Source organism: Mauremys mutica, chromosome 3 (genome assembly GCF_020497125.1).
Source record: "Mauremys mutica isolate MM-2020 ecotype Southern chromosome 3, ASM2049712v1, whole genome shotgun sequence".
Lineage (NCBI taxonomy): Eukaryota > Metazoa > Chordata > Testudines > Geoemydidae > Mauremys > Mauremys mutica.
In genome coordinates this window covers 71,682,204-71,826,382 of record NC_059074.1, presented here as the reverse complement: position 1 = coordinate 71,826,382, position 144,179 = coordinate 71,682,204, and the positions used below count along the sequence as shown (strand labels likewise).

At 39.8% G+C, this 144,179-nt stretch overlaps 1 long non-coding RNA gene across 3 annotated transcripts; it reads right to left on the bottom strand.

Annotated features, from left to right (window-relative positions):
- Nucleotides 1-26,335: 26,335 nt before the first annotated feature.
- LOC123367220 lies at nucleotides 26,336-105,562 on the bottom strand. 3 transcript variants are annotated; one of them, XR_006578362.1, is made up of 5 exons: nucleotides 105,427-105,562; nucleotides 102,081-102,126; nucleotides 97,640-97,727; nucleotides 80,485-80,567; nucleotides 26,336-26,397 (listed from the first exon to the last, which is right to left on the bottom strand). It is a non-coding gene; the product is annotated as an uncharacterized LOC123367220 (long non-coding RNA). The 3 variants fall into 3 exon arrangements; XR_006578363.1 differs by lacking the exon at nucleotides 26,336-26,397 and adding an exon at nucleotides 47,858-48,696; XR_006578361.1 differs by lacking the exons at nucleotides 26,336-26,397; nucleotides 80,485-80,567 and adding an exon at nucleotides 90,950-91,193.
- Nucleotides 105,563-144,179: the final 38,617 nt, after the last annotated feature.

The window sequence follows — 144,179 nt, the reverse complement described above, 5'->3', positions numbered from 1 at the left end:
GAGACCCACAAAAAATGTTAATGAAAATTATTCAGCTTGGGTCCATTTTGGACCCAGTTGAAAATCTATGTAGCTTTTTAGTTTAATAGTTAATGATTTGCCAACTGTACTTGTTACTAGGGATTTATAGAATGAGTTTCAAACAGAAAAAGAATCATAGAATATGAAAATAGGGAAGACTTATTATGACACCTGCTGTAGTCCATTGCCAAAGAACTGATGTATGCCTTTGCCCCAAACAAAATTCAAAATAAATCAAACATAAGTCTTTTTTTGAAGTGCCAAAATGTCTAGTCTTAAAACAATAAAAAATACAGCTTATATTAGTTCTTCCCATTCTGGGCTGGGGATAAGCAGTAAAACTGAAATAATCCAAAAATTTCTAATCCTACTAGAACAAAAAGATTCATGCAGACCCTGATTCTGAGGGGTTTGATAGCAGTGGGAGTTGTTGCATCCTCACAGGACTGAATCCAAAGTTCCCCCCTTGATTCTAGAGCACAAATAATTGGGTTAGACACTTTAGGATGTGAACCCTTGTGAACCAAACCTTTTGAGGTTCATCCATCATGTTTTGTAGTACTAGTGTATCACAAACAGATTCTGGTCGTCAGCAGGTGGGATTGAACCTGGAATCTCAATGCATGAGCCTTTACTGCAGAGATCGGCAACATCCCTTGGCCCATGCAGTTTCTTGCAGCCCCCATTGGCCTGGAGTGGTGAACCGCGGCCAGTGGGAGACGTAGTCGGCTGAACCTGCAGACATGGCAGGTAAACAAACCGGTCCGGCCCGCCAGGGTGCTTACCCTGGCAGGCCACATGCCAAAGGTTGCCGATCCCTGCTCTATTGCATGAGCTAAAAGCCACATGGCTATTAGCTAAAGCTATAGAGCAGATTCATTAATCTCTCTCTCACACTCTCTCTGTGGTCTCAGTGCTACTAGATGGGACAGAACACCACAGGAGGTGTGTGGGTTACATACTTCCCCCAGCTGAGGAAGTGTATCCTGAGCTTCAGAGACTTCCCAGTTGAAATCCTGGATGAGCCCCCACTTATAACATACCCTGGTTGTTGGTGGATGGGATTGAACTTGGGACCTCTGGAGCTGAATGCATGAGCTAAAAGTCATATGGTGATCAGCTAAGGCTGCAGAGCAGACTCCTTAGTCTTTCTCTCTTTCTAAGTGGTCTTGGTGCCACTAGATGAGACAGAACACCACACCCAGGAGGTTGTGCTGGAAAGGTGTTGTTTACATAGTGCCAAATCCTGTCACACTTACATTGAGTGTCACTTTATTCACCAGAAATCCTACTGAAATAAGTGGGACTCTTTATTGAGAAAGCTATGGGTGGACGTAGGAAACAAAATCTGGACATAGGAAACAACAACCAGAAAGACTAACAGACGTTTTGTAGCATGAGCTTTCGTGGGTGAATACCCACTTCTTCGGATGCCTTCCGAAGAAGTGGGTATTCACCCACGAAAGCTCATGCTACAAAACGTCTGTTAGTCTATAAGGTGCCACAGGATTCTTTGCTGCTTCTACAGAACCAGACTAACATGGCTACCCCTCTGATACTTGACTTATTTTTTATTTCTGGCATCCGAAGAAGTGGGTATTCACCCACGAAAGCTCATGCTACAAAACGTCTGTTAGTCTATAAGGTGCCACAGGATTCTTTGCTGCTTCTACAGAACCAGACTAACACGGCTACCCCTCTGATACTTAACAACCAGAAAAGACATCTTGCAGTGGCCTACTACAATACTTAAGTATTACCTCTTTCTACACTGTTTCACATACCACTGCATATGCAGTGTTACTGTAGCTGTGTCGGTCCCAGGACATTAGAAAGATATTTGACTCCTTAATAACACTACATAGTGGAAATATAGTTGTATTTACCACTGGATCAGGCCCAGCATATATAATTATTTGTTGCCAGAAAAGCAGGCAAATCCTTATACATGTGAAGAAATATGAGTATGTCCCTTCTAACATTTCCTGGTTTATTTTTTATTTCTCTGTGGGGACACCTTTGAGCCACAGTGTTTTCAATCTACCAGATGAGTTTACTGCAGGTTCCAAGTAGGGCTGTTTTTATTGCTCTTCTGTCAATACAATAATGGAGAAATTAGAATTAAACTCATGTTTCAAAATTTTGATTGCTTCATATACCACTGTGTGTAATATTTGGGGACTTGGAAGATCAACTGGGGGTGTTCTCAGCTGATGTATTTGCTTGACAGATACAGGAAAGTGTTTCACATTTCTCAGCAGCAGAAAAAGTTACTGGCTCTAAGCTTTTTGCTAAATATTTATCTTGAACAGCAGACATGATATTTCCTAGGGATTGCTCTTTGGAGAATTTTTTATCTTACACTTCACATCAGAATTTCAAATTATATAAAATATGTGAAATAATTTTTGGCCTGGAAACTTTTTTATTGTTATTATTTTAGCACTCTTTGCTTGCTTAGTTCAGATTACAATTCCTTGACAACTGAACAAATAACTTCAAAACTGTATTGTACTGGTCAAATTAAAAGATAGTACATAAGCTGTTTTTGGGCCTGATCCTGCTTTCACTGGAGACACTGGCAAAATTCTAACGTGATTGTGTCCTACATCAGTTGGGCAACAAGAAAAAAAACAAACTTAAATGTGAACACTCTATTGATTCAGAACAAGAACTGTGTTCTTCCATACAGGATACACTGGGCCAAACTTCACCCTCATTTAAGAATATATGTTTCATTCAGAGGAATACTGAAAACAATGGGCTCTTGTGGAATGAGGACTTCGCTAAGCCAGCGTTTCTCAAACCTTAGCAACCCAAGGACCCCCATTTTTATTTAATTTTTTTCACGGACCCTCAAGTCCCCCGCTCAGCCCCTGCCCCACTCCACTCCTTCCCCCAAGGTCCCAACCCCACCCCACCTCTTCCCGACCCTCTCCGCCCTTGCACCTCCTCTGCCCCACCTCTTTCTTCCCCTTCCTCTGAGTGCGCCCCATCCCCGCTCCTCCTCCTCCTTCCCAGAGCCTCCTGCATGCTGCTGAACTGCTGTACCCCAGCATACAGGAGATGCTGGGAGGGAGAGGGAGGAATTGAGGGAGGGAGGAGGAGGAGTTAATCAGCAGGGTCCATGGACCCCCTAGAGTACCCTGGTGGACCCTCAGGGTCCGCAGACCCCAGTTTGAGAAATGCTGCTGTAAGTTATTAGTTTCCATTTTCCAAGGCTGACCCTCATTTTGCTATATTGTTATGTCATGTGTTTGCCACTTTAACCCCATATCTCTGTCATTGTAGTACGCATTACTCTGAGCATCTTCCCAGTTCTGGTAACCTTTTCTAATAATGTAGGAAGGAAGCAAAAAAATCTAGAGACAATGTGTATCTCCACAAAGATTTAACATGCAAAAAGAATAATTGTAGAAGATACAAAGCACAATATGGTAGGATAACTGTTGGAAGTGTTATTACTGCCTATGCCAAGCTCCCAAGTAGAGAAGTGTGATATTTTCTCAATTCCCTGTGGGTATCAGTGGAAATAGTGCCTTATGCTTGCCAAATGGCTTAATAAGATATCATATGTACTTCCAGGCAACTGCATAGGTAATGTGTTGCTAGAGTAGTATCATATTTGCAAAAAAAAAAAAATTGGAAATTAGAACCACTTTGGTTAGCTATTCTACCACTATTTATTGCTTGCTAAGGATCAACACTTTATTAAGAACTGAACAAGACAGGGTCCCTGCCCTGAAGAATGTAGAGTCTAAACAGATAGGCAACCAAAAATGTAGGAGGCCTCAGAGACCCAGAAGGGTGGCTCTGACTTAAAGCAGCTTTAATGATACATTTATTTCTTGATGTTGGATGAATGACTGTATTTTTTTTACTGATGGGTTTTAGCATTTGTGGGCATCAATAAAGAAGAATTCTGAGGAAGGATTTAAAAGAAGAATATTTTCAGTCATTCCACAGTTGTGATGTCAATCTCAGTGCCTTGAGATTAATTTATCACTTGGTAACCCTCTCAGAAAACAGTCTTGAAGTTGTGACAATACTAAGTAAAACCATGTCTGGCTATATAACATGCTATGGTAGCATAGAAGGATATTTCTATAGCTCTCTAAATAGAATTCAGGAGGGGAAAGTGCATATAAATAGATCAGTCTAATGGTGACAGGGACAGCTTTTCAAAACACATTTTAAATCAATGAAATATACATTTAGCTACTAGGAAAATACACACTTCTCATTCCTGAGGTAGACAGACAACTTGAAATCCTAACAAAGCAATAAAAGACTTAAGAAGAGTGATGGTAACATCCCTTAGGCCTCATCCCGCTCCCAGTTTAGTCAGTTGGACTTTTGCCAGTTGCTGCAATGGGAGAGGGTTCAAGCCTCATGCCTTCTCCTAAAATAATTTCTCATATACATCTTTAAATCTAAATACACCTAATACTATTACCTGTGTTTTGATTTTTTCTCGTTGTTAATTAAAATCCCCCAATTAACTTACTTCTTTGGATTCCATTTCATTGAAAAGAAAGCCTTCCACAGTCTCCAGACTGAGCATAGAAAGTGTCTAATTTCTTTAAGCAGGATGTAGCAGTTTAAAACAATTTACTGTAAAATGTATGGAAGTTGACAGGGCATATCATGTTTTTGGAAGAGGGGGAGTGCTATATGTTAAAAATGTAGACCTATTTAATGATGACTTTGGTAGATGTAATGAGTAGGGCAGTGTTTAGGGCAGTGTTTAGGGCAGTGTGAGCCGCGATCGGCCGGAACTGTGATCACGGCAGGTAAACAAACCGGCCCAGCCGCCAGGGGCTTTACCTACACAAGTGGCGGCCCCAATTTGAGAAACTCTGCTTTAGGGCATTCTATATTTCTTCCCTGGACTAGAAGAGGAAGATTTGGCATTATACATTTGATGTAAGTGGTGGCCTCTCTTATTACAAAACCAACAGAGTTTGAAAGAACCGTGCTGATCACTCTAGGTTCCGGAATTTCCCTTAAAGAAATTCCATGCAGTATTTTGGAGAATCATATGTTTATAGATATATTTTTCACATATCATCTGTTATGTTTTGCAGTGTCCTGGGGTATATATAGCCCATGCTGGCCTGGCAACTAAGAAGTTAATGAAGTGACTATCAGACAGCTCTGATTGGCAACTTCACCACAGCTGGTAGAATAAAAGAGCTGAGGAGCAGATAGGTGGGGTTACTGCCAGAGGACCAAACAGGCTAGAGAAGTGTCCTGCCAGTGAACTGGTGAGAAACCACAGAGAGACCAAACCAGGGTGACCAGACAGGGGGTGGGGAGTAATAGGAGCCTATATAAGAAAAAGACACAAAAATCGGGACTGTCCCTATAAAATTGGGACATCTGGTCACCCTAACCATACCCCAGAGAAGGGTGACTGGAACTACTGGATGAATAAAACCACAGAACCAAGAGAGGAACTCAGGGTACAGCAGGGAAATTGTTGAAGGTTGATTCTTCCTACCTGGTTGAAGAGCCTTGATCTGGAACCCAGTGGAGTGAGTGAGCCTGGGTTCCCCCACCAGGGACTTAAGAACCAAAAGAGGTTTCCAGCTAGACCCTGCAAAGTATGATGAGAAACCCCATGCACTCCAGAGGCATTGAAACTAACACCCTTTATAATCCAGACTAGGACTACCATACAGACTCAAGGAAGAAGGGTTGACTGACTGCCCCACTGGACTGAGTTGATTCTGTGCCACAGTATTTCTGACCAAAGGGAGGCAGAGATGCATTAGCACACAAGCACATAGGTCCAAGTAGAATTTTTATTAAAACACGCAAGATATTAACATTTTATAAGCACTACCGGGTTCTGAGAGACCCAAGCAGCCAATGTGTAAAAAACAAAACAAACAAACAAAAAAACACTAGTTATATATTTATTGGTGACTGCATAAGAGAGTACCGTACATATTTGTTCATAAACCAAATATTTTTGGTAAAAAAATGATGCAACAAAGAGAGGGGGTCGGCTTATAAATGGGTCAATATCAAAATTTGATTTTAAACTCTATGGAAGCATTTAACTGAATATCTAATACACTGTTTACCTAGATCGCCTGCAGGCATGGAGCTCCTCGGCTCCCTGTGGCCATGGTTCACTGTTCCCAGCCAATGGGAGCTGCGGGAAGTGGTGCGCCACTTCCCGCAGCTCTCATTGGCTGGGAATGGCAAACCGCGGACACTGGGAGCTGAGGGGCTCCCTGCCTGTGAACGCTCCAAGTAAACAAAACATCCGGGCCAGGAGCCAAAGTTTGCCAACCCCTGAAATATAAGGTCGGCTTATGAAAGGGTCATACAGCTTTTGTTATTTTTACCTAACCATCTTGGGGGGTCGGCTTATAAACGAACGGGCTAATGAATGAGTATATATGGTATATTTCTTTTAAAACTACTTTTCCCAAAACTCTAAATATATGTACAATTGCCTAAAGTATACAGTATACAAAGTCCCCAACCTAATATTACTTATTTACCCAACCAAATGAAGCCTCATTCCCAAAATATAAATTACTCAAGAAAATTGCAACTCCCTCACTTACCTCCTATCTCTCTAGGAAAGCCTGGAAAGTAAACAAATCTGCCTTCTCTGTGATGTTCTTTCCATGTGAAGCACTGCTTGATAAGTGGGCAGCCATATTCTGCACTAACTTAAGTTCCTGAATGATCTTCTGGTATACATAAAGGGTCTGATCAAAATCTCATTAAAGTCAATTACACTTGCACTAGAATATTAGACTTGTTTGTTTGGATTGTAGCCAAGTCACAGCAGATTGTGTTTGGCTTCTAGTTAACCAGTCTGGTACTGCAGAAGCTGGCTTGGTGGATCTAATTACTGGTTGGTGAATCTAATTATAGAACCACCACCAGTTTTGGAGGATTGCCCGCCCTGTTTCTTGCAGTATGCCCTGAATGTGGCATTCTCAATATGGTCCATCCCAGAGAACTGGTCACAGACTGATCTCAAGATGACAAATGCATGAATGAAAATCTTACACCTTACTTGCAAAGTCATCTAGTAAAAGGTGAACCCAGGACAAGTACGGTTGAATTTGGAAAAGGTACTGATAATTTGGGTTGGTTGTTATCCTTATTTTGGGGGATTTTTTTTTCTTTTGTGAACACCCCCACGTCTTGTACATTTTCATATCCAGAATGTTTCCCGGGAACTCATATACCCAAAAGGGAAATGGATCTTCTAATTCCCAAGCACTCTGCTGGAAATGTATCTGTAAGCCTCCCAGGAATAGCTTTAATAAACTTTGATCCTGAGTTCCCTGATGTGTTTTTGGATGCTGGAAATATATCCGTAAGCCTCCTACAAATAGCTTTAATAAACTGTGATCCTGAGTTCCCTGATGTGTGTTTTGATGCTGGCATTTCTTTCCTTTTGAGGCCACGAGGAGAAACCCTCCAAGACATGCCAGTCTATTCTTTAAGCCTAAACAGAAAAGAACATGTATCTACTAAAAAGCATCAGTTCTTTCCCTCATGTTTTCTGCAATCTGTTTTTGAGGATAAGAAATAATTTAGTGACATACAATTCCTTCTCAATTGACTGGTTTAAAGATGATGGCTATATCTGCAATGTAATCTAAGGCAAGTCAGGTGGGATACATTTTGCAGAGACCTAAAGGATTATTTCCTAGTTAGATAACACCCAGGGGAATGCATTTTAGCAAAGTTTTCCTCTGAAGTCACTGCAAAATTGATAAATTGTTCATGTCAGATTTACAATGCTGTTAATGTCAGATTTCTGAGTCTTTGATGCTGTGGAATTCTCTACTGCCTTTTCACTGTCTAAATTAATACTAGCCTAAATTCTTAAGTACAGAAATGTGAAATACATTGGCATATTAAAGAGTGACAGAGTATTTGTCTGTTTAAAGATTTATAAATAGATGACTATTTAAATTGCACAACCATATACTATAAGCATCAAAACAGTAACACACTGTGATAGAAAACCTCATGCAGTTCCTAATACAGTATATCTTTACACTTGAAAATATCCTCATTACCCATCCATCAACTCTAGTGAAGTTATGAAACTTCATTTCACCAGCGGCCTTGACATTACATTTCTCACTATTTGTTCTGCTTGTCAGCACTTTTTGTCATTAATAGACAGGCACTCAGGTCCAAAATCCTAATTTTTGTCTTAAAAGAGATATTTTTTTCACATTCAGTCATCTACTCAGATAGCCCATAATATGTTTGTGGGTATACAGCCAAATCAAGGTAATAGACTCTGTTGGGTCTGACTTGAAGAATGGCATTGGCGGTTGAGGCCATCGCTGTTTGATTTTAGTCTGTCAAAATCTGATTTTTACTGCCTCTGAAAAATTATTGGAACTTCTGTTTGGTTTACAGAACACTGCTGAAGAAGCAATGCCTATTAATGTGCTTTATGAATAAAAACCGATTACAGGGCTGTATTTATTGGAATTCAGGTGAAATAACAGCTTTTTTTTTTTAAACTGTGAACTTGGTCTAAAGCTGTCCAAGGGAGGCAGTCAGCATTCTGTGTTCAGCTGAACCATTACAGAACGGTGGTGTCTGCATAAAAAATATAGCCAGAAAAAATTGATTGTCTTCTTTTGCTAAGATAAATAAAAACCTGTGCAGCTTAGTGAAATAGAAACATTTCTGCATGTGTTTAGGTGTGACTGTCAGCTAAGTTATGCCTAAAGGTTAAAATCTACTGAGTGCATCATTTTTTTAAAATGTTACCTGAATAAATTACCTCAAATAGGTAGACTTTGAGAAAGAGACCAGAGGCAAAGAGGACACTCCATGCTCCCTGGGTTGGCACTCCAACTACTCCCCAAGCGTTCTGGAAAGAAGTATCCCCTGTGAAGACACAATGGGTGAAATCCTGGTCCCATTGTAAATGGCATAACTTCCAGGATTTCATCCAATGCCTTCAGTAGTTCCACTTGGGTGGTGCAGTTCATAGCATCTCCAAGGCAGACCTGTCTCTAATGGGGCCATTTGGCAAGATGGCAGAGATGAGCGGTTATGATATGTCACATTTACTTGGAAAAAGTACACAAATAGTTGCCACCTTCTTCTCCCTTGAGAGATGAGGAGATGAAAGGGTGCTGGGGAGGAGAGGGTAATATTCTAAAAGAAAACAAATTACAATGTGAGAATGAGAACCTTGAAAATGTGCAAAATGATGCCTGTCTGAATCAGCAGAGAGCCTGAAACAATGTCTCTAAGACAGATGTGGGCAAACTATGTCCTGCGGGCCAAATCCAGCCCACGGGACTGTCCTGCCCGGCCCCTGAGCTCCCAATGCGGGAGCCTAGTCCCCAGCCCCTCCACCCCTGCCCCGCAGCCAGGCCGCCGCACGGGCCGCGCTCTGGCCCGCCACTCTCTCTGGGCAGCATGGGGAGTGCAGGTGGCTCTAGCCGGGTGTCACGGCTGTGAGCTCCTGCTGCTTGTAAGGGGGCAGTTAGCAAGGGGGTTGGGTAAGGGAGCGGAGGTCCTGGGGGCAGTCAGGGAAGAGGGGGTGGTTGGATGGGGTGGAGGTTCTGTGGGGGCGGTCAGGGGATGGGAAACAGGGAGGGTTGGGAGTCGGAATCCCGGGTGGCCTGTCAGGGGGCAGGGATGTGGATATGGGTCGGGAGGGCAGTCAGGGGACAGGGAGCAGGGGGCGTTAGATAGGGGGTGGGATCCCAGCGGGGGAGTTAGGGGTGGGGGTCCCAGGAGGGAGTGGTCAGGGGACAAGGAGCAGAGGGCGGTTGGATAGGGGGTGGGAGTCCCGGGGGGCTGTCAGGGGGTGAGGGTGTGGATAGGGGTCGGGGCAGTCAGGAGACAGGGAGCAGGGGGTTTGGATAGGGGGCAGGGGGTCCCGGGAGGGGGCGGTCAGGGGACAAGGAGAAGTGGGGTTGGATGGATTGGAGATTCTGAAGGGGGGCAGTCAGGGGGCAGGAAGTGGGAGGGGACGGATAGGGGACGGGGGCCAGGATGTTTGGGGATGAACAGCCTTCCCTACCTGGCCCTCCATACAGTTGCACAACCCCAATGTGGCCCTCGGGCCAAAAAGTTTGCCCACCCCTGCTCTAAGAGGTGTGAACAGCAACAGCCATCTCTCTCAGGGCCCCATGGCCTCAATGATCCTTCAGCTGTGATATTTAGCTTTTTTACATTAGAATTCAACATTTTTGTGTCATAATTAATTATTTTGCTGTAGCCAGGCACCCAGAATTCTGTGTTTTTGTCTTTCTGCCATGCTGGGACTTGCTTCTGGCTGTCTCTTGCTCTTTCACCTCATTCTACTCCATGGAGAATTAAATGGATTGCAGTATATGCTCCCTTCACTGTTCTATAGAAGAAGGCAGGAGGGAAGTTAGAGAGCCTGGACTAGGATCTAATTTTGCAGCCAGAGATCAAGGGAGCAAGAACTGTGGGCTGGGTAGCTAGGCTGCCTGAAGAATAGAGCAACATTCTAAGGACATTTGAAGATGAACTGCTGCAGCTGAGTACCAGGTTTCCCCTTCTCTGGCTTGTATGGAATGGTGAAAAGAAATATCTGAATAAAGAACATAAGAACATAAGAATGGCCGTACTGGGTCAGACCAAAGGTCCATCCAGCCCAGTATCCTGTCTACTGACAGTGGCCAATGCCAGGTGCCCCAGAGGGAGCGAACCCAACAGGCAATGATCAAGTGATCTCTCTCCTGCCATCCATCTCCACCCTCTGACAAAAAGAGGCTAGGGACACCCTTTCTTACCCCTCCTGGCTAATAGCCATTAAGGGACTTAACCTCCATGAATTTATCCAGTTCTCTTTTAAACACAGTTAAAGTCCTAGCCTTCACAACCTCATCAGGCAAGGAGTTCCACAAGTTGACTGTGTGCTGTGTGAAGAACTTCCTTTTATTTGTTTTAAACCTGCTGCCCTTTAATTTTATTTGGTGGCCTCCAGTTCTTGTATTATGGGAACAAGTAAATAACTTTTCCTTATTTACTTTCTCTACATCATTCATGATTTTATAGACCTCTATCATATCCTCCCTTAGTCTCCTCTTTTCCAAGCTGAAAAGTCCTAGCCTCTTTAATCTCTCCTCATATGAGACCCGTTCCAAACCCCTAATCATTTTAGTTGCCCTTCTCTGAACCTTTTCTAATGCCAGTATATCTTTTTTAAGATGAGGAGACCATATCTGTATGCAGTATTCAAGATGTGGGCGCACCATGGATTTATATAAGGGCAATAAGATACTCTCCATCTTATTTTCTATCCCCATTTTAATGATTCCTAACATCCTGTTTGCTTTTTTGACTGCTGCTGCACAGTGTGTGGACGTCTTCAGAGAACTATGCACTATGGCTCCAAGATCTTTTTCCTGATTCGTTATAGCTAAATTAGCCCCCCATCATATTGTATGTATAGTTGGGGTTATTTCTTCCAATGTGCATTACTTTACATTTATCCACATTAAATTTCATTTGCCATTTTGTTGCCCAATCACTTAGTTTTGTGAGATCTTTTTGAAGTTCTTCACAGTCTGCTTTGGTCTTAACTATCTTGAGCAGTTTAGTATTAGCTGCAAACTTTGCCACCTCACTTTTTACCCCTTTCTCAAGATCATTTAAGAATAAGTTGAATAGGATTGGTACTAGGACAGACCCTTGGGGGACACCACTTGTTACCCCTCTCCATTCTGAAAATTTACCATTAATTCCTACCCTTTGTTCCCTATCTTTTAACCAGTTCTCAATCCATGAAAGGACCTTCTCTCTTATCCCATGACAACTTAATTTATGTAAGAGCCTTTGGTGAGGGACTTTGTCAAAGGCTTTCTGGAAATCTAAGTACACTATGTCCATTGGATCCCTCTTGTCCACCTGTTTGTTGACCCCTTCAAAGAACTCTAATAGATTAGTAAGACACGATTTCCCTTTAGAGAAACCATGTTGACTTTTGCCCAACAATTTATGTTCTTCTATGTATCTGACAATCTTACTACTGTTTCAACTAATTTGCCTGGTACTGACGTTAGACTTACCTGTGTGTAATTGCCGGGATCACCTCTAGAGCCCTTTTAAAATATTGGCGTTACATTAGCTATCTTCCAGTCATTGGGTACAAAAGCCGATTTAAAGGACATATTACAAACCATAGTTAATAGTTCTGCAACTTCACATTTGAGTTCTTTCAGAACTCTTGGGTGAATGCCATCTGGTCCCAGTGACATGTTACTGTTAAGTATATCAATTAATTCCAAAATCTCCTCTAGTCACACCTCAATCAGTGATAATTCCTCCGATTTGTCACCTGCAAAAGCTGGCTCAGGTTTGGGAATCTCCCTAACATCCTCAGCCATGAAGACTGAAGTGAAGAATCCCTTTAGTTTCTCCGTGATTACTTTATTGTCTTTAAGTGCTCCTTTTGTATCTCAATCGTCAAGGGACCCCACTGGTTGTTTAGCAGGCTTCCTGCTTCTGACAGGCTTCCTGTTAAAAAACATTTTGTTATTACCTTTTGAGTTTTTGGCTACCCTTTCTTCAAATTCCTCTTTGGCTTTTCTTATTACATTTTTACACTTAATTTGGCAGTGTTTATGCTCCTTTCTATTTACCTCAGTAGGATTTGACTTCCACTTTTTAAAAGATACCTTTTTATCTCTCACTGCTTCTTTTACATGCTTGTTAAGCCACGGTGGCTCTTTTTTAGTTCTTTTACTAAAAGTTTTTTAATTTGAGGTATACATTTAAGTTGGGCCTCTATTATAGTGTCTTTGAAAAGCATCCATGCAGCTTGCAGGGATTTCACTTTAGTCACTTTTAATTTCTGTTTAACTAACCCCTTCATTTTTGAATAGTTCCCCTTTCTGAAATTAAATGCCACAGTGTTGGGCTGTTGACGTGTTCTTCCCACTACAGGGATGTTAAATGTTATTATATTATGGTCACTATTTCCAAGTGGTCCTGTTACAGTTACTTCTTGGACCAGCTCCTGCGCTCCACTCAGGACTAAATCGAGAGTTGCCTCTCCCCTTGTGGGTTCCCGTACCAGCTGGTCCAAGAAGCAGTCATTTAAAGTATCAAGAAATTTTGTCTTTGCATTTCATCCTGAGGTGACATGTTCCCAGTCAATATGGGGATAATTGAAATCTCCCACTATTGTTGAGTTCTTAATTTTGATAGCCTCTCTAATTTCCCTTAGCATTTCATTGTCACTATCACTGTCCTCGTTAGGTGGTCGATAATAGATCCCTAATGTTATATTCCTATTAGAGCATGAAATTACTATCCATATGGAGATTCTATGTGGATTTACTTAAGATTTTTACTTCATTTGATTCTACATTTTCTTTCACATATATTGCCACTCCCTCCCCTCGCACCACATGACCTGTTCTGTCTTTCCGATATATTTTGTACCCCAGAATGATTGTGTCCCATTGATTGTCCTCAGTCCACCAGGTTTCTGTAATGCCTATTATATCAATATCCTCCTTTATCATGAGGCACTCTAGTTCACCCATCTTATTATTTAGACTTCTAGAATTTATATACAAGCACTTTAAAAAAAATTCACTGTTTATTTGTCTGCCCTTTTCTGATGTGTCCGATTCTTTTTTATGTGAATGTTTCTCCTCTGATCTGGCCCCTAGATTATCCTCTTCCATCCTCTCCTCCTGACTAAAACCTAGAGAATCTCTATCAATAGACTCTCCTCTAAGAGAAGTCTCTGTCCGATTCACGTGCTCCTCTGCAGCAGTCGGCCCACCCAGGCAACACTGTCATGTACAAAACCCATAGAAGTGCAAAAAATAAATAAAATTTAAAAAAAAAATCAGTTATCAAATCTATTGCTGAGACCCATCATTGATGAATTGTTTGTGAATGAGTATTTGGGAGGGATGGGAACAAAGATTATTTTATTGAGGTACAATAAAATAACATTGCTGAAGAATTTAGGAGGTTTTGCTGGTGAATATAGTAGTGTTTGCCACAGAATCAGGGGCGGCTGTAGGAATTTCGCCGCCCCAAGCACGGCGGCACACCACGGGGGGCACTCTGGTGGTCGCCGGTCCCGCGGTTCTGGTGCACCTCCCGCAGACGTGCCTGCGGCGGGTCCGCTGGTCCCGCGGCTCCAGTGGAGCATCCGCAGGCATGCCTGCGGGAGGTCCACCGGAGCCGCGGGACCAGCGGATCCTCCACAGGCACGCCTGCGGGAGGTCCACCAGAGCCGCCTGCTGCCCTCCCGGCGACAGGCAGAGTGCCCCACGTGGCATGCCGCCCCAAGCGCGCGCTTGGCGCGCTAGGGTCTGGAGCCGGCCCTGAACAGAATATGTTCTCATGCCACAGAGTACATGAGGCCCTTCTGTAGGGGCCCATTCCTATTGCAAGTGGTCAGACTTCCATGGGACTTTTGCCTCAGTTAAAATTTAAGGATTTCCTCATTAGTGAATTTAGTTCACCTACTGCTAAATGTAGAGATCTACTGAGACATTGGTAGAGAAATTGCAGTGAGATACAGGCTTCATCCTGAGGCACCAGGGAAATACCTTTTATAGAGTACTTACTGCATGTAAACAATATTTGGTTCTCAGTCTGAATATTACTAGCTTATAAGAACATAAGAACAGCCATACTGGGTCAGACCAAAGGTCCATCTAGCCCAGTATCCTTTCTTCCGACAGTGGCCAATGCCAGGTGCCCCAGATGGAATGAACAGAGAAACCATCCTCTACTACCTGCCCTGTGTAATTCTCTCCTTTATAGTATACAGACTGTGAGTTAGCTATTTTTCTAATATTTGAAATTCTAAGTAAGCCTCATATATTATTACCATATTGCCACTTTACAGGGATCAATCCTCTGAGGAAAATGATAGCTTTGTGTATGGTTGCAGCAAACACCTATTTACTGAGGCTCACACTCCTCTGAATTATTGCCCTTGGATATGTTTCCACTTTTACAATCTGTGAACTGGTTTTTTTGTATATGTGTATGTACAAGATGAAATTTGGCAGCTTTTTTTGGTGGCAGAGGGTTTGATTAAACATGAGTCAGTCATGCCTGAGAGATCCAACCACCAGTCCAGAACTGTGAGCTGCCACTGCTGGAGACATGCTGATCCCAGCCCCAAAGCATTATAGGGAAAGGCAGTCTGAATGAGTTTGGACATTGAAAGTTGCTTCAGACATATTCACTGCTTATTCATAATCTCTCTTGTTGAAACTTGGACACTGAAATACTATGAGGGGAAAGGAAAGTTAATTATACAATAAATATAGGTATCAATATTGAATTAGGTATTAAAAGTGTGTATCTTAATGGTGTCTTTAACAATTCAAGGAGTGCTATTGAAAGAAGAGAGTCTATCCCCCTTAACTATCACAATCTCTTCTTTGTCTACCTTTTTTTTTATTGACCTAATTTAAAATCTATTCTTAAAATAGTTTAAAATGTCTGTTGTATGTGTTGAAGATACTGCCAACAACAGCACTACCTTTTGTAATACCCATTGTGCATACGTTGAAGGAAGTAGCAGAATCAAAATTACCTTTCATATGAATGATTGTATTACTTACACCAGGGATGAATTTGGTCCTTATGGTCAGATCCTCATCTGGGAAAAATAAAACTAGATTGGCCCAGACTTGCTCCTATTGAAGTCAATGGGAATGCTGACATATCTTTTTAAAAATATGTATGTCATAGTGGCTACTTGTTTAACCCACTGGTGAATGTGTGTTAGAGATGCCTCTCTGTGATGATCCTCAGACGATATGAGTTGCTATAGTATATGCTTCCAGAAGTTTGGCTCTCTAGCTGAAAGTGTAGTGGATTGTTTATTTTAGCTACAGAAGTCCTTCATTCAATCCCTGGTGTGTCAGCCAAGATGGCAACCATGACACTTACACAGAAAGGTCTCATAAATTGCCATCTTCTTGTAGGTAACTAACTAATAACTGCACACTACAGTTCAGATCAGTGAATAAGTTATATATTCAGAAGTTGGAGATGAATGAGCAAGTCAGAATGTTCAAAGACCTTCTCCACAGTATCTGCCCTACGCTGCTATGCAGGAAGTCTGAGTTCAAGAGACACTTCACATTCCACAGGAACTAGAACTTTGGGATCCCACACTCAGATAACTGGAGATTATAATAATCACCTTCCAATAACTGGCTTGGCCTTGCCTGAGACAAGGGAAGATCTGCGGAAAACCATGTTTTGTAAAGGGCATTGACAACCTGGGATGAAAAGTTTGTATATAAGTGCAAGATCTTTTTTAGAAACATAGTACTAATGTGATTGCCTCCTCAATGCTCACAAAGCAATGGAAATTGTGATAGCAGCTGCATGCTTGGGAAAGGAATGAAAGGAAAGGAGGAGTGATTCAGGTATTAAGTTTAGCATAGAGAAGTAACATAGGATCAAAACGAAGAGTTGGTTGACAGCTCACACTCAGGTGGCTAAGACAGGCCTGCTCAACAAATATTTTACATGCCATTGAGAACAGTCAGACTTAATGCTATATAATTTTGCCATAATTAATGATCTATTCCTCAAGGCGCTGAGCATCTTAGCAGTGTTACTATCTAAACAAAAATAAGAGAAAACCAAGATAAAACATTTGTGAAGTTTAACTGAACCCTTTCTGGGGAGTTGATTAAAATTCCCATGATCAGAACACAGCCTGCTCTTCATGAGTTCTTATTGAAAGTTTCCCGGTCATTGGGCTATATAAGAAATTTCCTTTTTACTTTATGAAGGAAGGTCTCGGGGGCTAGGAACCAAAGCAGAATACCCAATTTCTTCAGAACCTCGCTGTGGGCCTGATCCAAACCCACTGATGCCTCAAATTTTCAGAAGAAAATGGAGCGCTTGTTCTGATTAGTGTACATTAATTAAAACTCAGTTAAAATGAAATTCCTGTTGTTACATATTATATCCATGTTAATATCAAATGACCTTCATCAAGGAGTTCAGCAAACCTGCATTGTTGCTATGGAAAAATAATGTGTCATAATTTATTTTAAAGTGTTGCTATGTTATCATCTTCTCAGCCTTATTTTGTGCTGAACTGGTTACACCGATAGCACCCAAGAGTTCGGAAGTAATCTCAAAAACCTTGAACTGCAACAGAGTAAACAATTTGGCTGCTCCATCAGCATTTATTAATCACACCAATTACTGCTAGGCCAAATGCCACAACTACTGTGTGCCATGCTTACACCACAGAAATGCAGAATTGATTTGAATAACCCTTCAAAAGAATGAGGAGCTCTTCTGAAAGGCACTTGTGCCTTGAGGCACCTGGATGCAAGTAGAAAATGGTTTTTAAAATAGACCAAATATTCTTATACTATAGCAGCATCAGATAACTAAAATTAGATTTCAGACATTTGCAAATTCTGAATGCATTTGTCCTCACTGGTTGTTTAATTGGAAAGGTGAAGATGAAGAAAAAAAACAGAGCCAGCAGCACAGTCTGTATGTAATAATTACACAGTGGCATTTAAAATTATGACCGTGCACCCTTGAGCAAAATGAAAAGAAGGTAGTGTAGAAAGGGCTTTAAAAGAGGGATTTCATATGTATCCAATGTATAATAATCTCATACAATTTCTCTTTGCCAACCCAATTTATGTGAAGGAATCATTTGAAATCAATGAACCATTTCCATTTTTTATCTAGTTAAAATTTTAGATGATCAACCATGAAAATGTGATGGGCTTTAATGTTGTTATTAGTCCGAGACCTTCTCACACCTCCTTTAGCCTAAGTTCAAGGGGCAATTTTGCACAGTGTCTTCATGAAATGTTTCTTCTCATAAGACTAGACTTTAATTTCTCCAGGCTCTTGTCAGCATGAAACAGGATTTCCTCAAGTGCGAGCACCAGAAAAGATGTGGGCTCCTACACCTCAGCACATTCAGTGCTTAATTCTGATTTAGGAGACATTTTATCCTCAACAGATTAAAGAATAGGTAAAAGAAATTGAAACTGTTGACTGAGGACATCGGGGCTTTTGATCTGTCGGGGGAAGACCCTCTAACAAGAAGACTAAATATATATTGTGGCAAAGTACCTTCCTCTCCTCAGCAGGCTCAGTCCTTTTTAGCCTTGGAGACACAGGCTTGGGCAAGGCAAATCCTTAATGATAGCACAGGGTCCGGCTATTCCTTTCCCCAGTCCGTCCCTTGTGCTTGTTTTCCTTCCTTCCTGGGAGGGTTCAGTGTCTTGCTGCATCCAGCCTACTGGCAGCTTCCCTGCTTCTCTCACTCTCTCTCATCCCCCCCCCCCTTCCATGCAGGGGAGGGTTTAAAAAGATCACAAGCAGTTGGAGCCAGCTGAACCTAATTAGTTCCCTAGTAACCCCTGTTCCAGCTGTACCTTATTTCTCCATGGTTCTCTCTCCTCAGTGAATTGGGAGAGGCCTTTTAATCCCCTGGGACTAATTATACACACACACACACACACCCGTCGCCCTTTGTAGCTATTTGTCCTGGGTTTAACACAATATTTATTAATACGTATATATTTCTACTCACGAATCTTCTACTAAACATAATTTTCAAATATGTTGACCCTTTCATCTAGGCATCCCAAAGCACAAACAGTCATTATTTTGGCCCTGATTCAGGAAAATAATTAAGTATGTGGTTTACTTTAAGCACATGCTAGTAAACCAGCCCTCCTGACCTTCCTTCCTTTTGATCCAACCCTATTTAGCAAAGCACGTAAGCATAAAATTAAAATAATGCATATCTTTAAGCTCCATTGACTTCAGTCGGACTTAAGCATGTGCTTAGATGCTTTACTGACTAGGGATGCATTTAAGTGTGTGCTTAAAGTTAATCATATGCCTAAGTGCTCTGCTGAATAAGGGCCTTAAAACCGTATCCTCCCGATGGGCCAGATTCAGATACCCTAACTCACACGGAATATTACCTTCCCACAGAAACATCCCATTGAAGTCAATGGGGGAGGCGATATGTGTGAGCAAGTGGTCACAAACAGAAATGTTGCACTAACTAGTTGTATTGAGGTTAGTGAATATTATTGCTACATACATAAGAAAAATCCAGGTTCATGATTGGTGAAAAATCATATGTTGAGTCAGTAAGTTGCTAGGCACCATAGACCACATAGTCAGAGACAGTTCCAAAGAGCTTACAGTGTAAATGGACAAAACAAATGGAGCGGGACGAGGGAAACAAAGACTGGAAATGAATCATGAAACATCACAAAGCTGGTGGCAGAACCGTGAGAAGAATAGAGGTCTTTTGACTCCTAACCTAAGGTCGCAGCCACTACACTATGCTACCTTATTAAACATTAGAAATATATATAAAGGAAAACAAAATGATCAGTTACCATGGTTAACACAAGCACACAGCATTTCATATCATTTTTCCTACTACATGAAACATAGTAATCAACAACGCATCCGACGAAGTGGGTATTCTCCCACGAAAGCTCATGCTCCAATACGTCTGTTAGTCTATAAGGTGCCACAGGACTCCTTGCTGCTTAATCAACAATAATTTGTAATAAGTTATAATGTGGTAATAAAATATATCCATCATATACTGAAAATGCAAATGCAATATCTTTTTAATAGCTGTAATATGTGAAAATGTAGATTAGCAAGAAATATTTGTTGCAAAATTCTAATACATTTATCGATATTATCAGAAATAAGATATTGATGAAACAGAGGCGGAAACATAAGAGAAAAAAAAAGATTACCCCACTCAGTATTTTCAATTAAAAACATGATCTCTCAAAAGATAAAAATACTTTGAAGTTCCATCATTAATTCCAATTTTGAAGGAGAGGGAATAAAGTTTAAGGGTAACCACTGTAGTCACATATATATAAATTCTGAGGAGTAAAATCCTGGCCCTGTAGAAGATAATAGGAGTTTTGACAGTGACTTTAACAGGACCAGGATTTCTTCCTTTGTGTCACATCTTTCTCATAGTTCATATCCAGTTATTCCAGTTCTCTCTCTGTAAATATCTCATTTTGTGCATCTCTGTCAGTGAAGCGATCTCTTCTGGTCTCCCCATAAATGGTGTTTTTCTCTTTCTTATGTTGAATGTCTAGTGTTGGTTGAAAGGTGCTGACAACTCGTTACCATCTGAACTCTAATCAAACATATTTGTTAATAGGTAACAATTTCTTCATGCAGAATTCCCCCATTTGTTGTACCACGACATTCTTATATTTCTGCACTGAATAGCTTAACTAAGTTTGAAGTCAATACTGCTGATTTACCTTTGGAATCTGATCAACAGAACTCTCTTATAACAAATTTTGGAGAAGCTTTTCTAAGAGATTCTCACTTTTCTAATATTGACTAATTCATTTAATTACAAGAGATAATTGGGTTATAATTGCATTATCAGGTATTTAATTGTTATTTTGCTTATACAGTAGTTGCCTGAATAATTAAAACAGCTTCCTAATTAAAATTTATGCAGGCAAGTAATAAACATGAAGTATGGGTGTTAATTATTCAGCTTGCTAGTATAACTCTTGTAATAATGGAGTATTTGAAAATGGAAATACAATCTGTTCACAACCTGTGTGATAATACATCAATTGGCACTGCTTAATAAGGACTTCTGAAACTCCACAGTCCCACCACAACCCAAAGTGCAGAAATTATTCCGAGGATGTGTAATGACAGATTATTTGAAATTATCGGTTCAGTCTAGTATTGAACTAATAATAACCATAGTTTCTATCATTAATTCATACTTTACATACTCTCAGAAGACAATTTCACAACTACCTATGTATTATTTTAATAATAATTATGTTGTAATGTGGTTGTATGTAATAAAATGAGTGGCAAATATTTAAGACTGAACTTTTGACTTCACTATGCAGATTGCAGGAGTGCTTATGAGGATGTGTTAAATAATTATTGTAAATGTACAGCTTCCATGCTGTTTGCTCAGCTTTTATGGGTAAACGTGTAAAAAAAAAATAATGAATGAATCCACTACATAAAATTTCCCACTTGCTGGCAAGCTGGCCATTATTGTCTCATGATTTCTTATCTTTTATTTAGGGCTTGCGTGCATTCACAGCGCTGCAGCTTCATGACTGTAGGGCTTAGTGAAGACGCTACCTATTCTGACAGGACAGTGTCTCCCTTTGGCATAGGTACTCCACCTCCCTGAGAGGTGGTAGCTATGTCGATGGGAGAAGCCCCCAACAAAGCACTGTCTACACAAGGAGTTAGGTTACCAGGGGGGGTGCAGGGATAGTTCAGTGGTTTGAGCATTGGCCTCCTAAGCCCAGCATTGTGAGTTCAATCCTTGAGGGGGCCACTTAAAAAGCTAGGGTAAAAATCTGGGGATTGGTCCTGCTTTGAGCAGGGGATTAGACTAGATGACCTCCTGAGGTCCCTTCCAACCCTGGTAGTCTAGAGTGACTGACTGTGTTGCTTGGGGTGTGGAAAACCCATATTTGTACCAACATAAGTTTCTAGTGTAGACCAGGCCTTAGATTATAAATTATTTGATGCAAGGGCCACGTTATGTGTTTGTACAGCACCTCACACAGATTAGAGAGGCTACAAAAACAGAAAACACAAATAATAATGGGAGAGTTCCACTATCTGCATAATGACCAGGAACAAGTCACCTCAGGAAGGGATGAAGAGAGAAACATTTCTAGATACTATTAATGACTGCTTCTTGGAGCAGCTAGTCCTGGAGCACACAAGAGGAGAGGCAATTCTTGATTTAGTCCTAAGTGGCACACAGGACCTTGTCCAAGGAGTGAATATTGGTGAAATGCTTGGTAACAGTTATCACAATGTAATTAAATTTAACATCCTTGTTGGGGGGTGGGGGGGGAATATCATAGAAACCTACCATAATAGCATTTAACTTCAAAAGGGGGAACTACACAAAAAATGAGGAGACTAGTTAAGCAGAAATTTAAAGGAACAGTCAAAAGAGTGACATGCCTGCAAGCTGCATGGAAACTTTTAAAAAACACCATAACAGAGGCTCAAATTAAATAGTAAGAGATCCAAAAAAACACAACCATGGCTAAACAGACTAAAAGAGGGAGTTAGAGACAAAAATATTTAAATATTGGAAGTCAAATAGAAAAGGGCGTAAACTCTGGCAAGTCAAGTATAATTAGGTAGGCCAAAAAATGTTTTGAACAGCAACTAGCAAAAGGCACACACAAAAATTATTAGATTTTTAAGTATATCAGAAGCAGGAAGCCTGCCAAACAATCAGTGGGGCCACTGGATCATCAGAATGCTAAAGAAGCACTCAAGGAAGATAAAGACATTCAGAAGAAACCAAATGAATTCTTTGCATTGGTCTTACTTGCAGAGGATGTGTGGGAGATTCCCACACTTAAGCCTTTCTATTTCTGTGACAAATCTGAGGAACTGGCCCACATTGAGGTGTCAGTAGAGATTTTGGAACAAACTGATAAATTAAACAGTAATAAGTTACCAGGATCAGTTGGTACTCACTCAAGAGTTCTGAAGGAACTCAAATAGGAAATTGTAGAACTACTTACTGTGATATGTATGACTGGCAGATAGCTAATACTATGCTGATTTTATTTTAATGCATCCATTGGTGATCCTGGATATTACAGGTCAGTAAGCCTAAATTCCATACCAAAATGGTTGAAAATATAGTATAGAACAGAATTATCAGACACATAGATGAACACAATATGTTGGGAAGAGTCAACATGGCTTTTGTAAAGGGAAATAATGCCTCACCAATCTATTAGAATTCTTTGAGGTTTTTGGCAAACATGTGGACAAGGATAATCCAGTGGATATAGTTTTCTTGGAGTTTCAGAAAACCTTTGACAAGGTCCCTCACCAAAGACTCTTAATCAAAGTAAGGCGCTATGGGATAACAGGGAAGGTCTTCTCATGGATCAGTAACTGGTTAAAAGATAGGACACAAAGGGCAGGAATAAACTATCAATTTTCACAGTAGAGAGACCTATGTAGTGGAGTCCCTCAAGGATCTGTACTGGGGACTAGTGCTGTTCAACATATTCATAAATAATCTGGTAAAAGGGGAAAAGAGTGAATTGGCAAAGTTTTCAGATGATACAAAATCACTCAAGATAGTTAAGTACAAAGCTGACTGTGAAGAGTTACAAAGGGGTCTCACAAAACTGGGTGACTGGACAGCTAAATGGCAGATGAAATTCAATGTTGATAAATGCAAGTAATGCACAGTGGAAAACATAATCCAAACTATCCATACAAAATGATTGGGTCTAAATTAGCAGTTACCACTCAAAAAGAAATCTTAAAGTCATTGTGGATAGTTCTCTGAAAACAACTACTAAATGTACACTGGTAGTCAAAAAATCTAACAAAATGCTAGGAACCATTAGGAAAGGGATAGATAATAAGACAGCAAATATCATAACGTCACTATAAATCCATGATATGCCCACACCTTGAATACTGCATGTAGTTCTGGTAACCCAATCTTAAAGAATATATATTAGAATTAGAAATGTTACAGAGAAGAACAAGGAAAAATATTAGGGGTATAGAACAGCTTCAATTTGAGGAGAGATTAAAAAGAATGAGACTGGTCATCTTAGAAAAGAGATGACTGAGGAGAGGATGGTGTGGAGAACATGAATAGGAAAGTGTTATTTACTCCTTCAGATAACACAAGAACCAGCGGTCACCTGAAGAAATTAATAGGCAACAGGATTAAGATACCCCATGCTCTGGGTGTCCTTAAATTTCTGACTGCTAGAAGCTGGGATTGGATAACAAGGCATGGAAAACTCAAAAAATTGCCCTCTTTTGTTCACCCCTCTGAAGCATCTGGTATTGGCCGCTGTTGGATGACAGGATACTGGGCTGATGGACCATTGGTCTAATCCAGTATGGACATTCTTGTTCTGGACTGACCCCTGTCAACCCCTACTGGACAAACTCTCCCATGTTGACAGCAAGCCGTTGATAGCTACTTTTTGAATATGATCTTTCAACCAGTTGTGCACTCCACTTTATAGTAATTTAATCTAGATCACGTTTCCCTACTTTGCTTAGGAAAATGTCACGAGGAACCATATCTAAAGCCTTATTCAAATCAAGGTATCTCATATTTACTGCTTCCTCCCACCATCCACTAGGATTGTAGGCCAATAGCTTTCTCTCTTTTCAGTCAGCTTTCATCCTATCTTGTCACATCTGCCTCTCCAATATATCCAGTATCTCCAAAATCCTCCCTCCATCTCCATAACCATTACTAAAAGTCTGGTCCATGTTCTCATTATCTCCTGCATTCACTAGTGCATCCTCCTCTACTTTGTCCTCCCCACCTCCAAACTCTCCAACCCATAAAACACATGGTAAGCTAAAATCATCTTCCTTTCATGCCGCTCTGATCATATCACTTTTCCTGCTTGAATACTTCCACTGATTTCCTGCCTATTTTTCCCGTGAATTCATGGCCTTCATCTTCAAGTTGACATTCTGCACCATTCTACATACCCCATTTTGTGGACCGCTCCATCCTCACCTTTACTCTGTGCTCTGTGGCTTCTCTTCTGTTTTACTGAATCCTTTGGGCTACATTTTCCTCTAAGTTTCACTGGTGTAACGATAAAGCGCCTAGTACACTTGGAATTTTATAAGACTTTGGTACAGCTTTCCCTTCAGATGTCAGTGAGGGTTTTTATAAACTAAAATAATTTATGAAAAATGCCAGGATCCTTACCAGTATGCGAGAGATTAATTTTACTTCTTGATCTAGTATACATCCCAGTGTTTTAGCTCTTATGTCCTTAATACAGCTTTCCCTTTAGCCACAATTAAAACCTCACCAGTACAAATTACTTTATATACATGCCTATTGCTGCTGTCAGCCTCGCATCACTGGGTGCTTATGGCTCCAGTTGAAATATTTCCCTTGAAGTTCAGACAAAACTTCTCCTCCGGGGGAGGAGGAGGGGTCAATAGCACTTTCCTTTCCCCCAATTCCAATGAGAAATTTTAACTGAAAATACAAAGGGCTTATAACTGACAGGAAGCAGATTGGGGAAATTCAGAAATGGAAAATATAAAACTGTTCTTTGCAGCAATGGAATTGGGATTTTCAACATATGTACAGTAAAGAGGCAACTTATCTTTATTGGCTACTGGATCATTAACAGTAAACAAGGTTCTGCTATACAATAACCAATAACTTTAGTTAGTACTGATTTACTCAATATTCAGGACACAATGCATGTGTACCATAAGTTGATTTACAATTATTTTGTTTAGGTACCATTAAATAATGGAATTACCGCTCTTTGAAATTTACACACAGATCTCATGTAACATTAACTATAATAGCTGATCTCTCCAAGTCAGGATTGAGACACATTGTCAGCTGATGTGGGGAAGTTTACAAGAGTGATACTTATTACTGAAAATCTTAACAAATGCAGGGTCTGATCTTGCAGTCTGTGCTTATGAGAGTAGTTTAATTCTTACAGGTTTAAAAAGTCTATTCCCATAAGCAAGCATTTCAGGATCAGGCCCATAGACTTACATTCCTCAGCCCAGGTAGAGTAGGACCAGATTTTTAAAGGCAGATAAGTGCTTATTCAAGTTTTCAAAGGTGCTTATGGCAGTTAGGCACCTAGGCACTTTTGAAAATCCAACTAGATACCTCTCTGCATCTTTAGGTACCTAAATACCTTTAAAAATCTGGCCCTTAGTCTCCCTGTGACTCAGGTTCCAATCTGTAAAATGGAGTGTACAATAAATCCCTACATCACCGTGTGAGGATAAAGTAAAGATTTTGAGGAGCTCATAAACCATGGTGAAGGGAACAATAGAAGAAGCTTAGATACACAGAAAGAAGTATCTGTACACTTCTGTACAGGTTGTGAGAGTCAATCACCCTGTTTTATAAGAACACTTCATGAAATTATATTCCTCTTCCACTATTAATAGCAGTTATATGATTGAGTCTGAATACAGATAGCTACACAGCTGTTCTGAGATTAGGTGAGTAAGGAGATGATAGTTTACATAAATTACAGGGGTTATTCTTTCCTTATATTGCAAGGATCAGTGCATTCTTGGGAAATTCTCATTACTTGACTTTTGCACTTTCACTGCAGATATGGCATTGACACTGATATATAGGGACTTTGGCTGGAGCTTATCTCCTTTAATATGATCACTCTGATACCTTCTATTTCATTTTGACAGCTATTATGCAGTACAAGGCTAGTGAACCTGATCTTCATTATTCCTTCTCACTCATCTTTTTGTGTCCTCCTCTTTAGACTCCAGGGGCTTGATTATCCCATTCATTTCAAGGCGCTGCATACAGAAAAAGAGCGTGTTACATCACATGGAAAGCACAGTAATGTAAAACACCTCAAATATGCAAAACTGTGTTCAAAGCAAATATGGAGACATGCATTCCCCAGGTGTTTCTGGGCTGCACAAGGCTGGTAAACTAATAGAAAGGTAGGTGCAGTCATGCAAAATGGAGGTGTGGTGAGGAAGAGGAGGTCATGCTCCTGATTTAAAATAAAACATTGCATAAGAAGAGTACTTTGAAAACCTACTGCTAACTCATGTTAAGTATGTTGCTAATAGCATGCACCTTTGAATATGAGCATTGCCAAAAAATATTGCTTTTATTTAGATCCTTGAATGGCAGGTGGGATGGAAATATAAAGCATTATAGTGAGTAACAGGGTCCAATACTAAAAACTCTCAATGCCAGTGAGTTCATTGGGATTTCTGCATACAGGGGGCTTGCAGAATGGGATGTGCCTCATTATATAAAGATACATTTCATCTTTGAGACATAAACATCTAGTCTAGTAGTCAGGAGCTATTTAGTAATCACATTTAATGATTAATGTACTTTGAGAATAAATAAGGAAGCAAGAACAGGTTTTCAATGAACTGCATAACTAAATGGTCCTAATTATTGTTCCCCTCCCAGCTTCTCTCAAAATGTCCCTTTTAATAAGGCTAATTATACAGAAGACTGTACTAAAATCAAATGATGTTCAAAAATCAATCTTACAAAGGTATGGCATTTGGTGTGTTAGACATGAGTCACATGATGACTAATAATTTTGAAATACATGAAGGGAAATAAGCATATCTTAGACAGACATCTGAAAAGTTCCAGTCAGCATTAATATACTGTATGTGAAACATCAGTCATACTGAATGCTAAATTAAAATGCATACTCCACAATATAAGATTAAAAATAAGGAAAGCTCAGGATTAAACAAAGACTGTGAATGGCTTGCCAACTACAGAACCAGTTTCTCCTCCCTTGGTTTTCACACCTCAACTGCTAGAACAGGGCCTCATCCTCCCTGACTGAACTAACCTCGTTATCTCTAGCTTGCTTCTTGCTTCCATATATATACCTGCCCCTGGAAATTTCCACTACTTGCATCCGACAAAGTGGGTATTCACCCACGAAAGCTCATGCTGCAAAACGTCTGTTAGTCTATAAGATGCCACAGGATTCTTTGCTGCTTTTAAAGAATTAGCTTTAGGCTTCTTTTCTCTTAGCACTGAATAAGAACATTGCATTCACTTTCTTAAGCCATCTCAATGCAATATACACCTATTGTGCAGACATCTTATGATCCTTAGGAGGTAATGGCTTGTGGTCCTACAAAGACACCAACATGTAATCCTCCCCTTTAAATATAGTCAAATAAGACTCGAAAAGCATGAGGCATGAGTAATATATGAGTCAGTTATAGGAGTGAGAATAAACATTCTAGGCAATCAATCATCATGGTTCAAGGAACAGCCTGAATGCTAGATGGAGTCAGGAAGGAATCCCCCTTCTTATATCATAGTATTTAACAACTTGGTGCATCAGTGGAGGCCGGTTGGAGTTACATTTTCCTCTAAGGAATAGAGGTTTGGCTGTTTGTCAAACACTAGGTGGGCAATTGATCTGTTCCATTATGATAAATGCTAATATGCACCTGTGGGGAAATCTTGATCCTACTGAGGTCAGTTGAAGTTTGGCCATTGATTTCAGTGGGGCCAGTATATGATTCCCAGAATGTATTTATCTGAAGAATCATCAGGTTTACTGAGTACCATGGTAAGGGAGCAGAAAAGAATGGGAATATTTGTAATTTGTACTGAACTAGCCATCTGAGTATGGACATCATCAGATTTTCATAGTACAGAAGCCTGTGCGTCCTTTTCTAATGAATAAAATACCTTATTTGCAATATTCTCATAATCCAACATAATACAAGTTTTTAATTTGCAATGACAAGTAAATGACAAGAATGTCAAAACATTCATTCATACATTTTTAAACGGTAATTAAGGATGACTTTATTCTAACTCTAGGAGAAAGTACACACACAAAAAATTAAAGCTGAGATACTCCATATATTAAAGGTGATTGCATTTTGCTGGGTGTGTGTTTGTGTGTGAGAGAGAGAATATGTTCTCTAGTAATGGTGTTTACTGTCTGAATATGTGTGAGCTTATTTTAATGGATCTAACTTAATTTTATATATTCAGGACACAATTTCTACAAAATAATGAAAAGTTATGAAAATGTCTATTAGATAAAAGGTCACTTCTATAAAATGCTATTTGATTGTACAGGGAATGTATTTTTCCTTCATAATTGATATAATAATTGTGACTTGTTTCTGCAAAATATTTCTACTTTCTTATAGCAGTGCTAAATTTACAGTTCCTTTTTACTATTAATCCAGTAAGGTATTATTATTGTTTAAGTTCAGCTTCTACCAAAATGACTGTCTGAAATCATTACAATAGTTAAATTAACTGGCACAATCCTGAGAGAAGAAAAAAAATCAAATTGCTAATTTTAGTAGGTCTTATTATGAATTCACAAGCTTTCCAGAGCATTTTAAAGTATTTCCAATTTGCAGGTTCATTGATGATATATTACTTTATTAATTGTATTTCATATTTTATTTTATTTTATTTTATTTTATTTTGCCAAAGTCTCTCTTGTGAATAGTACTGAGGAAGAAAAGTGATATATCTTGATTACTGGAATTTGAGAAGATTATCACTATTCAGAAAAGATAAAATCAATAATTTTGTAATCAGCTTACATTTGCAATGGCAGTCTGTATATGTTTTCAAGTGCTGAGAAGCAGAGCATCAAGCTAAGAGAACAACTACTCTAATAGTAAGAGTGTATTTTTTGGACATGTTATACCTCTGTGAAATATCTAAACTGCTAATATAGTACAGCTTCCCCTTCATATTACAAAAATACTGAGACCCAAATGTTCAGTGTATGCAGGATCAGGCCCTATAAGAACTGACAAGAAGTGCTTAAGCCTCACCTTTTGGAAAGGAGCATCATGTGATGCATTTCTGTCATGGAATCAAAGGATAGTGTTTAAAAAAAATCTGAATCCTATGAAGAAAACATATATAATGTTTTTCTCAATGCCTCTGATGCCACAGTTATACTGAGGTAGTAAAAGCAAGCATACTTACTGTAGGATATTAAGACCAACATTTTTTAAAGTGGCCATGACCTTTCTTGAGGCAAGTAGGAGGGTACTCTAAACTAGAGGCGGCTTTTGAAAATGTGGGCCTAAATGTATGAGAAAGCATGTTTTCCCACATAAGTGACATTACCAAGGGATTACTTGGTACTACCATAATAGAGATGAGTAGCTATATCTGCAGGAACAGTATCAACATTGTAGTGGTATGAAAGGGAAAGGGAAGACAGGGAAGGGAACTTAATCTGGATGGGTAAGGGAGAGTGGGGGAGGCAGATCCAGAGAAACGTGCACACCATGGAGGGAGGAAAGAGTGGATAGTGAAACGCTACACTCTGAAAGCAAAGGTGATTTAATATCTGATCCAAGGCCTACTGAAGTCAGTGGGAGTCTTTCCTAAGACCTGAGGGATAAGGTGAGTAGAAGAGTGAGAAATAAGCTTAAAAGATATTGCTAAAAGATCCCTCTCATTAAGAACAAGCTTGAACCTAAGATAATTTCTATTTCATTTTTTTCAGGACATAAATAACCATACCACTTCATATTTTATAGAAATGCTTCTTTCTCTCTCTCTCTTTCTCTTTCTCTCATTCTGCGTAGTTTGTTTTCCACATCAGAACATTTTAATTTCATGAAACTCTAATATATATATATATATATTAGTTCTATGCTATATTTAAAACTTTGGAACCTTCTAAAGTCCTCCTCCCTTTTGAAGAAATACTGTAAATATCCCTGACAACTGTAATAACTGGACATTGTTAGAGCAATACTAACAGAGAGGGTTAACAGCTTGTGCTTGTACAAAATACTTGAAGTCAGTCAGAAAGCCATTATTATGACCTTGTGCTGACCACATTCTATGAAGTGTTACATGATCAGGGACAGGGAAGTTGCTTAATGGAAGTTATATAGTAGCTAGATGTATCCTTGTCACACTTCATCTAAACTGATACATTGCAATGGTCCACACTGCTCAGACCTGGCAATTACTGTCCAATTCCAATCTATTTTACACTGCCACTATAATGAAAAATAATTAGGAGCCTGAAAATGAGTTTTCACATGAAATGGTTTCAGTGCTTGGACACAATCGCCTTTGGCAGATGGCTTTGGGTTTTCTTTAATATAATAAAGACAGTTAATCATCTCTAAAGAGTGCACTGAATGAATAAACTTTTAACACTACTTTCTCCATTGAAATTCACATTGTGATTAAATGTTTAATGCTCAGGAGTTCATGGCTTTGTTTTGTTTTGTTTTGTTTTTTATGGTTAACTGTTCTGAAATAGAGGACACCCATGAAATCTCTGTACTCTGTAATATATACTGGTGAAGAACAAAAATTAATTCAGAAGTCAATTATCTGACATCAGTGTTGAGAAACTCATATAAAATCTGAACTAAATAATAATAATAATACTAAACATTTGCTCTCCTAAATATAGTAAAGGCAACAAATGTTCAGGACTTTAGAATGCCTTCATGAAGTCTGTCTAGGAAATTATGGGTCAATTAAATCTTATGAAATAATATAAGGGTTTTAACAACAAGTTAATGCTGTTGGTAAATGAAACTTTCAGTGATAAGCTGGGACTACTGAAGATAACCTGTACAATAGACATCAATATGTCTGGTTAAATAATGGTAATAGATTAAAGAGTTATATAGATAGATAATGAGTTTCAAATCATGAGATAGATAGACAGATAGATAGATCTGTGTATAGCTACTTATCTCTGTTATGCTCCCTTGGTAATGTCACTTATGTGGAAAAACATAGATATAGATATAGATAATGAGTTTCAAATTATGGTGTGTGTGTTAAACAATGTCACTAAATCATTGATTTATAGAAGACAAATATGAGCAAAACTTATAATGAAAAACTAGATACTAGTTTGACTGTAGTTTATTCTTTCCAGTACAGTACTGAATAGCAGTAGAAGAATAAAAAATAAATATATTGGATAACACTATTTGTATACTGACACAAACACGTGTGTGAATATAATATAATATAATATAATATAATATAATATAATATAATATAATCATTTCAGAGTAGGTCTATAATTTGTGAATATAGTCATTATTATTTTTTATAAAACATTATTTATTGTTTTTATTATTTAGGAAAGTATTCAACCAGTTGTTGTAATCAGAATTTCTGTGTGTGTGTGTGTGTGTGTGTACAGAGAGCTAATTTAATACTGAAAATGAACAAAAAACAAATATATATTTTAGATATAAATATTTGATATATTTTAGAGTGGAAAGTATTTGGAAAGGAGATATTTCTTTCAAACCGGATAATAAATTAACGTGTACACTAAATTACATCTTACAGAATCATAGAATCATCAATCATATGTGCTTTAGTGGTGGTGGTGGTGGTGTATTTTTTCTTCAGAAAGCACTTTTTTTAGCAACATTTGGCTAAACACTTTTCTCTTAAAATCCCTTTTCAGCTGCTTTGCCTGTATTTGTTGAGATCTTCTGCTGTCCTCAATAATTATGCTAGTAGCATTGCTCTAAGAAACAATGTTTCAATGTTGGGGTTGTCTCATTTCAACTGCTTTTTACCTAACTCCATTTAATAGTTGGCATGACACACTTACTCTAAACTGAGCCTGCAAACAAAATAATTAACTCCATCCCCTCTTGATATTAATGCTTAAAAACAAACACCTCCCCCGTTTTTTACATAAAGGAATATTGAAGGAATATTAGTATAACTTGCTGTCCCCTATATCTTGACTTGCTATTACTGATTGGAGAGCTGCCATGTATAGCACCAAAGTTATGATTGAAGTTCTGTCTTTTCAGCCTTGAAAATCTTTTAGTGTATTTAAAACTCATGTAAAATATCTATTCAATTTAGCTTTTCAAAGATTTATTGATTGTGCCTTCATGTTCTTTGATCTACTTTTATGGCAAAGAACTTTGAAATGCTTTCACTAGAAAACTTTATTTAAAATACATTAATATAACATGCTACTATATGGATAGCAATGCATTTACCTACCAAAAACCATCACACTCTGGCATTTCAGGTTATTCAACAATACTATTCTTGACAAATGTGGTGAATCTGTTGTAACTCCATTGACATCAGTGGAGATACTGTGAATTTACTGGTGTGAATGAGAGGAAAAATTGTCTCATTTCCATTTGGTACAGAAACTATGGTAGGAAAAGGTGATTAAAGCCTCCTTCATGCTTCTTGGATTTTTGAGCCAAATGGAGCCCAGTTTGGCCCTGGATTAATCTAGAGCAGTCTCAGGGCCCAATTTAGAACAATACTCAGCAAGAATGGCTTCTCAAGAGGGCCATTCCACAGCCAAGAATATCCAGAGCATTGTGGTACTCCACCCTGTAGTATGGGATGAAAAGGTGAGAGCTTTATTCTATTTGAACTCTCTTGAGCTAGGTGTATTCCTCTGGGGCCTTTATCCAGACAATCAGGCTCATTAGCACTGCTGGTGTGGCTCAAAGATGACATAATGGACATGTGAGTTGGTCCCTAAAAAAGTTTTTTTTATTTATTTACCCAAATGAATGAGGAATCATCTCCCTGTAATAGTAGAAATGGAAAATGCAAGACTGAGACAAGTGACCCATGACTGTGCAACCCACTCCTAGCACACATTAGAATGACCAAAAGTCTCTCTGGCTTCAGAACAAAATGCAGAACACATTGATTTGACTTACATTTCTTCAAATAAAAAATCTCTCTGTGCAGAGGGAATGAAATCACTTAAATATATATAAGTTAGTTTTTTAAAAAGTATGAAGTGCTTGGATATCCTGGTAATGAGCATGGCATAAGGACAAAGATTCATATCGCTTCATTTCCAGCCTTTTTCTCTAACCTCAAGAATACATTGTCTCTTCTTTAACCTGAACCAGTGCACCTAAGTGTTCCAATGGCTGAGCCTTTTGTTTTGTTTCCCATTATTTCTGGCTTTTTACTATGTGTAAACTGTTCCCATGTTCACGTGCAAAATAGATGGTGAAAAAAGGCACTGGGAGACACTTCCTCTTCCTGAGAGGCAAAGAATATACCCTTCTCATGTGAAGAGAGAACTAGGAAGTTCACCAACTAGTAGGCCAAAAGATACATCACATCCTTTAGGGGATGGAGAAGGAGTTTGTCATTTGGGAGGCATGTTCAGGATCCCAGCTGGCTAATACACAAGCTTCAGGCACTAGCAGCATTAACCGGGTATACTTCACTGTACTTCTTCTTAGAGGAAGCATAACTAATACACAGCAGTGTGTTGTGTTATCCTGCCCTCAGATATCCTGCCATGCAAATGTGAGATAGCTCTTAAGCCAGACAGATGGCTGGAACCACTCCATTCCCACCTTGAGTGGATTTCTTAGATTAAGTCAAGATTTTGCCCTATATTTAGGAGACAGAGACAAATAGATACAGTTATCATAAACGAACACAGATGTCGTCAATATAAAGGTGCCTTGATCTGGTTCCCCCTGAAGTCAAGGAGAGTTTTACCAGTGCACGATGGGCCAGGTGCTTAAACTTGCTCTCCTAGCACTGTGATCATGTTTCCTATGAACTCTTTGAAAAGGATGCAATGGAATAGGTTATGGTTATAGTATATTATAAATGCTGGTTCAATATTATATGTCTTTCATTACATATCTAATATTAACACTTTTACATCCATTGCTCTGTAAACTGCTGCAAATATGATAAATGGACATTAGTGTTGACTGTGTCTGGGATACCAAAGTGTCCTAGAAAGATATTCTAATATCTTATGTGCAAGGAAATGTGAGAAATTTTAAGGTACAGAAGTAGCCGATTCCTGCAGGCTAAGGAATAGATATAGCAATTTAAGGATATTCTTAAACAGAAAAGGACCAAATTCTTCGCTCACACTAACCTTATTGGGTGTCACTGAGAGGATAATTTAGCCTATTATATTTTTGGAGCTCTTCACATATGTGACCTTTTTGTGAGATATCCGTGTCAACTATTAAGATCCTTCAACCAGTGCAAATATGGCTACTTGAGTTTTAAATGTAAGGAGAAGCATTGTGTACCAAGAGGCAGGGGGTTATATCAAGCTGACACAACAATATATCAACTTCTCCATTGCATAATTTAGACAAACATAACAAAACACTAAATGCTCTATTTTCCATGTTAAACTTTAACATGTTCACAGAAGGCATGTCCCTAGTGGGTTTAAAGCTCCAGTACTTCTTTCAAATCACTAGTGCAGCTGCCAAGTGCTATACACATTTCTTCTTTTTGTTAATGAGTTTTCTCTTTATACAAAATGAGACAGAGAGAGAAAGAAGTTCTTAAACTTCCAGAGGCCAGAATGCGTCTCAGTCCAAATCCTCTGAACTGCTATTTATAAATTCAATGCATGTGTACAGTAAAACCTACTGTACTGGTAAATAATTGTCAAAGGTATTTAGTGACAAAGCCAAATACATGTTTTCATGGGCTATTTATATTAAAACAAAAAAAATCCTTTATTTCTGGCACCACGCATAGAATTATCAGTTATAATTATGTCTGATGGTGTCCTGTTACAGTATCCCTATGTCACACCACATGGCAAGAACTCTTGTGACTGTACACTCTCTGTAATGTGATATAATTGCTAAAATGTCCAATTCTGTACTTGCAATCAATTTTAATAGCTACAAATCATTTTTGTACCCTGGTTAATTGTGTCTAATGTCTAATTTCAGATTGTAGAAGAGGCTATTGGACATTTGTAGTATTCGGATGAGGAATAAAATGCATTGGTCTGTCTAGATAGATACTTTCTTGGAACTATATAGTATCTACAAGTGTTACTTTTCATCTGACTTAGTAACTTAAAGCTGTTTATTGTAAAGGTTTGCTTAATTTTTTCATTGCTTTTTTCTCTCATTATTAAGTAAACTATGGCATACATGTCAAAAGATAACAATTACATTTTAATTCTATTTACTTAGCTCAGAAGGGTTTTACAGTGAAGAGGCAATATTTTAGATACGTAGCAAAGACACTTTACTTAACTGCACTTTTCTGAATACAATGTTAACAATAATCAATTTTACAGTGTAATTAGCATGCTTTTTTCTTGATGAGAAGTTGTTGTATGAGACCAAAAACACAGGATTAGTCTTGAACTAACTTTATTAACAATAACAGCACAAGATGCATGCATTACATATTTATGCCTTATGATAAAATATTTAATTACATGATCTCATACTATTTTTTCCTTTGGGCCCTCACCTAATTCAGTGCACAGAAGAGACTGTGCTCACTGAATGAGCAGCTATTCAATATTTTGTTTACTCATCATTGTTCAATGGCCCGATTTAATGCACACTATTCAAAACTTGTTCTGAAGACAGAACCATTAATTTCCTAATTGGCCTTTCTATAGTGCTCCTCACGATAGTATCTGAGTGCTTCACAGATATTAATGCATTTATTTTCACAAGAACTTTGAGGTGAGGTTTTATTATTCCCATTTTGCTTATTGGGAACCGAGGCACAGAAAGATTAAGGTCAGAAATATCCATTAAATTGCCCATTTTGAAACATCAAGAACTAGATTCTTCAGAGTACTGTTTATTATGTAGCATTTTGTATATTCAAAACACAGCTCCAACTGATTTAACTTTCAGCAGAGGATGCTCAGCATTACTGCAAACCAGACCCCAGGGCATCAAGTCAGGCACTCAGAAAATGAAAGACACACAATTGGTGACCATCTTGAGATTTAAGAGACTTGCCTAGCATCACCTCAGAACTGTACGGCAGAGGCAGAGATACAATCTAGTCCTCTGGGGTAGCATTCAACTGCATTAAGCACAAGACCATTTTTATTTCTTCAGCAGTCCATCTCATCCACTACACAACTTACAACTTCTGCAACAAATAAGGCAGGGGTCTTATAAGCAACAGTTTTCCTTCACTACGCAACCTTGATTAATTTCCAAGCAGATCTGTCTTGTGCAGTGACTGTGGTAAGAGTCCTGTGGAAAATATAGTACATGATCATATAATTAAAGATTGTATCTATTAAAATACATAATAAAGGGTTAACTGAGGTTTCCAGAAACCTTAATTTTGGCATTTCCTAACTTCTGAGTGCTTGACTTTCAACATTATTTTTGCCATAAATTTTTGTATGTAATTTCTAAAGTTTATAAAAAACTGGAAAAAAAAAGAAAAAGAAAAGAAAAATAAATTCCATCATATAGAATCATATTGACACCCACATGCGTCATCACCTTTAAATCCACAGATCTCTTCCAGTTAAGCTAATGGAGTAACTGAAAGCAGTAGTAGGTTGTCATTGTTTATGTAGACCAGCACTAGAGGGGGCTATGACACTTTAACAGTAGATTTTACAGATGTTTGCTGACAGCATAAAAATGGTGATACTCGGGAATCTTGGGTTCTATTCTAGGCTCTGGAGGGGAGCAGGTAGCAGTGGGTGTGATCTGGCAGGCCAGGTGCCAGCTCATGACAAGGCCCCTAGGCCTCAACTGAACACTGACCAATACATAGATGAAAACCAGTCTGGCTCACCTGTGTGTTAGTATTGGTAAAATAGATAGTAAGTTTATAGGAATGTGTTTCGTGTTTAGACTTTATGAAATGCTTGTAGGATGCTGCACGTATTAATCTCACTGCTAACATCTGTACCCTAGGGTTATAGGGTTATATTAAGTGTTTGCATTGTAATCCTCTGTAATTGTGTCATCAGACAGGAAAGGAGCATTAATTAATGTAAAATACTGGCTTCCTAGAGTTTCTGCCCATCAAAAGGTCCACTGAAATGAAATGAGCCACTGTGAAACATCAAAGTGCATAGACTTTATTGATTGCTCCTCCCCACCCCGATGAAGAGGAGACATGCAGGTGGACTCATCCCGTAAGTTTGAACTCTGAGAGAAGACAATAAAAATTTCTGACAGGAAGAAACCAGATCTCTATGCTGCTTGGACTTTGAGAGGGCAAGATTTCTAAGCATAAGCAAGAAATCCCCAGTGTTTGGCCTGGGTTAACCCTAGAGACTTACAGAGTTTGCAAATTACAGTAGCTTCTATTATCTTTTGGAATCTAAGAGTGTAACTCATTTATTTGTGTGTTTTCTTTCTTTAATGGTGTAAATAATTCATTTTTTCTCAGTTAATACATTTTTAGTTAATTGATTATAGGATTGACTACAAGCATTGTCTTTGGTGTAGGATCTAAAGTGCAGTTGACCTGAGGTAAGTAACTGGTCCTTTGGGACTGGAAGTAACTGGAATACTGTTGTGATTTTTGGTGTAAGGGATTATCACAGAGGCAGGCTTACCTGGGTGGCAAGATAGACTGGAGTACCCAAGGGGACTGTCTGTGACTCCATATTAAGACTGTTATGGTGCCTGAGGAGTGCACACCTGATATTTGGTTGGTGAAATCTAAGTATAGAACTCACAACCAATTTAGGGTGTATGTGCTAGTTCTTAATGGTCTGCCCTATTCCCACGCACCGGAGCCACTCCAGACAGCTTTGCAGTGGGCACATACTTTTCTGCCATTCTTCCCATGCTCCATCCCAGTTCCAATTTCTTGATCTAGCCTGTACATGTTTCTACTCCTCAGGATTCTCATCCCAATCCCAGTCTTCTTGCTCAGCAAGACCTATGTCTCATCCCTCCAGGCCCTACCTCAGTCTCAGACACACACTCTCTCTCCCAGTTCGACCATTCTTTCCCAGGCATTTCCAGTTCTTTCCTCCAGTCCCAAGTCGTTGTCTTCCTGCCCATCAAATCCCTGTTCCCTCTCCTACTGGCTCCTCATCCAGTATTTCTCTCTCCCCTCCCTTAGCCTTCAGTTACTTCCTCTCGACATCCTGCCTCCCCACGGGCTCCCAGTTCCACTCTCCTTCCTTCGTCTTTTTATTCAATCTCAGCATACCTCAGCCCAGCTCTTTGCTCGGGCTTTCATAGCATCCTGTCACCTCCATCAAATCTGTCTCCCCTGCCCACCTTTCCTCCCCTCTTGCCCCACTAATTCTTAGTATAAGTCTTGCCCAGCCAGTGGCAGTCTCTCCATGATTCCTTATCTGATCTCAGTCTCTTCCAACCTACTGGTTCACAGTTTTCCTTTTGTTTTTTCTCTTTGGGTCCCAGTCCCAGTCTCCTTGCCCAGTCAGTCCCTACCCCAAAGCTCATTCCCAGTGCCTGTCTCAGGCGGAGACAGACACTCACCAGGGAAAATTTCATCACAAATACCTAAAGGCTGGCAAAGTTATAAGCAGTAGAAAACAGAACTTTATAATGGGAAGTGTCAGGCTATCTTACTAAGCAGTGCTCTCAGCCTTGAGGGTGGGGAGTATATTGTTGCCCCCTTTGGTATGAGTGGTTAGCCATTATTCTGGGCTTTGGTTGTTTCCACTGGGAAGATAAATTGCTGATAAAATTAAGGTATTTCTTTGGTGTAGTCCTACATGTTTGCAATAATGTACACGAAGTCTTGCTCCCCAGAACACAGTAGGAACAAACAACAGTAGGCAGTTTCCTAGTCTGCCCCTCCAGCCTATCCTGCTTCCCAAGGAGATCTTGTTCCTCTTCTCCCTCTCAGGGCCACTGCTGCTTCTCTCAATGTCTGCTGCCTCTGAATTTGCTGGCCTCTGCCTTTCTCTCACATACAGATTGCCAAACAATCCTCTAGCCACTGTATATGCAGTCCATTCCACGGATACCCCTCTGACCACAGGATTGAACCTTGCTCAGATTTCAGGATGCTGCCAATTGCATTGGGAGTTAACTTTGATTATCTCCACCTATGTTATTCCATAAAGGGGCTTAATTGCTCCTTCTATTTAGCTGAAAGAACAGTGGTTGTCACACCCCCATCATCTTTAACCAGGTCTGGGATTGTCTATAGATTAAGAGCAGCTTGATAGCATCCATTAACTCCTTCTAGCACAACAGTGTGCTGCAAGACAAAAATAAAGAAATAACAAAAACCTCCCCACTACATAGAGGCTTTGATTCATGAAAGTATCCCTTTTCAGGAACCATTTGAACACAAGCTTAATTCCTCTGCCTTTCTGAGTAGAGATGTATTTGAACACACATTTAAGTGCTTTTTTGAATTAAGGACTACAGTAGAGTTAAGGTTAAATTAAGGTAGGTGGGCTCAATCTTGCAAAATGCTGAACAGTCTGGCCAATCCAGCAAAGTATTTATGCATTTTAGTAGTCCCATTTAAGTCAGTGAGACTTGTCATATGTTTAAAGGGCTCCTCATATGCTTCAGGGCCAATTTGATGAATTTGGCAAGAATTTTCAGTGCTTCACAGGCTCAAACTATGTACCTTTAAAATCCTACTTTCATTATCTTCAAAAATAAATTTCATTTAATCTGGGACCATAAACACTGTCTTTTACTTTTACACTGTACAAGATCAGACTTAACTGGGACTGAATGGTTCTCGGTCCCACTTTTAATCTCCATGAATTCCTCTTACCCAAGCTCTTATGGCCCATGTACAATTGACATCATGTGACATATACTGTCTACTGACAAATTCTTTTTTTCTTGCTTCTTATAAATGGATACCTGAGGGTCTGGTTTTAGTAGATCAAGTCAAGAATAGAGGCTTCATCCACACTATATAAGAGATGGTGGCTGGCCAGGGCTGATGTGTGACATTTCTGCCTATAAATAAGAAGTTGGCTGGTTTCTTCTTCTGAGTATTCCTTTTTGCCTGCATAGTCTATAATCCACTTTTCAACTTTTTAATACACCATTCAGCCAAGCCACTAGAAGATGAATGCTTGGAGCTTGTGATTAGATGTTTCATTCTATTTTACATCATGAATTCCTGAAATTCTTTTGTAGTAAAATTATAGGCTGTTATCACTGACAATCTGTTCTGGGATACCAGTTCTTGCTAATAAAGTGTATAGTGCATCAGAGGTATGCGATGCTTTTGTGGATGACTTATGAAATACCTCTGGTCATTCAAATAGTTATCAATCATAATAAGGTACATTTGGTTTTGGAAAGTTCCATGAAATCCATACCTATGCATTAACAAGTGTTGACTGATGCCTTTTCTGGTGTATATCTATAGATATACTGAACATTCTTTATCATTTCAAAGGGGAGTTGTGGTAGAAGTGCCAATCATATGGTTTATTGTCTATTCTGCCACATTTCAAGCATTTAAAATTAGGTTACTCAGTCCAACACTGACATTACTTTGGTGTACAACACTTTTACACTAGGTCACTTCATTTGTCTCTTATTATAATTAAAGTTAATTGAAAAAAGTAGAATGAAACTTTTTTTTCTGTTGCAGAATGCTGAAACTGAAATATTTTGCAGAAAAGCATCAGTCTGACTAAAATGTCCTCAGGTCCAGGATGGAATTGAGAGCAAGCCAATATATCATCCCATAATAGCCTGGTGATTAGGGCAGTTGTGCAATGTGGGAGACCCAAGTCCCTGCCTGAGGCAACACAGGATTTAAATCTTCTGCATGCAAACAAAAACAAATTTAATATCTACTGCTCAGGAATATGCAGACCAACTTCTGTCAGCAAACATTTCTGTACAGCTTCACATCTCAGGCCACACACCATGCCATCAGATTTGTTACAAATTCACAGAACTAGTTTAACTTCTCTAGTTCTGCTACATATTTCACTTATGAACTCTGCAGGCTGCTGATTCTGCATATGGAGGCAGAACTAACTGGCTGTGACAAATGCCTTTGTAATTTCTGCATAATTTTAATCTTTTAACTTTCAGGTGTTGCTAGTGGGACATATATTTTATGTTCCAAAAGGCTCAAAAACAAAAGTACCTTTTTTGTTATCTGCTACATTATTAACATAAAATCCAGTCTTTCAGCATATAATTCCCAAGGGATCCATTGTAGAAAGCCATGTGTCCTATAAACCCAATCATTCTGCCTCCACCCAAAGAGATGTTAGTATTGAGTAAAATACATCTTCATCTTCATCTTCGCTGCCAATTTGTAGTATCTTTATGCTTTCTTTGAGATAAATTGCAGTGTGAGGCTTGCACACACAGAGCCATTCTTGAACTAACTCTCTTAACAGAAAGCAGGAAGAACAATACATAGGAATATCCCATAGCTTGCTAAGAATACAGAAAAAATATTTAAAAATCTATGCCATTACATTACTGTGAGCTAACAAAATTAATTTATCCACAAAGACATTAGCTCATTGCGGTTATGAACTAGTTCCCTTTCTATGTTACCAGCTCATTTGTTATGTTCATTGAGAACACTCAAAAGTGTTTCTACAAGTGGAGAACATCTTACAGAATATGGTGAAAGCATTCTTTAGACTTTGGCTTGCGGCTACTTCCTATCATCAGAACAATTTTACAGAAGAATGCTAGAAAGAGTGAGAGAAAAGTACAAAAAGGTTTCCCAGTTAATTCATAGTATTCTTCTTATAACTCCTCTGGCGTGTGCCCTCACTGGAAGTCCTGAAATCAGTTCAGCGATATTAACGGTACCTACACTTTGAAGATTGATATGTGATGGATACAGTATGGAGGCTGAAATAAAATAATGAAACCAACCATTTAAAAGCAAAATTGGAGAAAACCTGGGTTTCTTTAAGTAACATAGTTGAATGAAGGGGATATAGCGATATTTTACTTCCTATGCAACTGTTGAATCCACTATTACACCATATGAACATGAGACATGAGGAATTATAAAGACATGGAGAGAAGTGAAAGAGAAGGCTTTTGCTTAAACAACATAGGTGAAAACTTGGCTCAATTTAAGTCAGGGGTCTCAAACATGCGGCCCGTGGGCCGCATGCGGCCCTCGGAGCTCTTCCCTGTGGCCCACGGAGCTCCCCCAGTTACTTCCTGTCACCGCCAAACTCCCCTCAGCCCCGCCCCCCTCCCCGAGTTATTGTCTGTGCCTAAGCTCCCCGCGCGCTGCTCCCCAATGTTTGGGGCCGGGTCTCTCCCCTGGCCCCATCTGCCGCCCCCACGCGCCTCCCCCCAGTGTCTCCCGGCCCCCACTTGCTGCCCCCTCACCGCCCGGGAGCCTGCCCGGGAGCTCACGCTGACTCCACTCCTCCGCTATGCCAGCTTCCGGCATCACCTGCTGCCGCAGGGTCCTAGCGCCCCCCTGCACTAGGGCCAGGGCAGGCTGCCTTTCCCCTGCCCTTCTGCCCTAGTCCTGAGACTCTCCAATGCCCCGAGCCTCTCCAATGCCTCAAACCCCTCACCCTCAGCCCCACAGCCCTCACCCCTGCACCCCCTCCTATCCCCAAACTCCGTCCCAAAGCCTGCACCCCCACCCCCTGCCGCAGCCTGGAGCCTGCACCGAGCACAGAGCCTGCACTCCAGACCCCCTCCCCCACCCAAACTCCAGACCAGGGCCTGTACTCCAGACCCCCTCCCCCACCCAAACTCCCTCCCAGAGCCTTAGGCAGTAAATCTAAGTGCGTGTTTTGTCCTTTGAGTGAGGTGCATTACTGAGTGTATATATTTATTAAAACTGCTTGGAAATGACTTCGTCAAAAAAAAGAACACTCATGGAAGAAAAGAGAGTTTTCCAAGACAAATGGGAGAATTTATATTTTTTCACAGAGGTAAAAGATAAAATTCAATGCCTTATTTGTCAGCAAACGATTGCTGTTCCCAAGGAGTATAAAGTGCGTCGGCACTATGACACGATGCACCGTGAAAAATATGATGCATTCACCGGAAAAATCCGAGAGGAAAAAGTTCAGCAACTTAAAGCAGCATTTGCCAAGCAAAGAAATTTATTTTCAGGGATTAACAAGTCTAGCGAAGATTCAGTAAGAGCAAGTTTTGTGATAAGCGAAATGATAGCTAAATCATCGCGACCTTTTACAGAAGGCTTATTCATAAAAGAATGTCTTATGAAGGCCAGTGAAATTTTATGTCCTGATAGGAAGAAAGTTTTTGAAGGCATAAGCTTGTCTGCAAATACAGTTGCCTGCAGGATAACGGATTTAGCTGATAATGTGCAAAAACAATTGATTCAAATGGCAAAAGACTTTGAAGTATTTTCAATTGCTCTTGATGAGAGTACAGATGTATCAGATACCGCACAGTGTGCAGTGTTCATTAGAGGTGTGGACTGCAATTTGAATATAACTGAAGAATTGCTAGACTTAATGCCACTGAAGGGTACCACAACGGGACGTGACATATTTCAAGGATTGGAAGAGTGCATTGAAAAAGCTGCACTGCCATGGAACAAACTCGTATCTTTGGCTACGGACGGTGCGCCATCAATGTGCTCTGAAAACATTGGTGTGGTTGGATTATTGAAGACCAAACTGAACAGCCTCAATATACCAGGAATTAGCTTCACCAGTATACATTGTATTTTGCACCAAGAAGCTCTGTGTAGTAAAAGTCTACAAATGAAAGAAGTTATGGATGTAGTTGTTAAAACTGTTAATTTTATACGTGCACGAGGGCTGAATCACAGACAGTTCACTTCTTTTCTAGCAAGTATGGACAGTGAATAGGGGGAACTTCTGTATCACACTCAAGTTAGATGGCTGAGTCGTGGAAATGTTTTGAAGCGTTTTTTTGCATTTAAAGAGGAGATTGTTTCCTTCATGAAAATGAAAAAAAAGGAGGTTCCACAGCTTGCTGATTCCACTTTTATCTGCAACCTTGCTTTTCTAACAGATGTAACTGATCACCTGAATGCACTGAACTTGAAACTTCAGGGTAGAAAACAGGTGATAACACAGATGTATGACAGTATTAAGTCATTCAAAGTCAAGCTTACTTTATGGGGGAAACAGCTGACTGCTGGCAATTTGGTCCATTTCTCAACTCTGAATTCCTTAGGAAAAGTTGAACCCAAATCCTTGAAAGAATATGCAGAGATCGTTTCTAACTTACACAAACAGTTTGATGTGCGGTTTAAAGATTTCAAGGCACTTGAACCACATTTTCAACTTTTTTCCACACCATTTGCTGTTGAAATTGACAATGTTGCAGAGGAAATGCAGATGGAGTTAGTGGAGCTTCAGTGTGACACGATTTTGAAGCAGAAGTATACAGATGTTGGAATTCCAGAATTCTACAGGTTTCTTTCACAAGAAAGATTTCCCATGTTATTCTCTGCTTCTGCAAGGATAATGGCAATGTTTGGAAGTACATATATATGTGAACAGTTTTTCTCTTCCATGAAGATTAACAAATCTGTGTTAAGGTCAAGGCTCACTGATGAACATTTGCAAGCAACACTGAGATTGGTTTCGTCTCAGGATATCAAACCTAATATTGATGCTCTGGTTGATGCAAAACGCTGCCAGCTAAGTGGCCAAAAATGAAATGACTGTCAAAATTAGCACTGACGTTTCACATTACAGTTAAAGAAGTTAATAAAAAAGTTAATAAATTGACTTTTAATAGCATACTATATTTTAATACTATACTACTATATTACTCTTCATTTTTTTTTCTGCCTACCTCCAGGCGCTTCCCGCCGCCAAGCCGCCAAACAGCTGTTGGTGGCACTTAGCACTTTCCAGGAGGGAGGGGGGAGGAGCGTGGAGACGCGTGCTTAGGGGAGGAGGTGGAGAAGAGACAGGGCAGGGGCGGGGCCTCATGGAAGGGGTGGATTGGGGGTGGGGCCAGGGGCAGCAAGGGGGTGTGTCAGTAATGCGGCCCTCGGGCCAATGCACTAGTCCTCATGCGGCCCTCGGGGTCATTTGAAGTTTGAGACCCCTGATTTAAGTCAATAGCAAAACTCTCGGCCTTTGATAAGGCCATGAATATAATTACTATAATTTTTCAGAAGTTACTCTATTTACTATTTTATTTTTCTGTTGTACAATTTGCAGCTATTTCATAAGTTATTTTACTGTGATAAAGACATTAATAGAAATTTAACCCACTGGAATACTTTGGAACAAATTCTGTCAGTTACACAGGAGTCATTAATGTTTATTTAACTGGATTTACACGTGGGTAGCTAAGAGCAGGATGAAGCCCTTTAAGAACTGTCTCTCAGTATTTTTAAAGCACCATCACTGTTGTATCTAGGAAAACAAAAGATAAATCTATATAGTTTTATTATAAAATAGTATAGAAGGGCTGTTCTTTCGAGGAGGTCTGGTTGGTGACAACAGAGTAAGTAAATTAGTAAAGGCTCTATCTGTTTTCTTCCAAGTTCTAGCTAATTTTAGTTGGGGCACCTGATGGTGAAAGAGAAAAGAGAAGAAATGTAAAAAAAACCAAAACCAAAACAGATATCAACTAAAAGTAATTCACAATGCAGCACAATAGCAAAACAGTACAATATAACTTAATACTATTTGTTGATTGGGAAGTATTTTTCCTTTCATTCAAAACATGTAAAACTGATTCTTAACTATTTCAACCATTATGCTATATTGACATTACAATTCACATGAAGATGAAAAGAGGCATGGATAGACAGTGGGAGGAGGTGTAGGAGAGGTTGTGGTGAGATGGCTAAAAGTTTGGAATGTGCTACTCTAGTGCTGGCTTAGCTGACATGAGCAGGCCCAAATTAAGACAAGAGAAGCCTGAAAAAACCCAAAGAGTAACTGCTGAAACAGCTAACTATTGTGAATTTGTTTATAGTAAATAAGGGAGGCAGAAACTAATTATTGAGGGTATGCTTATACTAAATAAAGTAGGCAGAAATACCCTGAACTTGTCCTATGCAATCTGAAAAGAGATTGGTCTTTACATTCAAGAAGTATAGATATTAGTAGCTAGGAAAGATGTATATAAACTGTGTGGTGTGTGAAATGAATTGGAATTGTGGTATCACCCTGTACCTAACAGCTCTATATCAAGGTCTGGCAAGCAGAGGCAAAGAGGTGTTACTTTGTTAGGCAGGTAACCTGAGTGATGAGATGCAGTTGAACTGGAGTTTCTTGGATCCCAGGGAACTGTTCTCCCAGAACTGGACAAGGTGTTCTGAATAAGCTGAGTGGGAATGGTCTCAGAGGGAATCTCAACAGCTACATGAAGCGAGCATGGTGCCAATGCTGTTTTTCCTCAGTCTTTCTGTCATACAAGTTTGTACTAATACAGCCACCTTTGCACTATCTACATTGCCAGGGCATGCTGGAGATGGTAATAATTGTATTACTTCAAAGATTATCAATCTCTCATATCTTTGGAAATTTCTGCACTTTCATTCTCTCTCTCTCTCTCTCTTTTTTTTTAATCACTATCTCAATGTGATCTCCAATCCCCAGTTCACTGAAATGGGAAACTGATGAAGAAACATGCTCAGTCAAGAGAACTGTAACATAATGATGAATGGAAAGTGCCAAAGAGACAAATGTCTCAGCTAATGCTACAAGTCTTACATTAACAAGTTCTTCTTGTTCTGCAAACAAACCTCACAGAGAGGTTTTACTACTTGGTCGCACTGGAAACACGTCCCTGAAGAACCCTATGGTGTCACTGCTAAGTAAAAAAACTATCACCACAAGTTCATTCTCCTTTTCTGAATTCACATAAATCTGCAGCTAGTCTCTTCCAGTTAAGTTAGGTTCTTCCAGGGTCTGTCCATTAGAGGTGTTGTTATTAAAGGTTCTTTGCAGAAATGAGGAGACTACCACAATGCAACGTTCACATGCAGATACACAGGCACTGACTTTTGTTTTTCCCAGGGAATGCGCCACCCCCACTCCACCCCGAGGCCCTGCTCCCACTTGGCCTCTTTCCCTGAGGCCCCATCCGTGCTCTGCCTTTTCCCACCCTCATTCTGCCGTCTACCTAGGCCTCTCCCGCTCGTCTGCCTCTTGCTCTGTTCTGCCTCCTCACTTCCCCCATGTGCCTCCCACCAGCCACTCACTGATAAGCAGCCAGCCCTGGGGCCGCACCAAACAGCTGAACGGTAGCCAGCCATTTTGTGGATGAGGTTTAGGATTTCTTCTCTAATTGCTTTTGGAATTCTGATGCAATCACTTTTAATCAGGACTTCATTTGACTTGTTAACTGTCCATGTACCACAAAGTAGTCTCTTGTCACTTCCTGACTGTCCTTAGCTACTTAGGCCAGCTGGCTCTAATGTAACTTAGACATTCTTGAAGTTGTGTGTCCATCAAGGTTGCTTTTTGTAGCCAGTGTAGTCTCTTTTCTGACACTGGTCTGTACGTGTTCACAGCATCTACATACACCTGTATATTATCTTGAAGCTCATGGACAGTTGAGGGTGATGCTGGACTCTGTCACAGTGTGTCTTCTGCTACCAGATTTTCCCCAGGAACGTAATTAGTAATCGGGGTAAATCACTTTAACTCTATCAAAAGATGTTGGCGTCTCACTGGTGCTAGATCCAGATCTTTTCCACTGATGTGGTTCACAAGCTCTTTATTATCAGGGTAAAAGAAACCAATCCACACAAGTACCTGTAAAAGTTCTCACATGCCCATACACTTGCCAGGCACGCCTTTTCAATCTAAGCAGATCATTTTTCTGCTTCTGTGAGTGTGTGAGAGCAAAATGCAACTGGCTTCCCCTCAGATCCACTACACCATCATAGCTGCTTGCATCAGCATTGAACATCGTGGGTTTGTCCACATCATAGTACTTGAGAACTGGAGCTACTGAGATTTTTTTTTTCCTTTTTGAAGGGAATTTCTTGTTTTGTCCCCCATATCCATGATGTGTTGGACTTTGATAGTTCATTCAGTGGTTTTGTCACTGTACAAAGGTCTTGTAGGTATTGACCAGGATAATTTACCATCCCCAGTATGCATCTCAGTTCTGGTACATTAGTTAGTGAATTCAATTCTCAAATTGCTTTTACTTTCTCAGGGCTAGGATTGAGTCCATCTTTGTTTTTTGTCTCCCCAAAAACCTTGCTTTGGTTTAAGTGGAAAATCCAGTTTTTCTTATTGAGCTTCAGTCCAAACTGACTGATTAAGATTAGAACTTCTTTGAGAGCTTTGTTGTGTTCTTCAATCGATGACCCATATGTTAAAATATCATCCACGAAAACTGCAACTTAGTTGGTGTTCATGAACAGTTCTGCCATCTTCTTCAGGAAAATTTCAGATTCCCTGGTAATCTTCAGAAGCAAAATCCCTAAAGGGTATAATAAATGTAGTCAGGTTAGCACTTTGTTTGGCTAAAGAAGTTCGCTAGAAGCTACTCCATGCATCCAGCTTGCATAATACTGTAGCTCCTTTCACTTTGGAGGGGAAGTCATCCAGTGTTGGGAGGATATATTTTTTTCTCACAAGTGCTTCATTAAGTCTTTGAAGATCTATACGTATTCATATTTTTTCCATTTTTCTTTATAACTAGTACCACTGGGGCACACTATGCTATTGACTCAGGGATTTTCTTCATTATGCCAATTCACTCCATTCTCTAAATCAGTTTCAACCTTGTGAAGCAATGGGGTAGGAATCCTGCTAGGTATACATACGCTCATGGTACCGCATTGTTTCTTAAGGTTGTTTGTACTGGATCTCAAAAGTCCAGTATCACCAAATATTCTATTTAATTCTTCCATCTTTTTCACTAGGCTCTGACATCAGATGTTCGGCTGCATGTGTGTGTTCTCCCTGTGTGCTCTACAAGATCTGCACAGACAGGTTGCACAGCAGACCTAAAGCAAACCACCCAATGATCACAAGATGCGTTAAGGTATTGCTGACGAAGCACGGTCCTAGGTCTCTGGATCAATGTCTACAGATACATTAACACATGTATGCCCGGGATAATGGACCCATCTTAGTCAGTGGCAGGACTTTCCATTGCCAGCTAGGCTGGCCAAAGACACTCTCTCTGTCTGAGATTCCATTTTATACATCAGTACAAACAAGTTATGTATTGCCCCTCTAATGTAGTTAGTTGACACACTCTGATATAGCTGATAGCCACCCATCACCTTGTACATCTCTGTCCATCACACTGTCATCCTGACTGTAGCGATGTGCGGCTCACCTCTGCGGTGCCTCCTGCTGGTTTCCTGGGGAATTAGCGTGCCAGCTGTTGGAGTGCCCTCTGCAGGCCAATGTCCTGATTGTCACTGGCCCCATGTACCTCCCGGACCCTAGTGCCCCTCTTCCTTGGGTGCTTCCCCCTGGCAGTACCCCCACTTTCTGGGGTCCCCTCCCAGGGGAATCCCCATCCTCTATCCCTACCTTACCTCAGTGTTCACTGCCAGTCCTCTTCTAGCCCCCGCACTCTGGAGCAGACTGCAGTCCATATCACTCATTATCGGTAAGGGGGGTTTGAACCTGCTGCTTCCACCTACCCCTGGGCTGAACCTCTGCAACCCCAGTACCTTTTCAGGTCTTTGGCTAGGCCTGCAGCCTGGGGGGTTTTCCAGCCGGGAGTTCCCCAGCTCCCTCGCCCTATTCCCCAGCACTGCTCTACTCTGGTACCTTATTCAAGTCCCAGGCAGCCAGGCCCTTCTCTCTCTGTGCCTAGAGAGAGACTGCCTGTACTCCCGGCCCACAGCTTCTTTATAGGGCCAGCTGAGGCCTGATTGGGGCATGGCCCAGCTGTGGCTACTTCCCCAATCAGTCCAGGTTTTCCTCTACCACAGCCCTCTCTCAGGGCTGTTTTAAGCCCTTAAGAGCAGGAGCAGGTGGCCACCCCACTACACTGACCTTATCTTTAGAAGGGGTCAGTGTGTTCCTGCTATCTTTAGGGAATGTGTTGGTATTGAGGTGTTCTCATACCACCCTTCTGAAATGTGTTTGTGTGAGTGCTCTGTGTCTAGCACCTCTTAGGAATGTGTGTTTTTGAAATATCAGCCTTGTACCTGCCAGATTCTGTAAGCAGGCCTTCATTTTGTTCGCAACCTGACTTTGCTTTATACCAGCAAAGCTTTGACCACTACTTTATCTCAGGCCTCATACAAGGCCTCTGATATAAGGGCTTATGTTTCAGGCCCTCTTCCTACTACATGCTCATCATGACTGCCATGCTGTAGCTGAGTTGGTCTTTGATCCTTTGATCACATATACTCAGAATGCAAAGCTTTTGTCTTTGTACATTGTTTCTGTGGTGAACTGGCACATGCAGTTTTGAATACCTCCAGGGCTAGTCAGGGCTGTGTCAGGGAATTTCAGCTCTGGGAGGGATTGAAGGTGATTATACATCCCTTCCAACCGGACCTGTCACATCTGCTCCTGAGTTAATTTTAAAGTCAATAATCTTTACATGAATATTTAGTTTCACTCTTCAGGCAGGCTGTGCCATCACATGTGATAGACCCTAGAAATGATTGCTCTTGACTGTCTGTAGTAATCTATTTCCTGACTACCTTCATGCAGCAAACAGCTGCAAAATGTCCATATTTTGTGCATTTATTACAGCTTGCATCTTTGGCTGGACACACATCTCTTGGGCTATGGATTTTTCCACATCTTGTGGTGTTTAGTCTGAAAGGTTTTGCCATTAGCCTAGGACTTGTCCCTCATTGCATCAGGTGTTTTATAATAATTATGTTTAGTGGTCATGCTGTATCTCTTTACTGCTTGTAAGCTAGTTTCTGGGGTTTTTTTAATGTTGCCCCGACTTTTGTTTTGGTGCTTCAGTAGCTCAGCCTGCTCTGATGTTTGGATAACTGGGTGTAGGGTTAAAATCTGTCATTAATTGAAGCTGATATAAGAGATGCCCCTCAGGGACCCACACAGCTATGGGGATCCCCAGACCCTCCACCAGACCTGGGAGGTGAGCCCTGGGGTGGCATGGGCATGTGATGGGGGCTGTTCTTGGGCACCCGGTCCCACCCTGTCCTGGGCACTTGGAGGATCTGGGGGGAAGAGCAGTCAGTGGGGCCCCAGAAGGAAGAGGAGGAGCAGGGGGCAGGGCCACAGTTCTGCTGCTGATGGCCCTGCCCACTACTACACAGGTTCCAGTACTTCTGTGAGGGACCCCAAATTGGCTGGGACCCCTGGGCATGGGCACCAGAGGCCCATTTGTTAACCTCCACTGCCCAAAGGGTAGAAGCAGTGGGTTAGGACCCCCCTCCTGGCCCCCTCTTTCCTTGGTTCAGCTAAAGAGTGACACCAGGCCACCTGATCAGCACAAATGGTTGGGGCAGCCAATAATATCCTATGTGAAGTGGTACCCTATCAAGCAGCCTGTTACAAGCCACGGTCTGCTCTTTGCCCCAGGCTGTATGTAATGATGTCAATTTTATGACATGTCATACACTATGCTATCCGTGAGCTAACTTACTTATGCATTTAGTTATTGTGCTAGTGCTCAGTCCAGTCTCTGAAGGGAAACTATATAAATTGCTAGACTCAACCCATATGAATTTTGGAGTAATTAGTTTGTTTAGGAGACTGGGTTACTGTCAGTTAACAATCATCTCTTCAGAAGTTGCTGGAGGTCTTTTACAGTTATTTCAGAAGCTAAATTAAATACTTTAAGTTTTTGCTCACCGTTAAATCAATATTAAGAAGACCTGTTAGGCCAATCGGAACATGGCTGTTGGCCTCCAGGATCTCACCTCCTAACTTGTGATGCTAATTAATGCACAGACCAAATAAAAACCAGGAGATAATATATTATTAAATAAAAAAAAGGTATGGGAAATCTTCATTTGTAGGGTTGATTTTAGTTTATCATTATTTTTTTTAGACAAAAGGAGCATAACCCACAAATGTCTGATCTGCTTCAAATATATCAATGGGGAGATCTAGAGTTGTATGATAAAAGCAGAAAGGGAAAAGAAAAATATGATGGGTATCTGAATTGAATGTCAGGGTACACAGAGGCAATCAGGGAGTGAATAAAAGAAGACATTTCACTCCTAGTCATGACAGAAAGTTGTTGGATGTCTTTCAAATTATTATGCCAGTCCAGATATTTTTTGCATAATAGGAACATCTTTTATGTCTCAGAACAGGTTTTGATTATAACTAAATAAGTGAAAGCAGGGATTTGTTGATAAAGGTGACCTCTAATGTAAAGTTTTGGGCTGAGTTTTCTAAAGTATTTTATAGAGGAAATCCAAGGCAGCCCGATGAGGCATGCAGAACAAAAGACATCACAATACACAATATTGGAATATCAGGATAAAAATATCCTATTTCTAAACAACAAAAAAGTTCAGTCATATTTAGAAAAGGAAAACATGCCACTGCCAAAAAGCAAACTGTTCTTAATTAACAAGGGAAGCTACAGTGGTTATGAACAGTACATCCATTCCTCATGCCCACAAGACAAAATTAATTGCAGAACCTAGGTGACGGTTGTCATGGAGCATGTGATAGATTTGTCACAACGTATATTTTAATCTCCTCTTCTTTCTAGCCAGCTGTATCCATGCTCTTCTTTTTAGATGTCTCTGACACACTGAAAATTCTGGACATTCTTTTACCCCAGGAAAAGTAGAGGGTGAGGACATTTTATCTAGTGTCAGATTTCAGGGCAGGGCAGGGAGTATGGGCTCCATCCTGGAATGAAGCTGCAGTGCTCTCTTCCCTATTTAAAGGGATGCTATTGATCAAATTCTGGAATTGGTAAGAGGTTTTAGGTTGACCACAGGATGTGAGGGAAGATACTACCCGTAAGGGGCAGCCTATTCCTTTTCCTCTACCTCACACCACTGGATGGATCTTTGCTATATGCTCTGAAGTGTTGTTAAGATATCAGACACAGACACAACACAGAGTAGCTGCTGCTACCAACACTGCCACACCCATCTAGAACTACTCCTCATGGAGCAGGGGTTCCCTTTTGGAAGTGTGTTTGTACAGCACCTAGCACAATAGGATTCTGGTCCCTGCTTGGGCCCCCTAGGCGCCAGCACAATAATAATTAATATCATACACAAATGAGTATGATACGTTTGGCTGTTCTGTTCAAGGGAGATCTGAGAATAAAATAGCAAAGGTACTGATGGTCAGGGCAACGTTAGAAAGCCTGTTTAAGACACAGTTTGAAGTTGCAGTACTAGCAAGTGCAGGAAGCTGTAGTGCAATGCACCACAAATATTTTGCCCTAGACTACTGATAGGAAGGACATTGCTGGATATTCTATCAGGAACATATGTATCATGACCGGGTTGTGCACAGCCAGACCTAGCAGTTGTGATGCTGTATGATTGGAACATGACTATGTATATCATTAATGTTGCCACTGTTATACAATTGCAACAAATCTTATACAAAGTATGCCATGTAAGGTATCAAAGGAAAAGTTACAATCTATCAAATATGACTATCCTGTTTGTATGCATGCATCATAGTTGTATCTAAAGTTATGAATGTTGACTATGTACCAATATTTTAAATGTGTTCGCTCCTGGGCTAATACCCACAAAGTAGTTTACATTCAGTCTAGCCAGCACATTGCGAATGGACCATTTAAGTTGATGGCCCATTAAATAATACTTAATTCTCTCAATGAGCCACAGAAGAAGCTCATTCCCACCTGGTGAGCCTTCCTGTGGACACCTTTGCCAGAATATGGGTAATGATTGCGTCTGTGAATCATCAAGGCATGTACAGGTATGTGACTTGCTCATGTGACCCTGGACTCCACCTTGTGCCTGTAATTTTCCACAAACTAAGATTGAGAGCATCCCCTGCTCATGGAGAAAGGTATAAAGGACCCTGGAAGCATCACCATTTGGCCTCTTTCCTGCTCTGATCTCTGGACGATGGACTTATACAAAAAGGTGCATTCCAACCAATGGACTGAGGACCTTCCAATCTTTTGGAAGTTACCAGAGACTTTACAAGCCAGCAGTCTGTAACATCACTGCTACAAACATGATCCAAAAACTTTGCAATTATTGTAAGTATTTGATTTCTTTGACCATTTTAACTCTCTCCTTCTTCTTTTCTCTTATAAATAAGCATTTAGATATTAGATACTAAAGGATTGGCAACAGTGTGATTATCGGATAAGACATGAGTTATATATTGACTTGGCTATGTGTCTGATCTTTTAAGATCAGAATAACACTTTGTTTGATGAAGTTAGTTTTCAGTAACCACTCATCATAAAGTTTAGTGTCTGGGGGTGAAACAAGGGCTGAAATGCCTAAGGAGACTGCAGTTTGGACTTCTTGTTAACCAGTGCAGCGAGACGGAAGTTTACTTTTGTTTCTGGCTTGGTATATCTAATAACAGAATAACCACCAGTTTGGGGTGAGTCTGCCCTGTTTCTCAGCAGTTTGTCCTGAATCTGCCATCCTCAGCTGTGATCCACTGAGGCATGGTAGCAGTGATTAGAGCAAGAATCAGAAGTCAAGCCAAGTCAGGTACCAGAGGGTCAGAATCCAAGACAGGCCAGAGGACAAACCAAAAGTCTGATGTCAGGAAGCAGGCAGGGTCAGGTTACTGGGAGGTCAGAGTAGGGTTACCATATTTCAGGTTCCCCAAAAAAGGACACTTGGGAGTGGATCTGTGGATGGAGGGGCTAGCTAGAGAGTACAGTTTTGGGTGCTGGAGGGGGTACCATTGGTGGGGGTATTCACTGAAGATGGGGGGCAGAGTTGCTCCCTATTACAGTGGCAGGTGGGCTAGCACAAGCCCAGGATTCAGAAACAGCCATCAGTCAGCCCCTCCTTGCAGGACCCCTTCCCCAGGGCTATGGGGGGAGGTTGATGGGTGGGGTACAGCAGCTGTGGTGTAATGCAATGCAATGGACCAATCAGTTGCAGATGCAGGGGAATGGGTCAATCAGGAAGCGCACCACATTTTATTATATTGTTAAAATTCATCACTCAGGCCAATTTCATAATTTCGGGGGGCCTGACCCATGATATTTGAATGCTTGCTGTTAGCAATACTATACATCCCTTCTAAAACTCTTTGATGTTTTATTTTTAATTTCTACTGCTGTAACTCTCATTGCACATATAAAGAACGATGCCCAACAAAACAAATAGTGTATCAGCAGGTGTATAACAGACATCCAGAATATTGCATTATTGTTTTACTTGGATTTCAGTGCCTGTGATCTACATTACATTACAAATTCATGTCTCATGCTGTGCTGGGGGAAGGATGGGATCCCTGGGAGCCCTCACATGCAAAAAAAATTCATTGTTGTTTCTGCAGAATATGGGGAACATACATTTTATTGTCACAAGATGTTGTGAAGAAAAACTGCCTTTTACTTATCTCTACCCAGGATATTATGCCAACAAGATCTCTTTCCTCACATTCCCACTTTTGTTATTTATGCAATATTTTATCCCAGCTCTAAAATTAGCTACTTCCTCCACTGCCCTCATGTCCATCTCATATAGATGGCTGATGTTATCACAGCTAGAAATTGAATTGTCCGGGAGATTTAATTTCTGCTTCTAATCATTTTCTTACAACTCTATGGAAGGCAGTGTTTGGCAAAACATCAATTCCTCTGCTTGTGTTCTCTTTTGTTTGAATGAAAGTAATTATGTTTACAACAAATTAAGCATCACATCTTTCCTTTTGGTGCATGCAGAAAAGTCTGTTTCTTCTTCAGCTACCAGTTCTCTCATTGAACAGGTCTGGCTTTCATTATAAGGAGGCAGAAAAGTTACAGTGCTAACAATAAAAAAACCTGAGAGAGATGTAATGTGCCTAGCTGTGGATGGTTAGTGACAATAACAGGGCCAAATAACTCCTCTGAGTAGCAGAAATTGTCCTCTTAAAAAAGGCAAAAAATGAACTGAAAAAAAATTATCACAGGGTTCAGAGGAAACCTCAGCTGAATAAAGTGGATAAGATAGTGTTGCAGTTCAACTTCTTTTATTAACATTATTTCTTGATATCATGTCTTAGAACATAGAAGTCTTTGCAATTCGTTGAATGCAGTTGTTGCAAGCAGGGCCGCTCAGAGGGGGGGCAAGTGGGGCAATTTGCTCCAGGTCCCAGGCCCTGCAGGGGCCCCCACGAGAATATAGTATTCTATAGTATTGCAACTTTTTCTTATGGAAGAGCCCCCCCAAAATTGCTTTGCCCCAGGCCCCCTGAATCCTCTAGGCGGCCCTGGTTGCAAGCTGTATCCTTCTAATTTCTTCATCACATTTTCTGTCTGATATTATGAGACTCCCTAAATAGTGGAAATTTCACTTGCTTCGCTGCTTGGCCATCAAGATATAGGTGTTGCCTACTTTGTGCATTACTGTATTTACTTAGTACCATTCAGTAAAACACTCCAACTGGTTAACTTACTAGAAACACACACTTTACTGAACTTAGCCAGCACTGGTGATTTATAATTAAAACAAAAGAAGTCTACCTACAAAAGAGCATGGATTAAGCGATACCAAGTCAAAGAGATAAAGATAGAGATGGTTACAAGCAAATAAAAGTGAAAACACACTTTTAAAAATCTAAAACTTAATCTAGCAAGATACAGTTTTTGTTCAAGATGTTTTCTGTCTCACCTGCAGTCTCCTTTCTGACTTTCTACCTGACATCCTGGCAAGGCCCCATCACTGAGATCAAATCACTTGGTTTCATTGTCTCCTTAAAGTGAAAGATAACTTTAGGGGTCATTCCCCCTCTCTCTATAGTTCAGTGAAGCTTTGAAATGTATTTTTCTGAAGGTTACCCCCAGGTAAAATTTATTAGTTCATGCTAAATAAAAGAGTCATGAGGTCTGAAAGATAAGGCTCCAAGACTGGTTGCTACTATGTAAATTATCTATTCCTGCTGCAACTTCAGATATAAACAAATAGCCCATTTGAGTTTGGGCCACACTTCATTTGAAGTGTCAGCCTCTTTCTTTCTCCCTAGAGAAAACTTGTTTAAACACCTTTTAGTCACAGACTTTAAAGCAGAGTATTAGTGAGTATCCATAATTTCACATATAGCATTGATACATTTTTACATTTGATATATTTACAATGATATCAATCTGTGTGGTGTTAGTTTTCATAAGTCACATCATACGACCTATTTCGTATAAAATCATTATAAATATAGTCTTCTTAGCATATGCGCAACATGTCTTAGGTTGCACGTGATCAGGAATCATCACCAGATTTGGTCCGCTGGCTGAATCATTAGCTTCCCCAGTCCGGGCTGGATACTGATGGGGAGTGCAATGTGAATGCTGATCCATGCTCCTCCTCTCCCCCTCTAGAGCCACAGTGGTACTCTTTCTTATCCCCTTTCGATGGTTATATCTTCCAATATTTCAGGATCATCAAAAAGTTCCTTTATGTAGTCAACCCATCCTTCCAGGATGCTGTTGACTTCATAGCACACCCTGTCATCCTCAGTTTTATTACAGCTAATTGCTTTTTGTTTTTACTTCATTTGACTCTTGGTTCCTTTTATAGGGTGATGAATCTATGTTTGTCTATGATTTCATATTCTTTGATTTTCTTGCCATTTTTTCTTTTGACTCTTTGTATGCTTTTGAAATTATTTGTGGAACTTTCAATATTCCTCACTTCTCCTATCTTTGTATTTTCTTCTTGCATTTATTAAGTTTACAATTTAATCAGTCATCTGTGTTGGTTTAGCATCATGTCCTTTTTCTCCTAATACCAGTGTAGTGGTTGTATGTCTTAAACTTTTTCCAAATTTACTCTACACTGTCTTCATTATTGTATTTTTGGGAGACATCAGTACTTTGATTGACTTTTGAAATGTATTCCACACATTTTTGTTGTTGTTTTGAGTATGTCCACATCAATCTGTTGCCTTGTGTATCTGTTAGATTAAGCATTTTTTAATCTTTAGTCTCAGCTTCACGGCAAACAGACTGTGATCACTATTGCAATCTGCCGATGGGAACATTCTAGCATCTAAAACTGTATTATAAAATCTTGTTGATAATAAAATGTAATCTATTTGATTCCTGCTAGTGTGTCCCAGTTTGCCCTCAGGGCTTCAGTATCTATATAATCTTCTTTTGTGATGTTGAAACCATGCATTACAGATGACTACATCATTTCTGCTTGCAAATTCAAAAGCTCTGTCTATTCTTGCATTCCTAAATTCTAATTAATAATCTCCAACTATGTCACCCAATCAACATATTCCTCTTAGTGCTGCTGCTCCCCCATGATCTATTAGTATTGTCATCAGATTATCCATGATTGCTTATTTGATCGGTCTCTCTGCTTATATTTCAGCTAGTCTTCATATCTGAAGGCAGTTCCAGGATAGTTTAGGTTAGTCAAGAATAGAAAAAACGGTGAGGAATTTCAGAGGGATCTAGCAAAGCTGAAGAAATGGGCAGTGTGCTGGCAGATGAAATGCAGTGTTAGCAAATGCAAGGTAATGTACCTTAGAAGGAATTATTTGAACTGTTCATACATAGTGCTGTCCTCTAGGTTAACTATCGTCTCTCATTAGAAAGAATGTGGACAGCTCAGTAAAACCAACTAAACCTCTGCTTAATGTGCACCAATGATACAAAAAGCAAATAAAATGTTAGGAGATATGAAGGCAGGGGGAGGAGGTAATACTGGAAATAGCTGGAAGCCATTGTAGAAACCGAAGGTGCACCTTCACCTGGAGTCATGCACAGTTCTGGTCACAGTATCCCAAAGAAGAGACAGCAGAAATGGAAACACAGATGGAAAGACTGAAAAGACGGGGACTGTATAGTTTAAAGAAGAGATGAGTAAATTTGGAACATGATAAAAGTACACAGAATAATTAATGCTCCAATGAAGGTAAATCAGGTATTTCTATTTGAACTTTCTCATAAGACAAGAACAAGGGAGATATTTAAGTATCAGAGGGGTAGCCGTGTTAGTCTGGTTCTGTAGAAGCAGCAAAGAATCCTGTGGCACCTTATAGACTAACAGACGTTTTGCAGCATGAGCTTTCGTGGGTGAATACCCACTTGCATCCGAAGAAGTGGGTATTCACCCACGAAAGCTCATGCTGCAAAACGTCTGTTAGTCTATAAGGTGCCACAGGATTCTTTGGAGATATTTAAGAAAATTAAATGGTGACTAATTTAGAATCAACACAAGGAAATGCATTTTTACTATGTTTGTAACAAACCTGTGGAATTATCATAAAATAATGGATGTTAGGATATTGGTATGATTCAGAAAAGGATTAGACATTTATATGGATAATGAGAATGTGCACAGTTACATTCACAGGAGTTTTTTGAAGAGACACACATATTTATGCACTGGGGCATAAGCTAGCCATTATCTAATAGGGGTCAGAACAAAATGTCCCCTGTGGTCAGATCATTCCATAAAGTGTGCACGACAGAGTTTCTTGTACCATCTGATACTGACCATTGTTGGAGACAGGATATTAGACTAAATGGACCTCCGTTCTGATCTGGTATTGCCATTTCATATCTTCTTATCCTTATAACAGAAAATGAATAATGTATCCAAAGGAAACAGCAATGACACAGGCTAATAATATGTTTAAGTTTGCCAATACTTCACAGTGATCATCTTCATGAAATAAATGCCATAATACCATACATATCTTTTGTGCTTTCAAGAAGACAGGACTGTAGTTGTAGGTCTCATCCAAAAGAAATTACTTCCAACAAAAAGATTATGCCATCAGCATTCTAGGTGCTTGTTCCGCATTCACTTAGTTGAAAGGATGCCACCAACTGAAACATTAACATCCAGGTATTTGTTCAAAGCTGCTCAGCTTGTGAGACATGTCTAAGATACAGCAAAGGCTAAGAGTATGATTCTATTACAATTTTATTCCACTGAAATTCCATTTGCTTCAATGAAATTACTCTTGATATAGATGCATAAAGGAGGTCCTAAGATTCCCTCTTATAGCTGTGCCAATACAGTCATGGACTTCAACACTGTTCCAACTGTGGCATCATCATGAGCAAAGACTTCAGAGCAAGAAAAATAGTGGGATGGTTTTCAAATGTGGAAAAACATCACTTCTATATTGGATGAAACCAACAAATTAATTTTCTATGAGAATCTAACCATTGTTTGGCCTATGCATTGAGAGATGAAAGAAAGGTTCATATTTTACCACATCACCTCTAGTGTTCAGTTTTTTCATTGCACCAATGTTTCAGTGTTTCTATCTTGCTTCCAATTTTTGTCCACACAAAAATATTCATTTGCAGCAAACCCCATTCACGCTCAGTTTGGGCCTGCAAATAGAGATTTGCATGATCTTTTCTGCAAATTGGCAATACTTCTAAAACACCAAAAGTGATTTTGAGCACATTGTTCTGTGTTTCCAGAGAGAGACTATGCCTTGAAGATGCAACCTATTTATATGTACACGGTCAAATCCTCAGATGGGATTAATCAGCATAGATCCATTGTCTTCAATGGAGCTGTGATTATTTACACTAGCTGAGGATCTTGCTCACAGTATTTTAGCCAGCATTCCAAATTCTTTTTTTTTAAATATAAATGACATCTGGATTCAAAAGAAGAGAAAATTAGACTGTCTATTTTTTCTTGTCAGACAAGGAATCTCATAATATAACGGGTGCAATGTAAGAAATCATTAAGACTGATGCTATGTATACTTTAAAAGAATAAACATATCAATAGGACTCATGTTCCCAGGATTGTATGATCTGAAAATGACCAAGGCTGATTGCATCACCTTCTTTAAAAAAAAAAAGTTTCATCCTCATTTCGTAGTGACAGCTGATGGCAAAGGAAATGTATTAATTCAGAACCTTATTTAATCAGGAAAAGACCAGTGAGAATAGCTTCTCATTTACTTCAGTGACCTGGCACTACAGTCACTGGGATCAGTCACTTGGTCAGTGCCAGCTGTCTAACTTAATTTCCTACAGACCATGGTTCCCCTGACTTATATATCTGTAAAGTTTCCAGCCATTTTTGTGTGTGTGTGTGTGCCAGGAGAAAGCAAAAGACTTTCTCTGCTTCACTTGTATTTCCAGATGTTCTTCTTGCTGTACATATGGTGATAGTTGTTCTTTCCCATAAGCAGGACTTTTAGATGATATGTGCTGCACAGAACCAAGATACAACATACTACGCAATAAGAACTGGCGAGGGATATGTTGAATTCAAAATCTCTCCGATGACTTTTAAGCTGTGGATTAATGTTATTTAAATGACTCTTTCTAATAACCTTGGGTTCTTTTAACATTTATTATTCTAAATTTAGAAATGCCTCAGGATGTGCTAGTAACATCTTTTAAGTTTTAGACTCTAATTGAAGAGTCTGAAATGCAACTATGTGCAGAGTGATCACAGCATGTAATACATAAATAATATTTATTATATTGCCTTGTTATAGTTATTGTGGACGAGTTCTACTTACCACGAGCAAGTTGCTATGTTTTCAAAGGACCATCATATTTGGTAATATCTACATTTTTTCTCAGATTTTTTCAGTCTAGATAGTGTCTCTTTCTGAGGGCTGGAACTTAAGCTGGGTGAATGCTACACAATGTTATCCATGAATATTTGTTCTAATTTGTAAACAAATTCCCTTCTACTTTATTCATACCATTTCTACTTTATTCATACTCTTTCTGTTACAATTTTTGCAAACTAGCTTACTAGCAGGAAAGTTCATTCATAGAATCATAGAATATCAGGGTTGGAAGGGACCTCAGGAGGTCATCTAGTCCAACCACCTGCTCAAAGCAGGACCAATTCCCAACTAAATCATCCCAGCCAGGGCTTTGTCAAGCCTGACCTTAAAAATCTCTAAGGAAGGAGATTCCACCACCTCCCTAGGTAACCCATTCCAGTGCTTCACCACTCTCTGAGTGAAAAAGTTTTCCCTAATATCCAACCTAAACCTCCCCCACTGCAACTTGAGACCATTACTCCTTGTTCTGTCATCAGGTACCACTGAGAACAGTCTAGATCCATCCTCTTTGGAACTCCCTTTCAGGTAGTTGAAAGCAGCTATCAAATTCCTCCTCATTCTTCTCTTCTGCAGACTAAAGAATTCCAGTTCCCTCAGCCTCTCCTCATAAGTCATGTGCTCCAGCATTTTTGTTGCCCTCCGCTGGACTCTTTCCAATTTTTCCACATCCTTCTTGTCATCTGGGGCCCAAAGCTGGACACAGTACTCCAGATGAGGCCTCACCAATGTCGAATAGAGGGGAATGATCACATCCCTTGATCTGCTGGTAATGCCCCTACATATACAGCCCAAAATGCCGTTAGCTTTCTTGGCAACAAGGGCACACTGTTGACTCATATCCAGCTTCTCGTCCACTGTAACCCCTAGGTCCTTTTCTGCAGAACTGCTGCTTAGCCAGTCAGTCCCTAGTCTGTAACAGCGAATGGGATTCTTCTGTCCTAAGTGCAGGACTCTGCACTTGTCCTTGTTGAACCTCATCAGGTTTCTTTTGGCCCAGTCCTCTAATTTGTTTATATCCCTCTGTATCTTATCCCTACCCTCCAGCATATCTACCACTCCTCCAAGTTTAGTGTCATCTGCAAACTTGCTGAGAGTGCAGTCCACGCCATCCTCCAGATCATTAATGAAGATATTGAACAAAACCGGCCCCAGGACCGATCCTTGGGGCACTCCACTTGAAACCGGCTGCCAACTAGACATGGAGCTGTTGATCGCTCCCTGTTGAGGCCGACAATCTAGCCAGCTTTCTATCCACTTTATAGTCCAATCATCCAGCCCATACTTCTTTAACTTGCTGGCAAGAATACTGTGGGAGACCGTATCAAAAGCTTTGCTAAAGTCAAGGAATAACACATCCACTGCTTTCCCTTCATCCACAGACCCAGTTATCTCCTCCTAGAAGGCAAATAGGTTAGTCAGGCATGACTTGCCCTTGGTGAATCCATGCTGACTGTTCCTGATCACTTTTCTTTCCTCTAAGTGCTCTAAGTGTTTCAGAATTGAAAGAGTTGCTTTTAATCAAGTAATGGAAACTATTTATAGACATTGGTAAATACAATAATTTGCATCAAAAACATGAAACTAAGAGTTACACACTGAATCAGTCCTTCAACAAAAATGTAACATGTTCAATGAAAGTTAAACAATGTTGTTCAAATTTCAGTTACTGAGTATTCACAGTGACTTGTTCCCAATGTACAAACCAAGATATATTCATCGAGATAATTTGCCAACCAATGTTAAAGAGCAAATAAATGAGAAAAAAATAATAAAGGATAAGTAGTAGATAAGATGGACATGAAAAGGGAGGGGGAATAAGGGGAAAAGGTTGTGGAAAAAAAAGAATGAAGAGAATACTATTAAAAACTAGGGATATAAATAGAAAAGGAGAGGAAAAGATAGAGTAAGACAGAGCAATAAAGCATGGAACTGTATTTATCTGCCAGAGTCTGCTGTGTGGAGAGAGTTGTAGTACTCAGGCCTACACGTTATATTACTTTAACCAATTAAGCTCCGCTTCAGTGCTCTGAGTGCTCATAGTACTAGATAAATGGTTTCGTTCTGTGTTCTCCTTAGGGAGCTATTATTCTGCAAGCAGTTGTGATGCCAAAATATTATTATAAATATGGCACTTAAACTCCTGGGATAAAGCCAAACTGCCTACAGGCTGCAGGTGTTTGGGCACAGTAGGCCGGGTGACAGTTTCCTTGAGCACAGTGACTATTTGGCAACTACTGTACATTTATGTTTTAATTTTGCTGGAATCGTCGTATGTGCCACACATGTCATCTCAATATAAAACTACTGTTTAGAGATGGGCCATGGGACACAGCTGTCTTCTGTTAACTCTCCTTGCTAGAACTATGCTTAAAGCTACAGACATTCTGCTGACCCATTATGGAAGGTGCAGCTTGTTAACTCCACCCTGGTTATATTATAAAGCAGGTGGCTGTGGCTCACTGGGGTGAGGAAACTAGGGAGCTGGTCAGGGAAGGTTTTGGGGGACATCATTGGGGCAGCAATACTGTCAACTCCAAACATTCAAGAATCATGGGACTTGGGGCCTGAGTTGGAGGAGGTGGGCCAGATGATCCTCACAGACCCCCCAGAATTATAAGATTTTAAATAAATAAATATATTTGGGGTTCTTTTTATTTGATCTCTCTTTTTTGAAGCCTTCAGGGTGCACCTTCATCATGTTTTCAGGCTTTTCTCCACAACCATGTATGATAGAAACTTACTTTAAAAAAAATGCTGAGATTCTCATGTAATCACTTGTTTTCAGGAGCTGGGGTTCTAGGTAAATCATGAGATCTGGCAACAAAGCAGACAAATTCAGGGAGGATGGTTTTGCTATTGTTTTTAGTTGCCAGTAAAACTAAAACTGCAGAAAAGGAGTGAGGTTTGGATTATAACTCAGGCTTATATGCTCTATTGAGGACAGGATAGACCAGGAGTTCTCAATTCCACGGTCCACCAGTGCTACAAAAGCTGGTTTTCTGCATATAAAAGCCAAGCTGGCATTAGGGAGTAGCAAGCAGGGCAATTGCCTGGGGCCCCATGCCACATGGGCTCCCGCAAAGCTACATTACTCAGGCTTCCGCTTCAGTCCTGGGTGGCTGGCCTAAAGGCCCTCGGCTTCAGCCCTATGCGATGGGGCATTGGTTTTCTACCCTGGGCTTCAGCAAGTCTAATGCTGGCCCTGCTTGGCAGCCTCCCTGAAACCTGCTCACGGCGCCCCAGGGTGTCCCAGACACCTGGTTGAGAATCACTGGGATAGGCATTCAGCTGAATCACATGCTCAGAATGAAAAACACATCAGAACCCACCTTCCTACCTCCCAAACTTTTGGGGCCACTGGGAGGAAATGGTGGATCCAGAACTCAAGCCAAGGGGGTGAAGAAGAGGCTCTTTCTTTTTCATGTCCAAAGATCTGAAAATATGTGAGACATTATTCTCGTATTTCCTCAGTTGCAGAGTCTTCCCCCTAGCTCCTCTAAACTGGGGCCCCACTTCCCTGCTGCAAACGTTCACATCCCTAATCCAATCAGCCCAGCTCTCCAGGTCGCCTCACATACATTCATTATGTGAAGGAAAATTTAGGGGCAGGGGGCTTAGGATTCTGGTCAAGCTTACAGGACTAAAGAGTTGACCGAGCCTGTTTTTATATGGAAAGTCCCCAAAGCACAACAATGGCTTTGTGTGTATAAAGGGCAGGAGGGGGCAGAGTGAAAAAATCACCAAGTAGCATAATTTGCAATAGCCAGGCTTATGAAATATATAATCACAACAGTTGTGTTAGAAAGGTCGTTGACCGCAAAAGAACAGACAGTGAATAACAGAAGGGGACCAGTGTGAGAGATGCTTGTTTTTGCTTCTGGCCTGTATTGATTTTGCAGTGTATTCCAAATAAGGTAATTGATACGGAAGTATGTGTAATTTGTCTGCGGTTTTAAGCTTTAAAAAGCTTGTGTGTTCCTGGGATCGGGGGGGAGGGGGGAGAGGGGCAGCTCTGAATAGCTGTCACCCCTTGCGCGCTCATATTCAATAAAGGTGCCTCAGGCTAATCTGATTCCAAACACAACCCGTGGATCATTTTTCCACATCAATTATATGGCAAGGAAGGAAGGAATTTCCCACCTCCCTTCCCTCTCTTCTTATCTCAGGCTTTTTGAGAAGGGCATTTTTAATGGCTGCCCCCTTCACCCCACTAGATCTTCAGGGGGGCTGCCAAATAAGGGGCAACTAATCCCCTGAGTCCAAAACCACAGGCCTTCTGAGGGACTCCCTTTTCTGGCTGCAGTTGCGTGACCTGTGCTGGCGTTAGAAAAGTTAATATTCCTCTCATCTGACATGGGTCTGTGTCTCCCACCCTCTAACTCCAGAAAATTACCACAAAATATTATAGTACCGGTACATTAAAAGATGTTGTAGTCACTGCTGTTCGAGAGGGCCCAAATACCCTTTGTGGAGAAATCAATTTCGCAAGAGCTTCTAGGTGCAGCAGGAGCAGGCCGTGCTGTTCCCTGCTGTGTAAGCTCAATACAGATTTAGGCCTGGTCTACACTAAGAACGGGGGTCGAACTAGGGTACGCAAATTCAGCTACGTGAATAGCGTAGCTGAATTCGAAGTACCCTAGTTCAAAGTACTCACCCGTCCAGACGCCGCAGAACTGAACTCCGCGGCTCCAAGGTCTACTCCGCCACCGCCGTTTGCAGTGGTGGAGTACCGGAGTCGAACGGAGCGCTTCCGGAGTTCGAACTATCGCGTCTAATATAGATGCGATAGTTCGAACTCCGAAAAGTTGAACTCTCCACGTCGAACTGGCAGGTAAGTGTAGACTAGCCCTAACTGTCATTGTTATGTGTGATAAAACTAGTTGTTGCCCTGAAAAGGAAAATCTTCCTATTCCAAATATGAATGGTGAATGGGGTTTCTTTTTAAACAAAGTGTCCTAATATTGATAAATTATCCCTTGGGAAACAGGCCACATATTTTCCAAAATATGGCTAATGATATGCTAGGCTCATTGACCTGTGTTGTTAGAAATTAAATTGATGAAAAGATGCTGTAAGAATACAAAGAAAACCTTTGTTTAGGTTCACTTGATTGACCTACAGACACTTGTTTCAAGAGCTCATTATGTGGCTCACATGCAAATTATCTCTGGGACTGGCCAGACAATAGCTTAGACTTTGCTGACCACCCAATAAGAATAATAATATGTCCAAAGTTATAGTCTGGGAGAGTGACGAAGCTAAAGTAATCACTAGGATAGAGAACAACGCTGGACGATTGTTAAAGGTTAAGTCCAATGCTAATAAATTATGACTGCATTGCTACAAGTTAGCACTTGTGAGTGCTGAGGCTGCTTATACAGACCTTCATCTGAAAGAAGATCAAACATCTTTCACAGGTCTTTTCATTATTTTAAATCGTCTTTAAAACACTTGGATACAATGAAAGAGATTGAGGAAGTTACTGGGTGATCACCATGTAAAATAAAAGAAGTACAAGACGTGCATTGCCTGGCATAAATATAGTTCAGTACAAGCAAAATTTAAAATTTGCAGTGTAAGATTTTAATATTTTGTGTGCCCTACAGGAGAACATCATAAATGAGCCTGATTTTCATAGGTTGATTGCTCAGCAGTTTCTGATAACAAAGCCTCTTCATGTGTCCCATATTGGGCAATCAAAATCACTAGCCATTTTTGGAAAATATTGGCCTGGGTTCACTATTTTAATATGGGGTCTGATTCCAATGCCAGTGGCTTTACAAACAAATTGCCCAAAGCACATTTTGTAAAGCAAATCTTTTATGCATATGAATGCCTTGATACTAATAATGGAGCTGTGCTTTGTTTAACTCAAAGCGAGATTTGGATGTTGTAATTGCCAGTGACTGCAAATTACTGTTTGTGGAGAAACTTATGAAGGATAGCTGTCTTTGGACAGGAGAGAATGAAAGATCCTAGAGGCTCACCTAAAAATTATGGAATACAAAGGAACACGTTGCTTTACACAGATCTCCATTTTATACTGGGAAAAGGAATATTGAGTCCCAAAAGGGGTTGATTAATTATTTAATTGATAATTGAAAACAGAGTTTGACAGAGACTGACATTAATGTACTGTATGCATGTGGCACACTTGGAATGAGACCATTATTCTATTTATCTTCAAATTATATTCCACAGTAAAATACCAGACAGTTAGAAATAGTGATCAGCTATTATAGGAGGGAAAATGTCACAAACAGGGTAATTTATCATCTATAGCAGGATAATTTCAAAATGTGGTAAGAGCAGAATGGAGTGAGTAAAGCTAAAACCCCTGGTGATACAAGAGAGCTACCGATGATCTATGTAGCTATGTAATTGTCATGATTGTTTTTGCTGAAACTTTTATATTTCTGGGAGATGATTATCTGTTGGAGGCAGCTGGCAATTATTTATTTTGTTCAGAGATGGCCTATAACAGAGAAGACACATTCTGTGCTCTCTCATTGAGACTTTACTTTAGTTCTTTCTTGTTTTCCCTTATTTAAATTGAAGGAGTGTGTGTGTGTGTGTGCATGTGTGTGCACGTAAAAACTAACATTACTCCAGGGCAAAAATCTTCCTTATTATGGAGACTGATACATTTACACAGGGAGTGTTTCCCAAATGTAATTAATGTTTTGCCCTTACTTCCCTGATTCATTCTTGCAAGAGGGTCTTTAGCTCTCAAAAAACTAATTAAACTAGTTGAGGATAGACTGCAACATCCTGGGTAAATGGTCAGATTTCCCTCTCAGTTGAGAGAACTGAAAATGCCAAAATTAGGGCTCTCAAACTTTTTTAAAAATACTCACGATTAATCGCAGTTTTAATCACACTTAAAAATAATTGAATACCATTTATTTAAATATTTTTTTCGGGGCGGGGGAGTGACTGTGTGGGGGGGGTTGGAGGGGGAAGCGCTGTCTCTTTTAGTAGAGCTATCAGGATCCTGAATGCTTTTTCAGCAAGCAGCAGGGCTGTTGGCAGCAGCAGACAGGCTCCCCCTGTTCCCTGACCCCAGTTCAGCAGTGACTGGCATAGAACAATAGGGGTGACATGGCATAGAACAATGTCAAGACATTTCTGAAATGAACTCATCCCATCCCACTATCAGCAGAGGTCATCTGATAACCACACTGGGAGCTGCCACTCTGGAAAGCTCTTGCTTCAGCCAGTCACCACCTTCTCTCTAGAATCCTTTGTCCAGTGATGGAAAGAAGGGTACCGATATTTCAGTTCTTAAATCAAAACTGAAGGTCTTCTTTGTTTAACCTTGCTGCCAATCACAGTCTGTAATTAAATTATTACACATCTTTTGTAAAGTACCTTGAGATGGCTGAGCACGATAATAAAATGCTATGTAAGCTAATGTAGTTGCTGTTGCTGTTATTGATTTACAAAGCCAAACAATATGTTTTCATACAGTATGGCTTTCTTTGCAATTGTCAATGTGTAATAAGTTATAGCACAGAACGACTAAGTACACTAACTTGTATAAATAGAAAGGACATTGTTTTATGCACCACATTTTAAGAGAGTTATGCCCTTGAAATCTGGATTTTCTCTTGTAGAGTAAGATCATCATTTCATGAGTAGAAAGGGTAAGAAAGACAAAGAAATCTTGAATAACTTTTGGCACCCATATCACTTCTGTGACAATATTGTGATAATACAAGAAGTGCCCTAAATCATTTAGAGTGAGATTATGATTTAAGGGGTAGCCCTAAGTAAGGCATAGCAGTGTTGTCAACTCTCACAATTTTATGATGTGTCTACTGATATTGTTTTTTTCTTATAACCAGCTCCTGGAGTCAAGTGATTATGTGAAAATCTCCTTTTCATTAAAAAGGTAAGTTTCTATTCCTCATGAAAACATGATCTGACTGTATCACAAAGACCAGAAACTAAAAGGCAAAGAAAAAGAATGCATTTTAATCTCCTTTTTAGCCAGCCTTGTGATTATTATTTTTTTTTGGAGGCTTAGTTTGTGACTTTTTAATACTTGAAGTTTCCTGCCTTCTCATCAGTTATTTATGATGTGGTCACTGAGGGGATGGGAAAGGAAGTAAATAGTGAAACCAGGAAGGATCCTGCAAACTCCAAAAAGAACTTTAAAGCAACCACATAAAAACAAATGCTATCACCATGTTTGAGGATGACAGAGCAAACAAAATCAGAAATATTTTCTTATGCTTTTCTATCTGATTTTTTGCTTATTCCTATTAGTCACCCTTGCAATGATTTTACATACTTTACTCTGATTTGTATATAATTGTCATCAGAATGTGGCCAGTACTTGTGAGAGGGAGCATGGTTATATCCTGTTCCTCACTATGCAAACTGCAACTAATACAGCACATGTATCTGCTTTCTTTTAATCATCAAAGTCTACCTTAGAATCAGCTGCTTGGCCATGATCAGCTAGAGCAAAATACTATTTTGTCTGATCAACAATGTCCTCCCTCTGGCACGGACATTGAAAATTCAATCCATCAATCTATTAAAAAAAACCAAACAAACATTAAAAAGGTAAAAAAACAGAACAAAACAAAACCCCTCCCTCTCCCCTCACTTAAATCACTAATTTGCCAATGAAATCGAAGCAACCAGAGCAGTGTGAAAGCTAAGAGGCTGTCAGAGAGATCAGTGTTAGAAATATCCAATATTTTTTGTCATCTAGAACTCCACTGATGTAAGAGACTACTCTGACTGTAAATTTACTTTTCGGCTAACCTTCTGGGTTGAATCAAGGAAGTCAGGCAATTGATTGCAGTCAGGAGCCATTTGGTGTCTGATTCTCTTCTTGCTTACACTAGTATAATTCTATTAACCTCATTGGAGATGCTTCTTTCTAACACCAGTGTTCTAGGGAGAATCAGTCCCACTCTCTTTGACTTATGGACAGGGTTAGGCTCCGCTGACATTTGCCAATTGTTACTGCAGAGTTTCAAGGTTTTGGTCAGTTTATTTGAATATTTACTATGCTTAATTTGTGCATAAGAGATGGTATATATCTAGATAGTGATTTTGTTCTGAGTGAAGTGTCTGTGCGGTTTGTTAAAGGATGTTTTGTGTCTGCGGATGAGAGGAAAAGAAAATCAATTAGCAATTTCTGACCTTAGTTAAAGCTGCGCATCCTGGGCCCTACGTCTTTTATTATGTTTTTTGGTTAGTCTTGTTTAACCTAACCTAAGAAGACTGAGGGGAGAGATGATTGCTCTCTATAAATACATCAGAGAGGATAAATACCAGGAACTGAGAGGCCTTATTTAAGTTGAGCACCATGCTGGCACCAGAAAAAATGGATCTAAACTGGCAATCAACGAGTTTAGACTTGAAGTTAGACAAAGGTTTCTAACCATCAGAGGAGTGAAATTCTGGAACAGCCTTCCAAGGAGAGCAGTGGGGATAAAACACCTAACTGGCTTCAAGACTGAGCTAGGTATGTTTATGGAGGGGATGGTATGATGAGACTGCCTACAATGGCATGTAAACGAGCTGCGAATGCTAGTAGCAAATAGCCCCAATGGCCAGTGATGGGACACTAGATGGGGAGGGCTCTGAGTTACTACACTGAATTCTTTCCCACGTGTCTGGCAGGTCTTGCCGACATGCTCAGACCCTAACTGATCACCACACAGTGGAATGCCTATGCCTCCAGAACTTACTCCCTTGAAAAATCAGCATAGTTCAAGTTTGGCAAGGTTTAAATCACAATTTAAATCATATATCTATTTGGGTGTACTGACCCTTACTGCTCTTTCTTTTAACAGCAGAGATCAGGCATTACGTTATTTACTTTGCTAATGGCATTTTACTGAGGTGAAGTGCCACATGAGGCAGTAGCTGCTAGACCTGGAAGGGAAATGGTTTTCCTGTCTTCTGATATTTTCAAGATTTTGGATATATTTCCTGTTCCACATTGGGATGAAACAGAAACATTTTGAAGTTTTTTCCATGAAAAACATTAGAAAAGCAACCTATATGCCAGACAAGCCAATATAATGATATTTGGGGTCATAGGCGCCAACTTCTCCTGGCACTGGTGAGTATTCACAACACCCACCTCTGCCTCGCCCCCACCCATCCCCATTCCAACCCCTTTCCCAAAGTCTCCGCCCCCTCCCTGCCCCTATTGGACTCCCTCCCAAAATCCCCACCCCAGCCCCGCCTCTTCCCTGCCTCCTCCCCTGAGCACACCATGTTCCCACTCCTCCCCCCTCCCTCCCACATCTTGTTATGCCGCGAAAGTGCTGGGAGGAGAAGCGGGGATGGCACGCTCAGGGGAGGAGGCGGAGGTGAGCTGGGGTGGGGGGCAGGGCGGAGCAGGGAGCTTGGCTGCCAGTGGGTGCAGAGCACCCATCAATTTTTCCCTATAGGTGCTCCAGTCCTGGAGCACCCACGGAGTCGGCGCCTATGATTGGGGTGATCACCTGGGATGTGTTTAACTCCTGGTCTCCCTGATTTGGAGCAGCAATTTGAACCTAGATCTCCCCCCTCTAGTCTGGAGGGTAGGTCTCTGTCTTTCTCACTCTAGCCTGGACCTGAGAAAGTTTTGTGAAACTGGCCCTTTCCTGTGAACAGTTTCAGTTTTGATGCATTGGTATTTTCCTATGAAAAAACATTCAGTCAAAAAATCTCCAACCAGATCTAGTGGCTACCACAATACATTTCTAAAGAAATAATTACAGATTCTGGACTGAAGGTATACCAGGTCAATCAGGTTGCAACCTCTTGCATCTGTCTTACATTTTGTCCATATATATGCTATTAAAAATAGGCAATTATAAAGTATGGAAATATAATTCTATGAAAGATTTCTGCTCACACGGAAAGCCACATAATAAACGTCAGCAATAATCCATGACCATTTCCAGAAGTTCATCTCCTTCTCTTTTCATGCCACTTACTCTTCCTGGAATATCTTCCCTGAACTGTTTCATAAGCCTACTCCTTTATCCCTCTCAAGTTCTGAGACCTCATGAGGGGGTATGTTCTGAAAGCCCAATCTCCAGCCCAACCTGAATGTCTACAGTGCAAATTTTAGTCCCACACTCTTGCCCCAATTGACCCGGGCTTTGAGATTTGGTGCTGAAGGTTTTTTATTGTATTGCAGACACTAAGGGGCCATGCAGCTAGGGAAGCTCAAGACTAGATATTTCCTCAAGTAATTACAAAACTAAATAAAAGCATATGGACATGAACACAGTTTTCAAAGGGGCCTCTGGGAATTCATAGGTATGGAGATGTACATGTCTGTATTTTTCTTACCCATACTTTATATATATGGAAATATACCTATCTCATAGAGTTGAAAGGGACCCTGAAAGGTCATCAAGTCCAGCCCCCTGCATTCAATAGCAGGACCAAGTACTGATTTTGCCTAAGATCCATAAGTGGTCCTCTTAAGGATTGAACTAACAACCCTGGGTTTAGTAGGCCAATATTTAGTTTGTAAATTTTGCAGGGCCAAGACTATGTAATTCTGCTTTTACTGTGCCTAGCACACTGGATCCTGGTCTTAAATGAGGTTTTAGGTACTATTCTAATGTAAATTAAGATTTAATAATAAGAAAACCACAAGACTTGAAATGTTGCCCTCCAGAGTGGAAAGTAGCAGTGTCAGAACACTATTGCAGCAAATATGAATAGGAGATTAAATTTTGGCCTCATTAAAGTAAATGGCAAAATTCCCATTGTTTTCAATGGGGCAAACTCTTCACCCTCAGTTCTATAGAAGGTAAAGAATTTAGAATAGGTGCTATTAATTCACAACTGCAAAAATACTCTGAACAGGCCCCTTTATAAGATTTGCTTAGGTTTATGAAAATTACAAGTGAACCTATCCTGCAATATCATGCAAAATTAGCAATTTGATACTGTTTTCACCAAAAAGTCAATAGTTACAAGTGAGTTTTGTTGTAAGCTTTTGAAGCTAAAACTCAAATCTCAAATGAGGTAGGCCTTGCATGAAGTAAAAGAGAAGAACTTGTTCAACTGAAGTGAAAAACAACATATTTTGCACAACTATCTTGGCCCTACTTTACTACCTTCTAGACATCCAGAAATAAGAGGACTCATCGCACAACTAGACAAGATAAGAGTGTGTGTAAACACACTTTGAGCAGACAAAAAGGCACAAACATGCACATCCCAGAAGAAAGATTCCCAACAAAACGGAGGTTTAGTGACAAATTAAATTTTCAAATGAAAAATTTAAAAGAATTATGAGGGATAGAACCATACCAACGGCAACATGATTAAAATAAATGAGAGCTGAAAAACCTATTTGGAATCTAAACACATTACAGACCAAAAAAGGTCAAATAATTAAAAAAACAAAACACGGACAACAAAGAGAAATGCTGTTGACTTCGTGAATAATATCCAAAGCAATATGCTTTTTAGATTTAAGGGGGAAAAACAGAGCACTATTTTAGTGCCTAATTTATAAATTATTATTATTATTATTTATTATTATCTAAGGGTAAATCTCTCCTGTTTGCCTCAAGCTGATATGCAACCTTTGTGAAGTATTGATTTTCTCCTCTTTGAAAATGTTTTCTTTTTGTATTTCCTTTTATTTGCTATATTTGAACATTGGCTTTTTTCCTTTTTATTATAATTTTTCTTCCGTACATAATTATTTCAATTATGTCCATTAGATTCATTTAATAACACAAGAATAAAGAAGCACTAGGCTAATCTGAAGAAAATCAGGGACTTACATAGAAGCAAAGAGCTATACTTTGAAGGTTTTCTTAAAGCTAAATAACTTTAGGAATTCTTTTTGTGTAGAAAAAAAAAACATGCAAAGCAGCTTTAAGTACTCTGCAACCAGATTTATTAAAGTGATCATTATATTAAACTGATCATATAGTATAACCTCAGTTGTTTGAGCCTCAATTCTCTAAAACTCCCTTTTATCCAAAATAGGGGCATGTACCCCAGTTTCTCTAAATGATATTGAAAAATCCCTTTGATTATCCAAAAAACTAGACTATACAAAGGTATTCAGTGTCTCCTATCACATGGTTAGTGGGAGTCGCGGTCCGCCAAACCTGCTGACGCGGCAGGTAAACAAAGTGGCCCAGCCCGCCAGGGTGCTTACCCTGGCAAGCTGTGTGCCAGAGGTTGCCGATCCCTGTCCTATTGTCATGTAAACCAATGCTGCGGCCAGTTGAAATAAGCTTTGAATGAAGACTAATAAAGTTTCATTAGGCATCCACCATAGTGGAAAGTAGATGAAGTAACAGCATATATGAGTTGTATCATGACTAGGAAAGTGACTTTGGTAGTATGTTTGGGAGGTAAATTTCCTTCCTGGACACTGTTTCTTTAACAAATGCATCATTCAAAAAAATCTTAAAAGGGTAATGTTTGTCCTTCTTTATGGTAAACCAAGGATAATTACTGTCTGGCACACTAAGATTATTTATACGTAGATGCTGTATGATTTTTTGGAGAAATCAGGCATACTAGTCTGCTATATCTCCCTATTTTTCAGAATGTGGTTTTCAGATCCGAGTCATGAATACTTCTACATAATCTGAAGATAATACAAAGCATTCCCATGGTAACATGAGATACTGTGATCCTGGTTACCTTTGTTCCAAAACAGCATATACTGTATTTGCCTCGGAAGTATCTTTTGTGAATTAGGAGTGAAACTGCTGCAAACATGCCCCTGAAGCCAGACACAGTTTAGCTAGTGAGGTTTCTCCACTTGTCCAGAAGACTTGATCTTCTTCAGTCTGTTCATGAGACAGAATGGGCCTAAAACAAAAAACTGAACATCATGTCACTGAGTTAGCTGGAAATTCAAACAGGGACTTCTAAAAATGAGCTAAGGTGGTGAGCTGGTTAAACTCACGTCTATCAAGATTGAGTATAGCAGCCTTATCATGGGCTAGATTGTGCGACTTGGGCACAGCTTTGAATCAGAGTTGCAACATCCCAAGGGAAGTTCAGAGAATGGATTTCTCAGAGGCACAATCCATCTCTGAGTTCACCAGTGCTCAGAACGAGTGCACTGTCCTAACCTCCTGCATGAAATGTAGTAGATTACACCTCTAAGTAAGATGGATTAACAAGTCAACTCCAACATATGCACAATTAAAAATCATATGCACAGATAAATCACATTGTCAGTCTTTTGCTGTAGGAGTTATAATGCTTTTTAATCTGTTTCTCAGGAGTTTTATAAGGATTAGTTAGTGAATATTTTTAAAATGCTTTAAAGATGAAAAATGCTAGATGAATGCTAAAGATTTTTATTTATACAGTAATCAGCTATAAGCTTGAGGGCTCTGCATAGGAAGACGGAGCTCCTTTGAGTCATCCTGATGTTTATTTCATGGTTAAAGATGCAGGTCAATTATTGCTGAGTTGTAGTGGCAGGAACATCTTGTTTACTTCATGTAGGACATAAGAAGGGTTGGCATGGCTCTTTTAGAAGCAAAGGGAACAAGAACTCATACAGATGTCCTGTCAGGGAAACTCTAGGAACAGCCAAGTTTAGGGTTTGTATTATGTTATTGCCATCTGAGATATGAACATAACGTCTTGGTCACTCAAAGCAGTAAGAAGACATTGTTCACCACTGTGGCAATCTGTGTATCCAGGGCAATGAGAAGCTCAGCATCATCCCAAGATTTTGTGCCTAGTTTTGGGTTCCATACTTTAAGAAAGATGTGGATAAATTGGAGAGAGTCTAGAGGAGAGCAACACAAATGATAAAAGGTTTAGAAAACCTGACCTGTGAGGAAAGGTGAAAAAATAGGAGTGATGTATGACCTGCTCTACTTGGCTCTGGTGAGGCCTGAGGTGGTGTACTGTGTGCATTTGGGCACCACACTATAAGAAAGAACTGGAGAGAGTTCAGAGGAAAAACAACAAAAAGGTTAAAAAAAACTGACCTTGGAGGAAAAGTTTAAAAATTTGGTCATGTTTAGTCTTGAGAAAAGAATACTGAGGGGGAACCTGATAACAGTCTTCAAATATGTTAAATGCTGTTATAAAGAGGATGGTGATCAATTGATCCACTGAAGCTTGAACAATAAGTAATGGGCTTAATCCACAGCAAGGGAGATTTAGGTTAGAAATTAGAGAAAGCTTTCTTAGTATAAGGATAGTTAAGTACAGCAATAGGTTACCAGGGGGAGTTGTAGAATCCCTTCCAGTACTACAGTCTCATGATTCTATGATTTTTGCCAGGCTTTTGGATACTGTGCTGATAGTGAAGCTCAATCAGTAGAGAAGGATACTTACATCTGAGTGATATCTACATATTGGTGGCCCTGGAGTCCATGGCACATTGTGGATGATGCATAACAAAACACCAAGTTTCAGCAGCCACACCGGTGGCTCAATGTGCTATCTCTCAGCCCACGTCTTCACCTCATGCGGGATCAAGCTCTACATTTGTAATCTACGTAACACCCTAAAGATGCTTAAATGCCTGGTTTATATGCCTAGTCCTCTCTGCATTACAAAGGATTTCCCACACTGTGTGCTGCCCTGACACTGTTGTGAAGACAATTTCATGTAAGCAGCCTCAGTGGTATTCAGTGAAATTATTTTTCCTCAGCATTCTGCAAAACTGTTGGGGTTAGGAACTGCACTGAAGCTCCCAATGTTATAGAGACCGCAGATGTATGGAAAAAAGGTTGCCTCCATCAAAGAAAAAACAACTCTTCAGCTGCAAATGAATGTGAAATCTAGTGTGCCAAACTCCAGTGACCAACAATATTTATAATTGGTTATTTAGATACTATCATTAACCACTAAATTACAGAACTGCAAACTGCAGGCAAAGTCCAGAGCACCTACTATGGTAAAAAAGACTTATCACATAAAATATGACAGAACATTGAAACACGTAAGAGGGTTTAATACTGTGGATTATTGAGCAGTAATAATAATGTCACCCTTAATCCATTGACTTCAATTGAAGCATCATTGCATCATAATCTAGTCCTTAACTAGAAAAGTTAGAGAAAGAACTCCCTTTTGACTAAATGAGAAAATTTGAGAGCTTTGGCAGAAGTTTACAATTAAAATAACCTCATCAAGAGGAGAAACTTTAAACAATTGATTTTGTGTACATACTTTTTTATGAATTCTAAAATCATACTAATGAGTGTCAAATATTTTGTATATGTATGACAATAATGATTTATAGCTTGTCTCATTTTTTGTTTATATATTAAAATACCAATTATATTATTTCACAGTAATATTTATACATGTGTATGTACAGTAATTGTGTGTTTATAAAATATAATAGTATTTATTTTCCTTTCTCTCACTATACCTTTTGAAGAAATATAACAACTGTGTCTGATCCTTTGTCTACATTCATCTGGATTTGCCAAAGTGACTGCGGGTATCACAAAACAGCAGGATATGGGTCCAGTCCTGCAAGTGACATGCTATTGGTAGGCTGCTCTGCCAGCATACACTGACTTGCAGAACTGGGCCTTGGTCAGTTAATGACCGGAAAAAAAATTCTGTGAACATCTTAGTTTAACTAGTTTTTATCTTTGGTTAAAAAACAAAACTTGATTGTAAATAACTTACCATAGTGTATCCAAAAGCTTGAACATAAACTTTAATCAGTGATGAGGAAACAAAGGCTGATTTAGTGATGGTTCATTTAATGGTGCGACAAAACATCATCAAAAGGCACTCAAAGTTTATACATATTTTGAATAAGTATTCAGTAAAAGCCAATAATAAGCATATCTCCACATCCAAAAAGCTAAGTTTCAGATGTCTGAATAGCATGGGCTGAGAATGTGCTATCTGGATGCAATTACAGAGAGCACCGAAGTAATGACATCCATCTCTTCTTCCCCCCTTTTTTTCTTCTGCTTTTCATTATATAATTTGTATATATAAACATAATCACCCTGACTGCTGACAATGGAAAAAAAAATAGGGATGTGCTCCATGGCTTAGACATAACTTGTGAGGCTAGAACTTTAGAAACACATTTCTTCTTTCAAATTTTATAGAATAAGTTTTCTTTACTTTCATGCAGCTGTTATCACAAAGCCTGAAATTTGAATGCTCAACTGAGCTGTATTGCAGAGTGGATCTGGCTCATACAGGAAATAAATGTGAGAGGAAGGTAATATGAAGGATAATTACTGCAAAAATCTTCCCACACACATATTTTGTATGAATTATTAAGTGTGGAATTCAGTAGTCCCAAATCCAAGCATTCAAAAATCATGAGTCAGGGCCCCCTAAATCATGAGTGGTTTAAAAACCATGAGACTAAAAAAAAAGGATTATTTTTATATAACTTCTTTGTTTTCAGTGATTCGGGTGCACTTGGGTCACATTCTCAGACTTTTCTCAGGAACCCTGAGGACACGAAACTTACATTTTTCAAAATGAAAGATGAGATTCTCACATACCCACATACTCCAGGAGCTAGGACTTTAAAGAAAAACACAAGATATCATGAGACTTGTGATAAAATCATGAATGGTGGCAATGCTGGAAATGCATTCCCTGTCCAGAGCCTTGCTCAAAACCTGCTGGCTGCTTAAGCCCTATTTTGAAGGATTCAGTGGGACTTAAGAAGTGAATAGGCCTTCACAGCCCCACAGCACAGCAGTGAATTTCACCCTATGTAGATTTACTTGGACTGTGTGTGCACATTTTGGAGGGTTGCAGATATTCTAGCAAGCATGTTTATTGATGGGAATGATCACAGAACTAATGAATAGAGCTGTTTTCCCACCACCACCGCAAAAACGGAAAAAATGACAATTTTACCCTGATTCCCTCCCAAAACACAGAATGTAGACATTCAGCATTTCAGTGAGATTTATAAATTAAAAAAAAATATTGGGCTGTCTCCAAAAGCGAATCTTAACGAAATATTACAGAACATTCATAAAGAAATTTGATCCTTAGAGTTACACTAATCCAATCAGGGAACATAAACATACATTGGAACATATTTGCAAGACCTGTGGCCACTAGCCCTCTCAGACCAATGCTTTGATGTTGTTTCTTTGAACAGATTCACTCTGCTAATCTGTCTTTTGCATGGTGTCAAGCAGGAATCTTATTCTTCACTGGCTAAGACAGAAACCCTAGCGGAAGGGGTTTTGAAGTCTTTTGGCAAAAGCAAAATTATTTTTTTTCCTGACAATAGTATTCTCTGCTCACAGCCTTCCTCTCGCCTATTTAATTCTTGTATGAACTAAAGCCACACTGGAATATGCCTCATATAAGCATTCAAAGTTAAGACTTATTATTATTTATCATATATATAGCTGTAGAGAGACCTAGAGACCTCAACCAGCCCATATAGCCATTGTGCTAGGGAATGTTCAAATATGGTGTAAATGACAGTCTCTGGCCCAAAGAGCTTACATCTTCCTTGACATTACTGGATGCAGTTCTGTTTTCTTATGCGGTCAATACCTTAGCATGTTATAAGATTCATGCCAAAACCCAACTATTAACTTGATTCTTTAAAAGGGTTAGATCTTGTCTACTTTACTAAATAGATTGTGCCATAACTAAAAGCAGATGTGTTGGCACTTACCCTTTTATATTTCCAGTATAGACAGGATAAATATGCCACTTTTAGGGATAGCACCAGATAGCATTTTGTAGTCTATGTATTTTCTGAGGGAAGAGAAAAATTAGTCAATGAAGCATAAAATGCTGAAAAATGTACTCAGTGTTTTATCCTTTAATTTTGCTGATGGAACAATTATCATACATAATCCTCATGATCGACAAAGAGTCCTGTGGCACCTTATAGACTAACAGAAGTATTGGAGCATAAGCTTTCGTGGGTGAATACCCAGTTGGTCAGATGCATGAGGTGGAAATTTCCAGAGGCAGGTCAGAGGTGGCTCTAGGTATTTTGCCACCCCAAGCACGGCAGGCAGGCTGCCTTCAGCGGCTTGCCTGTGGGAGGTCCCCAGTGCCACGGATTCGGTAGCACACCTGTGGGAGGTCCGCCGAAGCCGTGGGACCAGCGGACCCTCCGCAGGCATGCCGCAGAAGTCAACCTGCCTGCCGCCCTTGCAGCAACCTGCAGAGCGCCCCCCGTGGCTTGCCGCCCCAAGCATGCGCTTGGTGTGCTGGTGCCTGAAGCCGCCCCTGAGGCAGGTATAAATATGCAAGCAAGAATCACTCTAAAGATAAAGAGGTTAGTCCAATCAGGGAGGATGAGGCTCTCTTCTAGCGGTTGAGGTGTGAACACCAAGGGAGGAGAAACTGCTTTTGTAGTTGGCTAGCCATTCACAGTCTTTGTTTAATACTGAGCTGATGGTGTCAAATTTGCAAATGAAGTGAAGTTCAGCAGTTTTTCTTTGGAGTCTGGTGCTGAAGTTTTTTTTGCTGCAGGATGGCTACCTTTTAAATGTGTCTGATGAAGTGGGTATTAACCCACGAAAGCTTATGCTCCAATACTTCTTTTAGTCTATAAGGTGCCACAGGACTCTTTGTCGCTTTTTACAGATCCAGACTAACACAGCTACCCCTCTGATACAATCCTCATGATGGTACTCAGTGCTATTAGAAAATCTAATTAGCTATTAAGGGCTGTATTTCCAAATAAATTATTTATTTAATAACAAAATGTATACACTTAATATGAATGATCACATTGCCATGTGAAACTTTATGATTTTTTTTTGTGATTTACAAAGAAAATTTGGCAGATAACAGGATATACAGGGTAACACACCAAAGGACATTTTCATGAAGAAATAGCCGTCTTTCTCTGGAAAACAATCACCTTTATCTACTGTGAACAATAGATAAAGGTGTGTCCTCTTAAAGATAGAGGATTAAAGTGCATTTGTGGAAAGCACTGTTTCACCAGACTTTGCTGCTATTAATTTGTCTCCTGATTCATACACCAAGTGATGTCTCTTCTTCATCTTTTCCAGCTTCTTCTCTAGGAAAAAATGCCCTATACTTAGAATTTCTAACCCCCCCCAGGCCAAGATGGAAATGCCTACTTACATCTAATATGCTCAGAATGAATGATTCTGAAAAATACAAAATTGACCCAGTGTAAACATCACAAGATCCATGCAAAATGTGCATTTCTAACTACTGAAAAGACACACAAGTGCTTAAAAGTGTTCTAATTAGGAAATTGATTCTTTCTATTAAATTCATTGAAGTTAATATCAGTTACTTCAGTTTTTCTCTAAGATCAAAAGATATAATTTGTGAAAGCATGGATAAAAAGGTTTATAAAGCCTACCAGTCACATTTTAATGATTTTTTTTATTATTACAGTTCAGTGAAAACATTTTCTTGCCTTACTGTGAACCCAAACAATAACAGCATCCATGTGTTAATTCACCAGAGCAGAAAATGAAATTTACTACCAAACACATAGTGAAGCTGATGTGATTTGTTGTCCAAATTGAGTGTAACAAGCTCCCATCCCTGATATCTAGTGGTGAGCTGGAGGGAAAGACTTCAGGAACAGACCTTGTTTCCATAGACATGTCCACTCTGCCTAGGTGCGTAGCATGATGGAGCTGCTTTGCCCAAATGATCGCTTTTGGCTGTTGTTGGATTGCAAGTCACTTTGGTGTTGGATGCAGGGGTGATGAAAAGTTACTGTCCTTGTTGTGTGAGTGGGGGGTGACAGAATTGCGCTTGTCCTACCCTGATTGAGGGAGTCACCCTCAACTAAACTTCACTCATTAAGCAGGGAGTATGGATGCAAAATCCCAGTGATAAGAGAGAAGGTAGAGATAGGTGTTCCTACTTGGTAGTGTTGGCTCTGCTTAAGAGTCCTAGATGCCATTGAATCCTCCACCTCTCCATGATTAGACTCAATTGAGAGTCTTTCATTTTTTTATGTATCACTACAGCAGAAAATCACCGATAACCAGATCGAAGGCTTAGCTGTGGAGCAGGGTTTCCAGTGAAAGAGACTTCCCAGCCTGCACTAGCAATAAGGCTCTCTCACTAAGAGCTGTAATCACTGAGAGCTGTGTTAAGTGATGGGACCTCAAGTGATTGCGTATGGACAAGGTTACTCCCTGTTAGTCTCATGTTTGAGTTACAGTCTAGTCCTATGTGGTTCTACTCTGAAAATTGATTATGTACAAATATCTTCTTCTTAGTTAATAAATCTGTTTGTGCTCCTAGATAGGTATATATGTTTTTTAATTAGTGACAAAATAAGTTTTTGCTATTTTTCTCTCATGTGAGACCTATAAAGCCAACACTGCTATGGGAGAATGAACCTCATCTTCTTTGTACATCAAGAGAACTGTAACCTAATTCTAATTGCCTGGTCACATTCTGTCCTCATCTGTCTCTGTGCAACTCTCTGGAAGATATTGGGATTACACAGATGTCACTGAGGGCAAAATTTGGTTTGCAGAATCTTTCTTACTGGTGATGATATACAAGTCAGAAAGAATCCAGATGAGCAGGGCTGGCAAATAAATAGTAATCTAAACAGATATCATCTGGAGTAACATACAAAATGAATATGAAAGCTACAATGCCATTTTAAAAGTGATTCATCAAAGCAGAACCACATATGATTGGGGTGTGGGGAAATTGTATGAATTATTCAATCCCCACCTACCTCCATTAAACTCTTCCATATCTATTTCATTTTCTAATACAACTAGCCATTGTAATAGGTGAATTGGATGAATCCAGAGTCTGAATAGCTTTAGGAAATGCTGGAAAACTTTCCTTTTAGAAAAGGCCGTCCCACCATAAGAATGACACTCACAGCCCTGACAGCCTTTTACAAATACAAATCTCAAGTAATATCCTAGAAGTGAAAGGCACCACATCCCATCTCTAATTCTTTTCAGCCACTTTGTCCCCTTTACTGTGTTGGCTTAAAAACAAAATAGTTGTCTGCACATTTATCATCCTTCACCTGATTGTGCATATTTACATTCCACTGCAGGTGTATGGGTGCCCAGTGCACTTGAGTTGGAGACTTTTGCCAGCAGTACTACTAGGCAGTGCATGGGCCCTTTCTCTCCTTGTTCTGTCATGTGAGGGAATAAAAGGGCATGGTTGCCATCTCCATCTCAGTTCCCTCTCACCGCCCATGGAGAGAGTTGGAGCCCCCTATGGCATTTGCTCCAGACATCTAGATTTTAGAACTTTAAGGTATATAATTAGTATATAGTTATAGTTAATATTTAGTGGTCAATAGTTTAGTTTTAGTAGTTACTTGGAGGATTTATTATCATAGAATCATAGAATTGTAGAACTGGAAGGGACCATTGATGCTTCTGGCACCACTGATACACCAAGCACCATTAGTTTAATTGCTCCTAGAGTAGTCTCTGACTAGTTATGACAGTATTGATCACTTCATTGGCTTTCCACCCACTGCAGCCCTCACATTCTTTGGAGCCTAATGTCTCCCCTCTACCCAGCCCACCTAGAATCCAACAGGAACTGCTCCTCACTATTCTGAGGAGGCCTACTTTTGTTTTTCTGACTCTGGATAATTTAAGATAATTTAAATCACTTTACAGGTCTTTGACAGCTATGAGACCTAAAGGTGAGTGCTGGTCTTCCTATACGGAAGTCCCAGCATGGGGTCCCCTTGCCATGGATGGCTCAGCCTATGCAGCACCTTCCATGCACTTGCTGGTCATGAGATTTCCAAGAGAATATAGACCAGGGGTAGGCAACCTATGGCACGGGCGCCGAAGGCGGCACGCGAGCTGATTTTCAATGGCACTCACACTGCCCAAATCCTGGCCACCGGTCCGGGGGCTCTGCATTTTAATTGAATTTTAAATGAAGCTTCTTAAACATTTTAAAAACCTTATTTACTTTACACACAACAATAGTTTAGTTATATATTATAGACTTATAGAAAGAGACCTTCTAAAAATGTTAAAATGTATTACTGGCACGCAAAACCTTAAATTAGAGTGAATAAATGAAGACTCGGCACAACACTTCTGAAAGGTTGCTGACCTCTGCTATAGACCTTCATTACCGCCACACTCTAGGAGAAAGTTCCCTACTACCCTGCTACAGGAAACCTCAGCATCCTGTTATCATCCCTCAACCCACTTAGGTGGACCCCAAGGAGAAGGGAGAATTAGTGGAGAAACCCTTAGATCTTTCCCCCCCGCCACACACATATTTCTTCATATTAATCATATGAGGCCATCATTGCAGAGTCCTCATCTCCCCACCTCCCACAGAGGACTTCAAAGCCTTTCAGGACTTCATGAGGAGGATGGCCACTTCTCTAGGGATGCAGGTGGAACTTGCGCAAGAGAATCCATACACCCTCCTAGATATTTTACAGACTTATGCCCTAGGAAGAGTTGTGCTCCCCATCAACGAAACCTTACTGGAGCCAGCAAAAACTCTATGGCAGGTTTTGACCTATATACCTCCTACATCCAAGCGAGTGGAGAGATGGTACCAAGTCCTCAACAAGATTTTTTACTATTTCTTTACACATCCAGTTCCTGATTCTTTGTTGGTCACAGCTGCTAATGAGCAGTCCCATCACCCAAAGACCACTCACAAAGATAAGGAATTTAAGAGGATGGATTTATAGCCTCCCAAGGTTTATTATAGACTCCCAGAGGTTTAGCAACCAAAAGGTTTATTTCACCATCACTCTTCAAATAAGAGTCACTAATTATGGCTCTTTTTATCAAAATATAATTTTATTAATTTCTCTGTGACTTTAAATTTGTTAACTAACTGTCAGCAGAATATAAGGAACAGTTTTTAGCTTTGATTTCCAAGGGACATTGTACTGCTAGTACATCTCTGCAAGCAGCAATATATGCCACTGAAACAGACTTGTGTTCCATAGCTACTGCAATCTCCAAGTGGCGTTCTTCCTGGCAACAGGTTTCTGACATTCCAAGGAAACTGCAGAAAACCACAGAGTACATGCTTTTTGTTGAAGGTTCTAATTTGTTTACTGCTAAAATGGATAATTCTGTACACACACTAAAGTCCTGTCATGCCACATTTCGTTCATTAGGACTCTATACTCTGATTTACAAAAAGAAACAATTTAGGCCACAAAGTTACTCCAGATCCTCTTTTCAACTGAAGTCACAGAATTCCTCTAAGAAATGGTCAAAACGTCTTTGACATTGTCAACCATCTTCATTAGTGGGAGGTCCTTCTTACCAGACAGCTCCAGCCTCTAAGCAATCATTTTAACTTCTTGATCAAGAACAGCACACCAACTATATTTTCTCCCTTTAGATTGCATCTCTCCCTCTTCCACTGTGCTTGGGAAAGTGTTACATCAGACAACACAGTGAAGGAGGTATATGTTATCCAATTCACCTCCCATCCTTTTCTCAACCCACGTTCCCTATCCCTTTTCATGAGACTATGTTACATCAAGAATTATGGTTCCTTCTAATTGGGAACAACAGAAGTTTCTTACCAACATGGAGGGAAAGTCTTCTATTCCTGGAACTTTCTGATCCCAAAAAAATCTGGTGGCCACCACCCCACTCTTGATCTGAGAAAGCTGAACCAGTTCATCAAGAAAATCAAATGCAGGATGGTCACCCTTGCTTCTATTATTCCTAACCTGGGGATTGCTGTCCTTGATTTACAGGATGTACACTTCCACATGACAATACACCTTTGCCAGAGGAAGTACCTTGGATTCATAGCAGGCACCAACCTTTACCAATACAGAGTGCTTCTCTCTGGATTGTCCTTAGCCCCAATGGTCTTTACCAAGTGCATGGCATTAGAAGCAGCTCACCTTAATGATTTGGGCTCTCAAATGTATCCTTACCTGGATGATTGGCTTCTTCATGAAGCATCAAATGACCAGGTCCAAAAAAACATCCTAGTCATCACATATCTATTCTTCCTTCTGGGCCTGAAACTCAGTTTGGACAAATCACAGTTACGACCGATACAACACTTAACTTTCATAGGAGCAAACCTCAATACCAGGACTACCATGTCTCACTTTCCAAAGGAAAGATATCAATCTATAGCCTTCCTTTCCAAAAGCTTCAGATCCAACCCAACAACAATGGAGTGTGTCTGCCTTCAGCTCCTAGGCAATGTGGCCTCATGCATGTGTGTAAATTCACATACCAGACTTCACTCTTTGTTTTTTGCAGCCTTGCTCCATTTGGTATATCGTTATTCCAGGCACACTCTGGACATGCAGATTTGCATATCTGCATGAGTGCTTCCATCCCTTGAGTGGTGGTTGGGCCCCCACAATGTGTGCAAAGGAGTTCCTTTTTTGTCTTCAGAACTGACCATCACTCTGGTAACATATGCATCTACCAAAGGATGGAGAGCCCAACTCGGTCAACTCCATACACAAACTCTGTGGCCACCCCTGGAAGTTTTGCTCTACATAAATGTGCTGGAGTTCAGAGCTATTCATTGACCTATGAGATGTTTATGTCCACCATCAAGAACCAGGTGGTACAAGTTCTTACGACGGCACTACAGCCATGCGTTGTCTGATCAAGCAAAGAGGCAAGATTTCCTCAACTATGTCAAGAGGCTATCCTCATATGGAATTTTTTCATTTGTCACAATGTTTTCCTGAAGGCTTTTAACCTTTTCACAACTGGGGATTCCCTCAGCCGGATTTCTGTACGTCAACGTGAACAGTCAGAAAGGAAGGATATTCTCCTTCAGATTTTCTACCACTGGATGTGTCCAACAATAGACTTGTGTGTAACTGACTTTATCAACAAGTACATGAGATTTTGCTCCAGTGAAGGCCAGAGCCCAGGTTCCATTACATTTAGCTTTCTTCTTCCATGGTCCAGTCATCTCCTATATGCATTCTCTCCAGTTCCTCTCATTCTAAGGGGACTCAGGAAAATGAAAAGAGACAAATCAGCATTAATCCTTCTTGTACAGGCATGGCCTAGACAATACTGATACCTGGACCTACATCAGCTTTCCATCCTATTGTCAATAACTTCATCACTAGAGAAGATCTTCGGTACTAGAACCAAGGCAAGTATGTACATCCCAAACTCCAATCTTTTCACCTTATTGTATGAATGATCTCTGGTTAAATTCTCATGAGAAATTTTGCTCCTGAGAGGTTCAGAATAGAATCAGAAAAGAATCCACTAGTGCTTGGTACTCAGCAAGTGGAAATTATTTTCAATTTGGGTGCAGTCTCAACATTTATAACTGCATCTCACATGGAGGTTATATACATCCTGGACAATCTGTTTCAACTTAAATAGTCAAGCCTTTCAATTAGTTCCATGAGAGCTTCCATGGCTTCCATTTCTGTGCTACATCAGTTAATAGATAGGTTTTCCATTTTTGCTTCACCCTCTCATTTTTTGATTATTAGAAGGTCTGCTCAATTTTACTCTCCTGCATCTGATCCTATCACTGTGTGGGATCTCAGTCTAGTTCTCTCCAAATTTATAGGACCTCCCCTTCAAGCCTATGGCTACAAGATCACTATAGTTAACATCTATGAAGATGGCTTTTTTGGTGGCAATCAAGAGTTTCAGAACTTCAAGCTCTCCTGGCTGACCCTCCTTTCACTGTTTTCCAATAATGACAAGGTTTCCCATAGGCGACCCTAAACTTATGCTGAAGGTAGTGTCAGTTCTCTGCCTGAGGCAAACCATTCTTTTGCCAGTTTTTTTTTCCAAAACTCCATTTTTCTAAAGCTGAAGAAACACTTCATATCTTGGATACTTATAGAGCTTTGATATTTGACAGCACTAGATCCTTCAGGACTTTTTTCCAGGCTTTCTGTAGGCTATGCTAAGAGAGTTAAGACTCAATCAGTGTCAATTCAGCAAATCTCACATTGGATTTCTGATTGCATTAAACTCTGCAAAAATTTTGCTAACATCTCCCCTCCACCAAGAATAAAACTCACTCAACCAGCGCTCAGTCCATTTCATTGGGCTTTCTGAGCAATGTTCCAACACCTGATATCTGTAAGGCAGCAAAGTGGTCATCTGCACATACTTGTTTTCACTAATTATGCTATCATTCAAGCCTCTCATGATGATGCCGACTCTGGCAATTTGGTGTTACAATTTGTGTTCAGATGATCCAAAGTCACTCCACCTCTTAGGGAACTGCTGATGATTCCATTTCAGTGGAATGTATGTGTGCACAATTATTTGAAAGACACAAAACAATAACTGTTGTTCTTCACAATGTGTTGTACACATATATATTCCACAACCCTCCCACCTTCCCCACTACTTCAGATATTACACACAGGCATGCACAAAATGGACAGGGAGACCATGAAGAGACCCAGGACACATGTGCCACCGAGTGGTACTGCTTGCAAAAGTCACCAACTCGAGTGCACTGGGCACACATACAGCAGCAATAGAATGTATAGGCTCAATACATCTAGAACAGGGGTAGGCAACCTATGGCACATGTGCCGAAGGTGGCACGCGAGCTGATTTTCAGTGGCACTTACACTGTCTGGGTCCTGGCCACTGGTCGGGGGAGGGCTCTGCGTTTTAATTTAATTTTAAATGAAGCTTCTTAAACATTTTAAAAACCTTATTTACTTTACATACAACAATAGTTTAGTTATATATTTTAGACTTACAGAAAGAGATCTTCTAAAAATATTAAAATGTATTACTGGCACGCGAAACCTTAAATTAGAGTGAATAAATAAAGACTCAGCACACCACTTCTGAAAGGTTGCCGACCTCTGATCTAGAAGAACAAGAGTAAGTTGTAAGCAACCCTCTTTTAAAACTAATGTTTGTGCTCACATATGCCTTCTATTCTGCAGGTTTTTTACACAGTGTAACTAGTTCTGCAACATATGATATTCTTTTGTCTGGTACAGCTATCATTAGACATAATTAAACCCTGTAAAAGTCCCACAAAAACTGAAACACAGGCAAATATGAAATATAGGATTATTAGAATCTAGATATGTGGCAAGATACTATAGTATACAAAGAAGTTATGATATAGAATAATTTGCAATTGACTGTATAAATCAAGATACTGTAACTAGACCTTTGACACAGAGAATATTTGTAGTATGTATGTTCATGTTACTTCAAATATTATTTCAGATCATTGTCAATTGTTGTGATAAATGTTTGGATTAATCCTACTAACCTATGCTACATTTTAAGAAACCTGGATAATCTGGAGCAGCTGAGACCCTGGATGTTGTTATAAACTCATGTAGAAAAACCTATTATATTTTGTTCACCAGGGACATATGGAGCACATTAAAATTGAAACATTTTTATATTGTTTTACTTTGTACAAATTGAGAAAATAGATCATATCAATGAAAATATTTTTGCTTTCATAGAGCAGCAGCTATTTCCACTTTTTACATTCCTTTCAACTTTTGCTGTCATGACTACCAAAGAGGTATGATAAGATCTAACACTCACAAGAGAGGATGAAACTTGAAATGGCCAGAGGTATATGGGGAATTGCTAATTGTTGTGTGTCACTTGACAACAATATACTTCATAATAGCAAAGTTGGCAGGTTTGGCAAACTGATGTGATATATACTGACCTAGAAGTTAAAGCAGGCTCCTTATGAACAGTGAGGGAGAGAGAAAAATTGTTATAGTGCAGTTCTTCTCAGACACAGGGAAAGCATCTGAGAAGAAAATGCCCTTATATAAACATCTGCACAGTATTTGTGCCATCTGCACAATTCGTGCCATCTGCACAATATTTGAGCCATATGAATTAAGTGAGAGGTTGGTCCTTTGGCAGATTTACATAGGACCAGGGCAATGGAGTGTATTTCATATTCTATTTGCATTTCACAGGCCTGTGTATACAGAGCTAGCTGTAGATGAAGTTTGTACATCTATACTTCTGCAAATATGGTCAGTGTTTAACCTTTACATTTGCCTATATTTGGTGCGTACTTAGGCACGTTTGTGACTACTGTATGCCTCAGTCTGTATGTCTAATTTAGAACAGAATGCCTTTTCAAGGTTAGCATACAGACTCATTTTAGTAATCTTTATTAGAAGTAAGAGGCAACTCTTGCTCTGCATTCATGGCCTTAGAGGGTCCCTTTGCAGGTTACCAGAGCAGTTCCAACATGCAGGAAAGAATATGATATGTGAGATCATGCAGATAGGGAATGCCTCCTGCCTGACATGGAGTTCTGCACTGGGGATAGGAGGATCTGTTTGCTGTAGTGCACAGGAGATAAGTAAAAGTGGGGGAGAGATACACCAGGAGAGGGGCAGATACAGACCAGATGATATTACATTGCACAGATTCTCCAGTTCACCCCACATAAAACCTGCAAAAGAAACACGAAGGTCTACTTCAGTCATAGGTTTAAATAGCTTCAATCAAGCAGCTGCACATCTGCTGTATTGTCTGTAGGGAAGAAGTTTCCTTTTCTTGTCAGCTTGCATACAGGCCAAGCATGTGTGCCAACAAAAATGCACATTTGTTCACAAAAAATCAGTTTTATCAAAAAACTATTTTCTGTTAAAAAGATGTACCTTTATTCAACAGTTTAGCCAACACACTATATTAACTATTCAGCGAATCTTGTGCACACAAGTCATAACCTAAATGTTTAATATAAAACAACTCATATTTGCAAAAGACAGAGATTTGGGGCGGGGGGGGAGAGAAGAAGGGGGAGACAAGTGACCAAAGGAAATAAGGGCATTCACAGACCTCAGCACCTTGCACTTCCCTAATATAAATGCAAGATAGTGTGTACATATGTATCTGCTAAATATTATTATTGCTTATTTTCTTCATCTAGGTTGAAAAACCTGTACTTATGAAGTAGTATTTTCTAAGGAATGTGACATTACACCTCACATTTCCAGAGTATGTATGACGTATCCCTGAGCACTAGATATTACACATGGGTCTAATTTAGCTAAAAAGGTAAAAACTCCTGAAGTTTAACATCTACTCCCTATTGGGTGTGCTTACGAGGAGGCTGCAGAACATGTTAATTCTACCAAGGTCAGTTTTATATTACATACGTTAAGTTGGTTGAATTCAGGTGCATCAATCTTTTGTAAATTTTGAAGTATGAGTAGGGGAGTAGTTTCAAGAACAGCCAATTTTTTGTCTGAATTAGTGTGGACGCCTACAATGGGCCATGGCATTGGGTTAATATATGGTCGTGAGTATAGGACATTATGCCAGCACCATTCTGCAACAACAGCCTAAACTGAGCAGTCAGTCCTGGAAGGAGGGCCCTTCAGGTTACACTCAATAATGAAAAAGGAGAAAATAAAAGGGAAAAATCAAGCTTAAGTGAGCTGCCCAGACAGTGGGAGAATATGTCTGGGGACAGCCTTGGTAGGTAGGCTTTGGGTAGCTAGAACGAGCACCTTTGATAAGCCCTTGGATAAGAAGGATCCGTTGACTTTTTTCCCCTGTGGTGATTATATTTTTATTGTTTATTTGAACATAGGGATATCTGCTTATTCCTCCCAAGGCAGGCTATAGCCCATTTCATGGACTACTTTTTTACCCAAACTTGACTATTCAATATTATTTGCCTCTTCAAAAAAGCATGGCAGTGGGCCAGATGATATGCTGTTGCTAAGTGTACATTTGTAAAATGGTTTGCTAAGACAACACTACACTGCTTAGACATCTTGGACAGGATGAGTTCAAAACCTGATTGGTCATGACTTGTGCTCATGTAGTCTTAAGTTTGTGAATTGATATCTCTCAATTCAGTTGTACACACATAGTGGTTGACATTGAGAAATCAGTAGTTACCTTCTTCAATACCACACTATTTCTCCTTTATTTAGAATGGGAGCTAACTGTGGCATCTCAGTAATTGTCAGCAAATACTGGGCCAGATCCTCAGTTGTGGCCCATACGCACTGGGAATGATTGAGAAGTCAGAGCACAAAGAACCCATTTGTAGCTCCATGATTCACGGATTGGTTTTGTATCAGCACAGTTCCTGATGTAGTTTAGAGCAACCCCAGAGGTATTTTACACTACCTATTAATGGTACTAAGAGGTTGTTGCAGTAGCAGGGATCATCAGAGTTCAAAGTTGCTCTGGCCACACCCACTTTTTCCCCACCATGCCCCTTATATCAGAACCTGAAAGGCAGCAGCATTCAACCATGGTAGTCTGACTAGTTTGGATAGTAGTATACAACTTGACAATCCCTACAGATTGACAATTCCCATTCCTAACTACAGTATGCCCTCTTTTGAAGATTCACTATCAAAACACAAAGGATGTGTGAATCATAAGGTCTACATTTTTTAGAGGACAGCAGAATATAGCTGAACTGTATTTTAAATGTAGTGTTATCTGTCAGATTGTATTGTAGTGAGTTTGCTTTGGTACCATGGAAACCAGGTAGCAGTATTATTCACCTCTGATACCAAAATGTATTTAAAGCTATCAGTGAGGAGAAATATCAGCTTATTAAATATGTATGCAATAGTTTATCTACAATCAATTTAAGTTTAATAAAGCATGCCACAAGCATTATTTTTTCCTAATTATTGAAGTTAATTCTCAGGTGAAATTTGTATTCTTTTTAATACAATATTAATTTTACTATTTTTCTAGAAGAGTTTCATGAACTGAGAAAAATATTTAAGCTCAGAACACTTGTACTGAAATTGGGTGCTAAATCTAACATTTATGTACTTTCAGACAGGTTTGGTATCTCTTCTCAGGCTAGGTCTATGCTGGGGGGGTCGTAGCTGAAGTCGGCGTATCTTAGGTTGATTTACCTGGCCGTGAGGACGGCGACGAGTCGACCGCTGCCGCTCCCCCATTGACTCTGCTTCTGCCTCTCTAGAGTTCCGGAGTCAACAGCAGATAGATACACTAGACGCGATAAATCAATCCCCGATAGATCCATCACTACCCGCCGATCCTGCAGGTAGTGTAGACGGTCTGACCTGGTACAGCCATTCTTATGTTCTTGGGGGGAGGGATAGCTCAGTGGTTTGCACATTGGCCTGCCAAACCCAGGGTTGTAAGCTCAATCCTTGAGGGGGCCAATTAAGGATCTGGGGCAAAACTCAATACTTGGTCCTGCTAGTGAAGGCAGGGGGCTGGACTTGATGACCTTTCAAGGTCCCTTCCAGTTCTAGGAGATTGGTATATCTCCAATTATTACCCCCTTTTTTTTTTATAACTCCCATGGATGGATGGATGGATTAATGCTGAACTATCCTGAAACAAAACACTTCCTTTGGTTTTTCCTGATGTAAATCTCTGCCAAAATCAGTCTTTTCCCATGGAAAATTTAGATGTTGACCATCTACTTTTTCATTTTATTCCAATTTTGTAGACAATGTTCCATAATACTTATGGGATCAAGCAGATATCCAGAAAGTACATTGATTAGCACTTGTTTAGAAGTAAGTGTGCTATTGCAGAAGCCAGTGTGGAACAATTATTATATTAATTTAGGTGGAATATCTAACCCAGTTACTGTCTAACATTAAGCAGCATTAAACAGAGCTTGGGATTTGGGTGCACAGAGACCTCAGCCTGCTTGGTACCATGGAAAACATACCATTAAAAATCCTTTAAACTTTTTATTAAAGATACAGAAAAGAAGGAAAGATAGTCAAGACATTTGCAATGTAAAAATAAGTTTTTCATTTTAACAACATCCCTTGTTCAGACGAACGTAAGAATGGCCATACTGGATGAGACCAGTGGTTCATCTAGCTTAGTATCCTGTCTTCCAACAGTGGCTTGTGCCAGATGCTTCAGAGGGAATGGCAGAACAGGGCATTTATTGAATGGTCCATTCCCTGTCATCCAGTCCTAGCATCTGGCGGTAAGAAGCTTATTGACACTGAAAGCATGTGGTTGCATCCCTGTTCATCTTGGCTAAGAGCCATTGATGGGCCTATCCTCCATGAATTTATCTAATTCTTTTTTGAACCCTGTGTGATGGGTTTGGTCACAGAGACCCCCTGGGACTGTCACATAATGTACTGAGACTACCTCTGAGCCTGTTTTCTCTGCCAGTTTGGGGATCCAGAACTCTGTCTTGTTGAGTCAGACATGCCAGTCTGCTCCTACTCAGACCCAGAGTCTGAACCACGTGCCCCAAAGCTACAGACTTAACTGAAAACAGCTTAAGAAGTGCTCCTGTCTCTAGCACTCAGACACCCAATGCCCAATGGGATCCAAACCCCAAATAAATCTGTTTTACTCTGTATAAAGCTTATACAGGGTAAACTCATAAATTGTCCGCCCTTTATAACACTGATAGAGAGATATACACAGCTGTGTAAAGAAGTATTTCCTTCTGTTTGCTTTAAACTTGCTGTCTATTACTTTCATTGGGTGACCCCTGGTTCTTGTGTTGTGTGAAGGAGTAAATAACATTTCCTAATTCACTTTCTCCACACCATGCATGATTTTATAGACCTCTGTTATATCCCCTTTTGTCTCTTTTCTAAATTTAACAATCCCAGTCTTTTTAATCTCTCCTCATATGGAAGCTCTTCCATAACCTCTAATCATTGTTGTTGCCCTTCCCTGTACTTTTCCAATTCTAATACTGCATTCAAGATGTGGGCATTCCATGGTTTTATATAATGACATTATGATATTTTCTGTCTTATTATCTATCCCTTTCCTAATGCTTCCTAACATTCTGTTAGCTTTTATGACTGACACTACACATTGAGAGGATGCTATCAGAGCACAATGACTCCAAGATCTCTTTTTTGACTATCAGGCCTTTGCCTTTAGCTGTAGAGAGTCTTCAGAAGGAAAAACAAACAAACAAATGTTGTTTGGCAGTCTCTTAGATGGTAATAACTGTCCTTTTGGGGAAAGGTCTCCCCAGCCACCGGGGAAGTGCACTTTAAAGGGGCAGTGAAAGGAAAGACTGCCTGGGACAGTGGGTCCTAAGAGAATTTGTTACTCACCCCGTCCCACCTCTTCATAAGGGGACAACTACGGTGACCTGGCTCGAGGGCCAAGGAATGAAGTAGGAGAAGTCGAGTCCCGGGAGAGCAAGACTGAGAAGCAGGCAGTGAGCAACCATAGCCGCAGCCAAAAGGGGATGCTGCAGTAGTGATCAGAGCACCCCGTGACAGCTTCACAATTAGGGGAAATTTGTAGGATCAATTATTACACCTCCACTCTGCAATTACGTATGAACTCCATGAGAAAGAATAACAGCCTGCACTATCAGGCCTTTAGCGCCCACAGTAGGAGCTAGAAAACTTGGCCCTTCATTAATATTTGTATTCCATGAAATGATTTAACAGTAAATTTCCATTTGTACTGCTTTATTATAACAAATTGAAAATCACCATTAGTTTTATTCCACTGTACTATATAATATTATTTCTTACAGCTTCTACAATGTTCTATGTGCTGCATAAATGTAAAAGGAGGCCTGGTCCCCTGTAAAGCTTACAATCTATTTTTGGGATTGTATGTGCTAAGCAAATATATAGAAAATTTACAAACCACTGAAAAAAAACAATCACAAAATTAGCAGGGGTACTGATATAATATACACATCTCCAGAAAGGAATTAATCCAGGAAAATGTTAGGCTTATCTGGTGATATTTCTAATGTGGGCAATGAAGAGTAATACATTGAGGGTCAGGATGTTGCAGCACAGCACATGTTTAGTTATTATAATCTAGCAGGAGATAACCAGAATGAATATATGTGTGTAGCAGAGAGAGAGAGAGGGAGAGACTGTTTAATTAAATGCCTTAATTTATTTGACTTTCAGAATGTCTTTGATAAAACTCCTTATGACAGGCTCCTGCTTGAAGCTGCAGAGATCTGTAGATGGATATGGCAATAGATCATACTTCTCAGCTGTCTCTGTGTTTTCATTTTAAGCTCTCTGGGCCCTAAACTTGATCTGATGCTGTTTCTCAGTAATGAAAGGGATTTAAAGACTATACATTTGAATGTATTTCAGATATCAAAAGTAACAATGGGATTTATTTTATGACATTATTTGACAAAGTTTGCTGTCAATCTGCACAATGTTATTAGTAAAACTGTTATTAAAACAGGACAAAATCTTTTCATTATATGTTTTAACTTAGAAAAATTTAGATCCCTGGTTAAGAAGGTTTGCTGATATATAGTGAATTAACACTGTAATTGTTTGATATTCTTGTCTGCTATTTCTTAGGTTGTGTTTTCTCTATTAGTAGTTCACCTTGTACAGAAGTATAATGGAATAAGAGTGTATGACTACTTTACCTTAAGATTCATAAAAAATATCTGAATGGGAACTTGTGGTTAGGTTGTGTCTCTGGATACATTGACTTTTGGTATATTGGCATCAATTCTGGGTGCTCAACAGAACAGCTGGTTGCAGGAAACAAATAAAAAGGTTCTCCACAGCTAAAATAAACCCAGTGTAAAGAGAGATGAGCCGTACTAACTGAGAAACTGCCCAGCCCTTAGTGAGAAAATCACAAGCAGTCTAGAGGAGATGAGAATGACCAGTTGTGGAAAAGGAAAAGCATAGACCCCTCCACAGAGATAGCAATGCAGGAAATCTCCTCTTGCAGCATAACTGTACAGCATTAGTGAGACCACTGTTGGAATATTATGTCCATACTTTAAAAAATATATTAACAATTTACAGTAGGTTTATAAAAGAGCTACAAGAATTATTTGAAATCTGGACCCCTGTCTGTGAAAGGCTAAAGAAATTCAGTCTATTTGCTTTATTTAAGAGAAGGATAAGAGATGACATGATCATGGTCTACAAATACCTGCATGAGGGGGAAAACTGCTGGTAGTAGAGGGTTATTTAATCCAGCAGACAAAGGAATAACAGGATCCAGCAGCGGGAAGCTGAAGCTAGAGAAATCCAAATTAGAAATAATATTTTAACAGTGAATGTAACTAACCATCTAGGGATATGGTAGATTCTCTGACACCTGCAGTTTTAAAATCAAGACCAAATATCTTCCTTAAAGATATGTGCTAACTAGAAGTTATGGGCTTGATGGAGGAATCACTGGGTGAAATTCTCTGGCCTGTGTTAGGCAGGGAGCCAGACTATATCATCAACATCATCTGGTCTTAAAATCCTTTAATCTATGGACAAATCAGATGCTACTCTAAACCTCTCACTCTTCCCCAACCCCTGCCTAGGGTTTTGAAATGAAAATTTCAATTAAAGCATAAAAAATTAAGATGGTTTCTCTCCGCAAAATTCATTTAAATGCACAAATAACAAATGCTTGCAGATAGCACATTAGATGTCAGCTCTAGAGACCCCACTGTATTGCTATCTGTAGAAAGCAGTATTGCAGTGTAGCCCCTTTAAAATATCCAAGGCCAAATCCTCAAATCCTTACTCTGGCAACCCCAACATGAGATCTGCCTAACTAAAGACTACAAGATTTAGTAGTAATTTAACATGAGCATCCTACCTACATTCCTACACTGATTTACCTATCTTCTCTGTAAATGGGGACTGTGACACAATCCTATTTATGACTACATAAATGGAATTCAAACTCTGGAACACCTCATCAACTAATGTCCCACAAGATCATATCCTGGTGATATCTCTGCCATCCACTGTGCCTTACCTGAAATGATTAAATGGATTGCCAACCTCGACATGAACAGCTAACATTACTGTTTTTAAGGCATGTGAAAGAAGAAGACTGATGATGCCAATTATTTTCTTTTCCCCATTACAAATGGTAGGGCAACAGAGTTCACAGCTGATAGTGGTTGGGTGGCATGTGTATGATTATTACTTCATTTCATTCTCATTGTATCCTAATCTTGGGGATTTTCCAAATTGGGACAGACTAGCGCTCAGTATATTTTGGCAGCTTTTCTCAAAAAGTGACCAGTCCCTGATACTGTAGAACAAGGCATAATGGCTTTAAAATGTACGTATTGACATCCATGGGGTTACCAACATTCTGGAAAGTTAAGCATATGCTTATGTGCTTTGCTGGATTAGAGTCCACCTGTTCAGCACTTTGCAGGCTTGAGTTACGTAGGGCTATGCCTATAGACATGGAGATCAAAATTTTGGAACTTTTGAGTACAAAAAGATGAAGAACCATGGCTGCTCACTGCCACACATAGCTGGTTGGTGTAGTAACACTGGAACAGGTCACCCAAAGAGTGCTTGCATACACCAACTTTGCATATGCCAACTTTAAGGGGGATCTCTGGAACAATTGGAGGAGCGATAATCAGCGCCCATTAATAACTTTAAAATGACAGGAAAAACATGTATATGTATTATAGCCAGGGGAAACAAACAAACAAATAGTAAACAGGATTTTTTTAGCAATCTTATCTTTCTATGGAAGAACGAATGCAACAACACTATAAAATCACCCATTGGAAAATGCTTTGTTTTTGACATGTTAGAATACTAACAACTGGAACTGTTACACCCCCTAATCTTGTTCTGAGAAGGAACAATGAATTACAACTATGCATGGGCCTCAACCAAAGTGTTGACTTTTATACATGAGTGAGAACCTGTAAGCCACCTTTGCACTCTCTTGATCCTGCAAAAATCTAGCCGCTGTAAAGGTCACCTCTTCTAATTTAGACTGCCCTAGAGTCCTGTCCATTTTATGGCAGTGTCTTCCCAGTTACCCTCTATGGCCTGCAGCACATGCCAGAATCTCTGCATTGTTACCTGCTGTGGCCCTACCTCGACATACTCTTCACACACTGACACACCTCTTTATGCTAGGATTTACAAGGGGGGTCCTCAAAGGGCAGTCTTATAGCTGTCTCCTACATCATCTGCCTTTACACGGCTACAGCCCCTTTACCCAGCATAAATATGCTGGAGCGGGAGTCAGGATCTCACCCATTGCTGATGCTGCTTCTGCCGCCAAGTCTTTTACACTTAAAGCAATAAAAGCTCACATTCTCCATCACAGCCTCCCACAGTCACCTACTCTATCTTTAAAATGAAGAAAATCACTCTTAAAAGTGGTGTAAGGAAACAGAACATCATTAAACAAAAGAAAAAGAGTATCCTTCCACCACTGGGCTCTGATCTACCTCTGCATTCTCCCTATTGTTTGCATCCATGCCACAAAACATGCATCTAAATTCAGCTTCAGAATATGTGCTGCATCAAACAGTTTACCCCTTGACCTTCAGTTCCTTCTTCCACTGTAATATAAACATTTTTGCTTTCCCAAGCTAAAAAAATCAATTTTAACCAAAGAAAAATACTTTCAAGTTAAGGCAAAATTCCCCAAAGACCTAAAAGTGGCAATTCTTCAACAAAAAAACTTCAAAAACAGACTCCAGCATGAAACTGCAGAACTGGAATTAATTTGCAAATGACATCATCAGATTAGGCCGGAATAAAGACTGGGAGTGGCTGGGTCATTACAAAACCTAAACCTAATTTCCGCAATACTAATTTCCCCCTACTGCTACTCACACCTTCTTGTCAACTCTCTGAAATGGGCCAATCTCATTACCACTTCAAAAGTTATTTTTCCTCCCTTGGTATCCTGCTGTTAATTGTCTCGTTAGACTGACCTCACACTTGGTAAGGCAACTCCCATCCTTTCATGTATTTATACCGGCTCTTGTATTTTCCACTCCATGCATCTGATGAAGTGGGTTACAGCCCACGAAAGCTTATGCCCAAATAAATTTGTTAGTCTCTAAGGTGCCACAAGGACTCCTTGTTGTTTTTGCTGATACAGAATAACACAGCTACCACTCTGAAATCAAATACAGTTATTTTTCCACCAACTCATTAAAACCAGAATGAAGCCCAAGCTTCTGTTTAGTTTTACACATAAAACTTTGCCTGCACCTGCACCTCCAGTTGTTTTATACCACCCTAAAAAATAGAACAGAATTAAATGCATTGTCAGGCCATAAAACTATAAGCATATCCATAAACGAAAAGAAAACCCATTACACCAACTCTAAAGCAATATAATCTGACTACCTCATATAAGCTCTGAATTTCACAAGCCTTTGTTTATGATCTTTTAAGGATATGGCCAGTAGCACTGTTAAACTTCCTTATGACATTAAGTATTGGACACATTATCATTAAATTAAACTGTACCAATGAAAAGGGCCGTTTAGCCTAGTAAAGTAATAAGTAGGAATTCATAGAGTTTGTGTATATGTGTGATCTACAGGGGGAAAAAATATTAACTACTTTGGGAAATGCAGACTTGACCTGAATTGTCTTTAAAGGAAGGCTCTAGAGAACTGTTCCAATTAGATGTTAATAATGAAAAGCCCTGCTGTTGACATTAATGGCATTTTCCCCTTCAAATTAAGAAATTCAGTGATTCAGTACTTCAAACTCCCACAATTTTTCTGAAATCCTATATCTTGCTTTCATGTGAGGGAGAGGATGTGCCAGAGGCTGGTTAGACACAAGACTAGGCGTTAGGAGACCGTGGCTACATCACTGACATCAATCTCAGTTGCCTCACCAGTAACCTGAGGATAATAATGCTTCACAAGGATATTGTGTAGCCAAACTAATTTATGTTTGCAAAACACAGAGGTTCCTAGATGGAAAATGCTATATAATATGTAAGATATTATCTGGTGTGGAAGATCCTCTCTGAAGAAGAAAATTCACTTCAAAAGCCTGCTTGTGAAGTATAGTTTTGAAATCAATATACATCAAGCAACATCAATATTTTCATATACTTAATCTCTGTTTATAAATTTTGGCTTCAATTACAGCTGTGCAAAATGTCTGTCAAATTCTCATGATGAAACGTAGTCATTCATATAGGTGTTTACAATAGGATATTTTGCCTCACTTTGTGAAATGTGGTTAATTTGACATTACTAAGCCAATGCCAGGGTCCTTTTGACATCATTGTATGACTTAAATTGTTATCAGATTTATTGGTGACAACTATATTTCAATATTATTAAAAAGAAAATGCTCTGATAAAGTAAGGAGTTAGCTTGTCACACTCTCTGAACCAGCAAGCACCGGATTGGTTGGTTTCACTTTCCAGATGAGCCTTGTTGTAGTTACAGCCACAGGTGATTTCAGACAAACATCCGAGGTCTGATTACTCCCAAAATTTTAGATGCTCAGGACTCAACTTTGTGTCTACAGAATGCAATCCAAGTATTGCCCATTCAGATTTGAGGGTTTCAAAACAAGTGATATTCCCACTTCAAAATGTCATGACATCATGAGAAAGTTCTTACCACATCAAAAGAGCTGAAGCTCTTGAATTCATTCAGCAGGAATTGCCTGTAGGGTGACATTAAAAACCAACGAGAGTTGTGATCTGTGAGCCCAGCAGTGGAATACAATATGAGAAAGAATACCAGTCATTTTCTAGGGCAATTCTCTTTCTCTCTTCCCTCCTTCACTTCACCTCTGAAGTGTAGGCTCTGTTAGGCAAGTGTTATATCATAAACGCCATTCTGGGTTTGGGATTGAACCCAGAGGACAAATCTCTATGCCTTTTCTCTGCTTGCATACTAACCCACCCTCATCCTCAAATAAAATACAAATTTGTCTTACAGACCCAATGGACTCAAATCTGTATTTTCAGTGACCGAGGAGGGTGAGAAATCAGATTTTGTGCTTTCAATAAAGCCGATGGTTTTAAAGTGTTGGTAATTGGGTGTGGGCTGGAGCACACTTTGTTTAAAACGTAATAAAGGGACTATTTAAGAAAGGACAAGACACATAAACATTGATAATAGCCAGTACCAAAGAGACCTGTACAAAATGATTGTGCTCCATATAGGGATAAAGGGAGAGGAAAGCAGGACTGCATTGGGGACAATCATGAGAATACAGCAGTTATTGGCTAGAAGACCTAGACAAAAACCTAGGAATATAGAAATCATGTACTAGATCAGTCTAGAAATACATCTAATCCAGCATTCTGCCTCCAATAGAAACCAGTAAAAGATAATTCAGAAGAAGGTCCAAGAAACTCTGTAATGAACAAATGTGGAATAAGCTGCCTGTAGAGGAAGTTTTGTCTTAACTCTGTCAGCTAGAGGTTTATATGCTGAAGCTTGAGAGTTTATATCCCTTTAAAATATTTTTTAATCCTGTCTAATGTAGGATGTCCTTCCATATTAGGGCAGAGACTCCATGAACTTCTGTGGGACTACTCCTGTGTTAGTTAAGTGCTCACCAAGTGGGAGTAAGGACTTCATAAACTGACCCTAGTTGATTAGTTTTCATTGGACATATAGGTCACATGATGCTGTTTCTGTGTCCAGATTGGATTAACAAAGTTCTTGCATTCAAGTTCCTCCTTACCCTCAGAAATTACATTTTTCTGTGGATAAATTTGGAGTTCCCATTTGCTTGTAAACAATATATAGAAAAACAATTATTTGCCCAAATTATTCAGAGAATAATTTCAGTGAATAAATTTGAAAAACTCAGAAGTTGCTGGTCAGACAGTTCATGAGCAGAAAATTCATGGATTAATAATTATTTATTTTGGATTATTTACCCAGTTCTATTGATAATCAACATGTAAATTACATGTTCTTAAAAATGTAGACATTTTTTCTTAACTAAAATATAATAATTTAACTAATGAAAATCTCTCCTTTTGATCAGGTCCATATTTTTGATAATGAAGGAAGTTTACTATTTTTTTTAAATGGTTAATTAAAGGTAAAACAATTAGTGAATGTAATATGATGAATAGGAGATCTCTGTGCTTTACAAATATTTACTTCATTAAGCCTTTTGGAGTAAATTCTGCCAATTTTAATTATAAATTGTGCATGAAACCACAGCAAATTGGCCCCAAAATGCATGGGAGGGTGGAATGCAGTATTTAAAAGGATTAATATTGATTGGAGTACTTCCTATAAAAGGTTTTAATTGAGTAATAATGCAAAACAAGAAACAGAACAGCTGCAGAGGGATATAGTCCCCATGAAGTGGGATATGTAGTTTGATGTTAAAAAAAATGTTAGTAGCTTACTCAAAATCTTAATATCCTTAGAATCTGGCTGTAAATTGCATAGGATTAGCTTGTTTTTCTAGCTGACATTTAAATGTGAGATTCAGATTTGTTTAGAGTAAATCCAAACAGCTGAATTGGACTTGAAGGGATTTATCCATAACTCCTGCATTATTTAGCATATATTAAAACAATAGCTATACAAAGGCAAAAGTCATTTTGTTACAGGAACCAAGGAGAGGATAGCTCCATCTCAGTGCTACCCTCGTGATGCCACACTGACTGGTAGAAACTTGAACACAGTTCTGAACAATTCAGTACTGGAGAAGTGTTGAGAAACTAGATGGAATTCAGCCAAGAAGAGCAATAGGACTAGATAATGCCAATTAGGCACATGCTGCAGAGTTGCAGTAACTCAGGAAAGGCACCAGCTCCACTCAGACTCATGGAAAATGCCTTCTTGAACTCCCCAGCATACAGTGGGAACATGCACACTAGTATACTCCTTAATGAACTGAAATCTTGGACCATTGAAGTAAATGGGATCTTTGCCATTGACTTCAGTGTGGCCAGGATCGGACCTATGGTGTTTTATCTGCTTCAGGATGCATGTTAGTCCAGATCCACAGGCTACTAGGGGAATAGGAAAGGTATTTTTCTGCTCCATCTGTATCTCCAGAGGGTTGTGGAGAGCAGCATCTGAATTCTTGTAAGCTCTTCCCTGCACTGCACCTCTATGAGAGCCATGAGGATTCTGGCCCATAACAATTGAGGGATGGCCAGGGGCTAGGAGATGGGGGAGGGAAGGTTAATGAGGAAGGATTAACAGAAATGCATATTTATCTAGGTAATAGGTAGTTATATTATAGTGATAAAAGTCATATCTCAGCATGGCTTGGATAAATGGTATTTAAGCTATAGAGATGATGGCCGTCTACAACCATTTATAATAATAATATTTTGATGCAATGCCTTCCATATAAGAAAATCAAAGTACATTATAATTAATTAATAATTAAGCTTCACAGCACTCCCATAGGATAGGAAATAGTTCTGGGAATGTTTAGTTTAGAGAGCAGATAAATAAGAAGGGACATGATAGGAGACTGCGAAACAATGCTTGGAACAGAGAAGTTAATGTGGCAGCCTCTTATAATACAAGAACAAGAAGGGGATATTAAATAAAATTGAAAACAACAAAACATAAGTTATAAAAGAAAAAAGAATCATTTTTATGCAACACATTATTTTAGCTGTGGAACTGACTGCCACAAGATATCATAGAGGCCATACTTTGATTATTCCCAGTCCATATTGGATATTCATGTTTTGTTTGGGGCTATTCAAAGAAATAAAGCTACCTACACACTGAAGTGTTTGCAGCCCTGGGGCATATGTCATCACTTAGCAAAATGATGTGTACTTGATTATTTTAATCTTTACTCTTAAATTATTGTTTATTTGTATGACAGTATCGCCTAGAAGTCCCAAATGAAATTTTGATCCTATTTTGCCGGGCACTGTGCAAACACATAGTGGGAGACAATCACTGGCCTCGATCATGTACTGTTGACTTAGGAAGGGAAACAGAGGCACAGACAAGTTACCTCAACTCTTTAAAGTCACGTGAGTCAGCAGCACTGATACGGACTGCTTGTCCAGTGTCCTAGCCATTAGACACACAGCCTCCATAGATTACTCTGCTAATCATTTCTGGCTGCCTTCAAGGTGGCTACTCCTGTGGGTAATTGTTGTGTATTTGGTTGTCATGGTTTTTGGTTCTTATGATAACTGAGTTAGATTATTAGGGGATAGCTCAGCCAGCTTCAGCCGGCTGGGTGAGTTCTCTGCGTCTGTAAATAAAGTGGTGGTTTTGTTAGCTGTCTGCTGTCTGGCCTCAAGTGATTTCTTCCTAAACCGGCTGCCCCCAAGGATATAACAAGTGGCGACGATGGATGGGATCCTGGTGCTGCTCCAGTAACAGAAGGAAGTAGAAGTCAAGGTACAAAACAAACAAATAAAAATACTGCTTGTTTGCACTGACTGTGAAAGTGAAACTAAAATCATGGCTACTCTGACCAGGCCACTGGAACCTTTTGATGAGAATATAGAGCAGTGGCATGTGTATACTGAGCGTTTTGAGCTTTTTGGTATTGCAAATGACATTACAGAAACAAAGAAGGTGCCAATATTCTTAAGTGTTGTAGGGGCTAAAACCTACTCCCTGCTACACAGCTTATTACACCCTGTTAAGCCTGAGACTAAATCTTACAGTGACATTGTGGAAATCCTGGGGTCCCATTTCTCCCCAAAACCACTGGTAATTGCTGAAAGATATAGGTTCCACAAAAGAGACCAAAAGGAAGATGAAACAGTTGTACAATTTGTAGCCATTTTAAAAAAGCTAGCAGAACACTGTGAATTTAAAGAGATGTTAAATGATGTCCTGCGTGACAGGTTAGTGTGTGGCCTGTACAGTGAAGCTATACGGAAGCGCCTACTGACAGAGGCTCAGCTTACCTTACAGAAGGCTGTTGATATTGCTGTCTCCATGGAACTGGCTACAAGGGAGGCGCAATACATCGGTGCATCCCCTAGGGTGCAAAAAGTGTCACAAGAACTGACCCACAAAACGGTGCAGAGTCAAGAATGTTACCTCTGTGGTAAGCCGGGTCACCAGGCATTGGAATGCTGGTGTAAGGACCTGGTGTGTCGACAGTGTGGCAAAAAGGGACACATTGAGTGTGCCTGTAAACAAAAGAAAAGGAGGCCTGTGGTCTGGCCGACAAAAAGAGGAACCTTGCATACCCTAGAGAAGACCCAGGATGATCAAGGTGACACCTCAGCGCAAGAGAAAGTGCCACTGCCTGTTTTGTCTTTGGCAGTGGGCTCACATGAATACTGGGTAACCCCATTATTGGATGGCAAACGTATACGCATGGAACTGGACACCGGTGCAGCCGTCTCACTGATCTCCGAGACTGTGTATAAAGAAAAGCTACAGCATCGTCCGCTTAAGGCAACAAAAACTGTTCTGAAGACGTATATGGGAGAAGCTGTGCCTATGCTGGGCACTATTGATGTTAAGGTGGAGCTCAATGGACAGGAGGCTAAATTGCCACTGTTTGTGGTGAGAGGTAACTACCCAGCCTTAATGGGTAGGTCTTGGCTTGGGAAGATTCAACTGAACTGGGCAGAAGTGCACCGGATGACTAAAGAAGAAACCAGTCTAACCCTATACTAAGGAAACATGCTGCTGTTTTTGGAGATGATTTGGGAAGTATGAAGGGAATCACTGTGACATTGAACATTAAACCTGACAGTCCACCAAAATATCTGAAAGCCCGAACTGTGCCATATGCCATCAGGCCAAAAGTTGAAGCAGACCTGGAGTGCCTGGTCACCAATGGAGTCCTAATACCAGTTACCCATAGCTCATGGGCCACTCCTATCGTTCCAATAGTGAAGAAAGATGGCTCTCTCCGGATTTGCGGTGATTTTAAAGTCACTGTCAACCCAGTGTTGTGTGCAGAGCAATACCTGCTTCCCCGCATCTATGACCTCTTTGCAGGCCTGGCTGGGGGACAAAAGTTCAGTAAGATTGATCTGAGTCAAGCATATTTACAGATGCACGTCGATGAAAAGTCCCAAGAGCTGTTGACTATTGTGACTCATAAGGGGCTTTATCGATACTGCCGCCTACCCTTTGGAATAACATCTGCTCCCGCCCTGTTCCAGAGGGCTATGGACCAGATCTTGTGTGGCTTGTCAGGAGTTCAGTGCTATCTGGATGATATCCTGGTCACTGGAAGAAATGAAGAGGATCACTTAAAGAATTAGAGGCTACCCTACAAAGACTGGAAGAGTATGGCCTACGAGTTCACAAAGACAAGTGTGAATTCTTCAAGCCCTCTGTTGAATATTTGGGACACATCATTGATTCTGCAGGTCTTTATAAGGCCCCTGCAAAAGTTAAAGCTATTGTGGAGGCTCCCCCACCTCGAAATGTAAGCCAGCTGCGCTCGTTTCTTGGACTACTGAATTACTATGGAAAGTTCATCTCACAGTTAGCCACACTGCTAAAACCACTTCATGAGCTCCTTGGGCAGAACAAGGCCTGGAAGTGGACTGAAGCCTGTGATGTTGCATTTAACAAAGCTAAGGATGCTTTGCTAAATTCTGAAGTTCTAACGCACTTTGATCCATCCTTACCCCTACAATTGGCCTGCGATGCCTCCTCTTATGGAGTGGGAGCAGTCGTGTCACACATTATGCCTTCGGGAGAAGAGAGACCTATTGCTTTTGCTTCACGCACTCTAAGCAAAGCAGAAACTAACTACACCCAAATCGAACGTGAGGCATTAGGAATTGTTTTTGGAATTCAGAAGTTTCATCAGTACCTGTTTGGGCGAAAGTTTACTCTTCTCACAGACCATCGACCTCTGATGTCAATTTTTGGACCCTACACAGGCATTCCCCCATTAGCTGCTAGTCGTATGCAACGTTGGGCATTGTTACTTTCAGCACACACATATGAAATCAAATATCGGAAATCCACTCTGCACGGCAATGCAGATGGCCTCTCAAGGTTGCCTTTGCCGGTCAAACATCAAGATAGTGCCCAAAAGGAAATCTTCTACTTTGAACAGGTAGAGAATACACCCATCACTGCTACTCAGATAAAGAAGGCAACCCGCGTTGACCCAGTATTGTCCCAAGTTATGGACCTGGTGATGCATGGAAAATCTCGACAAACCTCTCCGGTCTCATCTGACCTTGTTCCCTACATGTCCAGAAGGACGGAGTTATCGGTCCAATCTGGTTGTTTGTTGTGGGGGAGACGTGTCATTATTCCACCACCACTGAGATCACAGCTGTTAGAACAGCTACATTCTGGTCACTGTGGAATAGTGCGCATGAAGGAAATTGCACGAAGCTATTTTTGGTGGCCTGGATTGGACAGTGCTATTGAAGAGAAGGCAAAAGCTTGTATGTCATGTCAGGGTGTGAGGAATGCACCCCAGTGGGCACCCCTACACCCATGGGACTGGCCTGAAAACCCATGGCAACGTATTCATGTTGACTTTGCTGGCCCCCTTGAAGGAAGCATGTTCTTGGTGGCAATAGATGCCCATTCTAAATGGCCAGAAGTCTCTATAATGCAGTCCACTACTGCAGAGAGTACTATCCAAAAACTACGAGGACTCTTTAGTCGTTTTGGTCTGCCAGTACAACTTGTGAGCGACAACGGACCGCAGTTTGTCTCTCAGGAGTTTCAAAATTTTATGAAGGCAAATGGGATACACCACATCACGTCAGCACCATATCATCCATCCACCAATGGATTAGCTGAAAGATTTGTGCAGACAATGAAAAACGCTTTGAAATCAGCAAGGGGACAACACTCCATTCAAAAGCGTCTGGATACCTTCTTACTTTCCTACCGAAACACACCTCATGCTACGACCCAGGCATCCCCAGCCTTCTAATGTTGGGACGACAGCTGCGCACTTGCTTTGATCTGCCGAAACCTTCTGAACCCAGACAAACTGTGCAACATCAGCAGCAATATCAAGTCATCAGACAGGCACCCAGAGCAAAAGACCGAAACTTTAGCACGGGACAGCCAGTTTTGGCTCGGAATTATACTTCCAGAGCTAAATGGGTCCCGGCCACAGTCATCACTCAAACAGGACCTGTTTCCTACACAGTCCGGACTGCAGAGAATCTTACCTGGCGGCGACATGTAGATCAGCTGTTGCCAGGTCATGCCAGTTCTCAGGACACATCTGCAATTGAGGGGTCTGACTTCACCTCTTCTGGTGAGACACCAAATCACGACTGTCCTCCTCCATTACTGCCGGCAGCTGAGATGCCCCTTTGCCCAGCACGAGCTGATACCACCTCCTCACCCGTTCGTTCTGCGGACCCTGAGCCCATGGTACTTTCGGGTGCAACAACACCAGAAGTTCGCCGTAATCCACCTAGAGACAGAAGGCCTCCTCATCGGCTGGATCTTTAGCTAGGGCGAACCCATGGTTATGGGGCAAAATAATCCCCAGGGTTTAGCCGGGAATGGAGGCGGTCTACCCTCCTTCTCTAGTCTAGTGTGTGTTTTATTTAGGGGATGTTCTTATTAGGGGGGGAGGAATATGTTGTGTATTTGGTTGTCATGGTTTTTGGTTCCTATGGTAACTGAGTTAGATTATTAGGGGATAGCTCAGCCAGCTTCAGCTTCTCTGAGGCCATGGCTACACTTGCAAATTTGCAGCGCTGCAGCAGGGTGTGAAAACACACCCTCTCCAGCGCTGCAAATTGCGGCGCTGCAAAGCGCCAGTGTGGTCAAAGCCCCAGCGCTGGGAGCGCGGCTCCCAGCGCTGTACGTTATTCCCCACAGGGAGGTGGAGTACGGACAGCGCTGGGAAAGCTCTCTCCCAGCGCTGGCGCTTTGACTACACTTAGCGCTTCAAAGCGCTGCCGCGGTAGCGCTTTGAAGTGCAAGTATAGCCATAGCCTGAGTCTGTAAATAAAATGGTGGTTTTGTTAGCTGTCTGCTGTCTGGCCTCAAGTGATTTCTTCCTAAACCGGCTACCCCCAAGGATATAACAGTAATGTCACATACATTCATACACATTTGCAGGATCAGAATCTAAAGTGGGTATATAAGTACCTACAAATATTTGAAGGGTGGATGTATTTATAAAAGTACAATACAAAGGAGATATTATTTAGAGAAATGGGATGAAACATAAACAGGGAAAAGCTAAGCTCAATAATAACAGGAAAAACTTCTTGACAGTGATCCCTATCAGGTTGTTGGCTAGCTCCTCAAGAGAAGTGATTGAAGTGAAAAAGGATTATGTTTTGCAGTTTTACTTTGATTAATTTTCAGTAACCTGAAATTTCTTGAAAAATGGAAAATTAGGGAGAAAGGGATTTAAAAATTATAATACATGAATTGGCCAAAAAACCCTCATAATTTTTAGCAAAAAATGTACACCCATTTTGCCAGAGTTTAATTCTAGGATTATATATGGATTAAATATGAGGATTGTCTATTCATTAAAGCTATGAAGTGTAGAGTAATAGTAGTAGATACAGTTTCAATATTAAACTACATCCAAATACAGCCAGCATCATGAAGCAGATACTTAACAAATGTCACACCAGAAGCTTTACCAGTCTTACAATACAAAGCCTCCTGAGGCTTTTTTAATTACAGCTGCAGTGAACCTTTTCACCAGTGTTACAAACACTGATAAACAATCCCCTCAGAACTTTTAAGCTTTAGATACCGGTATGGTGCTCTTCTTTGCGAGCCTGAATGCATTCCCTCAGGCTCACAGTGAGGATTGAGCCTAAAACACTGAAAATTTCACCAATCCAGTGGGAAATTTATTCTGCTTCTAGTGTTCAAACCAATTGAGCCTCTGAATTGACAATTGACAGGCAACATTCAGAGCAGGAGCATTGTGTTAAGGTGTTAAGATCTTATTCTACATGTACTTTTTATATCATTTTGGTGTTTGTAAAGCAGGCCAGAAGTTGGACTGTACTGCGCTGTTGAAACAGGTGAAAGAAAATCAAAGTGGATTATTAGGAAAGTTTGCAGTAGAAGGCTGTATCTCTTTTATGTATCAGAGGGGTAGCCGTGTTAGTCTGGATCTGTAAAAAGTGACAAAGAGTCCTGTGGCACCTTATAGACTAACAAATGTATTGGAGAGTAAGCTTTCGTGGGTGAATACCCACTTCGTCAGACGCATGTCTTATCTTTTAAGACAATTTATACATAACCTTTGATGCGAAAAAGAACAACACTCCAGCTTTATTAGAAAACTAGGTCTCCAGCTAAATGCTTGAGTGACTGAATCTATGACAGCGTAAAAAGACAATATCTTGGATTGAATCCCCAAAGAAAATTTTGAACCCAAGAGACCACTTAAATATTAATATAAGAACCAGGTAGACTAAGAAAGGAAGAGAGGAGTTAGGCAGAAATGTACTAAATGAAATGCCCACATAAATTATTGAATAATTTCAATTTTTAACCAGGCTTAGTGAATGGTGAAATATCACTTTTAACCTCCATCTCCATTATTTGAAGGTAACCTGAAGTCCTGCAAGTTGAAAAGTTGTTGAGTCTGTTTTTATTTGGTTTATCATGTGAAGGTTCAATCTCAGAAACAGGGTTCAATGTTTCATAAATGTCTTGTAAAAGATGGACTATTTGGGGGAAAATATTTATTATGCTATCAGCTAGTAGGAAATACTGCACTTAAGGGTGAAGGTTGGTTTTTGCCTTGCCTGTTCAGAAGGTCATAAACTTCCTCAAAAGTATTTATTTTGAACTATTTCCCAAACGTGGTCTAAGCACCAAAGTATTTTATCTAAGCAAAAATACGATCAATTTATAAGTTATATGGTTGTGGACAAAAGGCTTTACCATGTTTCTGCTGACATATTATGTTTCTGTCTAAAAGGCAATTGAAGTTAGAAATCACAAACTCAACCTGTTTTGTTTATTTTAGAGTTTTAGTGTCCTAGGATCTAAAAGAGCTAAAGGAGCAGCTGGGTCCACTTATATAAGAGATTGTGTTGGTCCTAACTGAGGTGGCGTACTCGGGGTTACTTCATTAGGGTTGTTCGTGCTCTGCCTAAGTTTGGGGAAGATTAGTAGAAGGGTACTTCGTAGACGGTGTATTTTAATTATTGTTTGGTTTAGAGTACAGGTTGAACTTAGTACCATATTGTTCAGGAGGAAAGAAGCAGAGAAAGATACCTATGGTTTTAACAGCTTCTTGGGTAGGGTTGGATGGGATGGGATGTCTCACTACATCTGTTTTATGTTTCCCATCCCTTGTCATTTATACCTCCCTCTTTTTTTTTGTCTGAGCTGCTTTTGGTTTCTGCTTAGTTTATGCTGCAATGTGCTACATTGAAATTTGAATCCTTATTTCCCTTTTCGTATTTCATGTGGATTGCTTGATTGTCCCAATAAAATATGTCAAATAACATCTTCACACTCTCATGTTTCTGATCCATAGTTAAGCCTAACATCCTTATCAGTGTGTCATTTACCTCACTGCCCATGGTGCACCTGAGAAAATTAACATCATCACTCACCCTGGAAAGTCCTACTGCAACAACAAATTGCTGAAAATGACTTCTTCACGTTGGTCATGCTGATGTAGCAGCAAAATTAAAGCGCTACGGAGGGATTATATAATGAATTTGTGGTTTGGTATCATAAGGCCTATTGCTATCTACAGTATTATAACTTCAATTTTTGCATAGATAAGTAATGATAATAATACAGTTTTTTAAAAGACAACATCTGTCAGCTGTTAGCACAGAACTGTTGCTCCCTTTGCCAGTGGTTTGGTTTAATGATGTCTATTGTACTTCCCAAGTAGCTCCTTTCCCCCCCTATAGCATGAATGCTATTTCCAGGTTTTTCGCTACAGTCAGGATAGTATTGCACTTGGCCTCCTTAATCTCTGTTGTTGCAGCTTTGTGAATCAGCTGGAAGTGAAGCTCTGAAATCCAAACCCTGTGAATCAGTGCACAACCTGACAATTAGACTGTGTGCTAGTGATCACAGGGAGCCATGGGAAGGAGTATCAGATACTCTGAATGGGCAATACTTGGATTACATTCTGCAGACACAAAGTTGAGCCCTGAATATCTAAGAAGTATCAGAAAGAGCTTTGTGCAATGAAGAAGTAGCCAAGATTCATGCATGTAATAGAAGGTAGCTCAGACAATAATTCCAGTGAGGATGTTGTATCCAAAATACATTTCATCTCTACTGCCTCAGAGAACATGAAACAGGAAGCCACTCTAAGGTTGTACATATGGCAATGCAATGCTCTGCTCAGGGCCACCAGCCAGGATATATATGGATATAAAAAATGGAAAATTCTTATGCACATAAGCAAAATGTTGATTTCAGATTGTAGAACTCTGAGGGTAAATATATATATAATATATTAACCTGGTTCTATATATTAACATGTTCATGTTCATACATATATTTACCCTCAGAGTTCTACAATCTGAAATCAACATTTTGCTTATGTGCATAAGAATTTTCCATTTTTTTCCTGCACCTTTTTTCAACTTGAGTTCTACAAACCTCTTTAAAACAGACAAACAAAAACAAATAAGAATTCTTCTTTATAATGGCTCAACATAATAGTTTGGTTGTACATTCTGCCTGACAGAAGTCAATACATAAATAATATCTATTCCTTATTTGTCATTCTTGTATATGCCACACCACCCATGGTAGCTGTCTCTTTGAGGCTTGACGATGTCTATGCTGCATCAACATAAAAAAAGTTGTGATTACGACTTCCAACATTTAACCAGTGTAACTTATCACACAACAGCAAGTGATTTCCCAGGTTTTGCATTTAATTCTTCACAGTCACTTTTTTTGTAATGAGAAACATGCAATATCCCATCCCCATGATGCAGTGTCTGCTCAAGCTAAAGATACTGGCTAAGCAGAATCTGTAATGATGATGCTTATTGCACATGGCACTAGGGAAATTATTTTTGAAATATGTGTGGAATTCCATGTACCAGGCAGAATTATTTTCACTGTGGATCAGACTTGTTTAAAATAGAAACAACAAAAAGCAAATTTATTGTAAAATCAAATGGAAGTCCAATTTCCAAGTACCCAAATGAGACTACAAAAATGGCTGAGATTATTCAGGCAATAAACATAGACACTCAGCTAGTAATCTGCATACTTATTTTCCTATTTCCACATGCAATCTCAGATATACATTAAAGATCTCAAATGTCACGTGTGGACACAAAGGGGCAGATTCTTTTACCTACATTATTTTCCTTCTGCTGCTCAGGGAGTAGAGAAACTGGCTACATCTCATTAGCTGTGAATTCCCATGAAACAGGTTAGTCTCTGGTGGGCTTTGCCAACTCCTTGACCTCCTCTCTGCAGCCCCTGGTAGAGAAGATATTGGGATAAGGAGTTTTTATGTCTGGGGCATGCTGTTTTCTGACTGTGCACGGTGACCTTTGCAAATTAGTGCATGTTTGAGTTATCCTTGGGCCTGGGTCTCTAATGCTGCCTTCCCTATTTTGCGCACATGCTCCAGCAGAATATAGCCCAAGACCTTCATTTTGGAATATATGGCTCTTTGAGTTATAAGTCTGACAGTTTTCAACAAAGTTATACTACTAAGTTTCATTTCCCACAGAAAACACAAAGTTATCAGAGCCTATTGTCTACAAGACTATATGAAGTACCCATCTATTTTTATATAAGAACATAAAATGGCCATACTGGGTCAGACAAGAGGTCCATCTAGCCCAGTATCTTGTCTGCCGACAGTGGCCAATGTCAGGTACCCCAGAGAGAATGAATAGAACAGGAGACCATCAAGTGATCCATCTCCTGTTGCTCATTCCCAGCTTCTGGCAAACAGAGGCTAGGGACACCATTGCTGCCCATCCTCCATGAATTTATCTATTATACTAGAGCAGGGATCGGCAACCTTTGGCACATGGCCCACCAGGGTAAGCACCCTGGCAGGCCGGGCCATTTTGTTTACATGCCACATCCACAGGTTCGGCAGATCGCAGCTCCCACTGGCCACAATTCGTCGCTCCAGGCCAATGGAGGCTGACAGAAGCAGTGGCCAGCACATCCCTTGGCCCGCACCTCTTCCCCCAGCCCCTGTTAGCTTGGAGTGGTGAACTGTGGCCAGTGGGGATGCAATCGGCTGAACCTGCGGATGTGGCAGGTAAACAAACTGGCCTGGCCCACCAGGGTAAGCAGTGAGCAGTAAGCACTCTGGCGGACTGCGGGCCAAAGGTTGCCGATCCCTGTACTAGAGGTATATGCCACATACCACCCTTGGTATCTGTCTCTATAACAGATATCTAGTTCTTTTTTGAATCCTGTTATAGTCATGGCCTTCACAACATCCTTTGACAAGGAGTTACACAAGTTGATTGTGTGTTGTGTGAAGAAATACTTCTTTTTTTTTGTTTTAAACCTACTGCATATTAATTTCCTTTGATGACACCTAGTTCATGTGTTATGAGAAGGAGTAAATAACACTTCCTTATTTACTTTCTCCACACCAGTCATGATTTTATAGACCTCTATCATATCCCCCCTTAATCGTCTCTTTTCCAAGCTGAAGAGTCCCAGTCTTATTAATCTCTCCTCAAATGGCAGCCATTCCATGCCCCTAATCATTTTTGTTGCCCTTTTCTGAACCTTTTCCAATTCCAGTATATCTTGTTTTTGAGAAGGAGCGACCACATCTACGTGCAGTATTCAAGATGTGGACGCACCAAGGATTTATATAGAAGCAATACGATATTTTCTATCTTATTATCTATCCCTTTCCTAATGATTCTGTTCATTTTTCTGTTCATGATTCTGTTCATTCCAAACATTCTGTTCATTTTTTTGACTGCAGCTGCACATTAAATGGATGTTTTCAGAGAACTATCCACAATGACTCCAAGATCTCTTTCTTGAGTGGTAATAGCTAATTTAGACCACATCATTTTATATGTATAACTGGGATTATGTTTTCCAATGTTAATTACTTTGCCTTTATCAACACTGAATTTCATCTGCCATTTTCTTACCTAGTCACCTAGTTTTGAAAGATTCTTTTGTAGCTCTTTGCAGTCTGCCTGGGACTTAACTATCTTGAGTAGTTTTGTATCATCTACAAATTTTGCCACCTCACTGTTTACCCCTTTTTTACAGATCATTTATGAATATGTTGAATAGGACTGGACCCAGTACAGACCCCTGGGGGACACCACTATTTACCTCTCTCCATTCTGAAAACTGACCATTTATTCCTATCCTTTGTTTCCTATCTTTTAAACAGTTACCAATCCATGAGAGGACCTTCCCTTTTATCCCATGACAGCTTACTTTGCTTAAGAGCCTTTGATGAGGGACCTTGTTAAAGGCTTTCTGAAAACATAAGTACACTATATCCACTGGATCGCCCTTGTCCACATTCTTATTGACCCCCTCAAACAATTCTAGTAGATTGGTGAGGCATGATTTCCCTTTACAAAAATCATGTTGACTCTTCTCCAACAAATTATGTTCATCTATGTGTCTGAAAATTTTGTTCTTTACTATAGTTTCAACCAGTTTGCCCGGTCCTGAAGTCAGGCTTACCGGCCTCTAATTGCTGGGATCACCTCTGGAGCCCTTTTTAAAAATTGGCATCACATTAGCTATCCTCCAGTCATTTGGTACAGAAGCTGATTTAAATGATAGGTTACGTACCACAGTTAGTAGTTTTGCAATTTCACATTTGAGTTCCTTCAGAACTCTTGGGTGAATACCATCTGGTCCTAGTGACTTATTACTGTTTAGTTTATCAATTTGTTCCAAAACCTCCTCTAATGACACCTCAAACTGGGACAATTCCTCAGATTTGTCACCTAAAAAGAATGGCTCAGGTTCAGGAATCTTCCTCACATCCTCATCCATGAAGACTAATACAAATAATTCATTTAGTTTCTCTGCAATGGCCTTATCGTCCTTGAGTGTTCCTTTAGCATCTTGATCATCCAGTGGCAGCACTGGTTGTTTAGGAGTCTCCCTGCTTCTGATATACTTAAAAATGTTTTTCTATTATTGAAGATAGATCATATCTGCTCTATTTTAATCAAATTATTTTTAGCAGTATGAATTGCAGTTTGGTTCTTTTGGACATGAAGAATTAGCATTTGTTTTTGCTAACATGAAGAAAAATCCTAACAGTGAAATGTCAGCTTTTTGCCACAGTTTAGACTACACTGGAATACAGAATGTATCTGAACCTTACATGATTAGAAAAATATAAATGATATGAAATGCACATAGTTAATCAATTGTTCCATTAAGTTTCTATAAAGTGGTAGGGAATTAATACAAAAAAAAAATATTAATGAGAAAATGCAACGACAACTTCCAAGAAGAACATTCACAATGAATTCTGAAGCCTCTGTGGCCTCAGACAATCACTTGACTTCTTTTTGCCTCCGTTAATCCCAGTGTAAAATTGGGTACAACACAAAATCTCAGTGAAAAATCAGATCTTGCATCTGATTTGAATAAAATAGGACTGATAACTTATGCACACAAATACTGAACTTGAATCACTGTGTATGACTTCAATTTGAGCCACATATTTTGAAGTCTGAAGGCATTCAAGACTATATTTATCAGTGTGGTAATGGTGCACAATATGTATTAGTCACAAAATGTGTGTAAGTGTCAAAGTTCTATAAACTGCACCAGTTTGGAATTCATCTTTTGGGGTTTGGGGGAGAAAATTCTCCCATATATGGGCCTAAGGTAGTCCTGGATACTGAGTGGGATTCATTTGAGATGCTTTCTTCTTTCTGATTTGGTTCCGCTGGCTTTGGGTAGTACCTGTCACAAGAGTTGCCTGCTGTGTTCATTATCTTCTACCTGCCTCTGAAAGCTGTGTTCTGCAACACACCTGCCCTGCTTGTCACCATGAACTAACTAATCCTAAAACTGTGTGTAGGATGTAAAACTGCTTTACCCTATGATGCAACTGATTGAGCTCCACTTGAGTGCATTGATCACTTAAGCCTTTCCATTAGCTTCAGCTGGCACTGAAATCAGCCCCTAATTTTGCACCACTGAATCTGGTTTTGTCCAATACTACTTTGCAATTAACTTTTAATCTGCCATTTCTGAATGGAAAACTCTTTGGGGATGAAATTGACTCCTATGCAGTGGGTTCACAACAGGACTGTGCACTACTTAAGTCTCATTTTTATTGTAATATTCCTTTACAAAATGGCACCCAGAGTAGCAGATGGGGACCATTTTATATTGTTATAATCACTATAAATAAATGATTGATTCCATGTGGAAATGTTGCATTTATAGTAATTACTTACAAACTCTTTGTAAAAATAAGACCATATTGTACCGTCCATTCTCTTTATATGTGTAACTTCTGTACATCAGAGACACAGTGTATTTTATTTAACACATTGTAGAATTTCTAAAGATATTCAACTAGCTTCTCAGTAAAGCAGGATATAGGGCAGAGAATTTTTATTTTTGTACAGCCACTTTTAATCTTGCTTATTCATAAAAGTTTTTAAAGTGCGTACACTGCAAGTGGATGTAAAGTATCTGAACTATAATTACTGTCATTACTTGCTGTACCATCTGCATCTTTCAGGAACCAGCAGATTGAACTAATCACCAATAATTGTTTCCAAGATGTTTAGCACATCTTAAATTTAAATGTTAAAACAAACAAAAGTTTATATTTGGCTATGATTTCTGCCACAGGCTTCCGTTTTCAACACCCTATGTCTTCTCTATAGGTCTAGTTTAAAGCCTTGGATAAAGACCAATATGAGGTCCTCAGTTTAATTCCAAGTCTTAGGGATAATTTAAATATGCTTGGAAGTCTCAAGTCTGTATCTTCTATACAGCATTCCATATTATGAAACCAACATGCATCATTTTGAACATTTCAAAACCTGTGCTGGGACCATCGGATGGAAACGAATTACTTTCCAATAGAAAGACAATAATTCCTTCTTTAATCAGCTCCTCAGCCACTGAAGAAGGAGCACAGGGAAGCTTTATCTGTGTAAACTTCTACCACACCTGATACAGAAATGAACAGATCACTTCACTTTCATCACTGCCAGATCATCACTCTGACTGAGAACACATAATCTAGGTGTATTGTTTTGATAGGCCTGCTCCTTACTTTGTCTTGGGTAGACTGAAAATGTTCCCTCTTCTTCAGTTTTGCATCACTTCCTGATCACCCTCACCAAATGGAAATTGTTTGATACTCAAGTTAATTCTTCAACAAACACTAACCAGGATCTCTGCATACAAAGAAGTGTGTTGATAAGATCTCATTCTAATATTCTAAATCTATTGCACAATTGTCAATAAAAAGGAGAAAACAAGACAGTTATCTGAAAGGAGTTGTTTTTTTCCCCCCAAGCAATGTCCAGAAAATAGGCAGTTAGCTATGAGGCAGTCACATTTTCCATCTTGCTTCTCTGGGATGTAGCTCTTTGAGAATGTACAACATTGTGCAAAACTTCCCTGAACCATCACACCGTATGGTGGCAAGATTGCTCCTGGCCACTCCTCTTTGCTGATATTGCTCCAAGTCTTTCCCCGTAGATTGTCACTCTGTGCTAAATTGGGATTTTTCCTTACTCTACAGTATTCATTGGTATGATTTAACAGAAGCATAAGAGCAGAGGTATGCAAAATGTGGAGATATTTCAAGAAACAAAAGATTTTAGAGAGTTTAAGGCCTAGATTTTAGAGAGATTAAGGCCAGAAGGGACTATAAGATCATATAGGCTGACTTCTTTTATGTCACACACAATTACATTTCACCCAATTGGCCCTGTAGTGAAGCCAGTAAAAAGTGGTTACTAACCTTTGGTAGCTGTTGTTCTTAGACATGTATTGCGCACATGCCTTCCACTCTTGGTATGTGCACGCCATGTGCACAGTGGCCAGATTCTTTTCCGTTAATGATAGCCATTGGGCAACTTGAGCACCCTCTGCTGCTGTGTGCCAGCAGCATTGGTATTAAGGGCCTAGCTGACCCCGAACTCCCTCAGTTCCTTCTTTCTTGATAACTACAATGAAGAGGGGTAGAAGGCAGGTCAGGAACTGGACATGTGCAACACATCTCAAAGAACAACAGTTATGGAAGATTAGTAACTATTTTTTCTTCGTCAAGTGACTGCACATGTACATTCCACTCTTAGTGACTCCCAAACAGTAATATAGGCAAGCAATGGGAATTCATATACACACAGACTATAGTACAATTTGACTACATTTGGCATAATCTTTAGAGTATTGGGTGGTGGAATAATGATGTGATGTCCCTGGTCTTGAACCCAGGGCTGGAGTCCCCAGACAGTCGCTGCACCATGGCCTCCACTCAATGTCATCTGAAATGTGTTGGGCCAAGAAGCTAGTAGCACTATAGCCTCAGCCAAGGCACCAACCACAGGAACCCTGACATGAGGATCACCTGGCTCCACCAATTGGTCCTACCATGCTATTTAAGGAAGAAGGAGGCACAGGAAATTTATCTGAGCAACAAGGCGATTTCTTGTTGTGGTTGCATTTGACCCTGCTTGTACCCCACTCTCCCTACATGTGAAAAATGGGATTTGCAGCATGTCCTCAGGCCAGGGCCGGTGCAAGGATGTTTCGTGCCCTCGGTGAAACTTCCACCTTGCACCCCCCCCCCGCATCCCCACCCTGAGGCGCTCCCCCCCCGCGGCAGCTCCTCCCTGCCCTGAGGCAGCCCCGTTGCGGCCGCAAGCTTGGGAGGTGGGAGAAGTGAAGAGGCCACGGTGTGCTCGGGGAGGAGGTGGGGCAGGGGTGAGCTGGGGCGGGGAGTTCCCCTGCGTGCTATTCCCCCCTTACTTGCTGCAGGCAGCCCTCCCCGCGCTCCCCTGCCCAGCTCCCTCCGCCTAAATGCTGGCGGCGACCGGGGCGGCCAAAGATCCGGCCGCCGCAGTCGCTGCCGAAGAAAATGGCACCCCCCAAATGCCAGCGCCCTAGGCGACTGCCTAGGTCGCCTAAATGGTTGCACTGGCCCTGCCTCAGGCTGAAGAAATGTGGATTGTTGTAGATCAAAGAGATATGTGATTTGTATTTTTCAGTATGTTTTTAATCTCTCCTGAAATGAAATCTGCTGGTAAGCAAAGCATAGACTATTCAAATCCATTCCACGGACATGCTGGCAGTGACCTGTATTTCCTTGCTACTCCCATTCTAGTCAGTTACAGGATCATAGGGATCATGTCCTTAAGCCCACAACCTCAGCTTGACTTTGATGGACGTGTGTGATATTCCCAGTTGAAGATCTAGCCCACAATATTTAAAGCAAGCTAGCTTTAGGCTCCTTGCTTCAGACCCAAAGAAGAGCTCTACCTAAGCTTGAGTTGGTCCAGTAAAATATATTACCTCACTCACCTTGTTTATCATGGTATGGGCAATATGAATGGCCTTCTTTGTATGAAAATATTTGCACTTATAGAACAACTAAGTTTATTTAAAAAAACCAAACAATCTTGTTAAACCAATACAAATCTAAAGGGCTGCAATTAAACAGCCCCTTAGCCTGAGCCCTCTGAGCTGACACAGGCCAGCTGTGGCTGTCTAATTGCAGTGTAGACATACTCTCCGGGTCCTTATTTATTTATTTCATTTGAATTTTAAACTCATATCTGAAGTAGCAGATGCTCATTCTTTTCCTATAGAACTTTTATGTTGTTTATATACAAGGAGTAAAATTGCTACCCATAATTGTTACACCCCATAGTAACCATGTACAGTTTCTCAGAGCACAGCATGATAAGAGTCAAAGGTTGAGACCATGAAGATTGGCCTTGACTGTGTTCCTGCTGGTTAAAGTTGGCCTGCTAAGCGCACTTTGTAATTTTTGTATATGTGTCTTCCTTTGTTAAGATTTCCCTTTCAGGAATTGTTTAGGAGGCCATCAATTGTGATTAACACAGTTGTCCTTTGCTTTTTGTGGCTTTTCTTAAATAAGGGGTGGATATCATGGAATGAATTGCTTATAAGTCTTCCCAGAGTTAGGACAGTGTTTTACCCTCTCTCTAGCTATATTATTCAAGGTTTCTATTCTATTAAGGGAACACTATAAATTAGCAAATTGAAATCCTGAGCACCCACCAATCAGGACTCAATCAGTTGATTATCTAAAATTTGGAACTTGTATTATGCAGAATTTAACATACTTCTAATTCTCAGCTACTATGTTATGTTCTAGTCTTATATTCTGGGACATTCATTATTATCTATTTCTATGACAGCAGAATAGCAATTTACAGACTCAGATAGATAGAAAGTTTTATACTATGTATAACATAAATAGGAATGGCGGCTTGAGATAACCAGGGCTTTGGGAGTTGGGATGGAGAGGAAAGTGCATGTGGTCTGGCTGTTATAAAGGAAGCACTGAAATGATTTAGTAGCATCTTATACATGAGAGAAAAGCCGTTAAATGTAACATCAGCATTGTAAGGCTGGGCGATGGGGTAGATGGTAAAATGATCAAGTGTGATTATGAAGAAGGGAGGAAGAAGAGATTTTGAAAAACAACAAACTCATGTTCCTCTCAAAGACAACAGGATAAACTTTCACAAAAACAGTGGGACAGACCTGTTCTAAAGTGATCACAGTCTGATGGCTTGACCTTGCAATCTGTATACTAACAAGCAGAATAGAGGAACTATTCATGGTAGTAAGCAGAGTAGCCAGTAGAAAATGCTTGTGACTGAAGTTATGTCTACACTACAGTGCTACAGAAGCACAGCAGCAGTGACAGGTTTTCTACTGTAGCACCATAGTGTGTAGACATTTCCTACACGGACAAGAGGGGATTTTTCCTATTGATGTAGGCAATCCACTTCTCTAAGTGGTGGTAGCTAGGTCCATGAAAGAATTGGACACCAGGAGTGTGTGTGTGGGGAGGTAAGGTATGTTGATCTACATTTTAAGTGTAAACCAGTGCTTAGATCACCCTGCAGGCTGCTCTAAGCTATGTCAGGTTGCACATGCCAATAACCTGTTAACCAGGGCTATCTGGGTAACACAAAGGTAGACTCAGGCACAGGTACAAAGTTTATCAGGCCTTCTCTGACTCCTGCTGCAGGCAGCAGCACCCTGACACTCCCCACCCCAGTAAACCTACTCAGATCACATAACCAACAAGACAGTCCTCCACGTGCTTACAAGGGCAGGAGGAAAGAGTGGCCAATCAAGGACCAGCAGGCTTGCCTGCTTTGCTCAGGGGCAGAGCTGGATGGGACTGGGACCAGCAAGCGCGTGCCTGGGGCGGCAGAGAGTACGCCGAAGGCGCGGGACTGGCAGATCACCCGCAGAAACGCCGCCGAATCCATGTGACCAGCGGATCGCCCACAGAAACGCCGCTGAAGACCACCTGACTGCCGTGCTTGGGGCGGCAAAAAACATAGAGCCGCCCCTGACTGGGACAGAGGAGACATTCCTCAGGGCTAACATACAGCCCAGGCCCAGGTCAGGGCCTTGCCCTAAGTGCTGCAATTCACCACTTGCATTTGAAGATTCCCCCCTCACCCCCTCCTTTGTTTAAAGGCAGAATCCTAATTTGCTATTTTGTTGCTTGATTGTTTAAAGACTGTCACCAAGCTCCTGGCACAGGCCCCAAGCAGGTGACCAAATCTTGCAGACTGCGGCAGGGAAAACCTGCAGTACCGCACATGGCAATACAGATCAGCCTCCCACAGACTGTACTCCTGAGCTGCATCATGCTCTCCTTAATCATGCTGACAGGAGCCTGAATCTTTACAATTTTTTTTTATTGACAGACTAGTAAACTTATAAGCAGAAAAATGTTCAAATGCCAGCTTTGTCTCTATTAAACATGTTGCATACATGGCCTCAAACCATAAACCAGAAAGCAGTATTCCTGGATCTACAGTTTTTTAAAAAAAGCAATGAGAGGCATTTGTCTTTAGCAACTAGAGATATGTGCCCATGCTCAGTCAAGGATTTTGTTTTTACACCAGCAACATATGGTCTGAGTCATACTGTTCCAACTTCCGAAGTCCAATAAACAGAATTAGGCTATTATTTGACCACAAAATTGTCATAAAGTGCAAGCATGCAGTATACTGTTTTATAAGCATTTTCATCCTTATATATTTCATAAGCTGTCTCACCCCTTGCCTTCCCGTGACGATTTATTGCAAGCATCTGAATTTTATTTTATGTCATTTAGGAACATTAGAGGCTGATGTGGATTGCACGCTGGGGATCTCAATGGGATCACTTGTTTATTCCATCCATATGGATTCCTTGTAGCAATTACAAGTGAAGCCTGTTAAAAGGGCACCTCTGTGACAAAGGAAATGGCATTATTTTTGCATTGTGCATCTAAATGGAAAAGTTCAAATTTCTTCACAAAGAGTCTTCCCACTATATAAGTTCACCTCTGCGTTAAAAGCATCCTTACTATGTGGCACAGACATCGGTTACTTTACCTCCTTTAAAGTTAAATATGGCTTCATGTTTAGAAGCTGCTCTTAGAAAGCAATATGAGACAATTTGTCAGTTTCAGTCATTATTCTACTAGGGAGTGCTTGTCATGAACCTATTCTATAGCTGTGTCACTTTCTCAGGGTTCCCAGGACTGTGAGTCGCCTTGTTACCCCTGGACCTCCAGCATGAAGGAGTCTCTCTTGCGGTAGCTGGGTGTCACTGCCTGCACAGAACCTCTACCAGTCTTACTTTGCTTTGCAGGTTAACAATATGGGGAGCCCAATCCCTGAGCCCCCTGGAAGAACATTCCTCTGTAGCATTTATCCCCCTCACCAGACACTCTCAGTAATTACCAGGTTCACTACTCCCAAAGGAATAGTACGTACACACCAGCTTATTTGATTCGACAGAGTATCAGCTCAATATAACAAGACAGCATTGTAATCTATTTATAGTGAAAACAAATACGTTTAACAAAGGCTAAGAGGTAAGCGATAGTGAGCAAGGGTAATAAGAACAAATAGGTTACAAATAAAACAAAAGCATAATGTTTTGTAGAGACTAAAAACTTAATTTAATAGGCTACAATCCTTGTCTAAAGCAGTCTTATCTCACCTAAGCCTTTTCTGCAGTTTCAACCCACATTGGTCTAGATGCCGTTTTCATGGATGTAACTGCACTGCCCAGTTTACTCATTCAAGCGCAGGATAAAAGAGGGGTCCTGGTGCCTACTTATACCCCAAAGTCCATTGTTTTTGTCCACAGTCAGGATGATTCCCTGGAATTTACACTCTGATATGCTTTCCTGGGTTGAACTTACATTCTCCATCCCTTGCCTCCCTTCAATCCATTTCTCCTATTGACTTTACATGGAAATGGGACTTGCTTTGTGTCCTATTTATGAGCTTTAATTTATATCAGACACAGGATAGACAAGTGATTCCATACCCTTTGTCTGGCAAAAATCTGTTTGTCAACCCTGCCCCGGACACAGAGTCTAAACATATTTTTATTCCATACATAAAACTTAAATATCACCTGTACATACATTAAACAATAATTAGGAGACTCGGTATGACATAAGCTCCCATTATTCACATTGTGCGACCCTTTTTGGGTAAATACTCTGAAAGTAGTATAGTAGATGTAATGAGTTGTTTGGGCCTCATAGGCGTTGCTGTTACAGAACAGTGAACCCTTTGCCGGTTGGCGCTGAGGGGTTCTTAGAGTCACTATAGTATATACATTTATTTAATTCATCAGCTGATTGTGTTAAAAGGGAAAGTAGACAAAGAACATGTTACTGTATGAAGTTTCCCTAAGGTTTTGACTGCGGTAATTCATTACAAGGTGGCAACATCTTTGGTATGTTCAGAGTTATTAAACTCTGTATTTAGGCAAGTTATACTACGTATAACTGTTTACTACGGTATCTTTCTAAGATCAGCAACCTGCAGCTGACTGACTAATTTCTCCAATCTAATTGTCTGAGACAGTACATTTGGAAAGCTCAGAAGGGATAATAATGGTGTAGTGATTTTGTTTACATGCCTTGTCAAAGGACTTGGAAACAATATTAGTCAACAAATGTATCACAAGGAGAAACTACTAGTACCACAGTCTCCTTCAGACAGGAAATATTGAAGTGCTGTGGGATTTTGATTCCAAACCAACTGCAAATGAATCAATAAGCATATGCTCTGAAATGCCTCAGCTGTTCCTGAGCTTTGGAGTTCCTGGAGAGGACCAAGATTCACAAGTTCAGCACTCACACCTGTGTTCCAATAAGAAAAATAATTTAGCAGATCTACTTAAAGAACTTTGGTTGTACATACACATTTGTTTATATCAATAAGAGAAATGACAACCTGAATTCATCACTAAATGTTGTCTTACAATTACATCAAAAGGAATTCTGTTTACCCCACCAAGAAGTTGTCCTATTGTCTTAAGCTTAGATAAGTTAGAATTGTTACCTACTTAATTCCTGAATCGAGAATGTTAACTGGTTTTACCTTCTAAATGTGTTCCTAAATTTTTTTTCTTTCTTTTTTTTTTTTTCAAGAGATCAAAGACTGAGCTGGTTGAGGGCTTGATCCAAAGCCCTTTGGAAATTGATGGAAAGACACTTTTTGACACACTAGACTATAGATCAGGCCCTGAATGTACTAGCTTGACCTCTGCTTATTCTGACAGGTCCTAGGTAGATAATTTATGAAGATTCACTTGCATAAAAAAATGGCACATTTGCTTTGACAATATTTGTGACCCATTTTATTCACTTCATGTAGAAGTGTATGTATGTAATTTTTCACAAAAATATTAGTGGAAAGATGGTATTGCGACTACTCATGAAAATCCATATATACAATAGTATTTATGTGATCATTCTGAAAACTTGGGTTTGGCAATTATCCAATCAGAGAGCAGAAACCATGCCAGGGGTTTTAGATGACCAATCACTTCACAGACATTGAATTAAGAGCAATAAACTTTCAGAGCAAAAGTCGGAGTAATTTTTTCATGAGGAAATCATGCTGGAATATGTTTGCATAATCCATTCATCAGATAAATCTGAATAAGAACAACTGTGCAAAAACCAAAGACTTGTCTGAGTAAACCTTACACACAGAAAATGTGGCTACTGTTTCAAACAAAATACTGGTGGATGGGAAAGAATTAAAACTTGATTAGAAAGCCTCTGGGTCTTTCTATTTTCTCAAATGTAATCATGAGGCTATTTGGTTGAAATAACATTTTTTTCTTGAATAATCTTAACTCTTACAAAAACTGCTCAAAGTTCAGCCCTAACTATAAGTAAACCTGTATACAATAAATGTAAACTAGTTCAACATATATTCCATTGATAAGAATCAAATTAAAATTAAACTATACATTACAGTAAACAAGTTAAGCAAGCCCATTTTAAGTGTCAAGGATCATCTTGTTTGCCATGCTCTTTTCCTTGCATAGATAAGGGGTTTTCAATAAGAAAGGTATGATTCTTTTCTACTGCATGTTGTGGATGACTCAGCAGAATAAATTGGAGAGGGAGTTGTTCTCTCTCTTATGTCATTTTTCTGGCTAATGTGGTAGCTGAAGAGATGACATCAATGTGCTGAAGGCTTTGTGTCTTTTTGAAGTTCTGCAGTTCTCGTTTTTAATGATTTATTAGATCAGATGCTGACATATGCAAGCTATACCATCAATTGTTGTCGCAGAATCCAATGCCCCTGGCAAAGTCATTGTCCCAGGTGTTTGGCAATACTTATCCTGTATTAAGAAAAAGGAACTTCGCTGTTAGCAGGACTGTACAACAATGTCCAACTTACGTGATGGTCAGTTTCAGGCCATCATTCTGTCAAGTGTCAATGGCATGGTAGATTAAAATGTTACTTTAAGATAACTATTCTAGAGCAGAAATAATGACAGGTCACTGGGCTTACATAGATGTTGTTAGTTTTCTAATAACAACACAGAATAATTTACACAGTAACAGAAATGTTCAGATTTAAACCCATAAAAGCTTGTGAATTCCTAGTCAAGGCTTTCACTCCATCTGTAGGATTTACTTTATTGTGATAAGGTATTTCGGTGGTCTCAGACCAGTGCCATGACAGATTTTGCAAAGCTGGAGCCAAAAGGGACGTGTTAAGAACAAAGACTCATATTTGAATGTCCTTGCTTCTGTGGTTTAAATCACATTTGTGATACTTACTTATGTAGCATTTGTCTGTGTTTCCATTATTTTGTTTGTATAATATTATTTACAATGGTCTATAAAAAGAAATACAACAAAATCATAGAAATATATGAAAGTCTTTCTATAATTCTTGGTGCATTGGTATAATGGGCCATAATAGAGTTATAACAGCTGATCATCTCAATGTATATGTAGCGTTTAATCCATGGATTAGGAACACAATAGACTATAGCAGATCCTGCTATGTGAATGGGTGGTGATATGTACATAAATGTATCATTATGCGGATAATTATTTTGTCTAAATTTAGGCCACTATTTCCTTGACATTTTCAAAGGTGTTTGTTTAGGTAACAGAATGGGGAGATGTGAGGGGGCTTAGCATGTGTTCACATTCATTGACTTTAATGGATGTCATGCAAAATAAAACGCTGCACAATGGAATTGAAACACTGGGCAACAGTAGGTGCAGAGTTGAATGAGGCCCTGTGAAAATCTGGATTGCTGGAATGTGGGCAGCTTTATCTAAGGTGTTTTCACCAGAACTAGTCTTAGATTATACTGGAAACTTGTGTATTATTTTTATAAAGTTACTGTTTGTTTTTAATCTGTATTCTGTAGCCTGCACATGCTGTAAGTGTGTTAGAGAGCCCCATGAAACGCAGTGTCATTGCTGTTTTACTTTTGTTTTCTTTCAATGGTACTTGTGGATTAAAGGTTAGATATACATGTCCACAGAAGGCCATCAGAATTAGGGGGGAACCTAAACATTTTTTTGAAGCTACTGCGGTTTATTTTCTTTGTAGGGCTAACTAAACTGAATTCAGCAGTTAAAGAAAAAAAACAAAAAAGCCTCCCATGTTCAACATTTGTATGCCAGCTCAATATTTCTGGGAGTGGGTTTATATTATACACTTGTGTTATTTTTTTTAAAAGCAAGACAAAAGTCAAACTCCACAACACTGAAATGGAAACTGTAACATAGTTTTGCAAAACCTTCATTGTTTCCAGTGTCAGACTCAGTAGTAAAACTTTGGTCAATTGGGTCAACAGAGAATGTTACAGACAGTGTTTGACTTCCTATCCTTACACTAACTCTGCAACACTGAATTCAGATAATGGATAAAAAGTCAAGGGGAAAAAGGCAACATGAATGCAACCTTGAGGAGTAAGGACACTCATGGGTTACCAAATAAACTTTTGAAGGAAATCAAAGAGACCAAAATGTATAGGAGTTCATGTTCTGTCAGAAGGGTCCTTACCTGTCCCACAGAAATGCACTGCTTATGTTTCATCCCTCTTACGCCAAGACACGAAGGAAATCATTGAGAACAAAAGTTTCTTTTCAAGTAATGCTCAATCCTTAGTGCAAAACTGTGGAGCATTAAAGAGAAGCACCAAGCTTATAGAAATGAATATGACAGGAGAAGTGTTACAATAGTGAATCTCCTTTAACAAGGCATCATTCATTAGAAACAAGCTTTTGTAGTTGGGTCCAATTATTTCGGCAAAATCATAATTTCAAGAGCCTTATTGACCGGTGAGTTGCAGGTGCAGAAATTCGCAGCCTCATTCTATAGTTCTTGCACAAGCAAAAGTCTCAGTTACTTCAATGGAAATTTGTGCTTGGTTTAAGGCTGGCAGGATCAGTTTTTTAAGGGGATTAAGAAAAAAAGTACTCAAATTAAATCTGAAACTGGAATTTGTTCCACCTGCTGTCAAAATTACATTAAGTTGCAAGTTACTTAAGGAAGCAAATATGAGTGAAGCTTCCTCTTGTTATATATGCTATTTATATATGTAAATCAGGGAGACAGGACACATTTTCTATTGGTGTAAATTGGTGAAGATCCATTTAAATGAATGCATCTGTGCTCATTTACTACAGCAGTGGACTTAACCCAATATGTTCAAGGCACTCAAGCATCAAGCTGGATTGAGAGAAGACACAGTGCTTCTCATTAACTCCAGGATCACTCAACTCAGTCTGATTCTGTTCAGCTTCTCAGAAAAATAGTTTACACTGGACACATTCAGAGCATCATCATGGAGATTAGCACAGTCATTTCCATATGCACATTACACTGTGCCATTAACAGAGTAACTAAATGCCTAAGTTCATTGTCTTGCCAGGCTAGAAGAAAGACAAGAGGCAGTGGATGTGGTTTAATTAAGCAGAAACTTTATTCATATAGAATATTACTGAGTACTTGGCAATGAATTGTACCATGCAGGTTATTTCCTTAGTATTTTCCACATAATTCCCAGCCTGATCCAATTAATTTGAATCCGTTTCAAACAATGAGCCTTATTTGGGGATAAAATCCAGCCCAAATTCTGAAATAGGTCAAATGTCACCAACCTGCACCCTCCTTTCATTGTTGTTTCTGCAAGTTATTCCCTTATTAGAGCTCTTTGTTGGGGTGGATTTATAAGAATAGGTAAAGTTTCTGTTGATTGTACATGCTACATATAAGAAATGTTCAATGCTACACTTTGTCTTCATACTGGAGGTCATTCAAATAAGTAAGCTGAATACTAATCATGCTGCAGGCGAGTACATGGCTTAAGGCACTAAGCAAACTACATATTGCATTATTTTTTAAGAAAATGATTTGAGGTTTCAGAAAACTGAGGATTAGCAACACTCCATACTGATGGTACAATTACTGCAGTGATTTCCTCCCTCCCTCCCCAAAACCTGTTAAACATAGTGCTGCATGTTTTGTTTTTTCTGATGGCACAGTTGTTTGCAGACAGGCTGATCAAGATAGTACTGTCAGACCAAAAAATGTCCCAGAGTGCTTTAACTGACATGTAATTTACCATTTGACCATAATATATGGTACCGTTCGGCATGGGCCTTTTGGTGAAATTATCTAGAACTATGCCAAGATGGCTAGTGTGTGCAATGGCTCTGTTTTTAAGAAATCACCATTTCCATGTTCATATTGGTGATAGAAAAAGTGTTTGGAGGCACCAGAAGAACGGCTTCTCACAAGGATCAGTATTGTCTCCAACGTTATTCAACTTATATTTGAATGATCTGCCACATATCGAGTCTCGCAAGTTTGTTTATACAGATGACTTATGCCTCAGCACTCAGTCACACTCCCTAGACGTACTTAAGAGTGTTCTGAATGCTGATATGGTGGTTATGGCCAATTATTGTCATCAGTGGTGCCTGATACCAAGTAGAAGTAAGAGTGTGTCAAGTGTCTTCCACTTACATCATGCACAAGCTGGCAGAGAATTGAATATAGTTCTCAATGGTCAATGAATAAAGCATGATTCACACATGGTCTATCTAGGGTTCATGTTACATAGAACTCTCACATATCGTGACCATCTTACAAAGACAGCAACTAAGATCAAAATGCCTTGCTCAGCAGACATGACTGAAGGAAGAGTTGGTGTATCTCTACATTTGGGTGATCCTCTATGGGTATAACAGCCCCTTGGGAAGGCAGTACCAGCTGTGATAATTCAGAACAGCCCTGACAGTGTTCTGGAGTTTTACAGACCTTGGACGAAGGAGCAAAACAGTGGCATATAGACAGTTTTGTTCCCCTGCTAGGTCCTGCTCCCAGACAGCTTAACTGGACCTCAGAAGTGGGACAGTGTTTCCACAATGAAGCATATTTTGCTATGTTGATAGTAGCCATATGAATCAAGGTCCCACAACTCACACTGCATTGAACTCATGGGCCAGATTATCCTCTCAATCCACTGATGTGTAAATCCATTTACTTCATCAGCATCAGCATTGAAAATGGTGTGAGTGAGTCAGACTGGTCTAGTTAACTGACCACTATAATGTAGATTCATTGATATAATTTAAAACAATAGATTACCAGCTTGTCTTCTGACTATTTTTGAGGCAGTGCATACATAGTCTGACATTTTCAAGGGTTATTCTTTTTCATCTTTGATTTAAATATTTTTCCTCTATAATAAGTCTATAATTTCCTCACTTTTCCTTAAGTGGCATCATCAAAAAATAGACACAATATAACTGCTGGTTGGACTTTATAAGGTAAGAGCATAGAATATATAACACTTATGTATCAAAAGTTAGTAGAGTGATATAGTTAAAAAGAACGAGCACCTAAAGTTCAATTGTTCACTACTTAAAGCTCAATAAATAAGAGAAATTAGATTAAAATTTTAACATAGTAATCACAACCACCTTTAAAGAATGTGGGTGTATTTTGGGGTTTCGTTTGTGTGCACTTTCCTCGCTTCAACAACATTGAATCATTTATTTCCTTTCACTGGAATGCCACAAACTTTCTCCACCACTAGCTAAGGATTCTGGAAGGCTTCAATTTGTCACACATTTTGTGTGTGACTTCTATCAGCAAAATCTCATCTCCCCAGCCTGTCTGTTCTAGGCCAATAGTGTGTAATAAATCTTAGCCTTAGAAATATGAAACAGTGAAACTAGGAGGAGAGAAATTTTTAAAAAAACCAGACAGGGGAACCTCTAAGCAACTCCATTCTTATAGGTTCTTCAGGTTTAAGAAACTAGAGTGTGGGGGACTTCTGAAATTAACAAAGATGCCCTGAACATTATTGCTATTGTATTATTCATCACAAAATGAGTCCCACCACGAACAATACCATGGAAGGAAAAGTTATAGTCTTGGAACCCATCTTTGGTGGGACTAAACACCTGGCCCTTTTTTGCCCATCTGCACCCATCAGTAAACCAATAGAAAAAGGTCCAAGAAAATATAAAGAGTTATTGACATCAAAATTTAGCAACCAATAATAATATCTCCACTAATGCTTCCTGTTCGATTCCAACACAACATTTGTTGGAAATTCTAATTTGTAGTAGAAGTGAGAGTATTTTTATGACCACAGAGTGCAGTGTATTGACCCTTTAAGAGAGGCCTTTGCTCTTCCTGAAATTCTGTGGAATAGGGAGAAAGCAGGAAGTACCATAGAACAGAATGCAGAGAGTCCCCAGCTGGCCACCAACCTGAAAAGACACTTGTGCGAGCTGCTTCTGTTGAAAGCCTGAAGACTGACTTGAACCCCAGGCCCCAAAGAGAAAAAGTCCCCCAAGAAAGTGTAAAATGAATTTAAATCATACAAGTTATACTTGTAAGACACTGTATAAAATAGCATTTCCCTTTAAAATAGACAGGCAAAATCAATTTGAGCAAGTAGCTGCAAATCTATTGAACTCAATAGACAAACTGAATTCAGTTACACTATGGCTGGATTTGGCCTCTTGTGTTTTTCTCTCAGTGACAATGATACATGGATGTTATAACATATGGATTATGATCCTTTCTTTGGACCTTCCAGGTGGATTATCTCAAATAATTAGTCTGTAACTTCAGTAGTAGATCTCTTTGGTAATATCATAGATCCTTGGTAAGTTTTCATCTTCTGAGAAAATACAAAGCACAAAACTGTACAGATTCTTTAGGGTATGAATCTGCTACTGTCTGCTAAAGTCTCCTTCTAAAGTATTTTAAATAAGATAAAGTAACCTAGGGGCATCTTATGCTGAATAAAAGACTTTCTTAGACAGCTGAATAATCCAGTTCTAGACTCAGAAGCACTACAAACATGTTAAGTTAGTAATAGATGCTTTTGATATTCCTGGTAGCCTGAAGTAATTCTCAATCTCTCTCTCTCTCTCTCTCTCTCTCTCTAATCACAAGGGAAACTGAAGATCAAATCTGGGAGGGATCCTGAGGCAGGAATAAAAATTGTAAAACAGGGTTTTGTGGTCATGCCATAGTAGATAGTTAGAAAATAGGTTTAACTGAAATGATGACAACATGCTGAGCCCAAATGTATTGTTTCCAAAAATGATCTAGGAAGTAGCAAGAGAAATAGAAATGCCATTGGCAGAGATTTTTGCTAGCAAAGAGAAAGTACTAGAGGACTGCAGGATGGCTATGATGTAGTTCTCCTTTAAAGATAGAGAGAGAGAGAGAGAGAGAGAGAAAAAAAAGAGGATGGTACAAACACAGATATCTAAGCTTTGCAGTGGTGTGTAATGCATTATAAATATGGGGACAAATTCTACCATGAGATATGCATACACAGCTCTCATTGAAATCAATGAAACTTGCAGGCAATTATTTATGGGCAGAATTGGATCTAGGTACCAAAAGAGCAGTTTATACACATAAGAATATAACTTAGTAAAGGCCAGGAAATAGATTTGTATTCATGACTGATTTGGAAAATAAAGGATTATCAGGATTTTTTTTTAAGTAAGTTAAGATGAAGCTCTTATTTTGTCTGTGTGAAACTGTATGTCTAATTTATAGGAAACAACTAGAAAAAAAACAAAATCTTGAGGATAAAAGAGAGCACAATAAAAGTAAAGGTGATAAACTGCCATAAAGAGACAGAACAATTTACATCTACATCAGCTTTATTTGAGTTTATGTTGAATATAAATGCCACTAAGAGTGGGAGTGTGTCCAGTAATTAGAGAAAGGGACTGGGAGCCAAAACCTCAGACTCGTTTTCCAGTTTTGCTGCTAATTTTCTGTGTGATTTTTGGTAAGATACTTAATGTACAATTTTTCAATCTGTAATATGAGGCTACCTGAGGCCCAGGGATATTGAGAATCATAGAATCGTTGCACTGGAAGGGACCTCGAGAGGTCCTCTAGTCTAGTCTCCTGCACTCAAGGCAGGACTAAGTATTATCTAGATCCTGGCAGGTGCTTATCAAAGCTGCTCTTAAAAATCTCCAATAATGGAGATTCTACAACCTTCCTAGGCAATTTATTCCAGTGCTTAACCACCCTGATAGTTAGGAAGATTTTCATAATGTCCAACCTAAATTGCCCTTGCTGCAATTTAAGCCCATTGCTTCTTGTCCTATCCTCAGTGGTAAAGAGAACAATTTTTCTCCCTTCTTCTTGTAACAACCATTTTTGTATTTGAAAACTGTTATAATTTCCCCCTAAATCTTCCTTTCCTCCTGACTAAACAAACCCAGTTTTTTCAATCTTCCCTCATAGGTCATGTTTTCTAGACCTTAAATCATTTTCGTTGCTCTTCTCTGGTTTTTCTCCAATTTGTCCATATCTTTCTTGAAATGTGGCACCCAGAACTGGACACAATACTCCAATTCAGGCCTAATCAGCACGGAGTAGAATGTAAGAATTACTTCTCCTGTCTTGCTTACAAAACTCCTCTAATACATCCCAGAATGATGTTTGCTTTTTTTTTTTTGCAACAGTTCACTGTTCACTCATATTTAGCCTGTGATAAACTGTGACTTCCAGATCCCTTTCTGCAGTACTCCTTCCTAGGCAGTCATTTCCCATTTTGTGTGTGTGCAATTGATTGTTCCTTCCTAAGTGGAGTACTTTGCATTTGTCTTTATTGAATTTCATCTTATTTACTTCAGACCATTTCTCCAGTTTGTCCAGATCATTTTGAATTTTAATCCTATCCTCCAAAGCACTTGCAACCCCTCCCAGCTTGGTATCATCCTCAAATTTTATAGGTGTACTCTCTATGTCATTATCTAAATCATTAATGAATATATTGAACAGAACTGGACCCAGAACTGATCCCTGTGGGATCCCACTCAATATGCCCTTCCAGCTTGACTGTGAACCACTGATAACTCTCTGGGAGTTATACACCCACCTTATAGTAGTTCCATCCAACTTCTATTTACCTAGTTTGTTTACGAGAAGGTCATTTCTCAGTATCAAAAGCCTCACTAAAGTTAAGATATACCACATATATCACTTCCCCCCATCTACAAGGCTTGTTACTCTGTCAAAAAAAGCAATCAGATTGGTTTGACACAATTTGTTCTTGACAAAGCCATGCTGACTGTTACTTATCATCTTATTATCTTCTAGGTGTTTGCTTAATTATTTGCTGCATTATCTTTTCGGATACTGAAGTTAAGCTGACTGGTCTGTAATTCCCCAGGTTGTCTTTATTCCCCTTTTTTATAGATTTGGCACTATATTTGCCCTTTTCCAGTCTTCTGGAATCTCTCTCGTCTTCTATGACTTTGTGAAGACAATTGCTAAGGGTTCAGATATCTCCTTAGTCAGCTCCTTGGGTATTGTAGGATGTATTTCATTAGGCATTGATGACTGGAAGACATCTAACTTGTGTAAGCTTAATTTGATTTTGTAAAGTTATTTTAAATCCTTAGACAAAAGGGACAAAAGTGGTGATGTCATCTCTTGCAGTTTTGTTGTATGAAAATGTTTGATGTTCTTCTTAAAGCCCTAGCACCTGGTGTAATGGGTTATGTAGAAATCTCACCCTTCATTTAAAAGAAAATATTTCTAGTAGAGAAGATTAATGGGAAATAGTCTTTTTCCAGAAAACATTTCTACAAAAAATATGAAAATCCCAAACCTGAAATATTTCAGGTTTCTCTATATTTGATTAAAAGCATTTTTCATCAGAATGAACTCCCCCCACCCTACTGGCACTGGCTTCTAACCCTCATTATTTTCAATAAAAGTTTGTAAAATTGAACCCTATGGCTCAAAACCCAGAAGTCAAATAAGAAGGAACCTAAAGGTTTTTTTTTCTCAAAATCTTGTAATTTTTACTTCAATCTTATGATATTTTTGGATCAAACTTTTTTTTTTCCGATTGGTTGGGGTTGGCAATTATTGATATTTTGTAATGGCAGTCACACAACAGCATTTACCAAGAGTTGCAACAATTAATCACCACTGTGATACTATGGCTTTTGAAAATGGTGACTTTGTAAAAATATATACTACCATAAATACAAAGTATTTCTAGTATGAACAGATATGAAAATGTGGGCTAACTTTGGCAAATGTTAGAACTACCATAACAAATGTAATTGGTGATGGATGGATAAGTACATATGTCAGTATATTATGTTTCAGAAAATAAGAGCAGTTAAAAAAAAAAGGGGGAAAAACTTTGACATCATATACCTTAGTCTTTGAAAACAAATGCTAAAAATAGACCAAACAGAACACAAAGTAGTTAGCTAGACTTTTACTGGTATACTGCTTGTAATCATCCATTAAACCACTTAATCAGGTCGATTTCAAATAACTCAAAAGATGACGAGATTTAATGTTGGTTACATCAGAAAGGCATTAAGAATAGGATCTGTAGGACAGCAGCAAGAAGTGTGTTACAGAAAACGGTAATATGGAAAAATGACTTTTTTTTTTACGGAATCAGAGAAAAGCAAAAGCCCTGTTCGAATGAATGGAAGGAGTGGATGTGAATGAGATGTTGTTGCAAAGGAAAAGTTGTCTTGAAAGCATAGAGGAAATGGCTGTCAGAACTTGCAGTAAGAAGGGAAGCAAAATCCTTAGTCTAATACAAACTATGATAAGAGATAAAGGGAGGGAAGGTATTAAAGAAGTAGTTGGCTACAGCAAAAATTATACCACTTTAAGCAAAAAAATGATATTAAGTTTTACAGTAACTGTCATTAGATAATAAAGTGGATGCACAGGCTTCCACTCCAGCTAACTGCCAGGATGTAACCCGGCTGATTCTCACTTCTTTATGATGGTGGTGTTAGGAAACTCACAGATGAATGTTTCAGTGAATTGAGTGTTTCTTATATTGTATGGCAAGGGAAAGAAATCTCAGCAACAGTTTAGACACCAAACTGAAATGAATCCCCTACTCAGAGGGAGCTCATTGCAGGATCAGGGCTAAGGTGACCAGATGTCCCGATTTTATAGGGAGAATCCCAATTTTGGGGTCTTTTTCTTATATAGGCTCCTATTACTCCTCATCCCCTGTCCTGATTTTTCACACTTGCTGTCTGGTCACCCTAGTCTTACACATGAATTTCACCCGATACTAAATTCAATACAAACCCTCCCATCCTCCCACATTAATGAAACAAGACTGCAAAAGTTCACATGGGCGCCAATCCATGTCCCTTTGAAGTCTGTGGAAAGCCTCCTATTTCCTTCAGTGGGCTTTGGGTGAATTCCATGATGTAGGAATTTCAAATACTATGATGAGTGTCATAGAAATAACTGTTAAATGAGAAATATTATTAAATAAAATCATAAGAAGTCAGTATAGAGTAAAGTTAAGGTTCTGCCATGTTGCACATCCTAGATATGTTAGAGATACAATTTACAACATAAACCCTAATATTCATTCATGTAAACAGAAAAACAGAAGTAAAGAATCCTATATATGTTTAACACAGGTTAACTCACCTAACTTTGCTTATGGAACCTTGACTTATGTATTGTTTGACTTTCCATCCTTAAGGATTGTATTGATGTAGGATTTCAGTTTTGATTTTAATTTAGTATCTTTACTTTGTCATGGAGAAGTCTCTTGTGTTTAATAATTTTAGCATTTTAAAATATCTCTTGGGTTTCCAAGGATGAAGTAATCCCCCCTATTTGGTGTGACTATTTGGCTTCAGACAGATTTTTGAAAAACTAGGTTAGTGTTTTCACAGCTCTATCTTTACAATGGAAGATATACAACCTTTTACTTTGTAAATGGAATCTTAGAATTTTCAGATTCAGAACACAGCAAATTTGCAGAGATACCGTAAAATTGCAAGATTTCTTCATTCCAACAAGGGCCCCATCTTAAAATTCCTACTGTCTTTAATGGAGCCATTCCTTCTGTAGACAGTGCTAAACCATCCCTGCCAGAGGTTCTAATCTCTTGGATTTATAAAAGTATTCCAATCCACAGTTTATTCCCTTTTAGAATAGATCTAGTTGCAGTAAGTCATCTTGCATCTCTGATACACGGAACTTTTTATAGAGTAGGGGGAAGCTGAAATTAGAGAAGCTCAAACTGGAAATAAGGTGCATATTTTTCACAGTCAGGGTAATCAACCACTACAACAGCTAACCAAGGCAAGTGATGGTTCCTCCATTATTTGAAGTCTTTAAATCAAGATTTGATGTCTGTCTTATGTTATGTCTACATGACGAGCTAGAGGATTAAATTCCCTTGTTTATGCACACATACGTGCGCTAACTCAGGGGTGGCCAATCTGTGGTTCCAGAGTCGCATGTGGTTCGTCAGAGGTTAATATGCATCTCCTTGCAAAGGCACAGACTCCAAGGCTGGAGCTTCAGATGCTAACTTTCCAATGTGCTGTGGAGTGCTCACTGCTCAACCCCCTGCTCTGCCCCAGGTCCTGGCACCACTCCACCCCTTCCCCTGGGTCTGCCATGCCCTCACTCCTCCCCGCTCCCCACCAGAACCTCCTGTGCACTGCTATACACCTGATTGCGGCAGACAGGAAGGGGAGGCACTGATTGGCAGAGCTGCCAGTGGGTGGGAGGCGCTAAGGGCTGGAGGGAGGTAGCGGATGTGGGGCTGCTGATGTATTACTATGGCTCTTTGGCAATGTTCATTGGTAAATTCTGGCTCCTTCTCAGGCTCAGGTTGGTCACCCCTGCGCTAGCTCGATAGCTTAGCAGCAGTAGCATAGGTAGTGGCAACAGAGGCATGGCTGAGCCATACCAAATACACACCCAGCAGTTCCAAGCAGGTTTGTGCTCAGCATGGCTCAGCTGTACCTCCGCTGCCACTACTCATGCTGTCTCAGCTGCACTGCTATTTATATTTGCACTAGCTCAATGACAGCTAGTGCAAGTATGTGTTGTGACAGACCCAGAGTAGTGGGGTACAGGAGTCTGGTAGAGGGCAAATATACTGGTCACTGGATGAGTAGTTTTCTGTTCCCTGAGTGACCAGAGCAGGGGCTGCACTAGAGTAATCAGGAACCTGCTAGAACCAATTAAGACAGGCAGGATAATTAAGAGACCTGGAGCCAATTAAGAAACTGTTAGAATCAATTAGGACAGGCTAGCTAATCAGGGCACCTGAGTTTAAAAAGGACCTCACTTCAGTTTGTGGCATGCATGCGAGGAGCTGGGAGCAAGAGGCACGAGGAGCTGAGAGTGCGAAGACATATTACTGGAAAACTGAGTACAAGCATTATCAGGCACCAGGAGAAAGGTCCTGTGGTGAGGATAAAGAAGGTGTTGGGAGGAAGCCATGGGGAAGTAGCCCAGGGAGTTGTAGCTGTCGTGCAGCTGTACCAGGAGGCACTCTAGACAGCTGGGGTCCACAGGGCCCTGGGCTGGAACCCAGAGTAGAGGGCGGGCCCAGGTTCCCCCCAAACCTCCCAACTCCTGATCAGACACAGGAGGAATTGACCTGGACTGTGGCTTCTACCAGAGGGGAAGGTCTCTGGGCTGTTTCCTGACCCACATGGTGAATCTATGAGGTGAGCAAATCTGTCAATAAGTGCAGGACCCACCAAGTTAGAGGAGGAACTTTGTCACAGTGTTCACAAGCAGGGAATCTCATGCCTACTCTGTAGTTAAAGGTAGCCTTAAAATTATACTCTAGTTCAACCACAAGTTATGGCCTTCATGCAGGAATTATTAGATGAAGTTCTATGGCCTGTGTTATTTAGGAGGTCAGACTGGATAATCCTAACAGTCCCAATTAAAAAAAAAATCTATGGAAAATAAAGTTGCAGCCACTGTGAAAGTTGCTTTCCAAGCTATGTTGCTCTCTTTCTTCTCACTTCTCTAATGAAATGTGAATAAATTTTTAAATTTCCTTTTTCTACAGTCTTCCTGTCTTTGGCATTTTGCTCCTATATGTCTTTTAAATTTAAGTTTTATATTCTCTATTCTTCCTGGATACTTCAAGTCCCTTTTTATGTGCAACAAACCAAAATAAATTTCCTATCATCAGACCACCCAGGCAGCATTTAACTCTGCTATTTCTCAATTGCCTTTTTTGAGTTTTGTTGAAGCCCAAGTCTTTATATCCCATCAGCAACTTATTCTAAAAAGGCCCCACCTACTGCATGCTATCACCTACCTATAACTTCCTCCTCATAGGTCATCAGAGTTGCATAGGGTTTTATTTATATTCTATTAAAATAATATGTCACATATTTCTGTGCTGAAAATTATAATTTGTATTTGTAGAGTTAATTCCTTTCCTAGCTCGGCATATCCATTTCCCCAAAATACCTCAGAGAGCAAAGGTACATGCAAGATATTTGAACACAGACCACGCATCTTAGACTAATTAAAGATTTTGTTGATGTCTAATAGGAGGTTTCAAAAAATTCTACCCTGAATGAACTGAAATGGAAACTTTTATATGTGTCATTTACTGTATAATGTTTCATTTGCACAGGAAGTTGACGGAAGCATCCCTACATTTCTAAGCATAGCCTTAAACGTAAATATGTGAACCAAGAGGTTTCACTCCTGTTCTATTCTGGTAGAACTTGTATGAGTCTCAGTGGTTGCACGTCACTGGCATTCATGAAAGTACTTCATGTTTGATCCATATTGTTCGCAATATCCAGAGACTTGCTTTTATATTCAAACAACTTCAAAAATCTCAAAGTGAAATTCACTCCAAACTGTAAAGTTTAACCTGGTTTCATCTCAAAGGCTACATAATTTGGAATTATTTCAATCAGTAACCATAAAACTGGCACAAACTGGATTAAAATTGTGTCCTAGTTTGCTTAAAGACTTATGTCTTTTATGAACCTGATCTTAGTCTTGTCATTATAACAAAACCAAGTGATTTCCCACTCCTCCCGCTATGGCTTTAGTTTTAGGTTACACATATGTGGCCTGATTTTGATCCAGCTTCCACTGATGTAAATCAGAAGTAATTTCACTGAAGTCAATGCAGTTATACTGATGTAAAATAAATTAGGAATCAAACCCACTGTTTAAAAATGGGTGTAAGGATAAAACACAAAAAACTAAAAAAAAACAGAGAAAGAAAACTGAACACTTATATTATTTAGATACCCAAAGAAATGTATCTTTTAGGGAAAATGTGTGTTCAGCATTCCCCCTTGAACTGGTGTAAATCAGTATTAAACCTCCCCCTGCCCCCAGTCTCTGGTGGTATCTGGTTTACAACCAGTGATAGTGAGGGGAGAAGCATATACATGCCATACTTTACAAACAAACAAGTTGTTCAATTCACAAATACACTACATGTTTTCTGTTGCTTTATTATTTATTTGTACTGCAATAGCACCCAAAGGCACAGCTAGGTTCAGATCCCTATTGTGCTAGGTGCTGTAGAAAACACAAAATGACAATTTGTACACAATGGAGTTAAAACCACAGCTATGAGGAAACGTTTTGGTGGAGTTTGTGATTTTGAAATTTGTTCTAGATGCAACAACCCCCTCCCCCGCCCCCCACCTCCAAAAATGGAAGTTTCCCATTAACTGAAATTCTGAAATCAATTGCATTTCAGGTGGATAGGAAGATTTTATTTTGATCAGACTGCAACAGTCCATTCTGATTTTAGAGAAACAAAGTGGGTGAGGTAATACTTTATTGTATCAACTTCTGAGAGAGAGTGTAAGCTCAAAAGCTTGTCAATCTCACCAACAGAAGTTGGTCTAATAAAAGGTATTATCTCACCCACCTCGTCTCTAATATCCTTGGACCAACACAGCTACAGAACTGCATAAATTCTGATTTTGACATTTTAAAGTTTCATATTATATTTTATAATATAAAACATTGAAACAGTAATTTTGAAAAGGAAAATCAAAGTGTTCCATTCTTTAAAAAGTTCAGAATGGAATGTTTCAACTTTCTTGAATTTCTCTTCAATTTGTTTCAAAATTCTCAAAGGGGACATTCCCAGGAAACATTTAGCTTTTGAAAAATAGGAAGTTTTGTTGTTGTTTTGTTTAGTCTATTGTAGACATCCCAGCAGAAACAAGGTTTGAGGAAAGATTTGAAATAGGATAGGGTAACAATAACCTTATAGATCAGTTCCAAAAAGGAATTACTGGATATTTTGGCTCAGAAGGAGAAATAGGGTACGTGAAAGCATCTGAGAGAATTTGGGGAATTTCTCTTGATTAAATCTGCATTCGATAATCAGTAAAATGGGGATAATAGCACTCCTCTACCTCACAGGGGTGTTGTAAGGATAAACATACTAAGGATATTGAGGTACTGTAACATGGGAGGGGACACCTCTTGACCACCTCCTGTTGCTCATATGGTATGGCAGTCCTTTTCCCTGGTGCCCCTTCACTTGGTGGATCTTCAGTAGCTCGGCCCTCTGCCCCAGTCACACAATGAAAGTGAACCCTTTCCAGGTAGGGAAAGTCCAAAATTGTCTATTTGTCCTCACCTGGGTCTTCAGCCCCAGCTCTGTGTCCTTTAAATTCATTCCTTTGCACAGGCTTCCAAACAAGCCTTGTTCCCTTCTCAGGTTTTACACCACTTTACTGGTAGGGGAACTATGATGCTGGCAGACTAGATGCCAGCTCATGCCAAAGCCCCTAGGTCTCACTGAACACTGACAAATATATAACTTGAAACCAGTCTGTCTCCCCTGTGTATTGCTGGATAGGTATTGGACCTATATAAATGTGTTTAGTGTTTACATTTTATGAATGCTTGTAAGCTGCTGCATGCATTAACCTCACTTATAACCTCTATATCCCATGCTATAATGTAATACTTAAGTATTTGGTCTAGAATTGTAAAATGTTTGTTCTGAAACTCTGTAACTCAA